This window comes from Scomber scombrus, chromosome 14 (genome assembly GCF_963691925.1).
Source record: "Scomber scombrus chromosome 14, fScoSco1.1, whole genome shotgun sequence".
Classification (NCBI taxonomy): Eukaryota; Metazoa; Chordata; class Actinopteri; order Scombriformes; family Scombridae; genus Scomber; species Scomber scombrus.
The window spans coordinates 14,741,643-14,885,821 of record NC_084983.1 but is presented as its reverse complement, the minus strand read 5'-3'; the positions used below and the strand labels follow the sequence as shown (position 1 = coordinate 14,885,821).

At 38.8% G+C, this 144,179-nt stretch overlaps 3 protein-coding genes across 3 annotated transcripts; all 3 read left to right on the top strand.

The window, feature by feature from the left end:
* The first annotated feature begins 43,818 nt into the window (after positions 1–43,818).
* ufm1 (ubiquitin-fold modifier 1) lies at positions 43,819–53,662 on the top strand. The gene is made up of 6 exons (XM_062433781.1): positions 43,819–43,888; positions 43,992–44,048; positions 46,987–47,044; positions 48,778–48,817; positions 50,403–50,435; positions 52,719–53,662. Coding segments are annotated over exons 1-6 (291 nt in total). The 5' UTR covers positions 43,819–43,886; the 3' UTR covers positions 52,820–53,662.
* A 17,642-nt stretch (positions 53,663–71,304) lies between these two features.
* LOC133994434 (FRAS1-related extracellular matrix protein 2-like) lies at positions 71,305–131,540 on the top strand. Its single transcript, XM_062433687.1, has 25 exons — positions 71,305–71,476; positions 71,650–76,590; positions 79,337–79,426; positions 91,623–91,769; positions 106,072–106,302; positions 110,617–110,742; positions 111,860–112,111; positions 117,958–118,107; positions 118,240–118,449; positions 118,848–119,045; positions 119,389–119,553; positions 119,787–119,969; positions 121,583–121,713; positions 122,199–122,357; positions 123,158–123,461; positions 124,289–124,420; positions 124,811–125,142; positions 128,331–128,523; positions 128,626–128,733; positions 128,848–128,975; positions 129,095–129,229; positions 129,377–129,503; positions 130,090–130,277; positions 130,413–130,559; positions 130,992–131,540. Exons 1-25 carry the CDS (start codon positions 71,305–71,307, stop codon positions 131,538–131,540), a joined length of 9,498 nt encoding a protein of 3,165 aa, XP_062289671.1.
* Positions 131,541–136,163: 4,623 nt separating this feature from the next.
* trim47 (tripartite motif containing 47) lies at positions 136,164–143,230 on the top strand. Its single transcript, XM_062432921.1, has 8 exons — positions 136,164–136,380; positions 136,763–136,974; positions 137,611–137,656; positions 137,853–137,948; positions 139,631–139,855; positions 140,179–140,201; positions 140,288–140,409; positions 141,014–143,230. The coding sequence occupies exons 1-8, from the start codon at positions 136,198–136,200 to the stop codon at positions 141,541–141,543; spliced, it is 1,437 nt and encodes a 478-aa protein (XP_062288905.1). The 5' UTR covers positions 136,164–136,197; the 3' UTR covers positions 141,544–143,230.
* Positions 143,231–144,179: the final 949 nt, after the last annotated feature.

Genomic DNA, 144,179 nt, shown 5'->3' with positions numbered 1-144,179 from the left:
TGTTTCGTTCATCCAGTAGGGGGCAGTCACAGGTAGTTACACATATGGTCTGGTGTGGTCTGGTGTGTTCAGGGCGGCCACTCATCAGTCATGTGAAGTTTGGAGTGAATTGGACAAAGCATGAAGGAGTTATGAGAGGTCGATGGTTCATCCACCAGGGGGCAGTAATGGGATGCGTGCAGGTGAGTTCAGGGTCAGTCCCTCATCACAGATGTGAAGTTTCGTGGAAATGGGACAAAGCATGAGGGAGTTATGAGCAGTTGATGGATCATCCACCAGGGGGCAGTAATGGGATGCATGCAGGTGTGTTCAGGGTCAGTCCCTCATCACACATGTGAAGTTTCGTGGAAATCGGACAACGTTGATGCAAAAAATGGCACTTCCTGTTTCCACTAGGGGGCGACATGAGCGACACCCCTATCAGATGAAAGAGGTCTCCACCCTGGACCTGTATATCAATTTTCATGATGATACGTGTTCAATAAAGCCATCAAAAAGCCAAACGTATTTTCATGGCGAGGAATTGATGGTAGCCACGCCCCCACAGGGACGCCATTACTCGTAGCTTCACAGTGTTCATAATGTAGCTTCACCAACTGGTTCTGCATGTTTTAGAAGTGGAATGAAGTTGATGGGGTCAACTATGTATTTTTCATGAATTTAAGTTCACTTCCTGTTACCACCGGGGGGCGCTATGAGTTACGTGGGAAGTTAATATATCGGGACGTTCAGGGCGGAGCCATCATCATGTCCAGCAAGTTTGAAGCTGATTGGATGAAGTATGTGGGCGTGAGAGCCACTCGTATGTACATGGCGAGCACGCCAAAGTTAGTTGAGCCCTGGCAGACACGCCCTTTGACCTACGGATGCGCAGAGCACAACTTAAGCTCAGCTACGTCTGGAGATGTTGCGTACCTAATTTGAACTTGATCGGGCGAACGCTGTGGGAGGAGTTAATTTTAGGCGGGAAAAATCAAATCCAAAATGGCCGACTTCCTGTTGGGTTGAGATCATGAGGTCAAGAGGCTTTTTTGCATATGTGGGTATAATACATATGTGTACCGAATTTTGTGAGCATAGGACAAAGTTAGCAAAATTCCCTATGGGCATTTTTGGACTTTGTAGGGGGCGCTATTCCGCCATTCTGCGTCGACCATGTGCGACCACCCAAAAATATCGAATTTCGGATGAGGCCGGACGTCCGTGCAAAAGTATAAGCATTTTCGCATTTGGGAAAGGGGCGAAATTGGGGCACGAAATGTCGGAAGAATAATAATAATAATAATAATAATAATAAACATTACAATTTCAATAGGGCTTTCGCCAGGCGACTTGCAGTCGCCGCTCGGGCCCTAATAATAATAATAAACATTACAATTTCAATAGGGCTTTCACCAGGCGACTTGCAGTCGCCGCTCGGGCCCTAATAATAAACATTACAATTTCAATATAGCATTTTTCCCCGGGGGTCTTCCATACCACATGATTACTTGATTACTTGATTACTTTGGGGTCACTTGCACTTTGGGGTCACTTGCACGTTGGGGCATGAACAAATTTCAATAGGGCTTTCGCCAGGCGACTTGCAGTCGCCGCTCGGGCCCTAATAATGATGCCTTGTCCAATTTTAATTGAAGACTGGTGGTTAAAATGGATAGAATGGAGTGGACACACTTTTTGATTGCCTGGAATGATGTTAAGAAGTATCAGCAACTCATAAAAAATCATGTCATTTTATTTTTATTTGATGGTATCGAGTGGGGAAAAAACAAAATAAGACAGAAGATTTGGGGCAATAATTGTGGTATCCAATAACTATTACTTGGATATCTATGAATCTGTCGAAGTTTTACACTGAATGTACTGGTTTTACTTACTACTTCAATTATCCAAAATCTGGCAAGATAAATGGCTACATGTGGCTATTGTAACATCTCATTACTCCTGAATAAAAGGTAGTCACTATATGTCTTTCTTTTATCACTTGCATTATCACATGCATTATTTATGAGGGACATCAATGTGAAACATGCTGAACTGACGAAGAGGATTGACAAGGACAGGCCCCCATCTATTCTGACTTTTTTATCAGGATGTACTGAACATGCTTGGAGTGAAGTTACAGTATATGCAGTATATATCACATTTCACCCACTAATGTCTTCCAATAGCTTATCAACGTGCTGATCATTCTTCAAACACAAATGCTCACTTAACTCTCTCTGTCTCTTTATTCTATTGTGGCTGATTTATGGGCCTGGAGGTATTGTAAATTCTTCCTAATCATGTGTAATGCTGTTGAATGTCCTCTGACATGTTTATAGAGTCTCCAGGCTGCCAGACTCACAAAGGGAAGTCAGAGCAGTATGATCTCAGTCTCTGTGCATGAGGCTGTGTGTGTGTGTGTGTGTGTGTGTGTGTGTGTGTGTGTGTGTGTGTGTGTGTGTGTGTGTGTGTGTGTGTGTGTGTGTGTGTGTCTGTCTGTCTGTGTCTGCGTCTGTGTGTAAGTGTGGGCATGTATGTCAGTGTGTGAGTTATTGTTGGAAGAACTTGCATTGAGAGTACAAATTTAGTCACAGTGAAATGTCCCGAAAGGCAAATGTTTTGAGTATGGTGAGCTTTTGATTAGTCTGTTTGCCTCTGTCAAAATTCAGATATTACAAAATGTCTTTGTATGTTTGGACAGAAGGTGGATTCAAGGTTTTGCATTACTTTTCGGTGCTTGTTATGCAAAAGCGAGAATAAGTTCAAGCATCGCTCACTTTAGCATAACTGAGCCATCTAATATAGAAACTTATTTTTTTATATTGTGTTTTTTATTGAAAATGTGGCCTCTCCTTCTTTCTTTGCACTTTTGGCTGTACTTGAGGCATTTCTTAATGAAAAATAATTCAAGGCTTCATGTCTTTTGTGCTCTTAATTTTGTTGATGCACTGCATAGAGTCAAATTAAATGGCTTTACCCGTGGGATGACAAGGTTCCCTCGGAGACTCGGTCTGAATCCCACATGGTCACCTCTCATGAGTATAGCAACTCTTCATGTCTCTCAAGTATGTATTTTAAAAAATCTGGTTCATTCAGAATTATTATCATCATATATCACTTACCGTTTAGACTTAACATAGGAAGATCAGCCACCATTTAAAATATCAATGACTATATCAAGTAACAAAATCAAAGTGATTTAGGAACACACAAAGAAATACAAAGCACCAATAAATTGATTATGTCAAGAAGGCATAGAACATTAACTTACAGATTGAAAAAGACACATAGTAGTGATGCCTCTAACCATTACCAGTAAATCAATGAGATAATAATCAATATTCCATTACAACCACAGTATCAGTAACTTTCTGTGTCTGCTTACAAGCAAGTTTTATAAACAAAGACTGAAGTCAATTCAATAGTCCAGTAAGTAGAATAAAATTAGCTCCCTGACACCATAGACCAGAGTCTGCTTGGCGGATGGGTCCAATCAGAAAATATTATTGATTCTAAAAATAGTCCTGTAGCTAATTCTTCTCCCTTAAAAGGGCCTTTAAAAGGGGACTTATTGAAACAAACATTTAAACAGCATCTCCATTGCAGTAGAGGATACCACTTGTCTCACTTAGTCATTTATTCACTTTTTAAAGCTGTCTCATGACAGCATAGCCCCTTCGTTGTAATGATAGCATTTCTTGCACTGGTTGAAAAATTGTGCCTCGAGGGGAAGCACAGTACGACTTCTGCAGTGGTGGCATTTAGAAGCAGGGATCTCCTTTTCCATTTCTGGGTTGCCTGATGCCAGTGAATTCCTCTTATCAGAAATGCAGTGTTGTTTCATTTAATAAAAATATTACAGCAAATTTGCAGCGTGGGCATAAAGACAGCATTATTGTGTGCATTGTTGTGCTTGTTGATGAGACTTAATTTTACAAACTATTCTGCCTGCTGCAGCACATTTGGGTTTTCAGTGCTCCATTGTAACACAGTAACTTTTCACAAAAAATGTTTTTCTTTATCACAGATGCCCATTTATGAACAACTGGCGAGCAGCCTTCTACTTAAGAGTTGCATGAGTTTTAACAGATGGTGTTCTCCTCAAGGTAAGAGAAGACTGAAGAGACTATGCAGCTGATTCTGCAGCTACAAAGCAAACAGGCAGCCTCTCTGTGTGAAATGTTACATGCCCACTATTCCAACATGAATATCCAGTTGGCAGTGATATCTCCCTTTGCAGCATCCCTGCTGTCCATCTGTGTTACCCCTTTTTACTCATTCCTATCTCTACCTCGCACACTCGATTTCTCTCCTCTTGCACACAGCCGCAGGTTAAACCCACTTCTGTTGCAAGCTTGACAAAGAGTTGGACTGTTCTCTGTTACAGAGGTGTGTGTGTGTGTGTGTGTGTGTGTGTGTGTGTGTGTGTGTGTGTGTGTGTGTGTGTGCGTGTGTGTGTGTGCATTTGTCTGTTCTCTGAAATCTAAACTTGTGTTCTAACCCAGAGTTTCTCCTTTATCTCCATGGAAACCAGCAGTGTGTTCCTCAACCTGTCTCAAGCTTTTGAGAATAATCCCCCCACATGAAGTTATACAACTCCATGTATAGAATCACTTTTTGAAGAGGCAGTGCCCCTGTCAACATCACGATTATGTAACACATGTTTTCATAACCCCTCTCTTCCACAAAGTGCATATGTGGGAGTTGTGCTATAGTTTTGAGTCATGGGGTACCCTGTGGTTAGTGTGGCCATCTCAGCTGTTTAAATCCACATTACTTTCATGCTCTCTAAGAGGCTACTGGATAATTATCACTGGTCTGTCTCTGTCCACCCTAGAGATGTTTGATTTTAGATTTGTTACACTAAGCAAAAATGAACAAAAAGAAAAGAGGAGAAGCATTACCTAAGCAAGCCACAGGGAAGGTCACATATTTTACTTTTGTCATAGTGTAAAATCATTGCTGGATACCACCACTGTATTATATTCCCTTCCCCTTTCTGTTTACAAAATATAAAATCAACAAACGTAAGTGTTGTTGTATTATTTAAAAAAAGTAAAAAAAAAAACAATAACTCCATTCTTAAAAAAAGTAAATTAAAAATTAAATTTGCTTTGCCAAGTACATTTGGTATAGAAAAAGCAGTTCCTGCAATAATTATGTTCACTGGCAATGTTCTCCCTAATCCAGTAAGTGTGTTAACCTTATAATGCACAGAAGCTGCAGGGAGTGAATGAGTGAGTGTATGGTTAGGCTTGCAACCACACACTCAGATGTCCCTCACTTAATAGGCTACAAAAACGCTGCTTGAGGTTAAAGATTGTACCTTCAGTTAACCAACTTTTTTCAATATTTAACCAAGGCCATCATCTTTCCCCAACGTTTACCAAGTACTTTGAGTCGCCTGAACATTACCATATAGGCATTAACCATGGTTTAGTGGCCAGAGGTGAATAATGACAGAGGCTGACACTGAACATCTTGAGAAAAATAAATGATCAATATAATCACTTTTGTCATTCTGTGTCTGTTGGGAAAAGGGAGGTTCTGTTATGCCTCTGGCTTCAGAGACCTATAGGCACATTTACAGATTGTACTCATGGTGAAATACTTCTCAGTTTAACCTTATTCATTTTCAAATTGCCAACACTGAAGTAGACATTCTATGATTGTGTTTTCATTAGATTTTATTGTATGTTAAGGAATATTATCAAATTTTTTCCATCTTAAATTCATGTTTTTGTTTGTTGCTTGTATGATACTCTACAGTATGTAAACAAAACAAAACAAAAATCTCAAGCACGCCACGTTTAAAATAGATGCCACAATTTGACTGCAAGTTTACAGTGATACTTCTTGGGCTTTTTGGATATATTTTAGAAGTTTAAAGTTTAGCTTGAATTGAGTGTGCATTTTCAGATAAGGTTAATTCATTTAGGTTCAAGCTAGGGTAAAGTCATGCTTTTGTTTAGTGTAATATGAAAACACTTAGAGAACACTTTGGTCCAGAGTCCAGAGTCTGCAGATATTTATCATGTGACTAATGGATATTTATATAAATATAGTTGAGTAAATTTACAGGTACTTTTGAAAACCATTTTCTGTATAATGCCGCAACACTGTTATTATTTCACGGGAGTTTTACGACATGAATGATGGCAAACAATGAGTAAACAGATCTCTTCCTTAGAAATCACAGTTTGCAGCAGAAGTGGCTCACTCTGCTCGGATATCACTCTCCAGACCCCAGAGAGAATAAACAGATTGTCTCAGAGTCCACACATGTCCCCTGTAAGTACATCTCAAAGCTCTTTGCAACTGTTCTGGATGTTCAGCAACTCTGACCCATGTGAAAGAACAGCTCTGACTTCTCTGCAGTGATCCGTCAAGGACACAGCAGTTATCTACAGTTATCTTCTGCTTATGTAACGTTAAATGCAACCCTACATTTTTTCCTATCATGAAAGGATAACATGGTTCCAGAGGGTTGAATAGTTTCTTTTATATTTGTCCCCTAATAATGCTGTTCAAAGACCATCACTCAATAGTTTTATTTGATTGACTGAACTAGGATGACAGAGGGGCATTATGACAGTCTGAACATTAATGTTGCCCATTCAAAGAAATGTTTTACTTCTGAATCCCCTAAAAGGTGCATTTGGTTTTGCTATTATCATTCAGACTCAAAGAGGTTTCCTTTAAAATCTAAAGTTCAGTTTTCAGAACATTATATGCCCACTTTCCCTTTATCTGTCACCCTGGAGCTGTACTTTTGACATAGTTGAATGGCTGCTTAATTGAATGTCTACTTTCTGCTTTTAAAGGTACCCTACAAAAGAAAAGGGCTGTATTTTACATCGATTAAACTTGCATTTGCAAAAGGACATCAGTTTTTAATCAAGCCTTTCCCAGTTGACAGTAAAATAACTTACAGATACTGAATAAGAAAAGAGCAGCCTTTACTCTGAAGACATGTTTTGGCATACATTCACGCACGCTGAAGTGCAACAGAGTGCATCGCTTCACATCTACAAGAGAGTGTCGCCAAAACAGGACTTTTTTCTGGGGTTGTTTTTGACTTGACAGCCTGAATGTGTATTCATTTAATCGATACAGTACATGTGCCCATAGTTTTCTAAGAACTCCAATTGTGGCATACCCCTTTGTCAGATGCATTGTATATAAGAGGAAGCAGTTGTGAACTCTTCAATTACTGTAGGTTCAACTGTATCATTTTAAATGGTGCTTTTTTGCTTTTCAAATTATTTATATAGTTTTGTAATTGTAAATTTATACATTTACTTTTCTGTTGATTGCTACAACTAGCAGTAAACTACATTACCCTGGTTACCCATGCTAATGTAGTCTCACTGCCATCATTATTCTTAAAATATGGGCTGTTATTCCCATATTTAAACAATACTGTGTCTCCTATGTCCCCCTCCCCACTCTGTGACTCAGCTAGAGGGCTATGCATGTACTCAGAGAACTGAAGTTACATCGAGGAACTTCTATTTATGCTTAACATGTACATTGTAAAACAGGCAGCAGGAGTTTATCTAGCGTTTTCCCCAGTCTGCTTTTGGTGCTGGCCTTTATTTGTTCATGTCAACCACACCCCTGGTCATTATCAGGCTTTTAAGAAAAAGATCTTGCTGTTTTGTGCGTCTAGCCGTTACAAACTCATGACCTATTCGTCATCTCACTTTTAATTTTAAGATTTGTCTTTTATCTGATGCTCTAATCAATGGTCATTTATGCTAAGTGAACAGTCCAAGCAGAACCTTGCCCAAAGACACTTTGAATAGAGACATGGCTACTCTTTGCATCCAACCCCCATTAGACTTAATTTACTGAGCTTCCTTAATCCTTCTTTCTGTCATTAGTTTCCAGGGGTTGGTCTACAGTTTTGCCCACCCAAGGGAACAACCTGAGGAACCACTGCACAGAGAGGAGTGGTTAATGAAGCTAAGAGTGGCATCAAACAAACTGTTCAATGCAGTTTAAGAGTAAATTCTCAAAAGAAAAACTGCTGGGTACATTGGGAAATTAAATTCCTTAAAATGTCTAATTTATTCACTCTTAATAGATATGCAGTACCATAATTAAGCTTCAGAGAATGTAGCTCAGTGGTTTGAATTTCTCCCTGTCTTGAGGTTTAAATTCTGGCAAGCAGGAAGAAAAAAGGCAGCTCATTCGCCAAAATATTGGTTTGTGTTTAAACACAGTTACATACTGGCTTCCCTACATTTTTGATGTTATTTTGGTAAAATAACCGCAGTACAGGTGCACATTCGGTTTTTGTCTGCTCTTGTTTTCTATCTCACATCTCATCACATCTCAAACACATGCAAATCAGTGAACTGGAGGCCTGATAATCACCCATGTGCAATTATCTGTCTGTTTCATCCCTTTAATGATCTGGCAACCAGTCCACAGTGTTTTCCTACCAAATGCATCAAAGATTCAAGGACAAAATATAACATATTAAAGTAGTACTCTTAAAGAAGAAAAGCACTTAGAGCTCTGAGTGGCTCTTCAAACAGTCATTACTCAGAAAAATACTAAGTAAGAATGGTCAAAAGAATTATTCATTTATTTCAGAAGCAGCTTAATTAATATCAGCAAGTCAAAATTCTAAATTTAAGTTGCGCAAGCAAAATAAAGACAGTGAAATTGTGAACCATGTAAGATTGTGCAAAAATAATGTATATTGTTGAATTTAAACTGATTGTTGCCTTGTTTGTTTTGAGTATGATATGTGAGCATGTGTTCATAAGGAGAGAGAGAGAGAGAGAGAGAGAGAGAGAGAGAGAGAGAGAGAGAGAGAGAGAGAGAGAGAGAGAGAGAGAGAGAGAGAGAGAGAGAGAGAGAGAGAGAGAGAGAGAGAGTGTAAAAATGAGGGGAGAAATAACTGGCACAACTCCTGTTGCTAAGGCTACCCTTTGTTCCCTTGAGATGCAGCTTTGCGTGCATCTCTGTGTGTAGCTGTGATGGTGGGCCTGTATATATACTTTAAGCATCACTGTGTGTGCATTTAATTCTATGATGGTTCCCCATACATCAGTGAATTAATGTGCAAGCCTTTGTGCCCCAAGGGACCTGAGGGAGAGCCAGGTGTTGGACCTTGTCTGACCCCGTCTATCAAGGGAGACAACCAGATGAGGCGTGTTTACAGTTTAAAGGTCTTTTTCAAAGGCATTGTTACTGCACGATGTCCAGGAGCAACTCAGAGACCCAAAGAGCGATGACAAAGAGTGAAGGTGTTAACAGGGTTGGTCATGTCTGAAGTGAAGGTGTGTGGATTGAAAATGTTGTGTAGGTCTGTGGATGTATCTCTCTTTCTCTCTCTCTCTTCTTATACTGTTCACCTTTTTATGAGCAGTTCAATATACAGCTTTGGGTTTTTGTGGTGTCTGACAGACATTCTTTGTGCAACTTGTCACCTCTCTCCAACTATCACTACAACTATTGATTTGAAATTGCCCTCTTCCCTCTTTCCTTTCAGCCTGTTGACTCAGATTTAAAGACAAGGTATCATTCTATTTTTTAATGCCCTTCATTTTACTCCAATCCCACAGCCTGCAGAGCAAACAACGCATTGATCTATCCCACAAAGCAGGTGATTTAAGTGAAGTGTGATGTGCAAGTGCACACTGATTTGGCTTGGTTGGCTGTCTGCCAGGCTGTCCACCACACTAGAACCATCACCACTAGAAAAAGAGTCGAAGATGAAGCACATTGAAAAAGAAGTTAAGAAAATATGAATCAAAGCTCATTTGAGATTAAAAAATGTAAAGTCTGTGATATGTAATCAAGTCAGCCTGGATATTGCAGATATGGAAGGAGACTTAAACGTTTTAATTATATTTATATATTATTTTATTATATTTTGTTGTTTTGGTCACATCAGTACTGCTTTACATGTTCACTTTAAAAACATGCGAGAGTTACAAAGCACTGTACGTTGGAATAAAGAAACTGAGGATATAAGTCAATTACTTTACATTACTGAAATTCTTTAGATGCCCGCAAAAATGCAATTAATGGTGTTTACGCAAAATGTTGTTAGCTGCTGTTGTTTTACGTGTTTGCACAAACGTCCGACTCTCTGGCAGGCTTACAATACAAACAATCATTCAGGCTCTAGTTTACCTTTGAGATATTCTCAAACCGTATCAACAAAGCATTTTAACTATCTCTTGTTTGTGTGGGGGGATTAAAAAGGGGCTGACAAACTTACAAATCCTAGGTTACAGTGACTTTGCTCTATTGAGACGAAATTCCTTTTGATTTTGAAAACAGTTTTCATGGAGTTGCTGCCAAAATGTTCTCATAATTGATGGTGATGCACCGGGTTAAGAGGAGGCTTACAGAAGCTTTGTTCAAGAAGTAATAACAGTGCCCTAGTTGCAGGCATACAGAGGCATCGCTTTGAATTCTGTTCCTTTGATATTATGTTCTCGACTTTTCCAAACTTTTCAGACAGTGAGGTAATTGGACGTGAAATATTCATGTCTGATATGCACACAGTTTAAAAATTTGGTTTCTTGCTTTCAATAGTTCAGATATTTTAATGAATGTAGAATTCTGGTGGAATAATTCAGGTTTAAACAGTCATCTGTCACAAACATCTGTCTCTCCTTCCTCACACATACATAGGCTTTTGAAACATAATGGTCCGTGACACACAAAACAGCACAATATTGGATTTAAATGCAGCTCATTAAAAAAAACGTAAAAAGGGTTTGGTGGTTGCTGTGCACATCACAGAAGACTAAGCTTTGGGCAAAGTGAAAAGGAAAAGTGCCTTTGTTTCATTTGCTCTTTTGTCTTTCTGCTTATGACTAATGTTCCTGTTTTGCCACAGTTCCATTGCTGTATGATGTGTAAAACACACACAAATGCTAAAACCACTTGTCTACTTTGTTGTCCATGACAGCCAAAATATGCTGAATGCAAGTTAGTTAGTTTTACTCATATTTTAGTAATTTATTCATCAGTGACATTTATGTCTCATTTTTGTCCTGCATTTGTAATGTTTATGTTTTCTAAGCATTTTGAGGTCCATAATTCAGTCCATAAATTTGTTTCTACCAAGAACCAGTGCCATATGATAACATCAACTTATGTTGTTACATGTTTCCTTAATATGCAAGACAATGCTTGACAGACTGATTTATTCATATTTTTGTCAACAGCAATGTATGCTGAAGATTGTTTAGCTGTTTGTGCTCGTTGGGACTTGTACACTTATTGGAATTGTGTTCATGTGAGTTCTGGGATGGTTTGTGTATTCTATTATGTGTCTGGGTTTTTGGTTTTCTGTTTGCTGTGTGTTTTTCTTCCTAGGTTCACATACTCCTCCTCAGCCTGCTTTTTCCTTTGACACCTGCCCTGCATTAAGTGTTGTTAGCCCTACCCTGCTTCCTGTGTCTTCCCCAGCCAATCAGCTCCCATACTGGCCTTGTGTCTTGCCACCTGTACCTTGCTGTTAGTTAGTTGTTGCTAATTAGTTCAGTTTGTCAGTCCTGATTCTCAGTTCAATTTTGTTGGACCCTCTGTTCTGTATTATTTTTTGCTCTCATCAGCCAAGCTTTGTTTTTAGGTCCACCAACACTATCACCTGATATCAAAATTATGAACATTTTAAAACTATTTGAAAAAGAAGGATACCAACGGGCACTGGAGAATCACTGTAGATTTTTATTTTAAAGGTGATGTTGATGTACACTGATGTTCTTTGCCACACTCAGACTGACATTAAATTGATGCTCATATTTGGCTGTGGCCAAGATCGAAAAAGTGTAGGAATATTATCCTAAATGTCAGACCATTCCTTCAAACCTTGTTTAGACATCTTTAAATGCAGCAACCCTATTAGTGGTGTCTCTGCACATGTCTGGTAAATATGATATACTGACTTGAATATTGATTATTTTTTTCATTTTCTTGTTGTGTGGATGTTGCTGTCACATCGGTTTCTCTCCTACAGTAGGGATAATGAATGGAGGAACTGACTTGAAAAGGATGAATGCAAAGGTCAGAAACAAGTACCACCAGTTTTAAGTGGCACAACTCCTCATCATCAGCACCGCTGTCACATCGTTTGTTAATAATCCTCTGGCAGTCAACAGCAGTTATGTGCTGTAAGATATCTGATCATCTGTAATCAAGCCAGTATATATACTCCTGTTCATTCAGTCCTTGCCAGATTGTCTTTGACTACATTCCAGACCTTCCAGCACTCATTTATGGACTGATTTCCTTGTTTCGACCCTGCTTGCCTCTGACCAGCTCTCCTCGTCTCTGCCCCAGTAAATGCAACAGCCTTCTGTTCCTGACCATGAGTATTGCCTGTTTACTTCCCGGTTCCTGTCTGCCTTTGGCTGTGTGGCATCCTCCGGCTTCAGTCCTATCTGGAGAGCCCAGAAACCCTTGCCTGGTTGAACACCTCATTTCTGTGAGTGCTACTGGCATAACCTTTTGTCTGCCTGCTAACTCTTGGACTGTCTGCTCGCCTGTTGCTGACCCTGCTTCATCTTTGTCCCTGAGCCCAGCCTGCCTCCTTACACATTCTGCCAAATACCTGTTAATTTACGTTGCTGACTGTACAATAAAGATCGTTTTCAAACTGCTCCACGGTGTTCTGTGCTGCACTTGGGTCCTACCACTTCCAAACCCATTACATTACCGTCACCTATTGCCAATGAAGGCTATCAGCAAACATATCAAAATTAATCAGGGAGTCTGTGTGAGGAACTGTTTTATTTCTTTCTTTGATTTATTCTCCTTATATTTGCACTACTGGATAGTAACCAGAATTTCTTATATGGCCAGTCACTTGTCAGTGTTCTTTCAGCTTGTAACAACACATGAAGCCCCTGTTCTGGTGTTCTGGAGTAATTTGATTGTGAATGTGATTGTAATCTGTCCATCACACACACACATTAACTTCAAGCCACCTCCAGCCATGCTTGTACTAATGCCTTGGGGGGCTCATGGTAATTACCTTTATTGACCTCAGTCATGGGTTATCGGACAAGGAATCCAATCACAATGCAAATAAAGGTAAGATGAGCAGAATGATGGAAATCATGTCTCATGTTTTATTCGTCCTTCCTTTTGCCTTGAGTGAAGGAAAAAAAAACAGAAATCCAATTATTAGCTCAAACTGCATTGATTGTGTCCTACCCTATAAGGGTATTAAGCAACGCCACAGGGAAAAGCCAGTCAGGAAAAAATAGCCTGTTCTGAGGATGCGGTGGGGAAGACTTTCGGGTAACAAGTCATTGCTAGTGAGGTTTTTTTTTGGTTTTTTCTTCATCTGATCAAATAGATATTCTGAATCCTCAAATGTTTAACTGAATCTGCTTTGATTATCATTCAACATTTGTCTAACCACCTGAAATGGTGTATGTGTGCACAATAAATCAAACGCATACTGTTTGCCACACACACAAAAAACAAACATATGAGAGTTTGATAAGGTTTTGCACTATCTATGCATTCTACGGTGAGTGGTATACGAAGATAACAAGCCCTGTGTTGACCACCCATATCAAACACAAACCCACATAGAAATCAAATGCACATGAGAAACTACAGCTACACGTGTGCTGGTTATCAATCGTTTCATCCTGACCAGCTACTATGTATGCAGATGTGAGAGTATGCACAAAGGGCAAGAGAAAAGAATTGACAGAGAGGGAAACAATGAGGAGAGGTTACATGCATGTTCACGCACATATTTACTAGGGATGCAACGGTATTCAATATTTTATTGAAACGTTTAATACACCCTGTTCGGTTCAATACACAAAGGTGACCCGTGATCGTAAAACTTTAATTTTCAAAACTTGGAGACTGGATAAGAGAGGGGAAAATAAAACTTCTAAATTTCTCTTGGCAACTACCAGAGACCATGGCGAGTGAAAGCGAAACAGAAAATAATCTTTGAAGAGGCACCATCATCTTATAAATCCGCTGTGTTTGAACATTTTGGATTCAGCATTGAGTACGATGACAAGGCCGTCAACAAACAAAGCACAGTGCAAGCATTGCTTTGCAACTACTGGCTACTCATCAGGTAACACATCCAACATATCTCACTTACGTTGCCAGCACCAGGCTGTATCGCTTGCAGTGGAGCAGCACGTACAGCTGGTTCATCAGCTAAAAGCGCAACCATCTATTGCAGCTGCCTTCAAACAGTTCAACAAATTCAGAAAAACAAAGAAATAACGAAAGCAGTGGGCGTCTTCATATGGATAGACCTGCAGCCCTATTTGGTGATTGCGGACACCTGATTCTGTCACATGATGAAAACATTGAACCTAGTTATAATGTCCCCTCCTGCACACATTTCAGTAGTGATTAGGGAACTTTACGACGTATCTCTGTCACGGATCAGACAGAGGACCAGAGGACCACAATTGCGTCACACAAGACTTTTTATTGAATTTTAAGGGAAAGGGAAGTTGGAAGTGAGTGAGGGTTCCAGTGGTGAAGGGTTACAGGAGTTCCAGTGGTTCCAGTGGTCCGTCTAACGTGCTGTGTGTGTCCCCCCCAGTGGCAATGATGCATCCAAGGGAGCCGGTGGTGGGTGGTCCAGAAGTCCTGGTGGGGGGGAACCCAAACACAACAGCACGATGAAAGAAGGCAGAAGTACAGTTCAAGGAGAATCCAAAATCGTAGTGCAAAGGCAGAAGGCTGGTCAGAATTACCAGGGTAGAAGAGTAGTCAGGAGTCGAGAAGGCAGAAGGCAGGTCTAATTTTCCGGGGCAGAAGAGTCGTCAGGATACAGGCAGGTCCGGGGTCACAAAGCAGGAATCAGATATACGTGCGAGCAAACAGGTTCAGAGTGTGGGCTTTGCAGACAATCTGACTAAGTAGAGCTGTAAGAAGAGGCTTTAAATACTGGGAGAGGTTAGTGGGTAATGCAGCACAGCTGGCAGAGTAATCAGAGCAGAGGAGGGAAGAGACAGGTGGGACTAGTTAGGGTGAGTAGAGAAAGCGGTGAGCAGAGTGGCAGATAATGGGAACCAATTAAGGAAGTAACAGGTGGAGTGAGAGGGCTCATGACAATCTCGGGGGAGATTGAAAACAAATTGACTCAAACACATCTGTTTGTAACAGTTAAGTAGTTTCTTTTAGTGTGTGGGTCACAATAATATTTGTTGTTTAACTTGATTGGATACTGTACTTCATGTTTACATTTATTATTTACCATAACAGACCAAGTATAATTTGATACTGCACTTTGTTATTTTTATATTTGATATTGCTTATTTTTTACGGAAGGCAAGTGAGATAAGTGTTCCCTTTTTATAATACATTTTGTGGTTTAACTATATCTGTGCTTTAATTATTTTTACATTTAACATTGCCTCTGCTAGTGTTAGTAGTTAATTTAGCTCATAGTACTTGATTTAAAATAGAGAAAGGCAAAGAACCTACTGGATGTCAGAGTCAAGATATATTAAGATTACCGTGGCCCAAAAACCGTGATGCATACCCAACCATGGGCACACTGTACCGTTGCATCCCTAATATTCACAGTAAGGATGCATTTTCTCTATGGAAGGGGAATCTGCCTGGCTAGGACAAATAACACTATCATCTCACATTTAAAAACTTCTTTGGTCTTTTTTGTGATGAGTTTTCTGCTTTCTTGAGGGTTCCCTCCCTGTCCTCTACTCATGGCACTGGCATCGGCTGGTTGTCCAGTGCTGGAGAATGGTTGCCCACTTCTCTTAAATAGGTCAGATGGGGCACATCCAAATGATGAATGTCCCCGCCGGGAGCAGTAAAGAACATCTGCTTCTAGATTACAGATGTTGACACTGTAGCATTATGGGGTTGACAGACTTCAATTTGTACATTTAGAGTTAGGTTTAGAGTGTCCGTCTTAACACTATGAATAATACAGCAGACTGCAGTCCCAGGCTAAGTAGGTGGGGAGACACACATCAGTAAAAACAGCTTTGCATCTGCAGATCTGCACTAGAGGTGTGGGTCTGACAGTGGCCAATGAATGATTAAAAATCAATCATTGTCAATATCTGTGTGTGTCTGGGAATACATATTTCAGCATTTGCCAATCTGTCCATCACTTTGGTATTACTTGTGAGGTATAGATTTATAGCTTTATTAGAGGAACATTTCTGTTTTTCACTTTCACATCTGTCTTCTGAAAACAGCTTGAAGTACTTCACTGGTCCCTTTGAAATGCTATAAATAGAATGCACACAGTGTCCTGAACTACCTATGTTTGACAACATTTTCCAAACTAAACAGTGTGTAGGGAGAAACCTGAATGGCAACCAGGACACTAAAATAGTACATTACAAAAAGAGGAAACTGAGGTGATGTAGAACATCTGTGCACCCAAAACTTTTTTATGGTGTAGAAATGTTACCTTCAAATTATTCATGTCAGCAACATGTAGTCTGCATTTTAATGGCATTCATGACATTTTGTTGGGGGTTAAGTGCCTTGCCTGACAACACTAAAGCAATAATTGGTGAGGCTGAGGGGAGTATTGCTGGTTACATAAGAGAAGATGGGAAGAAAATGCTATAAAACAATAAATCAAGGCAGAGAACTCACTAGCAAGGGAAGCCTGTGTCCATAAATGGATGAAGTGTGAGCAGCAAAGACACCCTCGTGCTAATGATTCAACCTAATGGTTTCTTGTAACTTTAGATGAACTAGTGTAATGGGGATAGCATGAAAACATTTAAAGGGGATATATCATGCACATTTCCAGGTCTAAATTTTTTTCTGGGGCTGAATTGAAAAATGTTTTTATTTATTTATTTACAGTTCAGAAAAGTCTTTGTCTTTTACTGGCTTTTTAAGCAGCCCCCCAGTTCAGCCTCTGTGTAAGACGGGCTGTTCAGCTTCTGTCTCTTTAAGGACCCCCTTTAAGCTGCATCTCAGCAAATTTCCAGTAGCTGTGGAGGCTACATAGACAAAAAATAGAAGTTGGACTTCACGTATTTTGGCGTTCTTCATATGAAATATAAACTTCTTAAATACATCCATACAAATTTGAGCTGAAATCTGATCTGAAATATGTCAGTGGACAGCGCAAATAACACATGGAAACACCTTAGCAACAAAGAGTCTGGAAGGGATGGCCCCTTGTGGGCATGCATGAACAATCTGACATCATCACAAGTAAGAAGTGGAGGCAAATGGAGCATTCAGAATAGGCTTTTGAATTGCAGGGAGCATTTGTACATACATCAACTCAGGTTTTGGAACTTTGACTATGTTTAACATGGACATCCAACATTATAGCAGTATATACATGACAGTAAATCACCTCTACACCACTGCAATATGGTGAAATGTTTAAATAGGAAGTGCAAAATTCTCTATTTGACTGAGTTATGGATTCATGACCTGCTGGTTGTAGTCCCTTCTCTAACCCCATCGATTTAAAACTGCATGCTGCTCTGCTGGTTCAGTGAGAGTTTATCTTGGTCTCTCTGAGGATGGCCAGCTGAGTTCCCTGCTTTTCTTATTGTCTGATGAGTAGCTAGTGTGTTACTGTGTAATTACTGCAGATTGATACAGAATTTCAGCAAACTCTTCAAAAAGTGTAATCTAGCACTGGGAGAAGAGAGCTTTTCAACAGTGTCTCAGAGGACCCCATCACCATGGAAATGACCAGTCTCTGAAAATAACAGAAATTATCAGTGTGCTGTAATTATAGGCGTAAAAACATGCACTCCATAATTTGTCACTGTGTTTTCTTTTTACAAGTGCTCTGCATGTATGAGTCATGAGTGAAAGAAAACAACATGAACATGAGCTGCAGATATGTATATTTAAAGTGTATATCACAGAGCGCTTCACAAGAATAAAAATACCATTGAAACATGACAGAAATAATATCCTATGACTTGTTACTTGTATGGCTTGTTGTGTTAGTGTATCATTAATTATAAATCATACATACATTAATTATACCCTTATTAATGATGAATCATTGTATATTTCTGGTTTATATCATTTCTGAGACAATTTAATATTTTTATTTCTTCTTCAGTTGCTGAGCAACAATCACCAGCAGACACTACCAGCCTTATTCACAAGTACTTGCTCCAAATGTATGAACCTCGATGGGTAGAAATACATCATACAATAAAACAAGAAGAAATACATTGGGGCCAGCTGTGGATTAACTCAGACAGCTTTTGGAGCGCCACCTCAATTCTCAGTGATGATATTTCTGAGAAGATCAATGTCATCAAAATGATTTGGTGTGACAGATGTACACAGAGGGGTGTCATCTGCATACAAATGAAACATTATGTTATGATAGTGGATAATGGCTTCAGTGACACACTGGAGATTATGTCAAGGGCAAACAATAGTGAAAGCGTGGACTGACTACATCACACTTTTTCTAAGCATACAGTAATTGCTTTAAATTAAATAATGGAGATAAAATATTAGTCCTCAACTACCATTACGATAAATATTGACTTTAATTTCAGGACAGTTTAATTTTTTGTGTATTTTGATCACATCACTTCTTTGTGTTTTACTTAGCACATGTGGCTGCTGCTTTGCAATTGCATATTATAAGTAAACATGCTTTTTTCTCAACTGAAGAAACAGCATTTAAATGGATAAATTAAATTTATATTTAAAATTTAAGACAAACTTTAAACCCATGTTTACAGACTTCAGACTTGACTTATCTGAAGTTTGCAGCAAAACACTGTGACTTCATAGAAAAATGATGAGTCGTTGGGGTCAGATTGAAGAGGATTGCTTGAGGGCACGTTCTGTGGGCATACCAATAGCTGACTTTATAGAAAGACTCTTTATAAACCAAAGGCTGTAAAAGATTGAAAAAAAAAAATCTCATTAATCCAAAAGAAAAAGTGGTTAGTGGGTATCATTTAAGAGTCAGTGACAGTGTACACATCCCTCTATTCCTCAGAGGGATTTTTTATTTTCTCCTTGAATTTTTATGCTTCTTCTGTGTACATGCTCAATCTACCATAGTGGCTTATTCTACCTATCAATTTCGTCTCATTTTCCTCACACCAAATCACTATGGCTGCTTCCATAGCATGTAACTTTCTGTGCAGCAGAGGATTGAAAGAGATAATTCCACATAGGTACAAATAGACAGTAGCAAAATAAATCTATCCAATCCAAATCAGTCATAATTGCCTCTTTATCACCATGTTCTGTGTTTGTATTTCTTTAAAACCAAAGCTGCATTGAAGCTTTACTCTGACAGAGATCCTTTGTGCCTCAGGCAAATCTTACACAGGTTACCCTTTATAAACTAAATTTGGTTGATTACAGGGATAGTCCATGCCTTGATTATTAACCACTTCAAACAGAAAATTCCAAGTATAATCAAGATCTATTTTCAGGAAATTATAATGGCCAATCAGGAAATTATAAGTTTTTTCTTTTCATGATAAGCAGTGATGTTGATTATAATCTTTTGCCTATCATGACATTGACAATTTATCCTGATGACCAACCATTATGAGGAATATGATGTTTATGGCAGTGACTGTGGTTGGAAAAATATGTAATTATGATGTGACAGTGATGCGATTGTTGTTCACAGAAGCTGAACTGGAACTTGCAGTGACGGCAGCCTCTCAAAACTGCTATTAACATCAGGTTAATGGATTTGCCTGAAGGAAACGAGGGTAATGGGTGACAAGGGGACAAAACTAAGTAACTGTGAAAAGGCAGCAGCTGAGTGAGGTCAGACTAAATGTCTATGAGGCTCTTCTTTCTTCAGCTTTACAAGCAAAGAAGAACTCATAAGTCCCTGGGGGCTTAGCCAGTGAATGTTACAGCATTAAGGCTACACATCCATTCACATGCTGTTCAGCGTGAATCCTCAACTATATGCAGTCTGTGAGCAGTCTGGTCTCTAAAGGACAAGGTACACATTTCAGTTGCAGAAACTGTGGTCCAATCTGGTCTGTTTTGTCAATTTTAAACACATTTCTATTTCCATTTTCTTTTGTATGCATTTTTTCACTTCAGCTGTCACATTAGCATCCAATGCTGTTCTTGTTACCTCAGTGGACTGAATGTGTTAGAGTGCTTGCTGTGCTCACTGAACCATATGGGACCTGGTCAAGTTAAATGGAATAAAACGGACTAAGAGAGAAACATAATGGATTTTAGCAGCTGGTTTAGGTATATAAGTGTAATTGGTCTGTGTTCACAAGAAATTTAAAATCTATAATGAGATAGAGAATGTATCGTAAGTTGTCTGTTATCTTATCTTTTGGTTTAATTAAAATTACCTCATAAATGAAAAAGGTGATTTACTGTTGCAATAAACAGAACATGAAATATCACAGACAGACATTTGCAAAACTCCATCCAAAATGCATGTGCGTTTTTGTCTTATGTCAGATTTGTGTTACACATAGAGAGAGACAGAGAGAAAGAACACTCACAGCTTTTTTTAGATCCATTAAGCCTGAGAACATTTCAATCAAGGGATTGAATAAAACACTTCAGGGAATCTGTGCTGGAGACAACAAACAACCTGTTGATTGTAACTTTTCAAATTCAACAGTCAGTTTTGAAATCAGAGAAACTACATCATCTTACTGTTTCCTGGAAATCATGGCATTCTTCTAGAAATTACTTTCATACACAACTAATTTACAACAACAGATACATTTTGCTAACAACGTAATCCTGGCTGAATTACTTTTTCTCTCAACATAATGAGAAAATGTTGTTAATTAACGTATATAGCAAGTTGCAAGATTACTGATACTGAACTGCTCAGAGACAACATATGTAGTTTTTTTCCCCATCAAAATATCCATTCTTGCAGTACAATATCCGCTAATAGACACTACAACATTATTAGAGATTTCATGGTTATTTTTAGGCCTTTGGCAGCACAAGATCATGGTCTTGGTATAGTAAAAAAAAAAGTCGGCAATGGCTTGAAGCACAACATATTTATAAACAGTTAAGCAAAACCACAATTTTTAACATTGATCAAAATGTTTTTGTTGCCAAAACTTAACCAGACGTGGGACTCAGGACGGTCTCAATCCTGCATTTTGTATGCCCCACATCTACCCCAGCCTCCTGCCTGTGATTTCATACCCACCATCCCCTGTGTGACTTAAGAGCTATATACAAATAGAGCATTCATAAAAACAAAACATTACCTGTGAATATATTACAGGCAGTGATTACATTTGCCAAAGCAATGTAATTGGAAATGCAATTAAGTTGTATATGAATGTTATGTCTAGGAGACAGGGTTAGCATTTGACCACCAAATATCTCAGGGTCTTAAATTGAATGCTACTCGGCTCCAACAAATAAAACACAAATAGCTGTATGGTGCCCAAAATGATATCATCATTATGATGTTTTTGCTTGTTACTGTGTCTGCTATGAAAACTTTAAATCTTTGTCCTCAAGCTTGTTTGCCACAGAATATTCAAACATGGAATACTAACAACTCAACTAGGCATCAGCTTTATGAAAAAAGACTGTTTTGACTCACTTGTTTGTAATTATTTTTCAGCCATTCAGGCTGATACAAGGTGACAGCCGCTCTGCATTTTTAAATGTTTGGGGAAAAAAAGGAGAAGAAATTATCCATGCTTGTATTTTTCACAGTCTACAAATAAGCAGCAGTTGCCATTTTACTTCATATTCTTTACTGTTTTACACATCTGTTTGCCCACATCTGTTTCCATAATAATGAATGATTTGCATATCTCATTTCCTAAAGGTCATCGATTTTGGTATCAAGGGCCGGTGGCGTTATTAATGTGTTGTTGACATTTTACTTTGTGAGCCCGTATTTTTCTCCGGAACAAAAGTCTCTCAGTCTTGTGTAAGCAAATGAGACAGCAACATTAGCAGGCTATTGTACAGTACTTCTATCTAATTGTCAAGGTCATGTTTCAAACTGCCTTTAAATTCAGTTTGTGTGTCAGCCCAGACACACTGTGACTTGGATGTCCCATCAGCTGCATCATGGGCACCACGAGTAATAGTCAATGTGGTACCACATAACCAACTTTGGTTCACTTTGGACTCAGCAGTAAATCTTGACTGAGAACTATATGAGCATCATGGCCAAAATGAATCCTAATTTGAATTTTACTACAGGGGCCACTGATGGGTTTGTTTTGTTTTTTTACAGGAGAATGAAAATGGATGAGATAAATCAAAATAAGATTCACCATTTATGGTTTATACAGTACAGTCCACTTTCAAATTAATCAATAGCTCAGATGATGGAAAATATGCTGGAGACTTCTAAATAGTATCTAGTAGCACCACAGGATCCTGCCTGCTTGAGGGTTCCACCACAGCTTCATGTAAGTGATTTAATAGGTTGGCTTTGTCATCTTCCCAACCCCTCAACTCCTAAAGAGCAAAAAAAAACCCGCTATCATTTCACACAGTCATTTATCCAGAGACTCTGGTGTCATCCATCATATTGTCGGCATTTTTTGTATCTACCAGCATGTGATCAATACTGGAATGTCCTCATTTATCATCTTCAGGCACTACTGCGACTGCCCGGTAGCTTCTGATAAAGCCATCATGTTTTCCTTCCAGTCGCTAAGATTCTTCTGTATTTTATATCATAATGTCAAAAAAAATGCTATAAAGCGATTAAGTTAATTCTATGAGCAGAATTTTATTTTCAAGTTTACAAAAATAACTAAATGATCTGTTGAAAAACTTAGTGAATCCAGATATTTCCCAGAACTTGTATAAGCAGTACTTGGTGTATCATTGTAATTTTCCTGTAAGTGGATTTCTTAACCTGTGGACACTAAATAATAGTAGAAATACACTGTGGTGCAATCCTTTGTTGGAGACATGATAACATCAGGATTCAGTGGATTTTTGAAGATAGGTGGGAACAAACCGTGTATAGAAGAGTGCATAATGTCCTTCTGTGAAGTATAAAGAGAACCTATTTTTAAAATTCAAAGTAAAGATCCGTCTTCTCATGGACGAGTGCCCAGCTTGGGTTTGAGAAAATGCTTCAACTATACAAGCAGAGACTTAGGGAGTATAGAAGGTGACAAAGAGATAAAACTGTAGCATAACAGGGAGACTTTAAAGTTGGTATGTTGAAGGTTTTCATTCGTGAAAGTCCCACTGAGAGTACAAGCTCCTTGCTGGACACACTTGATCTCCCCTCCTGTGTTTTCTAACATCATTATGGCATTACAAATGACTGGCTGCGTGTAACTTGAGCCAAACCATTTGGAAAACATCCCCTCTTGGTCTGAAGAATAAAACCCTCCCGAGGAAGTAATGCCTTGAATTAGATTTGCTCTCCATCTGGCAGCAGTGTCTTTTTAACTCAAAACCACCAAGGCCAATTGTTTGAAACAGCAGGAAGTCAATGACACCATTACATTTTACAAGAGTTCGAAGTTTTTGTGTGTCTTTTGAGTATTTGCCTGTGTGTGACAAGGCATTAGTTTGTGAGACATTAACGGAAAAAACCTCCCCCATTCCTGCAATAATCATCATGCTGCTACGCCATCATGTCTCATGAATAGATACAGTGCAGCAGAAACCTTTGTCAATAGCTGTCCAATTACAAGATATGTTTTATATTCATAAGATATGCTCCAGTCCCATCATAACACTTCACCAAGCCACAACACTTAAACATCACCCTCTATTGCTGTAATTGCTATGGCAAATACCCATAATTTAAGACATGCACTGTGGAGAGAACCCCATTCGTGAGGATGAACTCAGCTGAGCTGGTATGGCAATACATAAACAATCATTGATTTACTCCCAGCAAAAGTGAAAATGAACCTTTGCTTGCTTCAAGGATTAACTTTGAGTTGAGAAAAAAGTGCAGATGATGCACTTCTTAGAGTGGAATTCATTGCTGATATTCCTGGGTTTCTTAAAGAATTACATAAAAGAGTCCACTGATTTGATTCCATATTGATATTCTGGCTTTTACCAAAATACGTTGATTGATACTGACTTTTAAAAAACAAGCATATCTATATTTGTTTGTTTTCCTGTCGCTGAGGGCAAATTATGTATTCCAGTCAGTTATATGTTGCCATTAGTTACTGCATGTAAGCTGTTGGTTTTTGTCCCCTCATATCACATAAAATGGCTTTTCCTTTGTGCATCAAGTAAAAAATAAAAAAAAGGCCCTCCACAGATCAAGGAGTTCTTTTCATATACACTTCTGTTTTTATCACACCTCTGCAAATGGCCTAACAAGTGTATGATAGATGATGAAAGAGCATATTCAAACACAGGGAAATCCATTAAAGGTTATGAGAAGGTTTTTGCAGGAGGCTGTTGTTAATATAGATGTCAAGAGTTTTTTTTCCACCTGCAATTCCATGCCCATCTCAATGTTATACGATTCAGTTTAAATCAGAACTGAGTCACAAGTCTCACTAAAAAAGGGTAAGGAAGACAAAAAGAGACTTTAGTATTTAGATAGGAAAACTTCATCATCATCCAATTTATTTGGATTATTAGGTTTTGAGAGCACTGCTGCACCTTTTCACATTTTAGAAATCCAAGTAGTTAAATTGAGCATTGAATATGATTTTTAAAAGAGCCAAGCATTTATAATGTCATGTAGAACCAATTCATTTCATTACGAGTGAAAAAATGCATTAAAATGACTGCAGTTTAGGATGTATTGATGACCTTTCATAAAGTCTTTTTATTAAACGTCAACTGAGCCCAGTGAAAGACTGATGTTATTTGTTGTTTCACTGGAGACGGAATGGAGTTTTAGAAAATTCCTAGCACTAATAAATATTCAGACAGTGACATTTCAGAGCTGAAGCCAGGCACCCCAAAAAACATCATATTATGTGGCAGGCTCCAAACCAATATTTGCCAAACAAATGTCAAAAGGTGAGTTAATTTAGATGATTCAGTACAGAAACCACAACATCAACAGGTGCACATTATTAAAGGAAAATAATATCATGGAAATGTTTGATTATTTTGCAAACAGTCATATATATTTTTTTACTCTGGATGGCACAGATGTATTTTCCTAAAGGAGCGATGAGAGCAGGTGTGAGTTGTATTATCAGTGAAGTCCCGAAGGTGAAAAATGACACCAAGCACATTTAGTGTTTTTCTGGTCTGTGCCAACGTTTGACCATATCATATCATTCTCGAAACCAGCTGGCTCCTGTTTGATGGAGCTTTTTGAAATTTCATCCAGTCTTGTTTTAAATGATGAAAAAAAATTGTTCTGTGTGGTGGTTTTAATATTCATGTTGATGAATCTTCTAATTTTTAAAAAAAGATATCATGAAATCTTTTAACTTTGAGCAAAATGTATCTGGCCAAACTCATAACTATGGCCACACTCTAGACCTTGTCTTTAGTTTGTGTTTAAAATATCATCTGTGTAAATGAACTGTGAATTACTACTGGGTACTAGTACGGTCTTACCCTGCTTTAAGTAAACTCAAGTCAATAGTGCCTCTAAATTCTTTACTCTGTTTCATTCCCATGGCAATGTGTTTACTGATTTCTCTTACACCAATGGTTTGGTTATTTGTTTCTGTGTTCCTCAATCTTAGGTCTCTTTTGAAGACTAGGTCTAACACAAAGACTAGAAAACAGCCCTGGTGAAATGACAGTATTAGAAACTGTTAAAGGAAATGCAGAAAAGCAGAATGTAGATGGAATAAATCAGGTCTCCCAGTCCACTTTACTGAACTTATTTCTGCCCATAAGAACAAGCACAGATTTCTATTTAAGATGAGATAAGATAAGATCAACTTTTTATTGATCCCACAGTGGGGAAAATTCAAAGGTACAGCAGCTCAAAAAGATAGTGATCTGAGAAAATCAATTTAAAAAACGGAGCTTAAAGTGCAGGAGTGCACTTCAGAAAAAAAATCAGTAAACCCACCCTCTCCTTGTGCCTCTGCTGGTTGTAATGCTGACTGTGAAGTTTTTATCACATTTTGCTGGAAAGGTGGACTTGGCATTGCCCTCAATCCTACATTTTTTATTTTCCTTTTTAGCTTTTTATTATTATTACTATGCATACATTTCCGACTGCTTCACTGTCATGACAGAATGGTTATGACATCCTTATTATCACAATGAATGACATGGGGAAATAGTCAGCAGACTGAATAGGCAAGTGATCATGATCACAAATACATATATAAATCACATTTCTCACAGGCAGAGTGTGCGTGCATACTAGATGGAAATTACATTCAAACACACCCACCAAAATCTGCATGAATCATTTCAACAAATGTAACATGTAAATGAACAAATATAATAATCAGTGTCCCTCTCCCCCTCTCTCTCTCTCTCTCTCTCTCTGGTGTGAGTGTGAGTTCTTATTCCATCTTAATTGAGTGTTGTGGATGTGCGTCAATCATGTGGTTATTCACTGCACCCTGGAGTGCCCTTCTCTTTTGGATGAAGGGACAAAAGGGGGAACCCTGGAGCTTTTTAAACTGCCCAGTCTGTGTATCATCAACACCTTCAGACAGTCAAAACACATTACTTACTCACCCTGACAAACTACTGACTCACTGCACGCGTAACCAATTCCAGTAGGCGAGTGAATGTGGCCTGAAATGGTTTTACAGCAGCAAACCTCTGCACTGCCCTCAACCTATACTCTCCTGGTGTAAAAGTAGCTTCAGCAGAACATTGTTGACTATGAGAGAAGACATGTTTTTTTTTAAGGCACAGACACCTTTATTTGATAGTTGCCAGACAGGAAACATGGGGAGAGAGGGGGTGTGTGACATGCAGTATATATATATATATATATACACAGTATATATATCTGCATGAATCTTCTCTGTTGCGATTGTCAACCCCAGTAAACAAAACCCGGTATTTAGTACTTGTGTTATTATATCTTCTTGGATCAGATCAGAAACATGCATTTTCTCCACTGCTAGTCTAATTTAAAATGTTAGGCTATACATACAGTACACTTGTGGCCATTCTGCTCTCTCTGCTAAGCTATGTCAGTTTCTTTCTATGAAAAGCTTAATTGAGGATCTTTTTTGGACTGCTGTCTCATAGTTTGTACATTATTTTAATGAAGTACAGTATTGCAGTATACAACAGTCTACAACCCCCATTTCCATCAGTGAATTAGTTTCACATAACTCCTGCCACAAATTTACCATGGCCTCCATTCGCTCTGTGCACGACTGACTATGATTTGCACTATGCACCATTAATTTCCCTAAAACAGAGCTGTTGAAGTGTAAAGGTTAACCAAGGTCAACACAGTTTGACTCCAGACCCATCTCCTCTCCTCATAGAGCATCACAACATTGTCCAAGTTTTCCCCTCACACAAGCTTACACTAGAATCAGACACTGGTAACAAATGAAATGATTGAGCTTCCAAATGAACAGGTATGTTTACATTTTAATTAAACCAATAACCCTAATAAAGATTTGTCACTGCTGCTCAGTCACTCATTATCACACAGTTTGGCACTCATTACATTGAGTGCCCCACTGTGTACAATGTATTTATGCAACCTTAGAAATGGGGAAAATATATACTGGAACGATAAGGCTGTTAAATTTCCCAGAGTAAAAAGTACTGATTTTACAACACACAACACTTCCTAACTAACTTCTGGGTAACATTTGATATTTTACACTCATCAAGATATTTAATTAGCGTGCATGACCTCGATTCTACAGAGGTTCAGACTAGTGTATTATATACTGTACAGACAAATCTCCTTTATGTTGTTAAACTCTCAAATGGTGCCCATTCTTTCTCACATTTTAGATAAGCTAAATCCTGCTGGACTCATTGTGATGAGTTTGCAAAAGTATCTTTCAGTTCTCTCACTTTCTATCCTATTCTCTTTCATCTCCTTGGGTGGCCACAGAATATAAGGATACATTTTTCATCCTCAGACAATGTGCCAAAACTTGTCTCCATGGTTACCAGGGGTGCGACGGATAATGTCAATAGCTGGCTGGTGTCTAATCCCTAAGCTGTCTTAATTGTGTGATCGCTCTCCCTCTCTGTCTCTTCTGTCTCTGTCCCGAACCACCTACTGTATACAGGCTGCAGTGGTATGGGTACTCCGTGAGTTTGATTATGGCAGACAGTGTGGTATCGACCAATCTGACCTCTCCATAGTGTAACCATGCGTATCAGTTATATGATGACTTATTACTTTGTGGAGATGGAGTCTCGTGAAGGGAGTCTGTCCATATAAAGGATTAAGCAGGGTAAATGAGCCTTGTTCACAATCTATACTGCCTCCTGCCTCTCTATGTCTACATAATGTACTGCAATATCCATTAACCTCTACCCTACTACCCTACGACACACACACACACACACACACACACACACACACACACACACACACACACACACACACACACACACACACACACACACACACACACACACACACACACACACACACACACACACACACACACACACACACACACACTCCATGATCTCTGGTTCCTCTCAAGTGGTTATTAGTCTTCACACAGGGCACATGACATATAGCAGCACACTATATCAGAGTGCTCATTATGTCTGCAACATCAGAGCTTTTTGTGTATGGGAAGAGGGTTACACACTGAACCAAATGACTGTGAAGATGTCAACAAAACATGGTTGACAAAGGCAAGAAGGCCTTTAGGGCATTGGGAATCCTTAAGCTTTTCTAAGTTGTCACAGAGGCTCTTCAAAGAATCAAAACATTTTTGAGAAAGAAATATGTTAAACAGCCAGGCAGACTGGAGGAGATGCAGCATTGCATAAACATACAGTTGATAGTGGATGATAAAAACAAACAGTTAAAAGCTTTAAAAAGACAAAATACTAAAACAAAGATAGAAAGTAAATGCCAACAAGGATAATACAAAAGCAAGTTGGTTAATTAGAACAGAAAGTAAAGAGGTCCTAAGAAACAATCAGCCACTTCAAACATCATAAATTCCCACTGTGCTGAATCTCCAGCTGAAGACAAAGTCATGACTAACAAACAGGCACAAGGCTCAACAGACAGGTAAGTAAGACTGCAGCCAAGTAACCAAACAATTGTAAACCTTGCAAATAATGTGACTGAATAGATGCTACAGGAGCATCCAGGTGGCTCTTTTATCTCGAGCGCAGTGTTGTGACTCATCATTCCGGACCTGAAAGCTAATATTAGATCACCACAATTTCCCAATGAGAATGAAACACCTCTTTTTTATTTTACTGCATGATAGAACTTAATTACTTAATCCAATATTGATTCAGTTTACTATAGCAATGCCTGCTTGCCTGCCACTATTAAAGCAAAACAGGCAGAATTTGTGATCATTAAGTCCACATTATTTAAATAATTTGGTAGCTTTCAGTAAATGGTTTGTTTAGGAGCCAGTTGAGGGGGGGCTGAGGGTCAAGGTTTTGAGGACCACGTAATAATACAAACTGCAGCTATAGTACAGAAATTATGCAGGGAAATGCATTTTTGTATAATAGAATTGACCAATGTGACCCGTTCAAAATTTCTAAAGTGTCATTTAAATTTAGAGGAAAGTGTAATTATTCATAATTCATTATACAGCACAAATACAAATTGGTGATGCATATTCTCATTGATTCTCAGCTGTGTTCTTGTGAATCAATGAAACATGGATGAACACAGAATTCTGGCTGGCATTTGCTGATTTTATGGGAGAAGTATGATTATGTGGAAGACATTTTCAGGTGTGTGAAGGGTTTGCATCTTGACCACAAAATTGCCTATTTCCTTCACAACATTTAAAGGGAAATATCATGCCACACAAGCTTCTCCCAAGATGAAACTGATATCCTTGTACTGGATGAGCAGAAACACCACAAGCTAATAAACAGTATCTAACATTAAACCAGTTTAGGGGGAGTTAGCCTGAGTTACTCTGCTCCGGGGAGAACTGCTACCCAGAATAAGATATGGCTGGTTTATGTCATTGCCAAACAGACGCAATGGTGGGCCGCAGTAACAGTTTTGCTACAGGAATAGCACCTTTGCCATAAGTTTTACCACTACATGGTGCTGGCTGACTGTTCATTCTTCTACATTTCTGATACAGTAGTTCATGAGGTATTCCATGACTTAAACCATGTTTTTTCAGTGATAATTCATGCACCTTTACCATAAATTGTTACCAAATTTGCTAACATACATTTAAGGTATCATCAACACCAACAGCTGGTATGTCTTTGTACGATGTCATTAGACAAACATTACATGTTAAAGTGGCACAGACCTTGACTGCTGTTGCTGATGAGCTGGTGGGTGGCACGAGCACAAATTCTAGACTGTTTGACTGTCAACAAAAATGTGCATGCATCCAACCAGTTGTGTCTGAAATTTTCTCTGGGGACCAAAGCCATTTGAAATCCCACCACCTGTGTGTGTGTGTGTGTGTGTGTGTGTGTGTGTGTGTGTGTGTGTGTGTGTGTGTGTGTGTGTGTGTGTGTGTGTGTGTGTGTGTGTGTGTGTGTGTGTGTGTGCCAGCATGTGTGAAAGTAGCACATCCTGAGTCACTTCCGTTCAGCGCCTGCAGTATCCCAGGCCAGTCATCCATTAAGACTCTGATTGCTGAAGGAGGCCCTGGGTACACTCTGTGCTGACACTCTGGTGCCAGAAACAGCCGACTGATATCTACCAGCTTCATAGCCTTAACTATTTTTTATTCTCTAACCCATCCCTCTTTGTTTCTTTCTTTCTCTCTCTCTCTCTCTCTCTTTTAATATGGTTAAGTTTAGGCATAAGTATATATCCCTTCCCTGCATGTGATAATAGCTTGTATGCACCCAGAGGAAATAGAAAATAAGTGCCAAGTATGAAAACAGCTGTTTAGCTGTTTAGCTGTTTAGCTGTTCAGCGCTGACAAGCTGAACTACAAGCATGACTTTAAGGAAATTCAGTTTAAAGGATCAAAAATATCAGGGTATGAACACAGAAAAAAAGTCAGACTGTTGTTATTGTGACCCATGCAACGTCACTAGATGTTGGTGAACCTGGAATTTGAACACTTTAACATATCTGCTATTTGAAAGTGGCAGTCATTGAGAAATCTCTGAATAAGAGCTTCTGATATCTGCTATGCAGGAAACAATAAAACACACTGCTGTGTTTGTTTGTGTCTGTGTATTTGATTTATAGCCAGTGATCTGTATGTTGCACCAGGTAATTTTTAGCAACAATTTTTACCAGCATGATTTAAGGTGCACTTTGCATTACTGTGCTGCATGCTTGACCATGCCTTTCAACTCTGTTTCATCCTCCACACTAGCAGGGACAGAGTGGCTCGGTTTTCATATGTTTCTTATTTTATCTGTTAAATTAAAACTCACAGTAGCAACACTTCAACTGTCATTCACAACGCTGAATTCATAATGCAGCGAATGACCCGCTGGGCTACATCTGCCTACTGAATCACACTCTGACAGGGCTTCAATTTAAGCTTTCCTCACCTGGAATTCAGTAGTTCTGCCACATGTTAACAACTGTCAAGTATTACATTTGATGGCAGGCTCTGACGTTCCCCCCCCCCCCCCCCCCCCCCCCCCCCCCCCCCCCCAACAATTTGGTATAATGTATGGTGTCCTATGAGAACTATATTCATTTATATGTCAAATGCAATGAATGTGTAGCAAATTGCTTCAGTTGCATTGGAACCGAAACATGTTGATGAACAACATAGCAGCACAGAAAGAAAGGGACAACAGGAAATAATACAAAGCAATGAAAACATGTAATAGACAGCAGGCTGCACACACCAGCGTTCAATATCTATGTGCACTCAAGCGCTGCCGCAGCAGTTCTTCAGCCTAGTTTATCACGAGGTCGACTGAACAGACTGAATGACATCCATGAAATTAATTATGAGCATGACAGCACCATGGAAATAATTTCTCAAGCTAATGAGTGGTAGAAACATGTGCTTCTATGTATGTGTGTGTGCTTGTGTAAGATATTTAAAGTGTGCGAACAGGACATGGGCCATCTGCAATGCCGGACTAGTATTTACATGGCAGGGGATGGAGATTCGTCAGTGCCAGACAGATTAGAGATAAACATGGCTATTTAGCCATAAAATGTAGTCACTGGTCCATCAACACCAAACTGGACAGAAAATCCATCTGGCAGAGATCACATGACAAGCTGAAGGGTAGACTGAAATAAGTGTTGGGCGACAGACAGGAGAATAATTATAAAAATCCTGTCAGTATTTAGAAAAAAAGGGAAAAAACACATAACATAGCCAAATAATCCCAGTTAGCCTATTACCCTAGCTACAAAATGATACCACATGATTTAAAAAAAAAAAAACACCATTTAACTAAGCACAACAACATTTACCCACATAGGATCAAATACCTTGGAGTGACACTGGGAAATAGATTCAGTTTTAACCAGCATATTGATGACACCCAAAAAAGGAGCCCCCCAATCTCCTCCTATTGTTGTACCAGAGCATTATTCAGCCCATTTTACTGTACTGTTCCACCTGCTTCTCTGACATAATATCCATTACCAACCAGGCAAAACTCACATGAATAACCAATACTGATGCCAGGATAATTGGTCTCCCCTCAACCAATCTTGCAGAACTAAACAATAGAGCTATTAAATGGATTGCAATCTCAAAAGCGCAAGACACCACGTACCCACTCAATCACCACCTTACCCCAATGCCCTCCGGACACTGGTACAGAGCATTGAGGTGCAGATGGGCTCGCTTTGGAAAAGCCTGATTCCCACAGTCATAGCCACCTTACACAGCAGGCGATGCTCAACAGGCCTGAGTGTGTACTGCTGCATATCATTTTATTTTGTTACTGTTGTATTGCTGTTATTGTGTGCTGTTGTATGAACTGTTGTTGGATAAGTACAGTACTGTGGAAAGGAATTTCCCCTTGAGAGCAATAAAGTCTAAAGAAGCAGGGAGCAGGGAAAGAGGAACTTGATGAGGTTCAGTTTGGTTAAGGTGGGTGAGGGCAGGGAACAGCTTCCCATAAATTAGTAGTTGACTATTTTTCTTAAAGAGGTTGGGTGCAGAAACTTGATTACGTTTAGTTATTTCCTCCTTTTACCTCTCACTTCTTTCAGCTTTTTTCCATGCTGCTTTTGTCAGTTTTCCATTTACCTGGCTCACAAGTATGTCTCATTTATCTCCTCTTGTATGACCCTTCCCTTTCCTTTCCCTCAAGGATGTAAAGGGCAATGCTTCTCTATTTTCCTCATTCCCTTTCTCCTACAAGAATACAGTATTTGCCCTGTATTGAATGAGCTATTACATGATTTGAGACACATTTCCCAGACATTTTACTCTTATCTATAAATCATATTCGAGATAGCAAAATTGCTGTGGTCCAGATCTGGCCCAGATCTGACACTTTCAGCACTTTCATCCAGCCCACATATTGCATGAAATGATGGCATTTGGTCGGTCTGCTCCTGTTTCCCAGTTTTGGGCCACAAGCAAACCATAGCAATGCTATGTGTCAGCAAGAAAAACAGATAAACCAGAATTGGACCACATCCTGAGTAAACATACACAAGACTACAACATCTTTACCAAAAAAGGCCCACATTTGATTTAGGATATTTTATCATGCTATTTTGCATGTGGGTCACCAGGCTCACATCCATTTTGTCCAGGCCAAAAGAAGGATAGCAGTGCTGTATCATTGCCTAAAGTGGCCCACTTCCGTATGCTATCTGGGATTTGACAAATTGGAGTTCCAACAAGATACATTTCATCATTCATCATGACGCAGTTTAATACGCATTAGTAAATCTGACACTGTCAACAATGAATACACATTTGCATGCCTCAACACATTTCTGTGTGTATGTTATTCCAAATAAATATAGTAGTTTTGAATAAACAAGTTTGCATGTTCACTAGATTAATATGAGGGAGACAATAATGTACATGTGCACATCCTATATACTGTATTTATCCTCAGGATTTCTAATTCTGTTCACCGCAAATGCGTGTTGTCATAGAAATATCTCGTTTGTGAGATATCTCTGAAACCAATAGGATTTTACCCTATGATTTGCTGCTGCTATAAACCTTCATTATTCTCCACAAAGTCTGTCTGAAATAATCTAGCAATTTTCAGTCCTTAATACATGGCTTTGGTGGAGCTTGCATAATCATACACAATAAATGTTTATGAGCTGAAATTTCCTCAAATAAATCTGTTTTCTTGGAGTAAGCAAAACACAGAATACTTGAAATGACCACAACGTTGTATGCATGTAAATTCTATTTCATTTCTATCTGTGTTTTAATCCATATTGATATTTTCTGTATTGTTTGGACAATGGTGTAATATTTTTGCCAGCCTTTTATAGCTAGACTTAAAGTTTCACTCAAAATCTTGTTCACAGCTGCTTGATAAATGCTTTAACAAGATCATTGTGTGGCTAACATGTCCAGGCAAGTTTAGAGAGGGAAATTTGTCAAGGAAGGTAAGTCGATCATCAATAATTACTTTTAAATGCCACTGAAGTCCTGCAGAGAAGAGTGCCCTTTCCTTCTATGTCTCAAGTTAGTCATGTAATTAAAGTTATTTTGCAAAGCATATTTTGCAAGTTTAGTTACATTTATGACTGTGGCCAACCATGCAGCATTCATGATTGACAAACAAACACAAATGTTAAGATCCACTCCAGACATTTGAAATAACTCTGCTTGGATTAACAATTTGTGTCTTTGATATTTACACAAAAAATGACATATATTCCTTCTGCCTTATTGAAAATCCTGAATCTATGAATATGTTCATAATTTTCATTTTAAAATTAAAAAGTTTAACTGCTGTCCTACTTCACTGAAAAGTCCATTCTCATCCAACTGAATGAACAAGAAGCAAAATACTTTATGCTAAAACAGACTTTAAAAAGCTTTTTGCAGCATCACAAATGAGACCCACTGGGTTGGTTAAGTATTGATTTCATGAAGGTTATCCAGTCCTAAATTAATCTGGCCCAATGAATCAAATACAGACAAAGACATTGATGGTGCAAATTGTGCGCTTTGCAACTCCAGATGGCGTTCTTTTTTTTTTTTTCTTTTTTTTTTAAATTGAATGATTCAGTGTAGATGGCTAAAATTCTGGAACTGGGCTTATGGAGGCCAACACCCCCAAAATTGACAACTTTAAAATACCTACACACCTTGTTTGAGATGTCTACCATGCACAGCAGGCTGATTGTGGTACAGTGTTTTTTTGCAAGAAACACTGATTTTCCTTTTCTAAATATAGTTGGCTATCTCTGGAAATGTGTGTGATGGCAGGACAAGGGGATTTAGCTGTAATCATAGACAGTCTAATTAGCGCTCTAGGCCTCATCTTCTGTAGTGTAGGCAGCTGAGGCACAAATAGAAGCTCTCTCTCTCTCTCTCTCTCTCTCTCTCTCTCTCTCTCTCTCTCTTCTCTCTCTCCTCTCTCTCTCTCTCTCTCTCTCTCTCTCTCTCTCTCTCTCTCTCTCTCTCTCTCTCTCTCTCTCTCTCTCTCTCTCTCTCTCTCTCTCTCTCTCTCTCTCTCTCTCTCTCTCCTCTCTCTCTCTTCTCTCTCTCTCAAAACAACCATGAAGGATAAGCAGCAGTTAAAAAATGTAATACTGTAGAAGTTTACAGTTGTAAAGGTGGAAAATGATCAATTTAAGAGTTGCCACTGCTTCTCAAACCTCTTAGAGTGATTTGTTCCATTTAATGGTCTTATTTGTATTGATTTTGCAATTGTTGTTGCTTTTCCTTGACCTTTTGGAAAATCTGAGGAGGAACGAAATACCAGTAAAGCCAACTTAATGCTATTATGCTTGACTGCTTGGGAAGGCAGCTTTAACTGTCAACAGCACGTTCAATTCTCATCTTGGAGGAAGGACAAGGGTGACAGAAAGACAGTAAATGACAAATTGGATGCTGAATTGCAAAGATGCACAGAGACAGGGGAGGCAACCGGCGGTAAATCTGGAAAGCTGTGATGGCGCATCAGTGAGGAAATTTCTAAAAAGGCACATGACTAAAGGGGGAGAGAAGAAGGAGGAGGAGAGGAGGTGCAAATGGAACACTATGTGGGACAAAGAAAGATGAAAAATACATTAAAATACATTACAAATGTCAAATGTTGTATAAGAGCACATAACGTAAGTAATTTGCTTTACATGATCATGGGCAAATTCATATTCAAACATTATAATGTGTGATTACCTTTCATGCATAACATTTATTACATATTGTTTTGTAAGGACAAATATGGTATGGTATAATGTGGTACTAAATGACCACACTAAACATGCAACAAATAACAAGCACTGTATAAATTCTGAAAGTGACCATTGCTCATAAAGCCCATAATAAACAAAGCAGAAAAAGATAGGTAAATATCCACCAATAAAACAACCATAAAATCATCAAACACATGGGTAAAATAATATCCAACATATAAGAACACCATAGATAAAGCAGTGGCAACCCTAGGGAAATCCGCAGCAACATCAAATGATCTACTAGGTAAATTGCTTCAAGCACATTAGTAAGTAAGTAAAGTGTATCTAATATAGCACCTTTCACAGAGCAGGTCAAAAAGTGCTTCACACAAGTGAAATTGTTAAAGAAATAAGAGCATAAAATACTGCAATATATGACAATAAAATAAACAAACCATAAAGCATAAGGAACAATATACTTTAAAAACAAACAAAATAAAAAACCCTAGACACTATGAGGCAAGACAAAGGCCAGTCATGACCACATTTTGTTTTCAGTTGAGCATAAAGAACGACCAAGTGACCTACTACTGGTGATATAAAGATGGAGCAGGTCAGAGATGTAGATAGGTGCCTGACCATGCAGGGCTCTATATGTAAAACAAGAACTATAAAATGAATCCTAAACTTGATGGAAAGAACATATGATAAGATAGATGTGATGTAACTCACCCTGCTGGACCTGGTTAACAGCCTTGCAGCAGTGCTGTGGACCCTTTGTAGATCAACCAGGGACGACTTACTGAGGCAGGTGAAAATGGCATTGTAGTCCAGCTGGGACGAAATAAAAGCGTGAATAAACATCACCAGCTCATGATGCGATACAACACACATGAGTTTGGCATTGTTTGGCAATGTACCATTGAGATTTCTATGATTAGACAGTACAGCTGAAGAAAGGAACCCAACTCTAAGCAACCTTAGAAGCTATGCTATCTGAAGCAATGATGAGGACCCCAGTCTAATCTGCCTTTAGTTGTAAGAAGTTGTTAGCCATCCAGTCTTCTATGGCAGTCAGACAATTGTACAAAAAAGATTTATCAGTTTCATTGGGTTTAAAAGAGATATACAGTTGAATATCATCAAAAATATCATCATGATAATATGACCTAGGGGAAACTTATACAGAACAAATACTAGAGGACCCAAGACAGGAAGACAAGGAAAGAGCAGTAGTTTCATATATGTAAGGACCAAGTGACTATAACATTTCTATTCGAGAAAGGAGGAGAACTGGTCCAGGGCGCTCCCAGAGACACCCACCCACTGCCTAAACCTTTGAATCAGCATGCTGTGATCTACAGAATCAAAAGCTGCACAATGATCCAGCAGCAGCAGCAGCAGAAAAGAGCATTCACCCACATAAGAAGACATCATTATATCACTGGAGACTCTGAGAAGAGCTGTTTCAATCGAATGCTTCTGATGGAAACCAGATTGGAATTTATCTAAAAAGGTTGTGTGCAGTCAAGACAGCGGTGAGCTGAGTTTTTAGGGGTTTTTTTCAGAAGAGGCTGAACAATTTCATGTTAAAAACATCTTCCCTGGGCGAGCAGGTGGTCGAGTGGTTAGAGCGCATCGCCACATGCCATATACACAGCTGACCCCGGTTCGAATCCCCCCCCCTCTCCTGTCTACTGTTAAAAAAAGAGCCGAGAAAAACAAAAAAACATCTTTCCTAATGCACTCATTATGCACAATTTAAACCTCTCAAGTGGTCCACAGTGCAAAGGTTTGAGTGTTAAGGACAGCTTCTGGATATGTGCTATTCTGTAATCTGGATGAAGTTGAAATATATTGGTTGCTGCTAATTAACTGTCAGACATGTTTATCCACACGCTCGCACACACAATCACACAGCCTTTCAATATTTTTACCACCCTCCTTGATGCCTGTCTTCTATATTCTTTTTTTTTTTGAGTTTATGCTCCATAAACTTCACATTGTTCTCCATCAATCTACTGCAGTTACTTTGTTACTTATAGGTATTCATGCATATTTTCCAAACCGGTTGGGAGCTCTCTCTGGAAACATCCGATCCATTCTGAATGAAGCACGCAATTAAAATATGTATGTCTGCTCTTGGCTGTTGCCCTTTAATGTGGCTCTATCTTGAATCATGTTTACTTGCCTGCTACCTCAGCACCAGTCTGTCAGTATGACACACTGTTGATAATAAATATGCACTGTGCATGAGAAGTAGGGCTCATGCTGAGAGATGAGATAAACATTTTTTACAGAGAAGAATTGTCAACCATCAAAAGGAATACAACATATTAGTAACGTGCAATGATGTTTGAGTGAAAATAAATAAATAAAAGCAAGTTCCCAGTTGCTTTTCATTTTCCTAAACCAACTGGGCATGACCTTAACTAAATTATTCTGTCATGCATCATTATATTTGGCGACTGTGTATGCGTGTGTGTGTGTGTGTGTGTGTGTGTGTGTGTGTGTATGTGTGCGTATGCATAAGTGTGTTTTAATGGAGTATATATGGCAGCTTACTTTGTGATTCATTTTGCTTGGGCTCAGTGTACATCCAAGATAATAACTTGTCGCCTGAAGAGCACCTGGGAACTGCATTAAACCCAGTAAGGTTAAATAGATAATATCAGTAATATTAATCAGAGACTGTGGAGAAGTATAGTATAAAGTATGTAGGAGTTATTTACTGTATACAAAAATTATTCATGTAATTTCGTCATTGAATTATTCCCCAAAGTAACATCTAAACAGATATGGAAAAGCTGCTTTTGTACTTTGCTTATCATGCCCTTCACCATGTTAACACAGCCCAGGCACCTTATTCTCCAGCTCAAATTTAATTACAACTCAATGTGCTGGGGATTATGCAAAGTAGGTAAACATGAGACGAATGACACTGTGCATTTGTCTCCTGAGGAATAGTCTTCACAGAGTTAATGTCTTATAATAAATTAAGGACCAACCTTATAAAACCTGTTTATCATGGATGAGCATTGTTTGACCCCTTCAATTATCAGTACCAGGTTCAAAAGTTTTAACAAAATAAGCCAAAAGTTTTAAATGCACTAGATTTTAATTCTTAACACAAATAGACACACAAGCTGACACAATTGTGCAACAAGTCAAAGTGGTGTCTTCATGGCATGGCTTTAGAGGATTAAATGTTTTTAGCATCAACTAAAATACAAACTGCATGTGGATAAAAAGAAATAATTGGCAATATGACAACTATGAGAGGATAATCCATTTTAACTGTTTCTGTAAGCCTTTCAGACAACAGAATAATCATTAGGGCTAATATATATGAATATATATAAATCCACAGATTCAGTTATCACTATGATTATTTATGGATTTTAAAGATATTGTCATTCACACAAAGCCACAAAGACTAGGTCAGCATGAGGAACAGAGACAAATTAGGTACAGTGTAAAATGCATGCAAGTATAATACATATTGTGTAGACTGGAGTCATGTGGGATACACTCAACAATCACCTTTTTGTCTTTTTTTCACATTGTTTGTACAAATCAATTTTCTTGTAAAAGCACAACACAGAGAATGTAGCTGACCTTTTGAAAGGTTAATAACCACAGACCACTCTGTTATTCGGGTTAACCTGTTCTATACCCATTTGAGAGATATGTTGTTGCTCTGAGCAAAAACACTGAACAGAATACTGCTGTCCACCTGGAGTCTCCCATCCGCTGCTAGAGAAGATAGTGCAGCCAGCCACTCGCACACGCACATGTACACATGCATGCACATATGAAAACAAGTGAGTTATAGCATGCAAGTTACCTAAGACCAGAAATAATGAGAAAGAAAAATAATCAAATAGTGATCCTATATTTTCTCACATATTCCTATAATGCAGAGTGAGTTTGAGTGGGAGCAGTGTGACTAAACTGTCTATGTCTAGCATGTAACAAGAGGTGTAAATGCCAAAGGCCATTAAGCAAGCTGGCATAAAAAGCAATAATATAATTATGACACTCAGATTTAGATGCAATTTTAATGCTTAATTGTCATCCTATATACTTTTGTAGGTATCTATGAGGAACATTTTGATTTTATTTTTCTTTTATCAAATTAGGCCTGACCTGTGGCTTACCCTTCACTATTGAGCTGATGACCCTTTTTTTACCAGTGTTGCAGGCAGTGTTTGATAAGCTAAGCCCGGGCTTTAAATCCAGTCTTAACTCCATCTGTTAAAAATAGCAGAGTGCCAGAGCTGCTGAGAGGTTAGGGGCTCCTTATTCAAGCATTAATTATAAACCACCTCTCTGTCTGAGGCAGCAGATCCTATGATTGGTCTATATTTCAACTGCAGTGGAAAATTATAAAGCAAAACAAGCTACCAAGGAAGGAAACGGTAGGAGAGACATCTGCATTGTATTTTAAATGTTGATATAAAGCTGATACGCAGCTATAAAAGCTATTTAGCTGGCTGATGAGAGGAATGTAAAACCCCTGAATAAATTGCGCATTCAGAAATCAAACAACTTGGAACTCAAGGAGATTACTGAGGGATTGTTGCAGAGTAATTGCAGAAACAGAATGCCCTATATATAAATGAATGAAGAGCTAGATAGATACAGTGGTGTGCTTGCAAGTCACTGAGCTCTTCAAACATTTCATTTTCACACTGTGGCTGTACTTACTAACAATACTCACATTGCTTTGTTATTTTTCTACTGGCTCCTTTTTCAATATTTCTGTAGATCCAGTGAGAAATAATGCAGTCAGTCAATCACTGACCTTTTTCGAACAGTAAAAAGACAGCTATGTGAACACGCTTGTGCCAAAGTGAATGCACACAAGTATATGCATTATACATGTACTGTGTGCCTATTGTATATGTGCACATCTGTTTATATGTGTGTATGTTTACATGAATAAACAGCAGGATTAGCATTGATTACTGTTTCTGCAGGTAATTGGCATTTTTCTCCATCTTGCCATGGGACCTGCTTTTGTTATGCTAATAAGCTCTATTTAGTGGAGGCTGCACAATGCACTGAATGCAGGGGCTGTATTATGCATTTGGAATGCCATCTCGGGCCCCTCCAAAAGGATGATGGATAACTGTCATATTTTCATCTACTGTCTGCTTCAAATCAAATAGTTTGTCTTTACCAAAGACAGATCCATGAAAAATCTTTTGCTTTATGGAACCTCTGTCTGATTATGTAATTCTCTTTATGATCAAGGAGAATAAGATCAGGAGATAAACTTCAATGGGATTGCTTCATTAAAATGCTCTAATGTGTCCTGAATATTAAGTCGCTATTTTCATGGCAATTGTAAAAAAAAAAAATAATAATAAGTTATAAGGATCTTGTGATATAACTGATACATCTTTTGATCTTTTTTAAATATTCAATGCCTCATCCTAGTATGTCATACTGTATATGAAAATATTTTACTTGGAAACACAAATCTACAAATTTTTTGTTCTCATATGCTTGTGGCAAAACACTTCACATTCCTTTTTTCATATGGTGCTGTAAAACATGTCTTCTTTTGTTCTATTTACAGCTGCACCACATCTTCCTCTGCATTTGTACTATTTTACAGGGAAGACCCACCACTGAAATCCCAGAGGTACAGTATGTGCATGAGTGTAATTCTGAGTCATCATTACAAGTCCGCTCCCATTCTCTTTGCTGGTTGTCACTCTGCTGCTACACTGTATCACCCTTTCTCTCTTTTTCTCTATTGATGGTACAGCACCAAGACTTGAACTCACATGAGAAGCATCTCTAAAATATGGACTTATAATACACATTTAAATATTCATGTGTGTTCTGTCATATTTTTGCAGATGTTTAAGATATAATTTTCATATTTCAAATATGCAACAAAATAAGCTACAAAGGTCTACTTACTGGTTTTCGGGGTGTGCATCTCACATTCGTCTTTAGCAAATGGAGCAGGCTCAGTTGTCATCATGTGGTTGTTTATAGGGGGAGAAATGAAACCCCATGTGAATTAACTCTTTGATCTTTCACCGACTGTCCACTGACCTCTTCCCAGCCAATGGCGTGATATTCATTTGGTGTCCACAGACAGCTAATGCTCAGTCTCTGGTCAAGGGTCCTTGGTGTTTTACTGATCTAGTGTTTACCACAGTTATTGCATGAAGTTAGTCATACACAACTGCAGTTTTCCCCTTGCTGTGACATGAAGTCTCTCACTAAATGATCTGACAGCCCAGCCACATAAGCAGAGTCCATTAGGGATGCTGCTAGGTGATACCTACCTTGAATAAGCAGCATCCATCTTGGTCTGAAGTTGGGGCAGGATTCTTGTCTTCCATTCCTTATACAACTAACAGTTATAAAATAAAACATGTATGTGTTTTATTCATTCCAGTCAGGGCAAAATCATGGACATCAAATAACAGTACACATGTATTTGGTATTTGCCATTGTAGGACTAATTGATTAGACTGTAGCTGATCAGACTGATTTTAACAATACTATGAAAAAGGCATCTCCCTCATATGAACATTCTTCAGGGCTGGTTCATGCCTTCTGTTTGGACTGATGAAAACAGCGAACAGTTTAATGTGACAGACCTTGGTGTACAGGCTTTTCACACTTTCATAAAAATGGTGCTTATGAAAATGACACTGCTTCGATGTCAAAACGCTGAAATGCTGCCATTGTGGCCAATCGCAATCACAATTACATAATTTGACACACACTTGAATGCTTTCAGTTCAGTATTAGCAAGGCTCAAGTGCTTGATTTAGTATTCAATTGTGACTTGCCAATTTTTTCAGCTGCAGTTATGTAATTTTACATTTTAATTTTACAGATTCATTTCTGTATGAACTAGTGGTAAAAGTTTGTATGTTTGCTGTAGAAAATCTCCCTTACCATCACAGTAACCTAAACATTAGGGCTATGAATGCCTCTGTATTGTATATTATAGTTTTACAGCTAAAAACACAGAGTGGTTTAAAAGTCATGGGGTATCCATAAGATACCTGACATCTGGCTGCCAGGTAGCACCGCACACACATATAACATTTAACAATTTGTTTCATTAGAGTGGCTGTGAAAAGAGTCCCTAAATTGCTTTACCAGTCTGGAATGCATCATTTTGGATCAATATGCACATCTTGACATCTTGAGCAGGTTTTCAAGTCTCTCAGAGTAGATTTCCACACTGCAGTCAATATACTGTCAGCACATGCAATGGAGGAAAAATAAAAAAGGACTTTTCTGTTAGGAAAATACCAAAAAAGTGGGTAAACTTTAAACTTACCTAGGAGAAGTGCCAAGAAAATTGAAGTGCGCCCTGCTGTTGTCATTTACGGCAAACGTTAGTCACTCGGAATGAATGCCTGTCGGTTATTAGTACAAATTGTACCTTAAATTTTTATCAGATCCCATATTATTTAATGAATAAAAATATACACTTTGAAAAAATAATACAATACCACTAAACACATTAAATATACACACAGATATGTATCAAAAACAGAAGTAGAGGGATGACGTGTATGTATGGGTCCTTCGCACTTCCGGGTGTGTATAAACAGAGCACGAACGGAGTCGCCTAGCCCAAAAGATGTGAGTTTATGTTTTGCTTTGTGTCATTTTATCCGTAAAAACATGTCATGTTTATTATATAGCATCACGGTGCCAATAATAGTCCCTTCGTCCACTTCACCAGGTCTAAAGTGACGTTTAAAATCACCCTGACGTCGGACCCCCGGCTGCCGTACAAAGTGTGAGTAACGTTACACTGACAGCTCAGCAGTCTCAGCACTGTATCTATATGCTGGGTTTATAAATGAGATCTGATTTAACCTGAACGGGACGGCAGGGTTCAGTGCATGACGCTGTTGTAGAAACATGAGATGATTTGTTTAAATTGAGCCAAATAATGCGGTCATTGAGACAACATCTGTTAGTGTGTAGCCGTGATTCCCATGCTGACACTGAAATCACCAGATAACAGCACCGACTTCAACTTACTTCTGCTTTAGACATTTCACATATAGCCAACCATCTGTTTTTAAGGGGTGTCATCAATGAAAATAATGAGCTAATTGATCTGTGTGGCAACTTTGCATCCTGTGACAAAACCACAACCATAAGAGAAGATCACAGACAGTGCTCAATGTACTGTGAACCTTGTACATGTTCCCTCCTACACAGACTGTGAGTAGCACAGTTTTTTGGTGAAAGTAACAATTTATGGCTTGTGACATTCATTTGACACCATAATACAGGTTTTGAGAAACATGGGTCGTGCTCTGTATATGGATAAGCAGAGGCGTCTATAAAAATACTCTGCAAGATGAAAGAAGTGCATCTGATATGTTCGCCACTCAAAAGTTAAATAACCCTGTTAAAAATATTCATACATACATATACTCATTCTCCTTGAGTAAGGTTTCAAGAATCTATAATATGCAACTATTCTTCATTTCATTAGTTGTGTAAATATTGTCTAGTATATAGTCTTCAAGTCTCCATGGCACATTGTAGTTGTGTAGTGGACTACAATTGGCTTCCATGTTAGTTGTGATGTTACAAATGTATTAAACATACATGTATTAAACTCAGATTTAAGGTGAGCAGATTAATGTGGAAACAGTCTTCTAGTGAGATAATAATGACCAAAATATGTTTTTGAGTGTAGAGGGTCTAAGACTCTGGCTACTTTTATATATGATATTGTATTTTTGATTGTGTCAATTGTGTTCCTTTCAGACCTGATTTATTCATTTCAAGTACATAAAAATAATTGCTTAATTTTTTTCTATTACCTTCGAGCTAGAACAGTATGGGCCTGATTTACTAAGATCCCAAATAGTGGGTACTAAATTGCATGCACAGTGCAATAGATTGCGCGTTTCGTTTGTGTGCGTTTTGCGGGTGATCTATTAAGAATAATTGCATAAATGAAAACAGGTGCAACGGGGTGGAGACAGCAGTATTTAAATGAGGGTTTTGCGTGTCCTTATGGAGAGTTTGGACGAGCAGAAAGCTGCAAGCGCAAAATGAAATGTGATCAGGTTCTAGTGGAAGAGGTTAACAAGTATATTGAGTTATAACAAAAACAAGTATTACCAGAAAAAACCAACATATGGGAGAGTATTTGTGACAAAGTCAATGCTGTTAGTAAAACCAAAAATATTCCACTCCAAAATTATTAACACAGGTGGAAAAACTCCTTCCTGTGTGTATTCTGTCATTGTGCCTCCGTCTCCTCCTCTCCACAGTGACAAAAGTCATATGTGCACAGTGCGCAGCCGGTTAATACCTGTCCTTCAAAGGTATTATTTATAGAAGCAGTTTCCGTCAGAAAAAATACCTTCAGGTTTGGTAAATCACAATGCGCGTGCTAAATAACATATTTGCATTTTCTCCTCCCTGTATTTTGCACACTGGGGTTGAAACGCCCCATATTACATATTCATTATGGCAAACGTACTAAATAGACAACGCGTACTATCTTGCACAGTTGAAAGGGGCAAACCTCAGTGTGCTGCGTTACTAGATCAGCGTGCACATTTTTTGCGGGTGATGTCAAGTTTGCACACGTTTCTACACACGCAAACCTTTAGTAAATCCGGCCCTATGTAAAGTAAAACCTCCTAAATAATGGAGTCCCTTTCAAGTTCTCACCTTTTGTACGGTATGAAGAGGCTGTCACATATAACTTTCTTTTAAAAATCCAACAATTTTGAAGTGAACTGGCAGGTCATTTATGAGTGGAAGTACCTCATGATCTTAATCTTTTATGAGTTACTGAACAATTCACCACACTGTTCCTGAAACCATTAAGACTTCAGTAGAATATCACATTTTTCTGTCTCCTGCAGCTTTTTTAAGCATTTCACCAGGAGTCAATTCTCTAATGAGCTTCAACAAGGCCTTGCTAAAGCTGTTAGTGTCTTCACATGAATGGAAAGATAATGATAGTAAATTAAGTATTACATTAGTTGTGTTAGTGGACTGAATTCAAGAACAGTATTAGTATATTCAACCCACTTTTATCATCACTAATCACATTCAAAACGAGTTGTAATCACCCTCAGTTAAGGAGGCATGGCAGTCTTTATAATCTGACAAGCTTTCACTCAGTCATAATGCTGAAGCTGCCGCTTGTGCTTTTCTCCTCTCTCCGCTACTTGCTGTTATTCTGACTGTGCCTATTGATTTTGCCCTCCACCACCTCAGCTACTTCTGTATCTCAGTGAAATATGTTTGTGGGATTCTGTTTTTATAGCCCTTGGGGAGGGTTTCAATTCCCCTGCTGAAAACTGTACTGCTGGATTCATTGGAGAAGCATCCAGCTGAAAGCGTATAACCATTTGTGCCATAAATGGTCTTATATTGTCTGACTGAAATGACTCTGACAAAAGTAATGTTACACTCAATTGAGCCCTGTAAGGAAATGTTCCTTTTGTTCTCCTCATCTCCAGGATAAATAGTCATGTACAGTATTGCACTTCTAAAGCTGTGCTTAAGTGAGTTTGTTTAAAACAGAAATCAGTAAACAACAGTATCGATCAAATTTCAGGTCAACCACTCAAGAGACGATATCAAACCATATGGCAATCTTACTTTGAAAACTAAATAGTACTACGTAGGTAGTAAATTAAAGGCTGGAATTTTATGATCTTTTAAAAGTCCTTTTTAATTCATTGTTACAGACTAAGTGTCCCAGAGAGCACACCGTTCACAGCAGTTTTGAAGTTTGCAGCTGAGGAGGTAAGCTTACTGTTTGTTCTGTACTATAGATATGTTTTTACCAGCAGGGTTTGAGAATAGGAAATTAGTAAAAAAAAAAACCTAACCATATTCACATCTTTGATATTGTGAGACAACACTGCACTGATTGCACTTAATCATTGTTGATGGATACAGATGGTTCATCTCAATTAGAGCGCAATGGATCATCAGCACAGTCAGTGTCAGCATTGCATCATTGGTCCCCCAGAGAGCTGTGACAAGTTTATTTTGCAGCTGCTCGGTACAAAACTTGATCACAATTATTTATTTATTTTTTTTGTGTAAAATAGTTGATGTCTCATATAACACAGGTTTTAAAAAACGTCATACTTTACAATAAGGCTGAACAATTAATTGAATTTTTATTGAAATCGCGATGTGGCCTACTGTTACTTTCAAATCGCAGGAAGCATGATATTTGTTGAATGTGTGTCATTATATCATTGTAAATTAAGTACTGTCATGCTATAGAGATGTCCTAGCCTACACGTCATATTCTACACTTAAGAAAACATCTTTGTATGGTACAGATCCCCACAAAAATCACATCATAATCATAATTTTTCTTTCTTCTTATTTGATTCCCTTTTGGTTTTCGGTGTTTGCTAATTATGAATAACTGGTATCAGCAACCTTTAAGGGAAAAGTGAACAGTTTTACACATAATCAGTGTGGGGATACTGTTCATTTGTAAAAGGCTCTTTTGCCAAGGCTCGTAGAATTAAGTGTGACTAGCCAGTGCCAAATTTTTACCTTTAATTAGCAGGTGTTTATCTTGAGCTGCAGCAGCTCAAAATAAACAGAGAGAGAGAGGAATGCCAAGATAAATTTATACTTGACAAAAACGAGAAAAAAGAAACTGTAAATTATTATTTAATTGGCTGAGCTTCCTTGTATAATAATTCAAATCAGTCTGTGATGTGGTGACATTAGGATTGGTATTTTAATCCTTTATAAGCTATATTGTATCCACTGGTTCTATGCTGCATCAAACAAAGCTTCATCAACGCCCATTCATCCCTGATCTAAAATGTACTTCATTTGAGCTGCTTGGGCTACCTGGCAGTAGTTTGGTGAGCAGCAGCTCAGTTCAACCTTATCTCCCCAGTGACAGACTGCTCCCTCCATCCTCTCACTGCAAATCCCACCAGCCCACATCCCCTTCTGTCGAACAGTGAAGTAGGACATGTATTGTGACCAATCCGAGTTATTTTCTTCCAGAAATTCAAGCGTGGCTATCTTTTCCTCAAGCGCTCTCATGGCTGTTTTTATGAGTGTGTATGTGCAGGCGTACGGACTTGAATCCTGGTGAAAAGGGAAACACATGTGTCTGACAACCATGAAAGTTGGCAGACAAAAGACTGAAAACAAAACACACTACACAGCATTTTCTTTTTGCTTGTTTCACCAAGTTTGTCTCTGAAGGCTCCTGCAATCGCAGCTCCTGTTTTGAAGTTGTCAGAAAGTCGGAGAATCACAAGTAGACTTGATGCGCGCTGACTCAGTGAATACAGGGTTTTTTTCTTGATGATTTATTCACAGTGTCTTGAGGCCAAGTGTAATTTGCAAGCTGTCCCTGATTTATTTAGGTTAACCAAAATGTCTTAGTGCTGCTGAAATCCCTGAAAAGTTTAAATGGTTGCTTCTTTTGTAAATTTCACTGATGGGTATTTGAGCTTGATAATTTTTCTCTGCTTCATTTTCTTCAACAGTTTAAAGTGCCATCAGCAACCAGCGCAATTATTACAAATGGTGAGTCTGGGGAAAAGTCTTTTGCCTAATCATTTTTCTTTGTCTCTTTAACAAACCTCTGCAAGTGCAAAAGAAGTGTGACAGTTAAAAGAAACCATCTTACTTCAGAGAGTCTCATTTGTCTGGAAACCTCAGCTGAGACTCAGAACCTCAACAGCAAGTTGGGAAAAAAATCTGATTGGGGGGATTTTAAATAAAGTCAGAGAGTGCTCACTGCAATCTTTGAACTGCACTGTGATGCTGGAAATAAGCTAAAAAATGAAATACTGTAAAGTCAAATAATGATCATAGTAATCACTGAAAGATCTTCCAGAAAACCTATAAACTAATACTTTAAAATATCTGGAAGTAACTGCAGAATCCAGGTAAAAAGATTTGTTAATTTGTAAGATACAATATATGTACAGGTACAGTTTATCTGTTTTGCAACGCTATTTTACCTTTTTTAAAATTTAAGAAAAAAACCTAAAAGCTTTCCTAACATTGCCATGAACTTTTAACAAAGTTGTCATGAAGGTTTTGCACTACAAATTCTTCAGATATCAGGCTCTTTAAAGACGGTTTAGCCTTACTATCTGTCACAGTGCACAAGCTACAAGGTGAACCTACTGATGTAATTTGAGTCCAGCTCCCAAAGGCTTCAAAGGAATAAAACATATTGCTATACTTTTTTCATTGAAAACTCCCAGAGAGTGCTGCAGTTTTGAAGCCACAGAGTGCTTACAGCAACTGCAGTAATCACAGCCTCTGTTTATGCAACTAATTCCTAAAAATGGATGTTAAGTAACCTATGATGTTATTGATCTACCAATTATCTTAATTCCTAATGTTTTTTAGTGTTTTTTCCATATTAGAGATGAGTAAATTATCTAATTAGAGCCTTGATAAAACAGAAATAGTAATTGATGATCTTAGATTTTTGAATTGCCTTATCTTTCTTAACTGAAATACTGCTATTACTCAATAAGTCAGTTAAAAGGTGATTATTTTATTTTATTTTTTCACTTGTAGCACTAAGTACTGGCATGACAAAATATTCAGTTGGATTCATTAAGGCAATAAACATATGCAACTACAGAGTTTGTTGTTTGCCAATAATTCAACTCTGCAGTGAAAGCCACATTAAAACCAGTGATGGTCTTGTTTACAACTGCTCTGTACTGACAGTTTCAAGCAGATTAGGAAAAGAAATTAAGAGAATATTCACAATTTTCTTACGTAATGTAGCTCCTTTCTATAGAGATTACATTTTTATGCAGTTTGATGGAATGTACTGGACGTATGATTGTTTCCAAATAGCTACTCGGCGAATGGGATTTGTGTAAGATGGCTGAGATGTACGTGCCATGTCAAACATGACTTATACTTTTTTTAGTGCAGAATTAATGACTGCTCTGTCATTATTCCAGATATAATTGCTTTCTGTGGAGGCAAGCTCTCATTGTTGTTGCCTAGTGCAACATCATTACGAGTGAACTGGCAATATTGTCAATTATCTAATTTCTGTGCAGATCATTTACATGTACAATCTTCTTGGTTTACATTGTGTCTTTCTTTTGTCCTTTCTTTCATGGTCGTCCTGCAGATGGAATAGGAATCAACCCTGCCCAGACAGCAGGTGAGTTGTGATGTCATTTTGGAGCCTGTGCCTTAAATAAACTGTGAACAACTACTTTTCCCAAAACATTTTAGTGTTATATCTTCACAAAAGATACTGTAGATTGTGTAAGATGTTTTTCTTTTCATTCTATTGTATTAAGGTGCTTAGAAGCATAATCTAGCTCTGAGCCTTATTTTAAGCGCTTTGCCTCTTGTCAGTGTGCTTTCATCAAAGCATTAATAGCAAACTTGAATAAAGCATGTTTCATAATGTGCTTTGGTAAGGCTGGTGGCATTGTGTTATATTTTAAAAGATTAGCTTGATAAAGCCCCCAGAGGCAGGGATTTCTGTGGGTGGTTTGACAAAGACGACTAACTAATGTAATTAAGGCTCTTACAAAACAAATTGATCTAGGATCAAACTGTTCTAGGATCAAACTGTTCCAGCTAGTATAATCAGGGTTATTCAAGTGGGTTTGAAAAATCAGGTTAAATTGGTATTCATGGATGTAAAAGGCAGAAATGTCAAGCAGAGATCATTGTAGATGTGTATGGAAAACGCAGAAGAACTATTAAATTAAAAAAAAAATTAACCATATCAGCTTGGAAAAATTAAAGATCACTGACTCTACAAGGGGGAAAAGTGAAAATCACCTAAAAGATTTTGTCTTTCTGCTTAGGCTTGTAAATGTGACATCCTGCATAGGACTCTGCCCCATGACTGCTGCCAAATGTCACCTGTCTCTCATCTTTTCTCTCTCTACACCCTTAATTGTTCAATTTAAAATGCCAAAAAAATATTTTTTTCAATAGGGTACTTATGACTCATGATGTTTCTCTGGAAAGAGTTATTAAAAATCACAGAGTAACTAGGCCATATCTTTCCCCAACCTGAAGATGATGTAATATTGTACTTGCAATAATGCAAGGTTATGTCACCATATTGCAGTTGGGTGTGTCAGACCTGCATGTGATTTTAAAATGTTAAACCCCAAAAAGCACTGACTTAAAAAGAACCGATCACATTTGGATGACGGATGAATTGAGAAATTGGGTGAAATAAAGTGAGTGGTGCACAGTGGCGTTGACAATAAGGTTTATCTGAAATGATGTGTTCCATGGTAACTTAACTTGAATTTAATTAAACCTGCTTATTGGAAGTGAATTCCCTAAAAAATAAGCTTGAGTTACTAAGATCAGCCTAACTTAACTGAGATCTCTGTGTTTGAACAGTTGCTTTTATATAAATGGTGTTTTACTGATTCATGAATATAGATGCAGGGCCCAGAGAAAGCAGTATTTAATGTTAAATTAAAATAAAAACTGACCTACAGCTGGAGGCAAACTAAATACATGAGGCTGTTTAGTCAGAATTCACTTGACTTCTGATTCCCAAATTATTGCAGAGCTCTGATGGATCACTTTTTTTCTCTGTCTAAGCCTCCTTGGTGTTTCCCTGAGGTTCATGTGTAGCCCACCTCTCCTTATGTAAGACATCATTCTCAGCAAAGGTTATGGATGACTGGGTTTTCTGCATAGAACAGGATAAGGCAGTGTCTGCCTTGACAAGAAGGCAATATTGGAGAAAGGAACGAGAGGTGGGCATTTACAGCAGCTTTTTATCTGCATAACATTCATGCTGTGTGCTGCCAAGAATAGCCGCAGTTCAGACACCTCTGTCAGATTGTCTTTTTTTTCACCCACTGCAGCCACTCTAGTTCATGTTCACAGGGTTGAGTACACGCTGGAAATTGATCGAATGCAATTTTGTATCATGAAAATATCTTTTTTCTTCACACATCTTTAAAAGACTAGTATTGTTTTTCTCCCTTATAACTACAGTGTACTTACACTAATGGTTCTAGACATGAGTTACACGTACAGTATGTGATCTCAGTATTATCACTGATTGAATTAATGAATCTAATTGCTATCTGTAATGATTTAAATTAACTTGCTATGTGTGGGCTCAATAACACTCACTTGATGTGGCTATGATGAGGACAAATAACCTTAAAATTAAACATTTTACAGTTAATGCAAAGGTTTGTTGAACTACCCAACCTGGGTGCAACTTTATAAATAAATCTATGATTTTGATTTAGAGGTAGCATTTTCTACCTAATCGGGTATAGTTATACTTTTTTTTTTCTTTTAAGAAAAAAAAATTCCAATTTTCTCTTCCACCTCGCAAGTTGACATACTGTTTGGAGTTTATGAGCTTAAGTGACTCTTAAACCCCCTATTAAAGAGCACTGATTATAAACATGTCATCTTCATAGCGCTCTGTCCTGTGTTGCAGGGAACGTGTTTCTTAAACATGGCTCAGAGCTTCGCATCATTCCCAGAGACAGAGTGGGAGGACAAGGAGACGGATGCTGCTTTTCCTCATTGACGGCATAATGACTCACCCAGCAGAATTCATATAACACTTGAGACCCAGGAAACACCCCAGTGTGTGTCATATTTATTTTCTGGCCACAACTGACAGTGACTCACATGAGAGTATATACATTTAACGTGATGATGACATGCACAACAATTGCATGCCCCCCTGCTTCTTCATTTTCAGTCAAGATATTTCTTATTTCTGAAGTATTGTTGCATAACAAAATTCATCAGACATCACAGATACTGAGCAATTCATATTCACAAATACAGCTGCAACCCATGACTAGCAAAGATTAACACCAGAATCAACAGTTCTAGCTTTTGTATCTTTGTAAATGACAATAAAAAGTATACATCGCAATGACACATGCCTGTTTTGCAGTGTTTACTTTTATCTTTATTAGCATGGGGAATATGGTTATGTGAGATATGATTTTTTTTTTTGTTAATGTGCAACATGATTTTAAGGAAGGACCATTATTAAGTATTTTATTAAGTGGCTATAGATTCAGGTAAATTGTCTGTTCATATTAAATATTCTTTGTTTATGTCAGCTACCTGTTGTCAGACAAGTATTCTTCATAGATGTTAAATGAACTATGGATCTGTACCGAACTTGTATCATGGACCAGTTTCCATAACTAGAGGAACATATTCTACCTGCAGATAAGAATTCTATTGGATTATGTGATGAAACATGATTGTTCATCTGTTAAATTGTGCATACACGTGGATCTTTGCTGCCCTCTGTCAGGTTGCATTTTAATGTCAGTTTGTGCTCACCCAAATTCCTTGCCTCTGTATTCCAAACAATGTATTACTCACCATCTTAACATAATAAATATTTAAAAAAGATTACACTGAGTAATCTAAATGTTTTAATATGCAATGCTTTGTCAGTTAGGACATGAGGAGCAGGTGATGAGAAAACAAAGCAGGCTTCCAAAAAGCTTAGTTTAAAATGCAGGGGCCTCAGAATGGGTCACAACAGCTTTCATTGAGGTGAAGTTCATCCAACCCCTATAACACTTGTTTTCATCTGGGAAATAAATTATTTCATAGCAGCCTTTTTGTTTTGTTTTGCTGCAGGCAACCTGAAAAATCTGTGGATTGATAATGTTCCTTCATTCAAGTCTCATTCAAGGACTCTTTCTATCCAGAAATGACACCATGACTAATAGGTAAACCAGCCGTTTATACTGCGACATGCCTTATTATTTCTTAGACTGATTAATGAGAAGAAGCTGTTTATAATCATCTTTACATTCATCATTATCACCTAAGAAGGTCTGAATCATTTATTTCCAAACTCTTTCTCTCTACTCTTTCACCACATTGAAAAAAAATGCACACTCTATTAAAAAAAAATATGCAAGAGAGAGTAATGAAGCATGCATACTACAATACACAAGAGAAAGCACACCACTGTGTCTCACCATCCATTAGGATGCAGAGTCAGATGGGGCGAAGGGGGGTTAGCATGAGGGGCATTTCAAATGGATTTTCTCATTTATTATAATTAAAGTCATTACTGGACACATTCACCAGTGATTTAAGTGAAAAGGCCACAGAGTAGCCTGGACACTGAAGATCTGATGCAGTGTTGGCCTTGGTCCTCTAAAAATGCTAAATTACTGCAGTTATTATTATTTATTATAATTATTTGCCAAACCAGTAGTAGTTGTTTTCCTTTTGTGTGTGGTTGTTTTTTTCAGGCCAGAATATTTCATTTACAGTAAGGCTACCATCTATCAAAAATTCGTATGAAGAACCACACTTATAAAAGCTTGGAACCATTATCCAAAACAGCTTATTTGTAATATTCCAATTGAGACTGTGCAGACACTGCAGCAATGTTAGGGAGTTCCAGTCTAAAGACAAAACTGTTGAAATGAAGTTTTAGAGATAGGGAATGACTTTTAGTTAAGAAAACAAGTGCTACCTCCACACCATAAAATCCTTCATAGCAGCAGTACAAATCTACACATTGAAATATCCATGTGTCTAGGTCTGGGTTTTATGTTTGTCAAATAAAAAAGGCCTTTAAAGATTTGAATATCTGAATATAAAACACACACAAAACATTATGCAGATTCTCATGGCTCTCCCCTCTTCTGGAGGTAATGACATTGTCAGCTCACTGCTTTACAGAGAGGCATTTTAGGTTAACGCAGATTAGGTTTTTTGCTTAAATGAAAAATGAATATTTTTATGTTTCTTTTAAGTGATGGTAGTTCATGGATGCAGTTATTTGTGGTTTTTGTACTTGATTTTTGTTAATAAATCTGTCTTTTTTATTTCCGATTGAGTAAAGTCTATGAGGTGTGGCACTTGGCAACTCCTGTCCATGGATCCATCATTCAATAGATTTGAAATCCTGTTCAACCAATTATCCAACGACAATTATACATCTACAGTATTATAGATTATATTTGTCCATTTAGACTCTTTTAAAGTCACAGTAGTGTTCAAAGGTGTCGTACTGTTTGTAAATTTAAAGGCTGCAAATCTATCAATGTGTGCCAGTAAATACTTCACATTTTTACATGCTGACTAAATCCAAAAGAAAAGATAACAAGGATTAATTTAGATTAAAAAGTGAGAAATCAGCTCATTTCATCACACCATCAGATTTTGCGCTCTTTTGGGCATGAAATTAAAATTTCACACTTTTACACAAAACAGATGCTTCAATTTAATCTTTATGAGCAGCGAGGTAGAAAAATGCTCCATAATCACATTTCAGGTTGAGCTGTCTGTCCTGAAGAACCAGCTGCAGGATGAACTGCTGCTCAGAACTCAGTGTCATCTGGATGAAGTCCTGACTGGGATTCACACCATAGGAGAACTCCTGAACACCCACAGTATCAGCAGTGGCACCATTCCTGGCTTCTACTAGGAGACATCTTTTCAGGCAGCCTCTACAGTAAAACAAACAATACAGTCTACTGGCTCTACTCTGCAACAGATCCTGCAGGTAGATGTAACATTACATGATGGTCCAGCTGACAGTCTGGGAGTCAACTGTGGGAGTCCTAGTTGAGATCAGACAATTCAACAACAAAGTGAGGTGCAAATACAACATCACCCCCACCCGCCCCAAACAGTCGTTGGAACTAATAATACTAATAAACCAAACTAAAACCAAGTAGCTTACAGGGCATATCAAATGGCAATTGGTAAAATGGACTAGGAATAATATAACAAATATAGAATGATACATAAGAGATGTGAAACATAAATTAGTAAATAAGAAATAAAGTACAAACACAGGCTACTTAAACTGCATACATATAGGACACATCAGCAATAAGCACACAGATATACCACAGATGTTTATACGACTTGTGCAAAAAAGCTATAATGGGGACAATAAACTAGTGGTAATCAACTTAACAAAATAATAAGTAAATAAATAAATGTGATTTAGAGTAATCCTTAGGGCATTTTACTATAAGAGAAGTAAGATAAGCAAGATAGTTATTGCTGATTAATCAGAAGCTTTTTACACTTCCTGAAATTATATCAGGTGTTGCCGGCAGACATTTCTCAATTGAACCTCTAAGGGTATACTTGATTTTCTCAAGTTTGAAAAAAAAACATGTCCCCCAACCAGGAAGATGCTAATGCAGGCCTAGATGATTTCCATGAGAGGAGAATCCTCCTTTGTGCCAGGAGGGAAGAAAATGCAATTATATCTGCCTGTTTGGCATGTGCACATGGATGGCAATCAAGGTACACAGTGACAGATCCACTTTTAGAACAACAGATTTAAATTTTAAAAAAATGATGTCCCCAAATTTTTGTAATTTAGGACAGAATTATAACATGTGGTTTTGGCATTGGAACAGTGGATCTTATGAATGATCTTAAACTGTATGAAACCCAGTTGTGCACATAAAGTAGTAGAGCTTACCCGTACCCCAGCAGTCTGAAGGCTTAACATTCATTCCTTTCTTCCAAGCAGCTTTACTGTAGCTTTGACAACAAATGTATTATTAAATGACATAAGGCAAATATAAATCTGAGAAATTAAATGATTTCTGACTGGGCCAGTCCTAGTTCCTAGTCCATAGTTCCTCCCAAGGCAATAGAGTTAGTGGTAAAGGAAGCAAAGAGAACTGATTGGAAAACTGGAAATAATGACAGAGATGATAGTTCCCCCCAGTTTCTTTCCTGGTTTCTCTTCCCACACAAATAAACTATGTGATCAATTTGTTTAAAGAATGAATAAAATAATTTGGCATGGATTGACTTAAAGAAAGACATTTTCATAAAGTAGTCATTTTTTACAACATTAATTCTGCCAGTTACAGTCAAAGGGAGGTTATCACTGAAAGTGAGATTTTGTTTGAGAAAGTTGGGGAGAGAATAGGAATTTCATGAGAGTGAGTAATATTACCTCTTTGCCAACACCCTGACATACACATTTAGAAGGGACAAAGGTCTAAAGAATCCACAGGGACCTTTTCCTTGTTAATTAGCAGAGAGATTTATGCATGAATGAAAGTGGATGGTAATTTACCATTTTCTATTGATTTATTGTACACAGCGTGGCGAGTTTATTGCAAAATGTCTTTAAAAACGTCTTGTTAGCCTGACTTAATTGCTCTTATTACTTCATCCAGCTCCAAGTAATGAGTCAAAATCACATGCCTTTGCAGGGTCAATAGTGGGTGTTGACAAATCATCAAACAAATAAGTCCATAGTAGTGGTGTTGATTTGTAAAGAGTAAAGTAGAAGGATATTGATGTTGTATCGACATCAGTTGGGTCAGACAGCAGGTTGCCAGAAAAGTCTTTGAATTTGAGGAATCAGACGTGAAGCAGCTTGATGCTTCAACTGGTGCACAAACAACCTGCCTCATCACCGTAATCATAATACTTCCCGTGAGATTACAAAAGCGTATGATCTGATCATTTAGTTGACAGTAAATCAAATTTAGTTTGCGGGCTCATGCGTTCCCTATACAGCTCAGGGCTAGGATGTATGCTGTACTGGTGATCTAAAGTAAGTCGAGGATTGAGGATTTTTTCAGCCTTATGAGGCTTTTAGTGACCAGAGAATGTGAAGTCAAATCAGTTTTATTGATGGTAAGAAATGTATCAGTAGAGGAAACATAATCTCAAAAGACTATATTTGAGAGGGGAAGAGAGATGAACCTCCAAAGGGACTGAGTTTTTCAATGAGAGGATAAGGATATAGGCTACCAAAATCCAAAGGGGCATAATCACTTATGACTATTGCTAGATGTTCTGTGGAGGTCAGACTAGGGAGAAGACTGCCATTAAAGTAGTCTATACAGGAGCAGGAGTGGGAGAACCCTGAAAATGACCTTGACGTCCCTGAAATAGATGTTGTCTTGGGGTGAAGCAGCCTGACTGTGGATTGATGACACAATTTTATGGTCATGTCTAAAAATTAGAGGTGAGTGTTCAAAGAGGGAAGGTTTCTCAGTAGTTTGTTTGCAACTCACTGGACAATATTTTATTTATTATTGTATATAATATATTTATAATACATTATTAGGAAGTAAGTTAATTGTTTTATTAACAAATCATTCATCAATAATTCATCAGACATTAAAATAATATTTTATTTACATTGTACCCATTAAACAAATGATTTATGTTTCTTGTTTTTGGCACAAAATAACAACAACAAAAGAAAATGCCTTGTGTAGATGAATTGGTAAAACTGTACTTTAGAACGATGGTTACACCTGCGTGCAGTACAGAGACATTTCAAGTTTAATGTCAAAGTGCTGACTTTAAAGTCGTCATGTTGAGTTTAATCTTGTCGCGTGGAAAAAATGTTTTTTTTTTCCTCATGTGGCCCTAGTACTCCGTAGTATTCATCTGATATTGAAACAGTACAGGTAAGCTTTTAGCAGCTATTCATACAAAATGACTTGTCCCTGCTCCTGGTGCCAGAACCAACAGCCCTGCCCTCCCCTGATAATAATGAACCAGCCCTACTCCAGGTGAGCAGCATTGTGTTGAATGACATGTCACTTAACATTACTGAAGGGGGGAATTACTGTGGAATTTCTTTTCGTTAATATTATCATGAAGAAAAGTAAAATGATTAAAACCTTTTCAGTGACAAGAACTGGTAGTAGACTTAATTCAAAAATGTGCTGCAGATTTTATTATTTTGTTCGTTATATCATTATATAGATGACAATTATTCATTTATTTTAATTGAAGAGGTAATTTTATATGTAAATTATATTTATTTTGTTATTTATTAATGTTAGGAGAATTTCGCATTTAAGAATGTTACCATTAAGATTACATTTAGACCATAAAAGACATTATTTATAGGGGGTATTGTCAGTAAATATTGTACAGTTAGTATTGGACTACAAGAGAGTTGCAAGCTTGCACAGGTATTGGGTAGATAGTAGGTAAGGGTATTTTAAAGCTTTGAATGGGTCAGATGGGTAGAGGTGTGGTTACAGCAATTATGCATGGTTGATGTGGCCTGTGCTTAGTGGTGGGGTCCAATGTGATATCTTTTCATGGGGCCCGTGTCACTTAATGATCATCATCAATGAATGATGTTGACATCGGTGTGTGAGGTGCTGTAGTTGGACCCTGGGGAGCTCCTCCCAAGCTCCACACTTTTGTCCAAATATGGTCACTTCTAATCATTTCTGGCTCCAACAAACCAAGATGGCAATGGTCAAAATGCCATATTCAAGGCTTTAAAATGGGAGTCCACAAATCAGTGGGTGATATCTTGGTGGCTATGTCCATTATTATTATACAGTCAATGGTCAGCAGCTCAGAGGACAGTGGCCAGCCAAAATGCCTTCACCAGGCTGACAGGCAGCAAAATGAGCTGTTGCAAATTCTTTCGCAAAAACATATTTCGCTGCCGGTATGAATAGTTGTGATGTGAAAAATGAATTTGCATTTCAGTGTAATTTATTTGTCCCGTCTTCAGAGTGTAAAGGCCTTAAGACTGTTTTGATGTGTGTTGCACATGTCTGTAAAGGACTGAAACACAAACAAGACAGTTCTATGCTATTGGACTTGCAATATTGGTTGAAGGGAAGAAGTTTATCCCATAATACGAAATGCTAGTTAAGTATCCCGATGTTGCAGCGCAACAAAAAGATCATTGATTGAATGTGTTATCAAAGAAATCAGTGGGAGATTTTTGATAAAACTTTTTCATAAGATTGTTTTTTGTAGCCTGAATAGCTAATTTATGTGACTGGTTGCTTCAATCATCTTGCACTAGACTGGAGATGCCGAGCAATAAAAGTCAGAAAAATATGAGAAAGGGACCTGAGGGAAACATAACAGTAAAATTGTGTGAAAAATACCCGACTGTTGCATTCCTGCTCTTTAGTCTTGTGTTAATTAACAGAGAGCTCTGCTAAAGTAACTGTTTAGTGCTTCTCAATTTTAGAATATATGTTTTACACAGAACAAGGACTGTGAAGTTTGTCCACACACATTAAGACAGCGGATCAGCTCCAGCAACAGGATGCTGGATATTGCAGGTTACACAGTCGGTATGGAGAGGAAGAATGATTACAGTCACTAGTACCTCTCAACATAGGCTGCAAGTATGCAGGTTGTATCAAGACAGATTATCCTTTAAGTTTGTGGGGACCACAGATATGCATACAGTGTGTGACCTTGCAATTTCTTTTCTGGAACTATCCTCATAATTTTTTGTATTTTTGCAGCTGGAAGGCGAGCCTGATATAGCTGATCCTGTTGTTCTCCTGTGGTCACTGATTACACTGCTGGTGCGGTCCACCCTGAGAGTGTCTGTTTTCTTAAAAGGTGAAATTGTTGTAAGCAGTCTCCCCAGGTTGGCTGATGCATTTGTACTAATGTTTGGCTCAATTTCTGCATTGTATTTAAGAAACTCCTTCACATGTTCACTTTATCCAGAAAAGACTATGTGTCTTGATGATAGTAAACCACTGAAACAGTTACTGAAAATTACTTGTTGAAAAAGTGAACTAAGCAACATGTTTGATCCTCACGCAGGCTTTAACAGTACATATGGATATATTATTGATTTGTCCATTTTAAAGGAAGACACCTGTGAAAACATATTTTGTGGTATCATAGACCTTGAGCTTGAAAGGCTTGGAAATGTTTTTAACTTGCTCTTACATAATGGATTTTTCTGTTACAATGGATGAATATGCTCAATATATTTCTTACCAGCTCACAGTGGGTAAGGGAGATTCAAAACAGGTTTTTGCTGAGCATTTCTTTTTATATTGTTCCAGCAATTAGCACTGTTTATGCACTCTTTTCACACTGCTTATGGTTGTTTATTGTGTAGTTGCAGGTGCAGCAATCACATAATCACAGAAATCACACTGCACCTGCTCTGTTTTGTTATTGTTGTGTAAACCACCATGCCACCTGTTGCTTCATATGAGACTTTGATTGAGTATATCTCAAACAATATTTGACTCTTCAGTTTTGCCATGTGCAGTCAGTCTGTTTTAAAATGTTGTTTTTAAAAATAAAAGCTATGGTTGATTAATGGCACATTTGGAAAGTTGCAACTGATTTACTAATCCACTGCAAGGTTTTAAAATTTTAACGAGACTGTACAAAAGAGACTGAGCAAAAAGAGACAAAGAGCAGACATGTCACATTGATTGATTTGTCTTGCTATCAAACTCGATCCATATACAGCTCATGAACTGAGCTGAATGGTTGGTGGATGGTTTTAGGCTTTCTGCTGTGTTTTCAGTTGCTCTGTTTGAAGATTTCAGACATGCAGAGAAAAATGGGGCATGATGCTCACAAAGGGATGTCAGAGTGGTATGATCTCAGTCTCTGTGCATGAGGCTGTGTGTGTGTGTGTGTGTGTGTGTGTGTGTGTGTGTGTGTGTGTGTGTGTGTGTGTGTGTGTGTGTGTGTGTGTGTGTGTGTGTGTGTGTGTGTGTGTGTGTGTGTGTGTGTGTCTCCACATGGACTACTCCATCTTCTTTTCCCCAATCCTTTTTGCCCCCACTGTTTTATAAATGACAGGCTGACCCTGCTCCTTGGCCTACCATTAAAGGCAACCAATCTAAAATGAGATCTGGTGGTCCTCCACAGACACAATGTTGATAAGACCAGCAATGTAGCCACAGGTCAATGAGCCAGATAAAGAAATGAGGAACCAAGGAATGGAAACAGCCTACTTCTGACAGCCCATCCAGCTCATTTTCACTTTATCCTCACGCATCTGTCACCAGTAGGCAATTTGAGGGGGGGGGGGGGGATAAAAGGGGATGCCATCCCCTTTGTTAGCAAAATGACACATCTCCTAGTAGCAAACAGAGTACAGGGGCAGAGGGGTTGTTCAGTTGAATATGTTAGTTTAGTCTGCCTTACTCATTGATGTTTTATCTGACTGAGGTTTGTGCAAGTTATAATCTATCACCATGGCTCTGAAATAGCAGTAGCCTAACTGCAGTTTATTGATATTTTCATGATGCTGTCCATGGTGCTGAAACAGCAGACAGTTTACTAATTGCATTTTCTCTCAGTCCCACCCTTCTGCCAGTTTAATCTGGGAACTATTATATTCTCTAAACTATGTTCTAAAAAAACAAAATTCTGTATTATATTGTTGCCTACAAACTCTATACATTAGTGTCACCTTCATGATCAAAGGGACAAATAGTAACGTGTAGTCACAGAGGAGTGAGAGGATCATAGATACACACTGCCAGTAGTATTCCTATATCCTTCCTATAATATTACTATGATCATTCAGTATTTTGCCTCATAGCAGTTCTATTAAATCATAGCTATAATGATCATTATAATACCAAGAATTAGGCTAGACCTATATGATAATCCTAACCATAACCATAACCCTCCCATTAGGCCAACCCTCCTGTTAAACATGAACAAATTACTTACTGTCTGTCACTCAAGTAGTTGCAGCAACACACAAACTGGAACCTCACACTTCAAACCTCAGAGAAACAGATAAACATGCTAAAACCATTTGTGGCTCCACATCAGGTTTATTTAATTATATTAATGACCTAATTCTGCCCCCTTCTGCCTTAAAATTAGTATGGCAGCCGGTAGAAATCCCTGTGAAAGAGCACCAACATAGCTGGACTAACTGATTAATGTTCCTACACCTCTCCCTCTGCCGGATGTCAACTAATTGGTCTAGATGAAGTGTAGATAATTATTAATGCTACAATTATCTGTAAAATCAGTTAGTCTTCACATAAAAAGGAAAATCCCTGTGTATTGTTTCTTAATTGTTTCCCTTTTGCGTAACTAAAGTAAAGTTACTGACTTATTTCTATTTCTATATCATTCTGAAACTTTACAGATATTTAACTTAACATCCACAGGTCCCTCCTCAAATGCAAGTTAATTTGTGATTGATGTGAACTTTAATATATCCAACCAGAAGAAGAGCAAACATGTCAACATTTATAGCACATCATCTATCACATCACAAAAGGCCCCACAATCTGCCAGCTCTTCAGATGCCAGAATATTGATCTATTTATTTAATATTGAACCCACCAGTTGATGAGTTCTGTCGCATTCTCCTTCCTTTACATCTCTGAAATTACATGTAAGCTGAAGGTGGTCAAAATGTTCCCCTTACACTCTCATTTTCAAAACAGTGTCACTTTTTAGATTTGATATAAATCCATCTTTTTTGCATTTGAAGAGCCTCTTCTACTCTTTGTGTGCATATCTTTTTTAAGTATGATGGGACAGCTCACCTTGGCAGCATGCATCTAAAGCTTTTAAGTAAGCCTTGATGAAGTAGAAACGTTTCTGCAACAACATTTCTAAAACATACTGTATACTCATTTAGTCTACTGTTGAATCCATGTACTCTGCTGTAATGGGTTTGGAAGGACATGAACCACTACGGGAACTGAGATTACATTAGATTCAAATAGTGTACATTTATTTTCAATAAATAATGTGTTTTGATTTTATATAATCTGTGCTGTTCTGTAACAATAGAAAATAAATTGCACTAGTTTAAAATGCATTTGAAAAGGGTCTCACAAAACAGTTTTTCTCTTTTGAGTTAAGTGGTCTCCTAAATCTGTTGAGGCAGTCCTAGAGCTAATCTTTTATAATACCCTCTTTCTTTCTATCTGTTATCTCTCTGCGCCAACTTTCTGCACCAATGTGTATAAAGGGCTTGTGGGAGTATTAATAAACCGCTTGGAGAGTGTTTTTTAAGGATACAACAGCCACAGGCTGAGTTTGTGCTTGTTTGCACTATATCCATGCAGATTGGTCAAAACAGAAAGAGCAAAGTCTCATAGCTATTCTACTTTTTTCCCCTAACAGTAGCTCATTTTTTCTGAGGGATAGCCTGCTGTGTGTTTGTACTCAGAGTGCAGGGGGATATATACTCTCTGTCTTTTGTTGTTTTTATATGTTGAGGTTTGGGTGCAACAGGAAGAAGGCATTTTCAAAGAATTATGAATAACTGTATTATAACAGCCAATAAAAAACAAATAATGCTCAATTCTACTTTACTGCTACTTTACTACTACTGCTCTGTCCTGCTACTCCTAATTTTTCTACTACCAATATCAATATTGATAGCTAGATAGATATTAAAATGTTTCTCCTAAGCATCATCATGAGGTTTTGAGAGATATAGTTTGAGTCTCCCAAGAACCGGCAAATTAGATCCAAACTAAACAACAGTAAATTTCATTTATAATTAGTATAAAACAGTTAATGATACCTAACGCACTACAATGTATCAGATATAAGTGATCATTAATGTATTTGTCAACAGCCATAATTTCACTTGTGGATGCCCAGGAGACTGCTGTATGAACAGATAGTGAATGATAATAAAATAAAACACATATAATCATATATGATATGTATTCATAGTAGAAGTTAAAATAGTGTGCACATTTTTATACATTATAAACACTTTAAATGGCGTTATATCTGCTTATTACTAAATTATAATGTATGTCACAAAACCATTTATCAATTTGTATACTGATTAGAAATAATGCACAGGGGGACTTAAAGTAAAATGTTACCTAAACTACTATCTTCTGTGACCTAGAGACTACACAGTATGCATTTTGGGACCTGCGCAGTCTAAAACAGTTAAGGTGGCAAAAACATCAAAATCAGATCATGGAAACATTTGCAAATTTAATGAGATATTCTCTGAACACTGCTCATTAGCAGCAATTATTAATATACATGACTTGATCTTTTTTTTTGTCATAATGTGACTTGCTTACTGTTACTTATTGTTTTCAATTATCACCAGTTATGTTAATGTTGCCTCTGTAGGTAGGTTAGTAGGGCTAGTGTCTTTCTTTTTTTGTAGGTTTATGATTTCAGTCATTATTATCAAATGTAATGCACTTGTGTCAGATTTCATTAATTGCATAACATCTCTCTTTCTTTTAGAAAATCTTTTTCTCACACTGCATGTGCAAGGTCACCTCACTTAATATATACCTCAAGTGGTACTAACCCTAACCCTTCCACACAGGTGAGTTTGTGACACACTCCAATGTGATCGCTGAGCAAGATAAAAGCATTATAGCTACTGCGCTGAGCAGTCTTCCCTCAGTAACAGAGATCTCACTGGTGCACTGATATTAAATGTCAGTGAGCATTTGTGAAGGGCAAGGCTTGTGAATGGAGTCTGCATGCTCTGTGTGTGCAGCAAGTATTCACGGACCAGAAGCAGCTCATTGGAACAGTGGAGTTAAAATGTTATGAGTAAAGCGAAAGTGTGTCATACAGAGGCCCCTTAACCTTCAAACCAGCTGTGCTGTCTGTTTTGACGGCTGAAACTTTGTTATTAGGCAGCGGAAACTCTCTATACATCTGCTTTCAGAGAACTGCTTTCACACAGCTTCTGTGTGAGATTTATTTCTGCGAGGTGGACAGAACCCAAAGCAGATAGATGCCTTCTTAATGTCAGATGTCAGTGAAAATCCCCACCGAACTAAGCTTGCAGGTTCAACGTGGATTTTGAGTATCCGCTGAGGTTGTTTTGATTCACTCTTTCTTAAAACCCTACATGCAAAAACACAAACAAACACATCCTATCTTTAATAGCCGTATCTTGATCAGTGGGAATAAATCACTGTGACGCAACCCTAGCATTCCTGATATGCCCAAGTAAATAAAAAGAATAAAAAATGCATCCTGATTGTGAACCCAGAGTTGCACAATTATCCTTTAGTTGAAAAATATCAACACCTGATCACCTTTAACTGATGACTTATTAACTTATTCCTGGAATGTTGTTGCCACTCTTCACCACCAGAGAGCAGTAGTCTATTAAAAAATAGCACAATTTATTTCCCAGATAATTTATATGGCACTTAAATGATTGATTTGCCTTGGTTAAATTCAGAGGAATTAAGGTGTTCCTCTTCTTTCTCTCACACCACTAAAATCTTTTGGTTACATAATGTGAAAAATGATTAACAAGATACCTCTACAGCCTTAGTTGCATCAACAGTGGAACTAACTGTGTATTGAGTAGTTTCTTCTTTTTCCCCGTCTTGTATGAGCAATGGCCTCAGGAGTATAAACAGCTTAATTTGTTCTTCTCTTTGTGCCTTGTATTCTTATCTGTACTCATGCTCCAAAAGATACCAAAATAGAATACCATTAAAGAGATGATTTTGAAAATATACTCTTCTCTTCTCTAAATTTATTTATTGGTCCACATTAAAATTCAAAATAACAAGGGGGAAAAAAGTACTTCAACAAGCGTTCACCTCCAACAAGCCACAAGAGCCGACAACAACTGCTGCAAATTGACACTGCCTGCAGGGCTGAGGGCTGAGTGCTTTGTCTGATGTGTGATGGAGTGTGGCAGGCTTGTCCCTTATTAGACTCATCACCTCTGTGAAATCACATGAAATAGAGAGAATAAGCTCAGCAAGGGGCACGTCAGAAAGCCAACCAGCCAGAAAAAGTTTCACACACGTTGTAAACAAGTCATTAAAGCCTAACAGTTCAGAATATAGGCTTTTCTCCTGTATTTAACATAGAAGTCCCAGCAATGAATGTCAACCTGGGAAACACAGGATTTCAGTAAAGAAACTGATATTCCTGAAATAAATGGATGAATCTCAAATGTTTTTCAGGCACCAGAAAGTGGCAAACTAGTTTATTTAAAAGTCTCTCTTTTCTCATAGTTCCCAGGGCAATTAATCTTGAAAGAGACAAAAAAAGACAGCCTGCTGAAACCATATTTACCCAATTCTCCTCTAATTTATAATAATAACCTTGCTCCTTTAACTGAAAGGCAAAAACCAACAGAAGCATTGTCATCTGTTATGTAAATGAATGTGTGAGACGCAGGAACAAACTGGCAGTTTCACCAGACAGTAAATGTTTACCAGAATGGCACTTTGTGTCAACTTACACAGTCATTGTGCTGATGATTACAGAGCAGCAGCAGCACGGAGATGCCTGTTTGGAGAAGAAGAGTTCCTGGTGTGTTCTCTGAATGCCTACATTTTCACGACTGTAATATAGGAACAAAGACGGAACAGATGTGAGTCTGTATGCATTTTGTATGTCGTTGTGTGAATGTGTGCACAATGTGGGGGTTTCCCATTAGGCTTACAGCTGACCCAGACAAAAAGTAATTGCAGGGTTGGATCCGCATTGGGGTAAAATCAGTGGTTTTGCGTGTTGAGGTCTTCCTTTTATGTGTAGTTTTTCTCAAGAAGCAACAGGTTCTGCGCTGTTATGGAGATAGTGAGGAAAGAGCAGAGAGTGACAGGAGACCTGCTCCTTTCATTGATGTTGAGTGTTGAAAGCACCAGAGTAACAGCTGTGTGATGCAGGAAGAAGTGGTGGAAGACGTGGTCACATCTTTGAAGTAAAAGTACTAATAGCACAATGTGAACACAATGTACTCCAGTACAAGTAAAAGTTCTGCATTCAAAGTTTTTACTAAGAACACATTTATGTTTTTTATTTATCTGTAAAGTGCACTTTACTATCAAAAGCAAAGGTATTCATTATACAGAAGGCTCCCTTTCAGAGGGTTGTAGTGCATTACTTGATTATTATTCATAATGCATTAATATATGATTATCTTTTTAATGTTAGCTGGTTGAGAAGAAGCTTCTACTGGTGGGATTTTATAAACTGAACAAGTGTTTTGTGTGTAAAATATTTATGTGCAAAGTAATTAACTATAGCTGTCAAATAATTGTAGAGACCTGTAATGAAGTAGAAGTGGATAAGTATAAACTGATAATAACCAAGGAAGGTACAGGTACCTCAAAATTATACTTCAGTGCAATGCTTGAGCAAAATGTACTTATTTCATTTCCACTGCTGTGTATACGCATAGGTAATTATTTCCTGTGTCTTAAATGTATTTGATGCATGAATATATGAATGCAATGTATTATTCATTGGTGTTATGTGTTATCTATTTAACAAATAGATGGTACATTTTCTCCTGAAGCGTTAAAAAACCACAGCAGTGCAATCAAGATGCAAAACACGGAGCTTCTGATTTGTGTGTGGATTCAAACATTGTTGGATTCCTACAAACAAACTTTCTGAAGTAAGAGTCTAATCAGAGGCAGAAACACCCCGTATATCTGGACTGTCAACTGTGTCACACAGCTTTGCCACAGCATCACAGATTAAAACTCCTACCTCTTGATTGTGGCGGGACAGACGTGCGTGGGCTGTGTGTGTCTACAAACAAACATGTTTTCTCAGTGCAGTATAGAGTCACATTTGAGGGGCTCAGCCTTGAAGGGGGAACCCATATTGTTGAGTTGGCAGTTACTTTTGGAGTTTTTGATGACTTCTTAATGGTTAAGGTCCTGGTAACAAGACAAAACCATTTGAACAAGCATTATGAAACCTGCTTCATACATCCAGATGTCCAGGCAAACATAATTTTCATATTGACCAATCTGCTCCAGTGTGCTCCTGCTGTATTTCATTAATGTGCACTAAACTGGTGAATACACATTTGGCTTTTAATGGTAAATGTAGGCCCAACTCCACGCAAAATTGCTCTTCACGTAAATTAGCTTTTATGACAAGTAGGTGATGTTTTGTCATTTGCAGCATGCACACCAGGATATTATGCAAATGCAACAATCTGACAGGTACCAAACGCTTGTACTGTCTCATTACCTGACAGTTTTGAATCTTCCACATTCCCACGTAGGCTCAAACCCCAGAATCTCAATGTGTGGCCTTATCACAGTAAAGCAGCTGCTGTGCAGAAGGAACCACAAATCCCATACTGTATGAATATGTGATAAATCTAAGGCTGGACTTTCCAAAAGTTTCACTGTGCTTGGTAGGTGATAGAGATGGGCTGCAGTAGGGAACTAGAGTTTTTGTGCTAATTAGTCAGATGGGAACAGAACAAGAGCTTGTGAAGTGAACATCCAGGGAGTCAAAAAATAATAATAGGATTCACATACAGGCAAGTGCTTTAGAGATTAGAGATTCCTCTAAATACTTTCTTATGCAAAATAAGAGTTGTATTTTGTTTCCCACAAAAGTCACAGGTGAAAATGTTCACTAGTCTCTAATTTAGTCTGCGTAATAATGATCTTCACATCCCTCCTTTGCCCCCCCCCCCATTCAGACTTCAGTCTTCAGCATGATCTGTTTGAATGTGCCCACATCTCACAGTGCAGCTCTAATACGCACGTATCTGAAGGCTTCCTCTCATATTTCATTTCACAAGAAAACCATTCTAAAGAGGATATACAGTAAAGTATATGACAGCTGGAAAAGCTAAGGGTGCCACGCACTTTGAAATAACAAGGCACTAGAAACCCTCTAATCATGTGGCATCTTAAACGTGGGTGGTGGAGAGTCAAGAACAAAATAGTCACAAATAGCACTTCTAAAGTTCAAGCTTACATACTGTATAAGGATTTCAAACAATCAGGGCTGTTGTGTTGGTACAACGCAGAGGGACATTGAAGAACTTTTCAAATATTCATGTTTGAAAGTAAAGATACACAGAAACTTTCTTCAGTAGGATTAAGAAGCTGTATAATTTGCCTCATGATAGCATCAATATGAATTGTTACATCAAAAAGGCCATTTTCCATGCAGGAAGAGAGCAGTGGGCTTTTCTCTCATGACTTAGTCTTGACAGATGTTCCTACTTGCTGTACACATTTTCCCCCAGGACCACCACGGACTAGCGGGATAGGTTTTCTCAAATCTTAAGAAACAATATGCAACATTTTTTGGTCCGTGGCAGCCAAACGTATTTCACATTAACATGTTACTGCTTATGGTTATATTTCAGATTTTGTTTTTTTGCACCAGAGTTCACTGATCTACACTGACAGGGATGGAGACTTTTTTCCAGCCTGAGGGAAGGTCAACATGTTTTTAAAGGCCTACATTCAACTGCTTATTCACAACAAGATAAACAGTGAGATGAATAATGAATGGATAAATACATGAATATGAACTAAACAACCTTTTCACTTCTATCACCTTATTCACACTCAAGCCAGCTGCAAGAGGTGTGGAGTTAGAGCAAATGAGGTGGAACATTTGTGACAATTACAGAGCCAACAACAAGCAGACAAATGGCAATGTCCTTTTATTTAAGGACTAAAGCCCAATGACCTGTGAATGTTTATCTCATCAGCAGTTTGGTCATAATTAGGTAATTACTGTTTCTTGCTCTTATGGTTTTGATTCTTATAGTCAAAAGAACAATAATAGTACCTCATTTTATAATATTATGTACATGCAGTATACACCATCCAGAACGTGCTCTAAATGAAGAATACTGTGAAATTACTTTTCAGGCTCTATTGATTTTTGTTGTGCTCAAGATTGTCTCAGAGTTCAAAAAGAACTACGATGTGCAAAATCATCTCTAGGTGTTCAAAACATATAAATTAGCTTTTTTTTTGTGTGTGTGTGTTATTGACAGAAGACAGGAGATAGAGAGAGAGAGTGGCATGCAACATCCGTCTTCATACTATACAGGTATGCTGGTCCTTGGATGCAGGGTGATGTAAAAAATAATGATTACAGTAATAACAATTAGCGAGTGACATGCTAGTGCATGAAATATCTCTATTAATGTGCTAAAAACAAAATTAATTTGTTACACATGATCAATTATTGCTTAATTTTCAACTATTTCGTAATTAAATCTGTCTCTATCATCAAAGCATCTGGACAGCAAATGTAGTAGGGTAGGCTAATAAAACCTTTTCTGACATGCCTTCTAAGTCACAATTTTGACATTTTTCCCCACTTTCATCAGTTTTTCATCATATCTGCACAGATGACATGATTGTATGATCTGTATTACCAAGCCTACTCATGAAAAATACTCGAATAGGCTATTTCTCTGAAATAGTACCTCTTTCAAATCTTGCAGAGAATAGTCCTGACAGTAGACACTCAGTAATTGCACTGTATGCAATGACTCGCGTCTGTGTAATTTAGTTCATCTTCCAGTCTCCGCCTCCTTCTTATGAATGTCAGCTGTACTGCCCACTGGCAATAAGGCTGAACTAACAAGCCCTCAAAATCCTCCAATATGGACAGAGATGGGCGGTAGCACTTCTACGCAGGCTATCAAGTGTCTCAAGTTAAAACTCCTGAGCGCTTTTCTCGCTGAGCATGTCGAGGGACTGCACGGACAGATGCGTGGGAATCAGCGTCGAGGCATTCAGCTGACTCCCATCACTTAAGGGATTTTTACGTTTAGCTGAAACGACTGAAACATTTTTCAACATCAACTTGGCAGAGTGACGGTTTTCGGATGATTTGGATCACATTCATTGCCAAGATGTTCTACAGACTTCTCCTTTGTTTTTCAGTAACAGGTATTGTTTTCGCGCAGCCTGACAGCTCTGGATTATTTTACGCACTGAGATCTGAACTGTCAGAAGATGCAATCTTGGTGGCCAACAACGGAATACGTGTGCCTTTCGGGAGATCCGTCTTCATCGATCCCATCAATGATTTGGTGATCCAGACACAACCGGGAGACCGGTGCAGCATCACCGTCTTGGATAATGATCCGCTCTCACAGAGACCGGGGCATCTCTCTCCCAAAAAGTTTCCGTGTGATTTCGGTCCCAATGAAGTGACATACTCCCACTACGGGTCCAGGAGTCCAGCTAAAGACAGAGTGAGGCTGCAGCTCAGGTATGACGCGCAAACTGAAACCGTTATTATCCCGTTTATGATGGAGGTTGAGGTAGTTTTTACGCAGCTAGAGTTACTCACCAAAAACATGCCTCTCACTGTTGATAATCTCAAAGGGATGAGTAACCCCATAGATAAGAAGATTTTAGAGTTCACATATGTTAGAGACTCTCATAAATGCGAGGTGACGTCCCTTTCAAGCAGCAGCCAGCTGCCTAGATATGGAAGACTCATTGATGGGGGCAAACTTTCTAAAATGATGGACTGCGATGAATTCACACAGGCTGACATCCGCTATGAGCACACGTTTGAGCGCAAGTCTCCCAACAGGGATTATGTTCCCATGGTTGTGGAGCTGCACGATAAGGAAGGCAACCTAGTGAAACAGGAATATTTCCATCTCATGATTCGCATCAAAGAGGGAGAGGAGAACACTCCCCCCAAGCCTAGCTTTGTGTCCATGATGATGATGGAAGTCAGCCAGTTTGTCATGATTGCCCTCACCCCTGATATGCTCGCTGCTGAGGATGCAGAGTCAGACCCAGATGAACTTATTTTCAACATCACCTCTCCCTTATCTTACGAGGAGGGCTACATAGTCAGCACTGATGATAGAAATCTCCCCATCACATCCTTCTACCAGAGAGACTTGCGTGATCTGAAAATAGCTTACAAGCCCCCCTCCCTGGACTCAGACACTGAGAGGATTTTCCAGCTTGAGTTTGAAGTGGTAGACACAGATGGGGCCATCTCTGACCCCTTTGCTTTTATGATTGTTGTGAAACCGATGAACTCTTTGGCCCCAGTTGTGACACGTAACACGGGTCAGCTACTGTATGAGGGTCAGTCCAGGCCTCTCTTTAGCGCCCACAACTTGGAGATCAGTGATGAAGATGACCTAGATAGTGTCACCTTAACAGTAGTAGACGGCCTGCGCCACGGGGACCTCATGGTGTTCGGTTCACACAGGAAATTCTTCACACCCGCTGACCTTGCGATAGGGATTGTTGTGTATCAGCACGATGGGAGTGACACATACAGCGACAACATTGTCTTCAAGATGACGGATGGTAAAAACGAAGTAGAATTCCTCTTTCCCATTACAATTGTTCCCACTGATGACGAGCCACCTATTATAAATGCCAACACTGGCCTTGTGCTATTTAAAAACCAAATGATGCATATATCTCCCCTCATGCTCAGTGCTGCTGATATTGACTCTGAGGACTCAACTATTAAATTCACTATTGTTCCCCCATTTTCCACAATTGGCACTGTGCTTCTAAGGCAGTCAGATGCCCCAGAGGACCCCTCCTCCTGGAAGTTCAATGCTGAGGATGAAATGTATGAGAAAGAGGTGACAGAGTGGCTGCAGAAAGATATCACTGATGGGAAGTTGTTTTACAAGCACATAGGCCCCCATAACACAGACACTGTTATGGATCAGTTTGTGTTCACAGTTCAGGATGACAATGACCCCCCTAATGAGTCAGGAGAAAATGCGTTTATAATTAGGGTTTTACCTATAGATGATGTACCCCCTGAGCTTTTCCCTGGCACCACCCTGCAAATGACTGTTCAGGAGTACAAGCTTACACACTTTAGCAAAGAATTTCTGCGCTACACTGATTTGGACTCTGAGGACCGTGACCTCAAATACACAGTTATTCAGCCTCCCACAGACACAGATGAAAACAACCCAGTTGCGTTCGGCTCTTTAGTCCTGACAGACAGCCTCGACACAGAAGTCACTGAGTTCACACAAGCTCAAATTAATCACCACAAGATCTCCTATAGCCCCCCAGATGTTGAACTCGGAATCACAGCCCATGTTGTACAGTTTCGTTATACTGTTGAAGACACGGCTGGGAACAGCGCAGAGGGGGCTTTCACTATCTACCTCCAACCCGTCAACAACAAACCCCCTCAGATTACTAACACAGGCTTCACAGTGCTTGAACGTGGTATGCACATCATCACCATCGCTGAGCTTGATACCACAGACCTCGACACAAAGAGTGAACAGATTACCTTTACACTTAGCCAACCTCCTAAACATGGCCAGATCCAGGCAGCATTCACTGTCCTAGAGAAAAAAGGGGCTTTCAAACTCGAGGATATCTCAGAGGGGAAGATATCATATATTCATGGAGGGGAGGAGACGATGAGTGATGAATTTCAGCTGGATGTCAGTGATGGGATTCATGTTGTAACCGTGACGGTCAAAGTCAATGTAAAGCCTGTCGATGATGAAACGCCAACTGTCAGTTTGCCTGCGGGAACAATTGGGTCTCATATGGATGTGCTGGAAAACGGAGCCACAGAAATCACAACTAATGTCATTCAAGGCCATGATGATGACACAGACGACCTCCAGCTGACCTTTATTGTAGAAGATCCCCCAGTTATGGGTGAAATCTTGGTTAAAGGAGTGCCTGCCACTAGGTTTACACAGTCTGATATTATTAACGGTGTGGTTGTGTATGCACACACAGGTGGTGAGATCGGTCTCAACTCTCAGCAGGATGGTTTTAATTTGACTCTGACAGACATGTCTGATGATTGGACAGTAGGTGGCAATAAGGTCAATGGAGTCCATGTCCGAGTTACTATTCTCCCTGTTGACAGCCAGGCCCCTGAGGTTGGAGTTGGGATTCAATTCAGTGTCATTGAAGGGGAGAAATACGCTATCGGCCCTCAACATTTGAATGCAGATGATAATGACACTCCAACGGATGATATCCTTTGCACCATCATTGTCCAACCCTCCGCCGGTTATGTGGAAAATATATCACCTGCCCCAGGCTCAGAAAAGTCCAGGTCAGGGACAGCTATCAGTGCTTTTACCATCAAAGACATCAGGGAGGGAAATATCTATTATGTGCAGAGTATTCACAAAGGGGTAGAGCCAGTGGAGGACAGGTTCACATTTAGGTGCTCTGATGGCATAAATTTCTCAGAAAATCATTTTTTCCCAATTGTTATCATCCCTTCAAATGATGAAAAGCCAGAGATTTATTTGAGGGAGATAGTTGTGATGGAGGGGATGAACATTGTCATCGACACTCCGATTCTGAACGGGGCCGATGCCGATATCCCACCTGAGGAGCTGATGTTTATAATTTCCAAACCTCCCAAACATGGTGCTATTTTAAATCAGCTATCCACAGGTTCTGTTTTGGTGACTAATTTCACTTTAGAGCAGATTAGGGAGGCATCAAGCATTATTTATGAGCATGATGACTCAGAGACAACAGAGGACAGCTTTGATGTCACTCTGACGGATGGGAAGTACTCTGTGCAGAAAACAGCCATGGTTATGATTATTGCTGTTGATGACGAGACCCCCAGAATGGCAATCAACGATGGCCTAGAGGTAGAAATAGGAGAGACCAAAGAAATCAACAACAAAATGCTCAAAGCAACAGATTTAGATTCTGATGATGGTACGCTCACATATATTATGCGGTTCGGGCCCGGTCAGGGTCTCCTGCATAGGAAAACAGCATCTGGGTCTCTGGAGAATATCACAGTAGGCATGAATTTCACACAAGCTGAAATCGATGAAGGGGTTATACTTTACACACACAGTGGACAAGAGGGCATTAGGGACTTGGTCAAATTTGATGTCACAGATGGAATTAACTCACTAATTGATCGTTACTTCTACATTACTGTGGGCAGTATTGACATGGTCTTCCCTGATGTGGTCAGTAAAGGCGTGTCTCTGAAAGAAGGTGGTCGTGTGACTCTGACCACAGATCTTCTCAGCACTACAGACCTTAACAGCCCTGATGAGAACCTGGTCTTCACCATCACAAGGGCACCGGTTAGGGGCCACTTGGAGTGCACAGACACTCCTGGCATGCCTATCGTGTCTTTTACTCAACTCGAACTCGCTGGCAGTAAGATCTACTACATCCACACCTCGGATGATGAATTGAAAATGGACAGTTTTGAGTTTGAAGTTACTGATGGCTACAATCCTATTTTCAGAACATTCAGAATCTCTATTGTGGATGTTGACAATAAGAAACCTGTTGTGACTGTAAATGGTCTGCTTGTCACAGAAGGACAAGATAAGCTGATTACACCATTTGAACTCACTGCTGAGGACCAAGACACAGCTGAGAAGCTGCTAAAATTCACTGTCACCCAGCTGCCTGTTCATGGTAAACTCCTCTACAACCAGTCCAGGCACATCACCAGCTTCACTAAACAAGACCTCAATGAAAACCTCATTAGCTACAAACATGACGGAACAGAATCATCAGAGGACTCCTTCTCTTTTACAGTCACTGATGGCACACACACTGACTTTTATGTTTTCCCTGACACTGTTTTTGAGACTCGGCGCCCTCAAACCATGAAGATCACCATTGTGGCAATGGACAACGGTGTCCCCCAGATTGTGGTGAATAAAGGTGCCCCCACTTTGAAGATTTTGGCCACAGGTCACCTGGGATTCCCCATCAGCTCCAAAGCGCTAAGAGCAGAGGACAGAGACAGCAGCCCAGCCTCCCTAGTGTTCCACATCACTACCCAGCCCAAACATGGCTACATCATTAACCTGGGACAAGGAAACAACTCCATCAACACATTTAGTCAAGGTAAGCCTTGAACAAAACTATGATGACTGTAACTTTACTAACTATAATGATTTTGTCAAGATTCAGTGGCAGAGTAATGGTGGACTTAAAGCAGTTATGATTTTAAAATGTGATGCGGCTTAAACAGTAAACCAATGTATTATATTAAATGTATTATATTTATTTAACTCCATAATATAACATACACATTTACAAATTATTATGAATATGCAAATTGAAAGGAGTGTAAACCTTCCTCCCACTCAAACACCTTTTAAAATTTAAAAACAGTGTCATCAAGTCATAATTTTGTAATCAAATAATTATTATCCCCTAACATTCAATGTGTTACTCCTTAACCTCAGAAAATCATAAAGTTATAGAATGTTAAAGTTAAAAACCCTTGCAAATCTGTAAGTTTTGTCAAATTTTTCACACAGCCTGCAAAGATTTTAATTTATGGAGTAATAATTATTCATATTTGTGACCAGTGCTAGCCTGGGAATTTCAATAGTTAATTTGCAGGCCTGATTTAGATGTGCCTTTCTCATCAAATCATAATTAGCTGACCAAAGTAGAGGCTGCTATTTCATGCAAATGGCTTGTAGACGTTTAGAGATGAATAACTTATTATTTCTGCATCTCCGGGGAAATGTTCACATCTGATGTTCTCTACAATGGCTTGTTAAATGAAGCAGGACAGAAGTAGATGATCATAAGAAAAGGCCAGTGCAGACCTTTTAGTGACAGAATAATATTTGAGCTGCAGCTTATTCTGATGTTTGACCAGGTCAATTCAATTAGAGAGAATTGATTGCAGTTTTTGCATCTTAAAAAATGAAACCCCCAACAAAATACATGTATATACACCATTAACATACATAGGGAGTTATGCCACCTGAACTATAAATTTGTAAACACATATGCCATGTCTGCATGCCTATTTGTTGATATCGCAGACAGAATCAGGACAACAATGGCACTGATTGCGGTCTAAAGCAACGCAATCAGTGCAGTATTTAATATCATGCTGAGGCAAATTATCCAAATAAGTAAGAAAATTCTCCTACACATGCCACAGCTTGGCAGGGACTAAGAGAGAGTGAAAAAGAGCTCTTCACTCTGCAGGCGATGGACATTTCTGACAACTACTGTGCGGCAGCAGTCTTTGAAAAAAAAAAAGGGCACAGATGAGACATGAGTGCAGTGAGAAAGAGAAGCAAAGGGGCATAAGAGGGGCAGAGAGAGCAAGTAAAGTGGAGAAGAGTGCAAAGGAGGCAGGGAAACGGGTGGAGTGATGAGGTTGTAGGTTGCATGAGAGAAATAAAGAATGAGGAAAGGGGTGTGAGAGAGAGAGAGAGAGGGAGAGAGTGAGTGTGTAACCAGGCTTGTCAGAAGAATCAGTCAGGTGAAAGAGACAATCTCTCGCTCTTTATTTACTCATCCTATTTCCAGGGCACATCCCATGAGACATTCTCTTTAAATATTTGATGAATAGTGTGCCCCTGGTTCACAGTGTTGACTTTATATCTGCAAGGTCCTCAAGTTCAAGGCTGCACGACAATACTCCCACCCTCCTGCTCTTGTTCTTTCCTACATAGATATCTATTCACTAAAATTAACTAATTCTAAAGTAGAACAGTGCCCTCATAAAAATCTTCTTATAATATATAATTGTTAAATTGAAAATGGTAATACATTTTTGTGTGTGAAGGGAAGAAGGAGAGGAAGCACTGACAGGAAGCCACCTAAGAGGTTTAACATGCGTCCCAGCCAGGAGTCAGGGGTTTATACTTTTATGAACCTCCTTCTGCAGACATATATTATTGAGGGAGGTGGTTTTCAGGGGCCAAGCCCTTTCACAGTCTTGATGATGTTCACTGTAACAGACGTTTCTGGAGAATAATAGAAAAAAAAAATTCAGAGTGAGCCCTGTAATTCAGAGATGTTAGCAAAACAGCTGTGGAAGTGTAGGTGCCCCACCGCAATCCTGTTTTTAACATTCTTAGCCTCGTCTGTCATTAAAAGATCCACTGTCACCTGGTTTTCAGAGGTGTTGACACAGGGAACTGGCAGGTTCAGGATTTTCTGTTGGTTTAGCCTGAGCTGTCTCAAATTTTAGGTTGTGGCCTTATCGTCCTGGATTACGGATGCATGACTTTCAGAATGCTTTCTCTGGTAGAAAATTGTTCATGCTGAGTGCTGATAAGGAACTGAATCAGTGTGATACTAGAGACCTGCTGTTATTGTAGCTGATATGGTGCTGAAGCGGGATAGCTTCCATCTTTGAACAATTATTTGACAGAGAGAGTGTTTGAACAAACCATAAAGCCATATTACAACTTCAAAGTGCGTTTGAGGCTATTTCTGTTGCCAGTGTGAAACTTCACATGAAGTTTTTTTTTTAATCTTAAAATGCAAATTGTCTCATAAATATATTTTTTTAATCTTGACAAGGGCAAATCTCTTCCATATACAGTTTATATTTTAGCTTTCACCTTGCTTTAAATGAAATTTTCATCACGCATCATCTCACATTGACATGACAGTGTAACCCTTCATTTTTAAATGCAGAGGACAATGTACCTCATTTGCTTTCTGTGATTAATTATATCAAAACATGTATGGCTGTTTTCTTTTCATCTTGATTTTGTGTTTGTTTCCCTTTGTTGGTTTTGATGTGGGGTTGTTTTTCTTCACTTTTCTCACTTCCATGTTTTGACCCACCAAAAAGTTACACTAAATTAAAATTACTCTCCTGTTACAGCTGACATTGATGACATCAACATCTGCTATGTGTTGGGGAATGAAGAAAATGCTACATCTGATGTCTTCCACTTCTCTGTTGAGGATAACGGTAAGATAGCACCTTTCTGTATTTATGCTTACATTTAGATCTTAGCTGTTCCTTTCCTTTATGCACAGCGAGTTCACACTGATTGAGACAAAACGGTGCTGAATGTGTTGCCAAATGCCATTTCAACACAATGTTGATAGATACAGTACAAGTGGAAATCAAACATGCCACCTTCTTATTTTAATTGAGATTTTAAAAGAGAACCATAACTAACAAATGAGAAATGTGCAGAAGTAGCCAATAAAACTCATGAGGGTTTGTTGGGTGGCCGTCCTGTTGTGAGACATTCAACATAAAAATGTAAGAGTAAATAAATACAGAAAATTACATACAAAGGCTAAATAAAAAAACAACAAAGTTAAAGTGTTACAAGTGTAACAAGAAAGGTGACAAAGGTGACCTGCCATTTTTTTTGGTAATGGCATGGTCTCGCTAACCTTTAGAACCACCAGTTTATCATCACTCTGGGTGAACAAAGACTATAACCCGTTCTCTCTGGTTAACAGTAGTTGTCAGGGTTCATAGAATAAATAAATCATTGTTCATAACTAACAACTTATGATTGTGATTAAAACCACTCAATTCAAGAATTGTATTCCAGTTGATAGTTGAATTTTGTAAATTGTTCCTGGCAGATTTAACAAGCAGTTAAGTGAGCCGTGTTTTTGTTCTGTTGTTTTCATTCTGCTTCATTGGGATAAATGGGAGCCTTCCCTCTGTCAGTGTTAGATGCATGAGGTGACTGATGCTTGCACTGACATCAGCTGTGAATTCAAGTGATCAGAGTCGGTGCAGTTGTTGGTCTATTTATGAAAAATGTAAATAGGCTAAAAGAGGCCTTCTTTCTGTAATTGTACAAATTATGCTACATCATATTAGCTTACTGGTGAACTGATAAGGCTTCCAGGTTTATCAAAACCAAAATCAAAAAAGATAGAAAAAACTGTTTTTGTGGTGCCGAGATTACCACATCATTTTCACAGTTCAATGATTTAATGAGACATACTGCTTGTATAATTCGTAAATCTGACTGAAGGATATGTCAAACAGTATTATTGTATATTTTGCAGACTTTCTTGTTGGTATAGAGAAACATCATTAACATTATCAACATGTATTAAAGATACAAGCTACATAATACAAAATAAATAAACACTAAGACGTTCGGTCTGAAATATACTTTTTTCAATATTCCAGGTGTTTGATTCCAGAGGGTTAGAGGATCAACTCTTATATACAGAGCAGTGAGCTCGTTCAGATTGAAGAAAATAAAGTCATGCTTTCAATTTTATGTAGAAAATCAGAATAAATGTACCTCTACTTTGTTGTGACCAGCTAGAGATGCATAATAATTAATTCACCGCCTGATTTATGCAAATGCACATTCAGTGCAGTACATTACTCTCTATATATGTGCTTGCAATGTGTGTGAAATTAGCATCCATTTAGTAAGGCAGCAGCTAATTAAGCAGTCAGGTACCAGGAGTCTCATCTAGCTGCATTTGTCCAAGATCAACAAGCTCAGGAAAGAAATCAAAAAGTAATAATACTGCAGCGAAATGATAATTAATGAAGTAACAACATTTACCAAAGCTTCAGTCAAATTCAGACTGAGAAAATATTTTAGGGATTTATACTGATAGGCCCTCAGAACAAAATATAATATAGAAAAAGCTCCATCATTAGAGGAAATGTACTCCAATTGAAGAAATGCTGCAAATACATACACAAAACATTGGTCCTGTTTCTTGCCTTAACTAGTTTCCTTGTTATGTCCTTGGGGGCCTCTGTAACCCCCAAAAAATAATGATCAGTATTTAGATAAGTAAAAGCTTCAAGTTTAAGTTTTAAGTGTGAACACAGACCCACAACTCCTAGTTCACACTTGAGATGTTGTAGAACTATTGGATAACAAGTTTATTAGTTTGGTTGTTAATGGCTTTTTTTCCCTTTTTGTGTGATATTTTTTAACTAATTGAGTATTGCGCAGCCTGTTTCTGCTGTCAAAAAGATACAAAATATCACGATTTTTCTCCTCCAGTTTCACACTACTATTTGTCTTAATCACCAACATCCAAAATGAAATGTTCTATTTGCTTTACACAAGAAGCAAACCATTCTATTGTACACTTTCATCTAAAAACATGAGCTGAGAGTTTTGTGAAATAGTCATTTTTTCAAAAGTGTTTTTCATATTATGCACTTACAAGAAAGTTCTAAAATGAAAGTGCTAATGCATAGAATAACACATTCTTTGTGCACATAAAAAGAAGACACATTGACTAATTGATTTTCCATGCTCTGTAAAGTTCTAAGATTCCCCCCCCCCCCCTTTTCTCTGCTTTTGGCAACATTCTGTCATAAATAAAAAAGACTCAAGGTTTCTTAAAGGAGCTCTGTACTTGAAGTGCAGGAGTTAATATTATTAATCCTAAAGTTTACTGGATCCATTTGGGCTTCCTTCCCTATCTGGAATTAAGTGTTTCTGCAAACTGATTTCCAGACATGGAATGTGTAAAGCAAGGGCAAATACATTAAAAACAGTGCAATACAGTGAATTTCAGCAGCAGGTACAATAAAGTGTGGAATGTCTCTTTTAGCAGTTCCTCCCCAAAAGTCATTAAAATCAACTCAAGCCTCTATTTTTCAGGAAGTGAGTAACGCATGAATGTACATGTATATGGATACAGGTATATACAATGATTTGTAAAAACAGTACTCGGCATGAGCTATGGTACACACTCACAGAAACAATCCCACACATGCATGCACAGCAGAGCATAGAGGGGTAGCCGAAGGCTATGGGGCGGTCAGGCCTCTAGCACAAAGAGGTGTTTGATATTTAAGAGCCTAGGCAGCATTGTGGGTAATGAGAGCCCTGGGCGTCTGAGTTGGGCAGAGCTCCGAGGCAGCCACTGGTAATTACATGGCCCTATTACAGGCTCATCTACAGGGGAATAGTGGCAGGAAGCACCTTCTGTCACAGGTTAAGACCAGCTGGGATCACTATAGTTAACTGTAATTGGCTGGAACACGGCTTTTTTCCCAGGCTTCTCTTTGGCTGTGGGATGTTCAGATAGTTATGTTGGAGCAGCAGAAAATAACACAAATTTCAGTGAAGCAAATTTGAAGAACTTGCAAACATAATTCTGAGTTGCAACTAACAATTATTCTCATTATTGATCAACCTTCTGATTATTTTCATTTTAGTCTACTAATTATTACGACAATAAAATGTCATAAAATAGAGAAAAATGACCATTAGTTTCTTGAAGCCCATGGTGACGTCTTCAAATGTCTTCTTTCGTCCAACCAAAAGACGAAAACCCATAGATAATCAGTTTATCACCACACAAACACGCAAAACACACATTTTCCCACTTAACTCCGGGGCAATGTAGCCATATACTTTGGATAATATTCGTCCAGGTTTTGAGATTTCTCTGAGAATTCTGCCACCAACATAATACAATGGAGATGAAAAGAATATAATTTGTGGTGCTCACAACACAGAAATGAGCAGTGCACCTGTTACTGTGGATACAGCCCTCACTATTGATACATTTCCATTGGAATACATTTCTGCCAAAGAAAAAGCCCCTATACAGCTCCATTAGACTATATTTGGGGGGCACCTCTGAGAAGTGAATGTCGAAACTTGAATTTGCATGTTGCATTTGAGATGACAGCAGTCCTGATATTTAAAATGGATTAAAATGGATAATGGATTGTTGTATTTTTTTGTACTACATGTTTTATACATTGTCACACTTTTCTGAGTGTGCTTACCATTACACCTGCACACTACCAGTGTCTTTCCTCTCGACTTCCCTCCTTATCCCTTCTTTTTCCTGAATGTTTCTCCCTCCACCGCAAACGGGATTGTTTCTTACAATAGAATCCTTTTATCCTATCCTCCCCCCTCCCTCACCCACGAGCAGCCTCGACATACCGCTCCTTTATCTAGAGTTTCAACGATATATCCCTTTAAAATACGCCCCTGCAGCCTCTATATCCCTGTTTCATCCACGTTTCACTGCACACAATACACATTACATGCGTTTCTTGGTTTTCACTTATCTCGTGAATATAAGAAAATACTTTGAGTGCCACTTTTCCCTTGTTAGCATTAGAAGACTAATTATCACCACTGACTATCCTGCAAGGGCACCAGTTCTTTATTATCAGCTTTGTTTGTGCATGTTCGATTGGGTGTGGATCTGAGGCGCCACTGTGACTTTTTTTTCCTCATCTTTTCAAAAGGCCCTTTTTTCATAAAAGTATTCATCCAACGCTTAAGATGAAATGACCTCATCCGATTGTCCTCTTCCTTGTCAAAGGATAAGTGTTGCAAATTATTTATGTACATACAGAGATTCGTTCTAATAGATGAAAGAAATACGTTTTCTAAAAAGAAATGGAGTCAATTTAAATTGCTACTCTAATGACTTTTAAAGATGAAAACTTAATAGTCGAATGATGTTCAGAGTTTGATTATTTCTTGACTCAGAAGTATGAAAGTCATCCATGAATATACTGAATGTAAATACGATTTTGTTTCAGATTTCTTGGAATTGAAATTTTCAAAGCTGAAACACATTAGTTGTACGGTTGTTTTTGTTCATCTTCCTTCAGTATATCTCACCGGCTTTGGAGGCTGGGTTTAGACTTGACACAACCTAAAAAGCAAACAACATCAGGCTTAATCTGTCTGTCACCATGGCCACAAATGGGCAGTTTAATCCATTAAACCTATCCAACAACGTTTACTGATCAGGGAAGAATTGTACGGTAATACATTAGCATGTAGCTCAGACTGACACATGCACACGTCCCCTGGCTTTAGAAGAGGATTCTCTTCATCTGTCTGCATTCAGGAATTTACTGTCACTCACTTCTCCCAGGGCCCAACTCTCTTATCTTCATCCTCTTCATCTCTCCCTTCTCAGTCTGTCAGTCTTAGATCTTGTTGTTCTTTTATTCATTGTCCATTTTTTTACTCTAACTCTGCATGTTCATTATATATTTTGCTCTTTAGTGTTATTTTTATCTGCCTCTTAGTCTATCAATGTCCTTCTCTTTTCCAGTCGAGGTACAGTCGTAATATTTTGCCCCCCTGTCAGGCAGAGTTTAATCTCAAAGAATGTTGCGTTCTATTGTGCGAGTGTCTTAAGCGTCAGGATTTGGCTCTACTGGCACACTCTCGCTGTCTTTTCCAGCTGTCTGTGTCCGCCTGCCGTGTTTATCTGTCAGCGCTGGTGCTGATGGATCTCTCTGTTGTAGGATTAAAGCACATTCGGTAGCCGCGAATGTCGCTCGCAACGTTCTGCATCTCATTACAGTGTTGAGATGTGAGCATGAGACTTGTTGAGAGATGTGAAGGGATTTTTATCATGTTAATCATCATTCTGCATTTCTCTATCCTTGACAGCCAGTGAGCCACATGTAAACACATAAGCATGACCAAATATCCTCTAATCTCAAGAATCAACAAAAAATGGAATCTTCAGCATTTATTTTTCCACTTGTGACTGATGACAGTTTTGACTATGTGAATACATGATTCCCAATTATCAACATTGTATATCTTTTGCTTTCTTGTTACATTTTTTTCACACCATTAGTCTTTTTATTTTAGCAGTTTTTTTCCCCATCTAATTTTCACCCTGCCCTTCTTCCTGTTTAGATGGCGTACAATACATAACTTCTTTATATCCACATCTCCAAATATGTCAGAAATGTTCTTTGAAATATGATTTTCTCTATGTAAAATAAAAGAGAAAAATTAAAGCTCACATAAAATCTTAATTCTCACTCTCTGTTTTACTGTCTTTGCATGTGCCATCCTTACTGTTTCTGTTTCCTGCTGTTTCATTTTTAATGGATCTTTAACTTATGTTTAAATGATCATAAACATTACAACATAGAGTGATATTTCATTTGCATTTTTCTGTCCAGATTGCAATATGAAAGCACACAGCACTGGGGAAATGTTATGAACTCTTAACTCGCTTTATTATTCATATTTTCAAAGCCTCTAATAAAAGCCATACATCTAAAAGTAAACACTGGAAAAGCAGCTGAAGTAAACATGAAACTGTTCTGGCAAAATGAAATTTAGTTTTACAGAGTTGGAATAGATAATGGAGGGAAATTAGAGCAGAGAAAAGTGGGGAGGTGGAACCAGAGATTTCAGTAGATGGTTTATCAGACACAGTTTGCTCTCAGGAGTGCCAGAAACCATCCTGAGATACATTAAACCCATCCCTCTATTAAATATTATATTGGTGGCATGGAGAGACTTGCGCTTAAGCTGGAGTGATAGGCGTTCTGGAGTTCTGCCTCTGTGTATAGCATAAAGAAATCCTGCAGGAGAACAAATGCTTTTTGGTGTCATCCTTTCTGACACTCACATAGTCACATAAGCGCTTACACACAGATACAGATATATTATGTACACACATATGCACAACTGTACAACTCTTCAGACACACACATACACCTCAAGGAAGACACAATTTCTTTTTCCCCAAGCCTTTTCCCTTTAAGCTTTAAGCAATGCCCAGGGTCAAATATGGCTTTCTTTGCAGACATCAGTGAAAAACCTCATGGTTATTAAGTGTATCACAAGAACTTCAAAGGAGTGAAGATTCTTTGCCCATGATGTCAGTTTCTTAAGGTTTCATGTGCAAGGTCGCTTAAGGTGTTTCTGCACCACAGTCATGCCTGATGGCAATTCAGTATCGGAAGGAAACAATGTGTTCTTCTGTTGCAAGAAAATTTTATCTCATTATTGTCAGTGGGGGGCATAATGTACGTGCACTTCACTTCCTCTGTTGCCCACAGGCGCACTTTGGCACACACGTGCAGTCAAATACACTGTATATACAGTAATACTCTTGTTATAAACAGTATCATCAGATTTGTCCTTGCATTTGGTTTAGTCTAAAGTCCTGTGAAGTGATCAATCAAACACAGTGACTACTCGACCTAAACACGTGTAAAGCATCAGTCCAGACAGTCAAAATGTACTTGATCCTGGTAAATTAACAACACACAAACATCACACACATTGGCTTTAACTTTCCTTTGGTCCAAGCAGGATTTAAGTACTTGTGTATGCCCAGGGCCATGAATTCTTGGTCAGCTTATATCTCACCTTACCTCAGGAGATATCAACAATCATGCTGATTGCCTTGAGCGAAGTGTAGATGCAGTTGGACATACAGACGCACAAAACACACACACACATACATGCTGGATTGTGGTGCCGCTTAAAGACCTCTAAAATGACCTGCTTTCAATCCGATATATGCATGGTCACACACGCGTAGTAGGAGAAGTAAACAGTGGAGTGCAGAACCCAGCATGGTCTCTTTGATCTTTTCACACATGCCAAACCTCTTTCCCAACTTTAGTACATCCCACACATCTCTCAGGATACACATTTGCCTCCATCCATTTCTTAATGAACTACAAGCTATTTAAACATCCTGAGAGGATTTGAAGTGTTTGTATTTTGTCAACCATCAAAATGTATGCAGAGTGACACTCCTGTCAGATGGATGGTTCGTGGGCCCCTATTACTACTGCAATATTACTGGTGGTCTATGTTAGCAGAAAGAATGTTGCGGAACTTCATATGCTACATTGTTTGTAAAAAAAAAAAAAAAACCTATTGCCAACTGAAAGAAATAGCAGATTTAGCGATTACTTCCAAGTCCCATGTTTCTGGAAAGTTTTCCACGGTGAGCGAGAGAGATCATTGGGTTTGTTTGGTTGCATATAGCTGTTTGGTTGCCAGTTGCATTGGGAGTTGGGGACTTGTATACAAAAGAGTACTGAAGGCAGATGGAGACGTAACAATGAGGGAAGGGCCACACAGCCAGCAGCAGAATAGATGTACTGTGCAACAGACGGCATTGTCTTGCTGTGAAAAAATGTCCTTTGATTTTGGGTGTGAATTCTCAGACATGCATGCACACAACTGAAACTCAAAAAAATCAACACATCTCTGATTTTTAAGTCTGAAGCAGGAACTTAGTCTCGCCTTTTTTAAATTATAAAATAAGGAAAATATATTTATTAATGTGACTGATCTAAATGCCATTTAAATGCGCAGTTTTGGATGTTATTGTCAATGTTCCAGCAGTCTTGGTTGTCAAAAGCACAAATAGTCCAGCAGAAGACAGGTGCCCGCATACTCCACACTTCACTCCCCCCCGCCCCCGCAACACTCTCATGCATGCTTCACACATCCCCAAAACCTGTGAATGATAGTTCCTTCTTTAAGTGTGTGTGCTACTGTACATATAAATATGAGTTATGTTTATTGGACACACATGATGTCTTTGTTGAAAACGAGATCCCTTTGAAAAAGCATTCTTAGGGAATGTGTTTTTGAAGATTTAATGTTGTTTATTGAAGGATGAGTGGTAAATCCATATTTACTATCCCCATTGACAGACTAAGACAGTAATGCATTCATGCTTATAAAGGAAATTATGTATTTCTCGCCTGACAATTTCAGTCAGATTCCTTCGTCCCAAGAATTGTGGCGTGTTGACAAGTAACATACAACTTATAGCATAAAATATGAATATGACATCTTGTGTAAAACATCAAGTTGACACTGTTCAATTAGTGAAATTTAGTAACCTACAATCATACTGTAGCATAGCTACAAATGTCATCAAGTGGCCATTATGGTGATGTGGTGCTAAGTAGGGGTGTGATGATACATTCAGCTCACGAAACGAGACGATGCACGATATTGGGTTTACAAGAACAAGACGAGACAAAATTTTAACACCATTTTAAAGAAAACTTCAATCATGAAATATATGACTGGAAAAATTGTTTGACTGAAAGTCAAAAAATGCGAAACAATGCAGGTGCATTTTGAAATGTTTTAACCAATCATCTTGTAATGAATGTCACTTCAGTTCTACTTTCTAAGTATGAATTATCATATCCAGTATGCAATATGTAATGTATGTAATTCTGCTTACAAAATCAAAAATTACTTGCAGCACTGTCTCTTTACTTTACATGGCTTCAGGTTTTATTACATGAAAGACTTAATCACCTCCATAAGCACAAAGTGTGAGAATCTTGGCTGGTGCCTGCAGTATATTCAAAACCAGAGCAGATAGTCAGGCTTAGATGAAGATCAGTAGCACTTGTTTTGATGTGCTATTGAATGAATGGTTGTACCTTTATGGGATACTACTTGTAGGGGTCAACGACCTTTCTTTAGAGAAAAGACAGTTGGAGACAAAATAAAGGCATGGCTTACTGTGGGATAAGAGCTTTTCACTGATACCCTTTGTGTGAAAAGACATTTTTATTTAATAGGAAATAGAAGTGACATTGACTCAGCCTACATCTTATGTGATCTACAATTGTAAGAAGAGGAGAGAGAATGAACCGGGTTGAAATGACAAAAACTAACTACATTTGTTACGTCACTGTAAGTGCAATACAATCTTCATGAATAAATAGCCAATAATTTCACCTGTGCAAAAGATGGACAAACGACAGGGGTGGGGGTATATTTAAATCACAATGTTACAATGGTAGAGGCTTAATGGTCAATGACTGTCTGTATCAGAGATGGAAACCCTAAGGCGTAACCACAATTCACATGCTGAGTCAGAGCATCATATAGACCTACAATTATAACAGAAACATTCTTACTGTGCATTAAGGTTATGCACCTTTTGATTTCAACCCGTGAATATGAAATTGTCTTTTCTGACTGGACAGCTGTCAATGATTATTCCTTAGTAGATGCTGCATCTTAAGCCAGCAACAAACACAGCAGAATTACAGTTTTTCTCTGCCAATTTCTTTAGTGATCCTTACATTTACTGTACAGAAACTATAATCCTTAACAGGTTCAAAAACACATTGTGGTCAGTATTTAATAGGAAAGCCTTTGAAGGAGGGTGTAAGTGTAAAAATGAATTTAGCTCTATTGAGAATGATTTCAAAGCTGTTTTTTTGTATAGTCACCAAGAGAGAGGTCTTTTATCCTTCCAAAAGGCTGGAGGAATGAGACAGTGTGAAGCCCACTGACTCAGATCCTTATTGTCTGTGCACAGTTCCTCACCTCCAGTGGGAGGTCACACAGAAGGACTGGGGCACATACACAAAAAAGCAGACACATACAAACACTAATATTTCAGGCAGTTTATGCTGCATTTACTGTCAGGGAGCTGGGATGAAATGTTAAAGTTGGAAATGAAAAGTTGTGTGTGTTGGTGTTGGTGTATGCGTGCAATTTATTTATTTATTTATTTACACCTGCTAAGTGAATTCTGAACTTGGCCTACAGGCTTTTGGAGGCATATATGAGCTCTGATATTAGTGGTCTCCTCACCCTGGCATGTTGTAGCTGTGTCGGAAAGTGCTGAACTTTTCACCTCTGCTGAGTTTTAGCACCATGTCGGCTTAACATGTCAGAGCTTTTTTGAAAAAAGTACCCCATCAGTGTAGCACTGCTCTCTGCACACAGTAACACTGTGGGACTCACGATGAACAGTAAACAAAATTGATAAAAATTGATGCAGCAGAACCAGAGATATTGTACTTTTACTTTTACTACTTATTTTAATTTCACTTTCCTTCAAAACCTGGCATTTATTACCCACAATGCAACAAACATTAGTTTGGTTAGAAATTCAGGTGTGTTAACTGCTAGTAGCTGCTATAGCCTCAAGCTGCTATATCCTCAAGCAGAATTGGGGCACAGGCTACAATGGTCTGGTAACCTCACTTCTTTCTAACTCCATACCCCCAGAGTTTTTACATTTTCTAACTTGTAGTCTTCAACCCCAACTGAGAATTGTGTAAAATCAGTAGCTGTCTCTGGAGCCACAGAAAGCTTTAAACAACTATTTTCTTATGCAGTAGCACTCGATAAGATCTGAAAACCTGACTTTTATGTTTAAAATCTGTGTTGTTCCCTTAACCAGAATGCTAGCTGATCTGTACTGTATGTGTACTTGTTGTGGAGGTGGTGAGCAGTAACTCCACTATTTATGATGCTATTTATGATACTTTATTGATTGAGATGGAAAGGGAAATGCTTTTATTGTATCTGTTATCAGAGTGTCAGAATGCAGGATCGCTCGCTTTAAGACCTCTATGATGGTGGAGGTGAAGTCCTATGATGAGGGTGTGTTTTTAACAGCCTTGCAGCTTCAACCCATAAAAGGTATAAATGACTTGAAAGAACAAACAGCTTTAAAATCATCCTCAGTAGAGCTAAATGAGATATCCTCTCTGACAGCCCACATTTAACGTTTGTACAAACAATCCCCCACCTCTGCAATTCTTTCAGCCAGCTGAAACACACACTCAGACATTTAGTGTTCACAGGAATTCCACACATAGTTAGGTATTGTTCATCACCACAAAAGCAGAAAAAAAACTCCTCCTACCTCCCTTTATTTCACTTTTACAGTGTTTTCTCATTATTTCTATTCATCATTGCAGAACTAGATCCCTTTCCCTTGCAGTAGGTGGGTAAATTAGCCACACAACGCAGCATCCTTCCTGTCCGCTTGTTGAAGTGGCAGCTCTTAAGTAGTTCTATTATCCTAGTACTAACACAACAATTTACTCTGCAAACCCTGCCTTAATTAAGCTGATTGGCTGGCATGTTCTAATCCTCAGAATAATGTGCCATTTTTGTACAAGCGAGAAGAAAATAAAATACAATCAATGAAAGAAATTTGAATTAGGAAATGGAGGAAATGTTGAATTTTATTATAAAGTATAAATGAAAAGACTGAAAAGACATCTTGACTAAAAAATAATTAAAACATTTAATTATTTTTCTTTATTGCAGTTTTATAATAATTGCCCCCATGAGTCACAGAATTTCCCCTCATACTTTCATTTCCAATTTTTTAATAATGTTGAACTTTGCATTTGGTAGTTAAATCAAAGAAAAATTGTAGGCATACACCCACCCAGTACAGTACTCCACAGAGATCTTAATAATGAACAGTTTGTCTATACAAATAGGGTTATATAAAGTAGCAACACATTAAGTCATGTCTTGTAAATGAATGCTAAACTGCTGGTGCCAAATTTGTTTTTTTGTTGTTGTCTTTTTCTTCAAATTAAAATATATTAACAACGATGATTAACAAAATGGTTTTATATTATTATATATTTTGTCCAGGTGGGAACAAGCTGAAGGGACAGCAGTTCCGTCTGGACTGGTCCTGGATCTCTCTGGATAAAGAGTACTACGTGGTGGACGAGGAGGACAAGTTCCTGGAGGTGGTCATCAGAAGGAGAGGCTACCTGGGAGAGACGTCTTTCATAAGTTAGTCTGCTTGTCTGTCTACTTAACTGTCTTCCTTTGCATTTCAAAATACGGTTTTTGTTTGTAGCCACTGTTGTGTGGCTCTAGGGACAGCAATGTGTGTTTGTTTGTGTGTTAATTCAGTTTCACTTGCTTGCCTGGCCCACAAGCCGCAAAAGTTTCTAGCCTCCTGGTTTGGTTGGGGGGGGGGGGGGCTCAATGAATATGCACAGTAGTGTTTCTCCTGCTGGCCCTGCTCAGTCCATAGACTTTACATTGAGATGATATCACAGATTTTAAAATGGCTTTTCTAGGTCAGAAGAAAGATTTACAAATATTAAGCCTTCATGGATAAAAATTAATGATAGAAAGAATAATAACCTTGTTTGCAGTTTGAGGTGTCATCAGTTTACAGACATCTCTTAAAGATAATTAAAGATAAAGGTGATTTATAGGCAAAATGATTTTGGGAATGCTTGCAATACTGCCAGTGGCCATATGGAAACATGACAGCCCTGTATCCCTCTTAAATGGGACCTATCATGCTTTTCCTTATTTTCAGTCATATATGTTATGTTACAATGTTGGATGTTCATATTCATTGTGGCATTAAAAGTGGCAAATAATGAGATAAATGTAAGTATCCCTATGAACAAAAAGCTCAGGCTTCAGACTGCTCTGAACAATCGGTTTCCAGTGTTTTTTCTACTTTCAGGCCAAAGCCGATGTCAGCTCCATGCACAGTGCTCTGCTCTGCTAACTTCAATGCACTTTTCCATTGTTTTGGGGATAGTCACACCAGCCATGACTCAAGTCGAGCTAGCACGCTGTGAATGTTTTTCCATTTCACAGCATGGCAAAGTCAAACAAGTAGTTTACCTGTTGGAGGTGTGCTGGTCTTCCGCTGCTCCTAATCAAACATCTCTTATTGGAGCTGTTTCTGCTTGTACTATTCCTCCCTGCATTATTTCAAACTGATCCACTGAACAGAGAGCTTCAAATGTATCCATAAGTGAACCCATTTTAGAGGGAGAGAAGAGAAGCTTCTCCAACTTGGTGAGAAACATGTTTTATTTTCTGTAAATTCTTCACTATAAAAGTCTCCCCTTATTTAGTCTTTTAAAAATGTCTAATATGAAGCAATAAAGCAGGAAATGTTGGGTTTGCATTGGTGGTAACTTAACATAACTCTGATACAGCTGCACCTCAACAGGTTTCTGGAAAGCTGACCAAAGCCGGAGGAGCCTTAAAGAGACAGTAGCTAAGAGTACCTGTTAAAGAAACTCTGAAGGGGTATCATGCAAAACTACTCTAGTGGAGTCCTATAATGAAAGTATAGAGCTGGAAATGAGCATTACAGCTCCCCTTTAATACATCCATGGATTAGGTGCACCTTCACAGAGAATTTCTATTTGACTGACAATGTCTCACGGTCTCCTTTTATGTTGCATTGCTTTAGATACTTTCATTACTTTACATTATTGTTGCCATCATTTTTCATCACTATATATTGCCTATATTTGTGTGTAACAAGCATAAAAGAAAAGGTGCACAGGAAATGCTATCGAGTCCAAGACATGACGCAGCCTGAACTATATTTTTTCAGGGTTTTTTTTGCCATGGTTGTTAGCTCTCACAGTTTTGTCATTTGCTTCACTGAAGAGTTTTATGTGCCTCTGATTCACCTGTAGTGCTCCTCACCAATACACATACAAACCAAATATAATCTCAGACAGTCAAAGCCAAAAAGCAATTGCAACAATTTCTTTCAATACAAACAATAACCAGTACTATCCTTTTATCCAAGGAACTTTTGTTTGGCCTTGAGCCATTTTAGAGTTTGCAAAAAAAGAAAGAAAAGGTAATAGGTTAGACATTGAACAAGAAGTAGGCCTACATGTAAAGGTGGATATTACAGTTAAAACCCACAAAGAAAACACTGAGTCTGTAGTCTAGTAGTTTGCAGGGTTTTGCAATGTATAGATGTAATAGAGAGAACGAGCAGAAGCGTCAGTCAATCTTTATAAAGTTTTTCTTTGAATGCTGGTTTGTTGCATTAGGGCCCTAACCTGTGGGGAAAGGAAAGAGTAGGGAAGAGACTGATATGACATTAAGGTCAGACACAAGACAAAGCTGTACTTGTTCTTGGGAAAAGAGAAGTAGAAAACATATGCACATCAAAAAAACTCTTCACAAAACACACATTTTTTCCCATTATGTGATGGAGAAATCATTGCAATAAAGAAAAAAAAGTTGGCGATATTAGCTAGTTTTCTGAGAAGAAAACTGACCTTATTATCAACACAAGGCAGTTGTTCACCTACCTCATTTTGCAAATGAATGGCTACTTTTAGCCTATTAGCCATAGGAGGTTGTAAAATGTCTCATCAGCAGTTGACAATTACACCAAGAACATTTAGCCACTGTCAAGAAGAGTGAAGCATCAGCAAACTTGAAGATTCCCTCTGCATACTGCATACAATGCTGCTTTGACAAATTTATGTTTGACATGGTTCCTCTCAAAAAAAGATCAATTACATAGTTAAAATGATTCCTTCCCCCTCATTGAAAAATCAATACAGCATCAATTAAAATCCAATAATGTTCAATTCAGAAGACTAACTGCTGGACGGACAAAAGCTGGCAAAAGCACTTAACTGGAAAGCCTATTCTGTTCACTGCAGGCTTCACTTGTCCACATCACACTAGTGAAAGTTACGTAATACACCACGATTGATCTCCCACAATAGTTGTAATGTCACAAATGATGATCATATGTGCATGCCCTAAACTCACATTTGAGGTGCCTCTTCAATATATTAATGTGAAAACAGCTTTCTAGTGTCAAACTCTGCACACCCTTCTGTACAGTGTAGCTCAAACATCCAACTGAAGGAAAAAGAAGAAAAACACATTTTTTTGAGTAAAGGGAGACTTTAAATATAAAGTGAGCCACGTGCCTGCTGAAAGACAAGAAATTAGCCAGCTACACAAAATTCAATGCCAGAGTTTTTAATAAGCTGTTTGACCATCAGATGGAAGTGATTTGAAGTAAGAAACGGCAGCCCAGCATGTTTTTGTGCTTATGTCTGAGTGTTTGTGCAGGTTCTATGGTTAAAAGGATGATGATGATGATGTCCCCGGACACTCTCTTAGCCCTGAGTTAGCTGTGCCCTGTCATGCTTCAGCCCGTTCACGCTGGGAGAAGCAGCAGCTGTAAGCAGCTTTTATTCTCTCCCACCTCTCATCATCATACTGATCCCTGTTAATCGCGTCGGGTCAGGTTTTAGCATCACAGTGTAGTAGTTTATGTAAGCTTTAAGACTTATCTACCTGTGTGTATAAGTGTGTGTGTGTGTGTGCATGTAGGGGTGCATTTGCGATTTCTCACGGGAAAGGTTTAGAGTGTATCTCTTGGGCACACATGAAAGCTTGCATTCTGACTCATCTCTCTGCACAGTAGATGTGTGAGCACCTGCTTCTCTCTGACCACATACACAATACATACACACACACAATCACTTTCAAGCCCTCTTTTTGAATGAACGTAGTATTTCAACATGATGCTAAAATGCGTCAATGTTAAAGTGCGTTTTATCTAAACTGATATAGATACAACATATGAAGTTGAATCATTTTATGCATAAGTACATGGTGTAAAAGAAAATTAAAGAAAACCAGCATTTACTTAGAAAAGTGCAAACCAGAGTTGCTCTGACAGCACTATTTTTCTCTCATTAACCAAATTTACAATATACTATATGCAGCTATATATTTCTATATAGGTACTGTATATGTGTGCCTATATGCCCAGTGTAGACCTGTTAAGGCTATGATGTTGAAATGTGGTCTTGTTTAGGGCAACACAGGGTGAAAAACAAAAAAAGGATCAAAGTCTAATAACTTTCATAGATTTCAATTTGCTGGGTGTGTGAACAGAAGAATTGAGTGAAATAACCAATAAACAGTGGCAACATTCCAGGAACACCATACAATATGATGCAATACAACATAATACCGCCCCAGTAATTGCACCACTGATTTTTGTTTGGCATCAATTGAGTCATTTTAAGCCTGTAGATTGCGTTACTGTTAAGCAAATATGCCCTTGAGAGTTAGTGTTAGTGAGGTTCTACTGGTGTTTCTGTTGAGAGTTTTGTCCTTGCCACACCACATAATCTAAAAGTATCTCCAGATGTTTGGAGGATGCAATAATCTGCCCTCTTCATTTCACAAATTGTCTCATTTTGACTTTATATTCAACAGAAATACAGCTGCAACAGTTAACTGATTTTTCGATTTGTTGATCTACAAAAAAAATATATATTTTTTTCTTTCTTCCAGCTAAAATCACTGGTTCCAATATCACAAATGTGGTTATGTTAGTTTTTCCTTTATTTTTCTGTGACAATAAACAGATTACAATTGGGTTTTGGACTATGGTCAGAAAACATTTTGAACATTTTGAGTAAGTATGGGCTCGGGGCCCTAATCCTGTCCATCCTCACCACTCACAATGAAAATCTGAGTATCTTCAACTCTGCCAGCTCCAGCTCCGCTTCCTGTCTTTTCATCAGTGTTGTCGCCTCCAAACCATACAACATAGCTGGTCTCACTACCCTCTTGTAAACCTTTTCTTTCACTCTTGTTGGTACCCTTCCGTCTCACCTCACTCCTTACACTCTTCTCCACCCTGCCTGCAGTATATTCTTCATCTCTCTTCACACTCCCCGTTACTTTGAACGGTTGAGTCATCCACCTTTGCCACCAAAAATCTACTCCAGGCATCCTCACCATTCTGCTGTCCTCCCTCTCAATTACCCACATGTATTCTGTCTTGCTCCTACTGACTTTGATTCCTCTTCTCTCCAGTGCGTACCTTCACCTGTCCACGCTCTTCTCAATCTGCCCTCTGCTCTCACTATAGATCACAATGTTGTCTGTGAACATCATAGTTCTCAGAGACTGTCTGATCTCGTCAGTCAACCTGTCCATCACCATTGAAAACAAGAAAAGGCTCAGAGCTGATCCTTGACGTAGTCCCACCTCCACCTTGAACCAATCCATCACTCCTACCATGCACTTTACTTCTGTCACACTGCACTCATACATATCCTACAAAACTCTCACATTCTTCTCTGCCACTCCCAACTTCCTACACCACACCTCCTCTCTTGGCACCCTTTTATATGATTTTTTGTGGATCCTCGAAGACACAATGCAACTCCTTCTGACCCTCTCTATACTTCCTCATAAAAATTCTTAAGGCAAACAAAAAATATGTAGTGCTCTTTCCTGGCATGAAACCATATTGCTGCTCACTAATCATCACCTCTCCTCTTAACCTAGTTTCCACCACTTCTGTAGTTACTAAAGCTCTGCATAAATGCTTGGAATCAGTACCAGTACACTTAATCTCCACTCCTCCATCATCCTCTCACTTTCCAGGATTGTGTTAAACAATCTAGTTAAGAACTCCACTGTCATCTCTCCTAAACATCACCATGCCTCTACATGTCATCTGGACCAACCGTCTTTTTACTCTTCATCCTCCTCATAGTTGCCCTCTCTTCATCCTTGCTAATCCACCACACTTCCTGATTCACAATGCTCACATCATTGTCCAACCTTCTCTCTCATTTTCTTTATCAATAGGCCCTTAAAATTCTCCTTCCACCATCTCAACACAATCTCCTTACTAGTCAGCACATTTCCATCTGTCTTCTTCATCACTCTACCCTGCTGCACATCAGGGGCGGATGTAGGAGTTGACAAGATCCCGACGTAAGGCCAGAGCACCCAGAGCCAGGGCCAATTATTTTTAGGATGGTTCACTTGAGCGAAATTGAATTTTACTGCATTGTATGACTACTGCAAACATTAGTAGTAGTAGCAGTGATTTATTTTGGTCCTCATTAACAATTAAAAAAAAAGAATGCACATAGAAATAAATAAATACCAAGGTATTTAATCAAGAGGAAAACAAAAAAAATAATATTGAATTACTTTTCACTCAGTAACACTGCCATTACTGAAATGTCTTCAGAAGTTTCATTCTTAATTGCAATTATTATAAATTCACTCAGATTCAGTCAGCAGCTGGGTCAAGTGACTCTTCAGAAAAAGTGACTTCAACCAGGGTTTTTGTTGTTGTTGTTTTTTAAAATAGATTTGAAGCTTTTGAGAAAACATTCAGGGCTGTAGCCCTAGAAGGCATCCTCCTAGCTCCATCTTTGCTGCACATCCCTCTCAGATCTGTCCCTCTCTCTGGCTAATCAGAACAAGTCCTTTTCTCCTTCGTCAGTGTCCAATCTCTCATACAGCTCACCATATCTGTTTTCCTTAGCCTTCACCACCTCTCTCTTTGCCTCAAGCCACACCTCCTGGTATTCCTGTCTACTTCCTTCATTTGTCTGGCTATGCCACTTTTTCTTCACCACCTTCTTTCTCTGCATATTTTTTTGTTCTTCCTAATTCCACCACCAGATGTCCTAGTACCTTGTTTTCTGTCCAGATGACACATCAGCTAACTTCACTACTACCCTGCGCCTGTCTTAACTTTAACTCCATTATTTAACTTCCACTTGTTGACCTCTTCTTGGTTAACAAAGTCATCCCACATCCCAGACCACCATCCAATGCTGCCTAGCTACGTTCTCTCCTGCCACCAACATGCCCATTGAAGTCTGCTCCAATCACCACTCTCTCCTCCTTTGGTACACTTCCCACCACTTCATCTACCTCACTCCAGAATCTTCCTCTTCCATCTCACACACAACTTGTGGGGCAAGTTAATAGCTGAAATAGTCAACAGGTTAATAGAAATAGAAAATAATAAATAAACAGATTTTTTAACTTAGAAAATGACGAAAAGTTTCAAAAATCATATGCCAAACAGAGAAAGACCTTTATATATCATTAACGCCAAAAGCAAAAGAACATAAATAACAATAATGATATTGATGATACCGTTCAGTCAGAAAGAACATCAAGGACACTTTTTTAGTTGTGTGCACTCTGTACTCCTTCACATAGCTATGAGTGTTAACTCTCAGCTTTATATGAGTGTTTTTACACCCACATGAGATACACATTGTAGGAAATGCAACCCTTTACTACTCCTGGATTTTGGGGAACAGAAAATAATTGTCAAAGTTATCACATACTGCATAATATTTGGTTGCAAAATCCTTTTCGGTGACATGGACATCAGCAGACACTTGGCATCTTTCCTGATGATGCCCTTCCAGGCTTCTAGTGCAGCCAGATTTTCTGTTGTCAGTCTGGTCTTCAGCAGTGGAGCACAGCATCAGTTGGATTGAGGTCAGGTGACTGATTTGGCTGGGTTAAAACATTCCACTGTTTGGCCATATAACCTCTACGGTTGCCTCTTTTTTCAAGTTTAGGATCCTGCCACATTGTCCGAAAGTTGGCTGACTATGTATGAAAAACGTAGCAAGTCCTACACTGTATGTCACTGTCAATATTGATATGAAACACCCTGAATTCTTGACGTCAGCACTTTAACCTCATATTCATTGTTTCATTTCAAATTGAAGTAAAGCAACAGTTTCCCAATGCCTTCTGACTTTACTGTACGTGCATAGTGTGTGTGTATGTGTGCATGTGGTGTGCTCATTGAGGATAAAGGTGGACGATAACAAAGATAGAAAATCACAACCTAAACCGATCTTCAGATGAAAAGATGAATAATGATGGAAAAGAAAAATCTAGTATGTATTAAAAAAAGAAAAACAGGTAAAGGAAAGGGAAAATCGATAGACAGACAGACATCGATGTCAGAAGCTTGCTGCAGTGCAAGGGGTTAGCTGATGAAGCCGGTATGGTGCCAAGAGAAGGTGGAGGACAGCTGTTACACATATGCCATCGCAACAGGATGTACAGGTAGAGAGGATCTATGAAGGAGGAATGCAGAGATGAGATCAAGGTTCAAAGATGCCCCTACAAAGCACAGCTCAGGCAGAATGGGGCTGGACCAGAGCATGGGGATCATATAGGTACCCCACCTTTTTCAAGCTTACACCTGACTTTCTCACTTCTCATGAAAGAACAAATCTGCCCGACCACAAGACTAAGATATCAACCTTTAACTTAATTCTTCATGGGCGCACACCCTCTTCCCCACCTGCTGTGTCTTCCTCTAATTGAGTTCTGTCACTTTCTCATGTCCCCCAGTGGTACCGACCCACTGACTTCTCACCCCACTTAACCTGTCTCGCCTTTTTTTTTCTTTTTCATCCGTAATCCTGTCTCCCCTTCAGCTCACTGTGAAGAGCGTTTGGTCCTTTTTTGCACCTAACCCGCTTTTCCTCATCAAACACATCACCTCTCTTCTTTATGCTCTCTCGCTGCTTTATTGCCCTGGGTCTGTGTGCAATAGGCTAACTTTCCTCTACCAAATCTCCATTTGTGTGTCTCCCTTCTCCTCTTCTTTCTGCTATACTCCAGTGCGGCACTCACTCGCTGTTTGTTCTTACTCTTTCTTTATTTTCGCACTTCATGGCGTGCATCTTGTATACATTGTGTGTCTCTGCTGGTTCCTCTCCATCTTTGTTTTTGTTTTGTCACATCTTCTTGCTCTGTACACTTCACGAAACCTGCCACTCTCAAGTCCTGATCCTCTCCACACCTCTCCTTTTCTTTTCTCTTCTTCCTGTCTTCTTTGCTGTGTGAGTTAATGTAGGAAACCCACGGGGAAACGAGGTAGAATTGGGTTCTCATTCGTCTTTTCTATTCCTTCCATAAATCAAAGCTCACTCTTTGAAGACTTCTTTCTTTCTGCAATATCCTTTACTCTGAGAAATAAATGGAGGATTGTCAACAAGGCGCACTTTTGCCCTGTTAACATCATCTTCTATGGGCTGTAGCTATAAGCCTAATTATTTTTGCCAAGCAGAGTGGACAGAGAAATGATTTTATTTCACCAGGATAGATTAGACAGTGTTTCCTCCTGAGCCTCTTTTCTAAAGTTCTCCACCTCCCCGCTTTGATGTGAAATGACCTTACAGTATAATGAGCATGAAGGTACCTGCACTCATAAATTCTGTGATGAATTGTATATTTACATTCATCCAAACCAAAGTACTGAAGAAAAGGAGGGAAAGTTTGCAGCTATAAACAGAATATGTGTGTGTGTGCAGCCCTTTGTATCTGTGAGTTTGTGTGTGTGTGTTATGGAGACACAAACACAAGGGACTGTAGCTTTGAATAACATCAAGATCAAAAGCCCCCGGGTGGGTATATATTCAACTGCTAAGAAAAAACCCCAGGGAAGGTGTCTCTTCTCTCCAGGGAGTCCAGAAAGAGCAGCACAATTAGGCTCCACCCATTTAAGATCAACACTTCTTCTCTCCTCCAGCCAGGTGTCTGTATATGTGGGTTTCATTTGATGAGGATCAACTGATCATCAGCGTAGAAAGATGAAACAGACAGAAATAAGTGGTTACAAAACACTTTCCTCATCTTTTGGTAATGGTTTATTTTACAGGTGCTTTCATTTTTTAGGACATTTTACAGAAGGTGTGATGCAACTTATTACAAATTATAAGAAAAAACAGAAACAAGTGTTATGTTGGCACAGATGGTAAGCACTCAGTCATTATATTTAGGTCCATTGTTGTTAATTTGCAAACATTTTCAATTAATCAGACTTTTTACAATTCTTTGAATGACAGAAAATACTTACAGTGCATCCGGAAGGTATTCACACCTCTTAACTTCCTCCACATTTTGTTATGTTATAGCCTTATTCCAAAATGGATTAAATTCCTTTTTTTTCTCATCAATCGACACACAATACCCCATAATGACAAATCGAAAAAGGGTTTTTAGAAATTGTTGCAAATGTATTAAAAAAAACAAACTGAAATATTGCATGTACATAAGTATTCACTCCCTTTGCTATGACACTCAAAATTGAGCTCAGGTGTATCCTGTTTCCACTGATCATCCTTGAGATATTTCTACAACTTGATTGGAGTCCACCTGTAGTAAATTCAATTGATTGGACATGATTTGGAAAGGCACACCCCTGTCTATAAAAGGTCCCACTGTTGACTGTGCATGTCAGAGAGGAAACCAAGACATGAAGTCAAAGGAATTGTCTGTAAACCTCTGAGACAGGATTGTATCGAGAAACAGATCTGGGGAAGGGTACAAAAACATTTCTGCAGCATTGAAGGTCCCGAAGAGCACAGTGGTCTCCATCATTCGTAAATGGAAGACGTTGATGGGAGAACCTTCCAGAAGGACAACCGTCTCTGCTGCACTCCACCAATCAGGCCTTTATGGTAGAGTGGCCTGACGGAAGCCTGTACTCAGTAAAAGGCACATGATAGCCAGCTTGGAGTTTGCCTGAAGGCACCTAAAGGACTCTCAGACCCTGAGAAACAAGATTATTTGGTCTGATGAAAAACAAGATTGAACTGAATGCCAATCGTCATGTCTGGAGGTAACCAGGCACCTCATCACCTGGCTAATAGCATCCCTACGGTGAAGCATGGTGGTGGCAGCTTCATGCTGTGGGGATGTTTTTCAGCGGCAGGAACTGGGAGACTAGTCAGGATCGAGGGAAAGATGAACGGAGCAAAGTACAGAGAGATCCTTGATGAAAACCTGCTCTAGAGTACTCAGGACCTCAGACTGGGGTGAAGGTTTACCTTCCAACAGGACAACGACCCTAAGCACACAGCCAAGACAATGAAAGAGTGGCTTCGGGACTAGTCTGTGAATGTCCTTGAGTGGCCCAGCCAGAGACCAGACTTGAACCTGATTGAACATCTCTGGAAAGACCTGAAAATAGCTGTGCAGCGACACTCCCCATCTAACCTGACGGAGCTTGAGAGGATCTGCAGAGAAGAATGGGAGAAATACCCCAAATACAGGTGTTCCAAGCATGTAGCTTCATACCCAAGAAGACTTGAGGCTGTAAATCGCAGCCAAGGGTGCCTCAACAAAGTACTGAGTAAAGGGTGTAAATACTTATGTACATGCAATATTTCAGTCTTTTATTTTTAATACATTTGCAAAATGTTCTAAACTTTTTCGCTTTGTCATAATGGCGTACTGTGTGTAGATTGATGAGAGAGGGGGAAAAAATGAATTTAATCCATTTTGGAATAAGGCTGTAACATAGCAAAATGTGGGGAAAGTGAAGGGGTGTGAATACTTTCCGGATGCACCGTATATTGGCATAATAGACACTTTGTTAAAAACTCTATAATGAGCACATTTCCCATTTATTACCAAATTACACAACCCATTCAAAGAAAATTTCCCAAGAATAAACAGTTAGATACTTTCAGGAAATCATTTGGAAATTAGTAGGAAATCAAGTGATGCATAAATTAAACTGTTACTGACATCCTGGATAGATGCTTACTCATTATCTTTTAATTGTTTTATGAAAATAATCTTGTACTAATATATTTTTTGACACATAAAACTGCACATTTGAAGAAGTATTTTCTGTCTGGTGAACAACTGTAAAGAGTCGTATTTATTAAGATTTTTTTCAAATGAGCAACTACATATGAAGCCAAATATAAGTGAGTGGGTATTCACCAAATAAACAAAACTTTTTTTGTAAAAAAAAACCCCTTGCTATAAGATTTCCTACAAATTGACCGTTAAATACCTGCAAATTACTCAGACAATAAACCCCAATAATAATTTCAGCAATAGCCATTCAAAGTATTACCATTCTGTAATTGCCACTGTATATAGTAGTCTTCATTGTTACTGGCAGAGTCCACCTTCCTCACATGGGATTTAATACCCATTACTACCCATTCACAAAGGAAATGATCCATACACATACTGGACATGAATCATTTCCTTAGCAGAAGACCAGTCTGAGTGCATGCACCGTTTCATGTAGAGCGGAAGTCATCCAATCATGACTTCAGTATTACTGTGTCAGACATTTCCGACAGAGTAGCTGCTCTTGATATACGTCAAATTGAATGAAAGCTTGGTATCTGTATTATCAAATTGTACTGTTTATTGTCGCCAGTAACTTCATGTGTCACCCAGTTAACCAAGACTGAAATCATAAGGATGATATTTAACTGTTATAAAGTTATTAGTATCGCTGCACCTTACAGCCATTATTATTTTGATTAATTTGTCGAATATTTTCCTAATCAATCAATTAATTTTTTGGTCAATAAAATGGTGAAAAATGTCAATCTCTGTTTCCCAAAGTCTGAGTTAACATCCTCAAATGTCTTGTTTTGTCCCAAACAAACTTTCCACACCTCAAGGATATTCAGTTTATTGTCATAAAGACCAATGACACAATATTCACATTTAACAAAACGTAATCAGCAAATTTGGGCTTTTTTCATTATTAAAACAGTCAGTGATTAATTTAATTGCTGGCAACTAATCGATTAATTGACCAATCATTGCAGCTCCAGTCCCCTTCAGTTTTCTTTTCTTTTTTTTTTCTTTTTTCTATTTTTGTCCTGCTAGTGGCACAATTATAATATACAACTATATTTCTTTGTGTGTCTATTGTGTCTCACCAAAACATAACAGCAAGATATCCAAACTATTTCAGCACAAATTGCACAAATTTAAGTTTGAGCTGAACACATTTTTTTGAAATCTTGCTGGCCTGACTGCTACCACCGCAATCAAACAGAAATGTCCATCTCTGAGAACTATCAAAATCCAGTGGCAGATTGCTATTGGTATATTCATGCTTCCTGGAGTATGAATTGTTTTCATCTGAAGTGCTGAAGTTTCTGGAACTGTTGCAAAAGTTCTTAATCTCTATTGCATGTGATAAGTGTAATATGGATGTAATCTTACAAATAAACAGCATTTGTGACATTTTCATTATACCCCCAGATGCTTTTCTACTGTAATTCATTTCTGATGAACACTGCTGATATTGTATGATGAAAGACTGTAATTCACATTTCTAATGTATACCCAAAGCTTTATACAACCTTTACCTAAGTCATCACTAGAAAACCTGACCCGGGTTAGGCTGATAGGATAGCTCAGCAGTGAACAAGCGAACCGAGATTTGTCCTGACTTAATTTCCATTAGTGATATCTTTGGATTTCCCCAAAAGACTTTCATCTGCCCCCAGAGAAGTACATATTTTGTGTTGTGTTAATGCAGCTGCAGTCAGCAACAGCAACAGCAACAGCAACAGTATTAGATTTTCCTGCTGTTAAAAAGCAGAGAAACAGCAAAGGCTTAGAAATAACAGTACCTTGGTATGATGTGCAGGGTGGTTGACAAAAATACAGTAAATTGGTCCAGTAAGTCTGGCCTTACCAAGATAGCAATTAAAGGACCCTAGAAATACCAAGCATCACCAAAAACTAATTCAAATATGAATTCCAACTATAGTCAGGGGTTGTGAATTAATATAGTCAGTGAACATCCTCAGTCTACCTCACAGGTAGAGTAACATGAACGAGTGTGTTTGTATAACTGCATGTGTGTGCTTATTTGAGATGAAATTTTGAACATAACACTCACTTCTCAGATCTTACTGTGTGTATGATCTAATGTATCCAGTTTCACGTGCTTGTGCTTGTCACTTTTTTTCCTCTGTTGTTGAAGGTTTTTGAGTGTCTCAACAAAAAAGGAAATAAATCCTTGTATTTTCAGGCACATGCACAAGTCTGGCATGGTTCTGCTTGTCTTGTTCTCGTGGGGCATTTTGAGTTTAGACAAAGGAACATGAACAGCATATTTCCATATGTAATACATTATATGGCTTATGCCACCTGGGCTTCCTTGATGTGTGTTTGATGTGAAACCCAGTGGTACAAGTAAGCTCTCCTGCTTTGAAGGTGTATCGATGAGCATGAATGCTAGATGGATCATGAAGTGAATTCACATGAAAGACCTATTATGAATGAAATAGGAGATATTTGAAAATAAAAGGATGCGACATACACACACACACAGACACACAGACTCATAACCCTTGGGAAGCGACCATGGAAGATAATCTTTCTCAGTAAGGTGGAATATGCTTATTTAAACGCCTCAGTTACAAATTCATTTAAACACATTCCTGAAGCTCTGTAAGTGATCAGTGAAGAATAATAGATGCAACACTCTTTTTCTTACCACTCTCTGAACAACATTAAAGGGTGTGAATATCTAATCTGTTTTTATCTGTTTCTCTCTTTTGCCTGTGTCACCCTTTCATGTTCGCTTTCTTTGTTTCGTCTCCACTTCTTCTCGTCTGTCCTGTCTCTTTTTAAAAAACGTGTCTGGCCTGTCCTGCTCATCTTTTTCTATACATTTATCGTTGTCTATACATCTCAGGCATTGGCACCCAGGATGGTAGTGCAACGAAAGATGAGGATTTCAAGGGTAAGTCCCAGAGGCAGGTCCAGTTCAACCCGGGACAGACAAGCGCCATGTGGAGGGTTCGGATCCTGACTGATGGGAAGTACGAGCAGGCAGAGACCTTCCAGATTTTGCTATCGGAGCCAGTGATGGGAGTGCTGGAGTTCCCTGCTACAGCAACAGCTGAGATCCTGGATCCCAATGATGGTCAGTATTCATCATGCACACACTTTAGCGTGAGCTCAGCATGAACATGGTTATTTTAGGGTTAATATTCTTGATATTAATGTGGTGCCAATATGATCTTTCTGTCCACATCTACATCAGACAGACTATAAAAGCTGAAATCTGTTTTACTTTTTGGCACATTTAGTTTGAATACTTTCATCTTGGAGGTAATGCAGAATACTAAAATGCCTTTCAAGATGCTCAATACAAGTACAAAATAATGGGCTGGCAACATCCGTCTGTAACAGGGATGTCCAAACTGTTTTTTGTTTAAGTTGTTCAAAAAATGAAACTTGATCGGCGGCTGTGTGCCAGCTCAAGCACACTGCATGGGATTCTAAAGTACTGTATAGAAATGCAAATTAATTCAAACAAATACATTTTGTATTTTCTTTATTGCATTACAAATTTAAATCAAAATCAGACCCCATGGACAAGCAGTATGGAGAATTGATTTGACTTGATAAGAGAAGTGTTTTGCTTCGCCTAACAGAACAGATAAATATGAATGCAGAGCCAGTGAGGTTTCCACAACACAAAAGCCCATATTCCTTCTACAACCCAATGAAAAATGCTTTTTTACCATGTATCACATTTACTATGTGAAGCATCAGTAAACACAACACCCACTGAATGAAGAATTGTCAATATAAACATTGTTTACTGTAGATTCAAATCCATGTCAAATCTTCCCTCCGGCAAGGAGGATAGATATAGCCTTGACATGACAGTTAGTAGAGATTTACCATAGCCATGAAGTTTGTTTTTCATTACTGTTGTGTCTTTACACTCACTGGTTGTAGTGAGTGCAATTACTCACATCCCAAAACCCAACAATAGAAAAAGCAGTATAATTATAGTTATTTTTTTCTGTTAGCATCAGGCTGAATCAAAGGTTCTCCTTAAGTATTGCTATTGCTGTTTACCAGTGAACGTTGGTCAAACTGTAATGGCTATGTACAAAAGTATCTCAGTTTATATTTCACAAAACTTCAGTCAATCTCTCTTAATTGGATGGTAATCTGCCATTTTCAACCTTCTAGTTCTTTGTGTCTTTGTCTTTAAATTGAATAATGAAATATTGAGTAGTGTGACAAAACTGCCTGCTCCTCTCCATTAAGGCTAGATTTAATCTTCTGCAACTTTCATGTTTTTTATGTATTGCTCTCTTCTTCAGTACAATTTTAAGTAATTATAAATTTGCAACAAAGATGGAAACGCTGAAGCTACTATTATGGTGTCAAACAACAGCTGCTCCCATCACGCTCTCTCCCTCATTTTATCTTCTTGTTCTCTCTTTCACCATGTCTTGACCCTCCCCTCACATTCTGCCTCCTCAATCTATCCTCCCCTGTGAGTTAATTATGGTGTGTGTAGAGGGCAGGGGTTGGTTTGTTTTCTGTTATCTCCGGGGATTGTCTAATGTGACAGAGATGTGCCACTCTGTACTCTAATGGTCCAGTGAAGCTTTGGCTATGCCTGTGGCGTAAGAACAACTCCAGCTTCTTTCTCTAATGATGAAAACTGGCTTTGTCTGGTCTTCTGGTTAGCCTGAAGATTCCCTCCCTCGAGGATAAGTCAGCTCAGCTAATATCAGCTTTAGAGTAGGAGAGAGCATCGCTAAGCTTTCCCCAAAAGTGTTTCAAAATTAAGGAAAGCATAACAAGCAGAGTTTGTTCTTACAGCATGGGCAGTCTCTGTTTGTAGATGCCTGGAGCAATTCAATATTATTTTCTTTTTCTTGTGGCTGTAAGAACGTATACCCTCTGCATAAGCCTGTTGCTACTTTGATTAATAACGAGGAGTGGGTTTGTCCCATAGCGCATTTTCACCCATTCTCAGTGCTTCAGCAGACACAAACTCTAGTTTTCCTCCTGCACAACTTTAGGATTTTCTTTCTTATATAATCCATGCACAGTGCTGACTAAAGATGAAGGTGGCGGCCTGCTGTTTGACTGTTGACTGTTGCTGCAAGCAGTATCAGCATCTAGCCACAGTCATTGATATCTTTCTTGCTTCCTCTACAACAAGGACTCTATGTATCAGTGGAGCTGTTAACATCTTCACATTCTCAAACAGTAACTCTCTTAGATTTGGAGACGTTACCGAGGTCATTCCACTGAATAATGAATAAATCTTTTTTTCTCTCATAACTTTTTTTTTCTGAAACTGCAAGACCACTTGTAGGCAAGTACACTCTCAAAATGATACGAGCTTTGTTTCAGTTAGGATATAAAATCTCTAATAATGCCGTACCCATTAAACAAGGACCTTCTTTTTTTGAGATTGCCATTACTTTGAACTTTGACATTGTGTTGTGCTGTGGTTAGAGAAATAGGTTCAAAGGTGCAGTTAACTGTAGTCTGTAGAGGCTGTTTTGTTTGACATTTAAAGTTAAGTTTTAGACATAATGTATATCTGATGGGTATAACCAACAATACATGTGTAAAATGCACAATTTTACACACCACAACAACCAGATAACCATAAACAAAGAAAATATCCCTGCATCAATAGAATATTCATGATATTATCAATAATGGAGAAGTTCTGGGCATAGAAACAAAAGCCAAACAGATTTTGTGTGTTTTCTTTTTCTTTTGGCAAGACAATAGATATATCAGGTTTGAGTAGGCACTATTTTAACACACTCTGAAAAAGCATGTGTTGTTTTTTTTTCTCCCTATGAATGTTTTAAAATGACTGTGTGTTTTCCCCGAGGAGATGAACTGAAAATGTGCCTCTCTAAATCTTAGGTGGACTTATAGGCACTACAAGAGTCAAGTGCAGTGGTGTATCAGGCATATCGGGACAAATCCCAGTGGGCCACCGCATGGGTGGGCTGGTGGACCGTCTAAAACATCCTTAAAGTTATTACTGGCCCTGTCTATCTCTTTAACGACCCTCTCTGTGTGCCTGTCATTCAGGGTGCATAAGAGAGCATGCAGTGGGGGTTTTCTGGGACTGGGCTCACTGGCCAATCACAACCTAGATATATACTGTAAATATGTAATCAACCTTCACTGACCTGACCCGAGCCACCTCCTACACCTCTTGGCCAGTCCCAGCGGATAAGCCCAGGGCTGAATTTCTTTCCCAGTACACCCCTGGTGAAGTGTGAGGTGAAATGTGAAAGGACTGTGAGGAGACGACGTGTGCAGTATATGTGTGCAGAGAGGGAAGAAAATCGGGGTATAGTGAGCAGTGTGTGTTTGTGTGTGTGCGTGTGTGGAATAGGTAAGTGGTGGACCCTAATCCCCTGCTATGAGTTCCTGTACCCCCCTGGGGAGTGACAGATTGTGGGCAGCGACAGAGAGGAGAAGTGGAGGAGAGGGGAGAAGATTGAGAGGAGAGAAAATGATTTAGGGAGAGTTACTGTAGAAGAAGAGAGATGTTTGACCCCCTGCGGTGTGCAAGATTGTTTTATGTTGATGACTCCATCCCAAGGAGGCATCTCAGGTGTTCATCTCTTTTTGAACACTGGGGGTTGAATCGAACATCCAAATCTGTTTTGCGTTGACTTTTCATGCTTCAGCCCTCGCCACTTTAATGCAACTTTTTGTTGCACAAGCGTGCCATGGGGGTCTCAGTTCTCATCACTCACTCACTCATTCATTCATCCACTCACTCAAAAGAGATGGGAGGTTGGACAAAGTCACAGGGAGATCTAGGACGAGCTGGAACTCAGTCTGCTATGTTCATATTTTTATTGGTCCCTGTGCGTCTGTGGAAAATAGCTCCAACATTTATTGTTTCTGTAATGTCACTAAGTTCTTCGTTTTGATAGATGGTGCTTTCACTGGCTTTGAGTTTCACTCTGAATCACAAACTCCTCTCACAGATTAAGAGAGGAGTAGAAAAGAGAGAAAGAAAATAAGAGAAATGGTTTATCTGACCCCTCTATGTGTAGGGGAGTCAGTGTGTGAAACTCCCAGCTGATTTGCTCTGTAAGGATGAACTAAAAGGCTTGCATATGTAATTATCTGCGACACACTATGTAGTAAGAAAAAAAGGGGTCTCTTTGAAGAGCACCTCTGGTGGCATCAAACCGAAAACTGTGATGGAGAGTTATTTTTGAATATGAATAAGCACACCGCAGGACCACCACTTCAATAGATCCGAATTTGAAAAAAAAAAAAAGTCAGCTGCAGCTCACTAATGCTAAGCCAGAACAAAAGCCTGTATCAGTCCTTGATGCTCTAATGTTCTGTGGATTTTTGCAGATTGTTATACATATCATTACCCTTTTCTTTTTTCCTATGACTCCCTCTACTCTTCTCTCTTCTCCTCCAGAGTCGACTGTGTTCTTCCCTGAACAGATCCACTCAGTAGAGGAGGATATTGGGGAGCTTTTCATCCCAGTGCACCGCAGTGGAGACATCAGTGAGGAGCTCATGGTGGTCTGCTACACTCAGCAGGGTATGGACTAGCCTTTTTTCACCTCATCTAACCCATTTAGTATGCTCCCTCAGTGTATGCTGTCTTCCTGCCTGTCTCCCTGCCTGTCTGCCAGCCTGCCTGCCTGCTGGCTTTCCTGGTCAAACAGATCATATCAGATGTTAGTTGTTGAAACTTAAAAAGTCAGTGGATAATTTGGACAACATAAATTCACTTGGATAATTAAAACAAATGAGGTACATCAATAACTGATTTAATTGTTGTTCAGGGATTCTGCATTTATTGAAAGACCTGCCAATCGATTTGAGAATTGAAACAGGTTTCTGTCTTTTAAAGGTGGTATCTATGTATATTGTTTTAATGTAATGTTTATGGATGATAGACTTTCAGGTGCACCTGTCGCACCTATCCAGTGTGACAGTGCTAGTGATGTCTACTGGCATACTAGAAGAGTTCACACCACATTTGCATTTTCATAAATCGCATCTAGCAGCATAACCTCAGTAGTATCACACTTAGCTGTTAGCCTGGTTTTACGGTAGTTAATTCAAATCAAAGATGTGTTTCTACACAACCTCCAGTCTCTTTGTGATCATTTAAATCTCCTTCCAATAATTTGCAGATGGTAATGTGTGAAAAGATACATATTTCAGCCTGTACCTTCTCTCCACACAGTTAAATACCTAAAAGATGGCTTAATGAAGGCACTGTTGTTAAATGTCAAAAGGCTGCAGTGGCTACACCACAGGTTTCCATTTTAACAAAACCTTAGGGGGTGGTCTATGTTCTCATTGTGCTCAGTCATTAAAACTAATACACTGACCTGATGGGCTTGCTGTAATGAAAGATCAAATGTTCACAAGTTATAATGGCTACATTAAGTGTCTGAATTTTCATTGAACTGAAAGAAAATATGCATCTCATTACTGATTGTCACAAACTCTTATGAAGAGTCTGCTTCACACTACTTTTCACATTTAATTTAGCTCAATATGAATATGCAATGGATATATTATAGGAAAAGCTCAAGTTTTCTGATGTCTTATACAAATAAAAATGTTTTTAGTATGTACTTTCAGTCATTTTTAGCCAAAGACTTGCCACTGTCTTCACCTTTCCTTTGCTGGTCTCTCTAAAGGCTCTGCCTCAGGGACGATTCCCACCACTGTCCTGTCTTACTCGGACTACATATCCCGCACCGAAGAGCATAGCAGCATCCTTCGTTTCGACAAGGGTGAGAGGGAGAAGCACTGTCGCGTGGTTATCATTGATGACTCTTTGTACGAGGGAGAAGAGAATTTCAACATCACACTGTCACTGCCTGTCGGGGGGCGTCTGGGAATGCACTACCCCACCGCCAAAGTCAATATCTTGGAAGACATGGATGATGGTAAGGCATGCTGATGCTGCACTGGTGCAGTACAGTATCTGTCACTCAGTCAGTAATTACCCATGTTCATTGCTGTGCTTAATTACTTCCCCCGTATTTCTATTTCCAGTGATCTTTCTGTACAAGTTTCAATAACTTTTTAGAGAAAAGTTTTAAATGAAGCTTTGGTTAACACTTTTCCCCTTGAATGCAATATATCTAAAATTAAACGGATGAAAGGTCTTCCTGAACTTTGCAAAAGGCTTTTTGTCTCCAAGGAAAGGCTGAGAAAATACAATTTATTTCATATTTGTGTAGGACTTAGGTTAAAAACCACTTGCTTATGCACAAATGTAACCGCAAAGTGTGAATTCACAGTGGAAGAAGTTCTGGTGTTTTGAATTGTCATCAAAGCCTTTACAAAGCCACAGTTCCCTTAATTAAGCTTATTTAAAAACATACTGGTGTTGAGTTATGCAGGATAAGGAGTGCTGGGAACACCCTGACATACACCCTAAGTACCCACAGCAGACACATGAAATCAAACTCATGTCTCACTGTCATTCAGACAGTTTTTAATCACAGTTGAGACTCACACAGGAGTCCAGTGGGACTTCATTATTACATATATCCCTGGTCTGGTTTAATCATGTTACAGCATCATATGGACAGAGGAGATTACATCCTCTGAAAGAGAGGCAGATATGTAAAAGATTTATCTTGGGACATACCAGCCTGCTAGGAAATACCTGTTCCAATCTACAGGCATTGTTCTTCACTGCATTGATTCACTTTAGAAAGATTGTCTCTGCTCAAGGTTTTTTTTTTTTTTTTTTTTAATGCCATGCTATGGAATGTTACAGTAATGATGTTTTTATCGGAGACAAGGGAGGAGAGAAACATAGAAAATACTATCTAACTACACAAATGCACCCATGCCCCATGTTGCCTTGCTTTATTGTAAGTAAAGTTATATTATGATTTGAAGCACTACAGCGATAGCCAACATTTTAAGATGTGCTCTGAAGAAGAGATCATTTGCACTCACTGGCTACAAGGTTCCAGTTTTATAAACATTTCCATTCTCTGAATTTACCATTTGTGTTCCTTTTTATTCTAATGTTAGTGTAAGTCTTATGTAGGTAGAAACCTCATTAGTTTGCAGTATTCTGCAGTAGAAATTGAGCATCTACATATATTTCCCATCCAGCCATCCTTGAGGATCTGGCTGTCATCAGTAGGGCAATACAATACAATATTTGTACTATGTGGGGCCACAATTATACTGCAGAGCCAAATAGAAATGTCAGGGTGTATGTCCATCAACAAGTTAAGATGAAATCTTAGAAGAATGAAGACTTATCTAAACAGTCTTCCTTTAACAGTATTCTTATTTGATGGCACTTTCATCTAGTACATTTCAAAATTGTTTCTATCAGAAAGATAGTAGTAAATAGTGTCAATGAAGAAGTGAAGTCAGTCTATTGCCACACTGCAGTAAGGGATATGCAAAACAATGATGACAACTCATTTAGGGATACAAATAATTGTGCCAAATGTGTGTGTGTGTGTGTATGTGTGTGTGTGTGTGTGTGTGTGTGTGTGTGTGTGTGTGTGTGTGTGTGTGTGTGTGTGTGTGTGTGTGTGTGTGTGTGTGTGTGTGTGTGTGTGTGTGTGTGTGTGTGTGTGTGTGTGTGTGTGTGTAGGCATGGAACGTGACACATTGCCTGATTGCTGCTAAATTGTCAGAAGACCTCAGTTGTGGTGCTGAGTTCAAAGTAATGGAAATGTGTTTGTGAAAGCCCGACTCCAGTGAGAGTTGATGTGTCATTTCTAGCCTCCCCGAGGATAATACACCGTCTGACAGTGCTCTAATACCTGCACTGATGTCGTCAAAATGCAGCCTCCTTCACTTTGGTACAACATTAATTCACTTAGGAAAATAGCAAAACAAGAGTGGCAACGCTCTGTGTTTACTTGTGTGCATGGCTGCCTGCATCTACTGTTCATGCGTGATTAAGTGTCTATATGTCTGTGCACACCGGGTTAACATTAGACCTCAAATTCTGCATCAAAGGTAAGTGGTGAGAAAAGCACTGGAAAAACTCTAAGTGTGACTGCTAGTGCTCTCTAGCCCCATTTTTCCTTCCCCCCAGGTCAAAGTCAAGTTCAGTCTGCTGTTCTCCTTCCATATTTTTCTCCACCACCACCCTCTCTCCCTCTGTGACACACACACACACACACACACACACACACACACACACACACACACACACATGCAAACACGCACACACGCACACAAATTTTCCTTCACTTTTGCTGAAAAAAAAGGCCCAGGGGTGTCTGCTAGATTTAGTACTTTATCAGATTAAACTCTACAGTACCTGTCTCCCTGAGCGCTGCGCTCTGCATGGCTGCACAGTCTGACTCAAAGTGAGTGTTGTCATCTCCTTGTACCCTGCCAAGGAGAGAGGACATTCAGGCACTTACGGCTGGGTGCATATGGCCACAGCTTAGTTTGTGGAATTGTAGATTAGCTCAGAAGATTTCTTGGAAACTTATTCCTTCATTTCAATATTTCAGTATTAGGACAGCCTTTACTTTTGGTCACAAAATCCAGAAACAGCAGAATTGCTCAGTTTGTACATTTATGCACGCCTTGTAGATAAAAAGTGGTGTTATTGCCCAATGCAATGAGGTAGGTTGACTAAGAACAAGAGGAATTTGGTTTTACCTGCTGCATTATACGGCACACTTCCATCTTTTATTGGACATCCAATAAAAGTATGCTCCATTTCCTCAAAATCTAAACACAAATTCAAAACGGCACACTCATCTTCACAAACTTCAGACTTCCATGTCAGAACCAAACTCTTCACTCAAAACCATGTAATCTGACATCTAAACCAAACTTTGCCTTCAGACATCACACAAAATCCATCAAATACACATACTCTACAAAATAGCCATTACACACCATGTAACGTAAAAACATGTTAGTGCAATGAATAATGGTGCTTATGATTTCCCCCAGAACATTCTCTTAACATTATGAACATACTATAGACACATGTAAAAACAATTATTTTTTTATTTTTTTATTCCTCAATGTACTGTAGTAAAATACACTGAAATTTAGTGAAAAGTAAATATAAAAATATGCAAACTGATAAGGAACATAGAATACAGTTAAATAATTTCCATATATTTACCAATATAAACCAGTGAGAAAAAAACTGAAAGAAATCATGTATATTCTGCCTCAGGTCTTTGTGGATCTATTGTTCTAAAAAAATAAATGAACTGACCCATGGCCCTGTTATATCTGTCCTGAGGTTCTGATTGGTGTGTGAAAAATGTTGAGTCTTAGTGTTTCCGCCTGGGGAATTATGTATTAATTGGGTTCCAGCTGTGATGACTTGAGTTAATGATATTGAATGCCAGTGTTTTCAACAAGAGCAAGAGTGAAAGCAGGGAAATGTTTATAGTTTCAGGGCTGCCTTTTGGTAGAAGGTGTTGTGGTTTGCAATGTTTAGTTAAAAAGCCCAATTATAGTGTGTAAGCAACTGAGATAAACTGTAATTTTCCTTGCATACACGTATCCCATCTTGAACATAACTTTGCAAGCAGGGCTTTTGGGTACATCCTGCATTGCCCATTTTCTTCTTTTTTTTCTATTTTTTGCCTCCTGCCACATACAGTTTAAAATATGCTTTTGAAAAGAAAAGGACATAAATGATGAAATCATCAACACTTTCCACATTAGCATCTAGTGAAATATAAACAAGAAATGGAAATCTCCCATCACAATATCATTGCTTCCAAACATTTCTGTCCTTTGACTGTATAAAGTGTCTACTTGCAGACCCCTTGAGCCACTGTCTTTCCATATATTGTCCTCATATATTGTCCGTATCATATTGCGTTTTTTAAATCTTATGAATAAGAACCTTTGCTTGTAATATACACATCAATAAACATATAATTTCTTTCTTGCCTGCTCTCAATTTAAGATATGATCAGTATAATTGAATGAAAAGAACCGTAAGTCCAAGGCAAATATTTACAGATTTCACTACAGCAGGCACCACCTTCAAAACAAAGGGGCCCTCTTACCAGCTGAGAATTCTCTAGAAACTGTACTTAAAGGTGCAGTGACACACAAATGGCTGCAGACACACCACACATAGTAATTATCACAATTTGGCTTTACACCTTCCCTAGCCCTCACACATATTTCAGAGTGCTAAACCACAGGCATGGACCCAGAGGGGAGAGAGGATGCGGTTCTCACTCATCCGTCATCACTCAACTCCCTCTCGAAGTGTTAAGAATCTGTCGTCCCTTAGCTCAGATGGGACATGTGTGAATGCAGACATGTACATTAACAGCAGTTTCCTCTCTGATCATAGAAGGAATGTGTGGCAGATTGCTTACATACAGTTTACAGATGTGTTACAGTGTTTCCGCTGCTATTGTTGAGGCATGCATTAATGTAACTAATAATCATCCCAAAAAACTCCCTTACAGCCCCTGCATTGTTTACCAGCATATTTGGTCAGATGTGTTTACATATTTTTTTCCCCACCTACACAATCTGTAATTTTCCTTGTACTCTACCATTGTGCAAATACACAAATTCTATTAGCATTACAGACCAGCGCTACATCTGTTCAGTGAAGATGAGTGCGTAAGAGGGAAAGGTATGACAGAAAGATAGAGGCAATGAGGAAACAAGTCTTTAGATGGAGAGAGGGCGAAGGCTGCACTTGATGTGTGATACTAACTGGTTATTGTTACCCTGGGATGTCACTTAGTCTGTTGAGTCGAGACTCAGAATATAACTGCAGTAAATTTCTTCAGTCTCTTAGTTAAGTACACTGTGCTTAGCTTCTGGTATCTGGCCCAGTTAAAATATATAAATAAAATATGGAAGTTCATATATCAGTTAAGTAATATTCAGGAAAAAAAGGGTTTGATCACAAAAAAAAGCATACTATTTTTGGATTATATGCATGAATATAAGAAAGGAGTCGAGTGAGAGAGAATAGGAAACAGAGGAACTTTTATTCCTGTCTTCCTGTCAGCGTTTTTGACTTGACAGGGGGGTTTGTGAAAGATGAAGCTGTCAAATACACTTTGGACTGTCTCCCCTTTGCTGCCTGAGGAAACAATGCCAGTTCAAACAAGCCTTTGAGCTGTCTAGGGGGCCGCTTTCTCTCTGTCTCACCATCTCACTATGCAACATTCAGAGAGGGACTCACACACACGTACGCGCGCGCGCACACACACACAGAGGCCTTGTTTTTCAGCGCTAACTGCATCTTTTTTTGCCATGTACTTAGTTGTTTCTGTCACAAGAATGGTAACAAGGAGGTGGGATAAAAGGCCAGGAGAGGTTGAAAGGTCAGGCTTCCCTCTGGTTTAACTTAAGACTAATAGCTTGTCGCTGTTTGACCTCAGCTGCTGACATGTCTAATGTTACCACAAGTGCATGCATAAGGAGAAAAGACAAGCAGCATTAATATTTAACAAAAAGTAAAATAACAAGGTCACAAATGCAAATCCTGCTACAAAGGTGGTCAACGTATGATGTTGAATGCCATTAAACAGGTTATCAATTTGTCAGCTGCAGGCATCAATCAGCACTTTGATATGAAGTGATATGAGATAACGAGAGCACTAAAAAGACCAAATAATCTGCATCAAATGTGTGCTGATCAAAAGGGTCTGAAAATTCATGGCAGAATGTCAAACACAGTAAAACTGCATCAGTGGAGACAAGATCACAACAGGGAATTATGAACCTTTAGCGTAGAATATACAAGACTGACTGTTGATTACTGTCTCTTTTCTGTGCTCTCCAGCCCCAGTGTTTTACTTCGGAGAGGTGGAGTATCATGTCGATGAGAGTGATGGATATGTAGAGGTCAAAGTGTGGAGGACAGGAACTGATCTTTCTAAAACTGGCACTGTCACTGTTCGCTCCCGCAAGGCTGAACCTGTCTCAGCAGAAGGTAGGCTCCATGTCATAGAGTCAAGTGTTGCTTGTGACTGAATCTACTAATAAGATCATTTGTCTCCTTCCTGTATGTCAACTCAATTCAATTTTTTATTTTTTTTTTCCAACCCATCATTGCATCCTCCAGCTGGTATTGACTACGTGGGCATTAGCCGTAACCTTGACTTTGCTCCGGGCGTCAGCATGCAGACGTTCAGGGTCACCATTCTGGATGACCTGGGACAGCCGGAGCTGGAGGGGACTGAGAGCTTTGACCTGGTCCTACGTATGGCAGTGAATGGAATCCTGGGAGAACCTGGGAAGGCTTCAGTATTAATCAATGATTCTGTGTCTGACTGTAAGTGATTTGTTTTACGACATGTTTTTCTTTTCTCATCTACATTTTTTTTCTTTACTGTTAGTGTGAAGCATATTGAATTGGATGTTCTTTTAAGAAATGCAGTTTTTATTGATAGTGAGTTGTACCAATGCACCAATTGTAAAAGCTGTAAAAATGCTACAAAGTCCTAGAAACATTTCTCTGAGAAGATTTTTTGTACCCACATTCCATTTTTATATTAAAAGTCACCTTTAGTAGCGATGTTTCATCAGAAAAAAAAACATGTTGTGACAGTTATGTTAATTGTTTTGCTGTTTAAAATCAGTTTAATCAATCGATTTCAGCTTAGACAGAATGAGACAAATGATTAATGCCTTTGCCATACATGATGTTTGAACTATGCTGTTGTCTGACAGTGCCCAAGGTCCAGTTCCGTGAGCCGGTGTACATTGGAGAGGAGCACGACCGTCAGATTGCAGCCACAGTGTACCGCAATGGTGACATCAGACACAAATCCACTGTCCGCTGTTACACCCGTCAGGGAACTGCACAGGTTGTCTCTGACTTCGACGAGCGACCTAATACAGATGCATCCATCATCACTTTCTTACCAGGTACATCAGTGATCACACAAATGCATCACACTTGTTTTCTTTGTCTTTTTTTAATCAACGTGTATCTTGATAGCTGACACCGTTTTAATTAAAGAAACAGCTCTTCCAGGTATTTTCAGGTTTTTTTCTCACCTTTTTTGACAAAATCAACAATAATTTGCAAGTTTAACTATGCCCCACAAATTTTTATTTTATTTTTTTTATTTTTTTCCAAATACATGCACAGTGCTTCCAAAACCTCTGGAGGAACTGAATACAGGGGGACATTTTTGGATGTTATTCTATCCTTTCTTCTACCTCAACATTTTTTTGACCTGTCCTGTCATCTCACTGTACACTGTAGGTGAGGCAGAGAAGCAGTGTATTCTGTCACTGGTTGATGACACACTGTACGAGGAAGGAGAAGAGCTGCGGTTGGTCTTAGGAAACCCAAAAAGTGATTCACAGTTTGGTGCATCAGTGGGAGTTTTGAATGAGGCCCTGGTAAAAATCAAGGACACAGCTGACAGTAAGTGAGATAAAGAGGGGTGACACAGAGGTGGAGATAAATGGGAATTCAACTAATTGTTAAATAATAATCACTTTATCCAGCTTTTTATTTAGCTAAATGGTTGTAAGCATAGTATAACTGAATGTTTCTATTGTATAATTGCCATTTAATTTATAATTTAAGGTTTATTTACATAATCAAACAATGTGTTAGCATTTGATCATATTTTCTCCCATTTCTGTGCACCATAGAACCCATCATCCGTTTTGTGGAAACCAAGTTCAGTGTTAGTGAACCCAAGGAGGCCAGCTCCGTGGCAACTGTGAGGATCCCTGTGGTTCGAGTGGGTGACACATCAAAGGTATCCATTGTTCGTGTTCACACCAAAGATGGGTCAGCAGTCTCAGGAGAGGACTACTACCCCGTGTCCCAAGGTAAGATCCTTTTATGGCTATGATAGTTAAATCAATACTGTGCTGTTTTAATGATAAACAAACATGATTTTATTCACAGCAACTAGGGATGTCACAATATAAAAATTTCACTAGCCGCCAAAAGAATTCACAATTACGATATTTTCACGATATTGATAGAGACTTCTTTTTTTTTTAAATTGCGATTAGTGAAATCATCTTTAACTCTGTTAATGTTGGGGGAGAGAGACAAGGCGAGAAGGGAAAGAAATTAAAATGATTTAGGCTGCTGGAATTATTTACTTATAATTATTATCATATGTGTACCATCCACATTTCATTTTTTAAATATTCCAGTTATCATCAATACCGGTATATTGCGACACCTCTAACAGTAACATTACTCACTTAAATTAATAAAAATGGGGCAGTGCAGACTTTTCAAATCAAGCTATAATTAAATAGCAAACCCATGCACCTCTACTGTGACTTTGACAAAAAAATGATGTACATTTCCCAAGAGTTAAGTAACTGATTTGGATCCTCCAAATCTAAAACACATCAGCAAGGTTCACAAAACTAAATGTATTTGTACTAAATAAACTTAAATACTAAAAACCCCAACAACAGCAGTTTATGGCCTAACACGCATTTTTTTGTGTTTTGACACCTTCATTGTTTTCATTGGTTTGTGGTCTTGTGGCCTCTTCTTCATATTTTTTATTGTGATATTACAACATCTGATGCAAATACAGGCATCTGCCCCTCAAGACATCATTCTATATCACTGTCAAAAACTTTCCAGGATACAATTTAGTTTTTATTGGCCTGCACTGCAGATATCCTTCTAAAAATATTGTTAATCAATTTCTTGCAACTAATAAGAACATTTTTGTCAAGTGTGAAACAAGGCTCCCTATAGGAATGATGAATGTAATGAAAGTGGGCATGGGCATAGGGATTTATTTGGGCAAGGGTCATTGATTTGTAATTTCATTCCAAATGGGGAAAGGTAATTTCTTCAGAAGTCCAGTGGAGGGTCATGTAATTTTTAATTGAATGTGAACAGTCATGCTTTGTCAGCAGGGTGAAATCCTCCTTCCTATCCACTCAGCTTTGAGCACAGTGAACGTTTCCTAATCAAGGCTTGAAATATTTATGAATACATCCGGTCTATTCAAATCATACCTGCCTACCCACTGTTCAAATAGTGCAAGTATCCCAGCAGTGTCTTGAATCATGCAGTGTTGAATTTCCCACTTTGCACAATATTTTCTCAGCGCAGCACATTTCTAATGCAAAGCTATTACTTACTATACCTCAAAAGGTGATGGACCACCTTTGGCACTATGCAAATAGAAACCTTTAGCTAAGTGTGTATTCTTCTGAAGCAATAAAACATGAACTGGGCTAACCTGTGAGGCTTTTCTTTTTTATGGAAAACTAAATTCAGAAAACTTTAACCTTAATGTCACTTGAATATTTTTTATCTCCACAGCATAATCACCAGCAAAAATTACTGAAGTTGCCTGAGCCATCGATGTTTGTGCTGTAATGTGTGTTGTATTTACAACAAAATAGCTACATATCTTCCCTACATGTGTGTGTATCAATGTGTGTTTGTTTGTGCCCAGACATTGAGTTCAAACAGGGCGACAAGGAACACGTAGTGGAGGTGGAGGTGCTGTACGATGGGGTCAGAGAGATGAGGGAAGCCTTGACTCTTCACCTGAAGCCTGATGAAAATATGGTGGCTGAAACTCAGGTCAGAAATGTTTACATACCCAACCATCACACAGCAATCACACAAAATCCAGACTGACAGGAATTTCAGTGTAATGAAAAAGTAAAGAGATGAAAAACGTTTTATCTTTTCTGATTTGACCCACATTTATCCAGGTCAGGCCCACTGAGATCAGTGATTTTCTTTGACAAGGGTGTCCTGGCCCAGACAACAACCACCACTTCACTTTAGTTGCGGCTTGAAAAGCGGTGAAAACATTTCACAATAAATAATAGATTATCTTAGAAAAAAACTGCAAGCAAAGAAAGGAAGCAGAGAAAGAGAAATGAGAGACGTAAAAAGGAAACACTTTGAATCAGCCATCACTGTTAGATCATCATCTTCCTGCACATCCAGTTCTGTGATGAGTTTCATCATTACATTGACAGTAATTCATGATGTCTTTATTGACAAACAGCAACATGTCTATATTTGTCACTCAGCCCTGTCTTCTTTTTCTGGAACAGGTAACTAAAGTGATAGTTTACATTGAGGAGACCAACAGCATGGCTGATGTCACCTTCCCCTCTCTGCCTCATGTGGTGTCGCTGCTCCATTACGATGATGTCGCCAGGACACCAGATAATCTCCACCCACCAGCTGGTTACCCCGTCATCTGTGTCACAGTGAGTCAAACTGAAATGAACTGAAATACAGAATAGAATTTAGTCAGATTGCACAGAAACAGTACACTTTAGCAACAACCAGGGAACTTGACACAATACTGTTAAATGTGTTGGCTTTTCCTGCAAAGCGGTAGCAGAACCTAATCAGGACCCACATCCTGTGGGAGTAGAGGGCACATTGTTATCCCTCAGGACTAATTCTTTCCTTCAGCCAAAGTTAAAATGTCCTTCTGGAGTTACCCAGTCTGCCCTTAAAAGACACATTACACTGTTTAGTAGGCCACAGTCCTCGTGCTTTCATACACTGGAGAATAACTTTCACTCTTGAATACAGGCTGAGTGAGACATTTAAATGGATTTTTGTGATGTGTAAAGCCACTTGCTTCTCAGGTGACCGCTGTGGGTGCGTAGGACACTCAGTTGAGTTTGTCTGTTTCTCTGTTTTGTGGTCAGCTGTGTATGAGGTGCCCCAGGGAGATAAAATGAAGTAGTCTTGTCAAAACTGAAGTGTTGAGTGCTGTACCAGGTGGCACAGTGTCAACAGATTTAAAATTATACCTGCAGAAAGACTTAAAAGTTTACCTTTCCTTCTTTCCAATTGTAAAAAAAAACTTTAAGAACACAAATGTGAAAACAAAACCCTGAAACATCTGGATTTCCTTGGCAACAATTACTTACTTGTTTGTATTCTGTACCTCTCTCTCTCCTTTTGTCCTCCGGCATCTGCTGCATTTTTTCTCATCTCTCTGCTGTCCCTAACCACCTGCCTACTCCTGCTACATTTTCTATCCATCCTCTAGGCTTGCAACACAAAATACCCAGACTATGACAAGACGGGCTCTATCTGTGTCAGCGAGCACATCAACAACACCTTGACCCGCTACCGCTGGCTCATCAGCGCCCCAGCTGGCCCTGATGGCGTCACCAGTCCCATGAGGGAGGTGGACTTTGACACTTTCTTTACATCCTCCAAGATGATCACATTGGACTCGGTCTACTTCCAAACAGGGTCCAGGGTTCAGTGTGCTGCTAGGGCTGTTAATTCTAACGGGGATGAAGGTTTAGAGCTCAGCAGCCCCATTGTCACTGTCAGCCAGCAGGAAGGTAAGGACAGAACAATGAGCCTCCATCTCCATGTTTTATGTTCCCAGTCTTCTAAATGGGGAATTAAACAGAGATTGGGCCCCATGTTGCCAAGATAATAAAAAGGGCTTTGTTTACCAAGCATTATGATTGTACAGGAATAGAGCTTTTGAGTAAACAGGTCTTACTGCATGTGGAGAACACAGTCTATAATAACTGCATAAAAACACACCATAATTACTAGAAAACAAGTATTGTCAATGCAGCTTCTCTGATCCCTTGCTGTTGTTTATTTATTCTTTTTTTCAGCTATTTAAGAACTCTTATGATTAATTAAAGATTAAAGAAATGTAATGTCAGAAGGAAATACAAAGGAGTCTTTGTAGACCATTTTGCAAATAATAAAATTATAAATTCATTGCAGAGGTTACAACATTTTTGCTGTTTACAACAACCACAATAAACCATTATTCATTGTTAAAAGCTATATGCTTGAGGCTCGGAGCTCTCACTCTGTCTTGGATGATAAAACGTCTCTCTTTTGCTGTTGCTATCACTTATGCTGTGCTCACTCCACCCACACATCCTGAATGTAATGCACGTTCATGCATACTCTGTCAGGGTGGGTGCAAGGCATTCTTAGCAATGTGGAAATCACTACCTGACGCAGTAATAGATCAGGCAGATTATGAGAAAAAATCATGTTTTACAGGACATTACAGTATTTATTTAGACATGTTTTTTCACAAAAGTAATAACCTGCATACACAATCATAGCAATTCACTCTGTCTAGTGTTTCGATCTGTCCTTGTGCTCAGACCCTTCTCTTCTCCTCTGTCACATAAAGGTATGTGTCAACCACGTAAAATGGGTACCGTTGGTGCTGAGCCTTTCTCTGCCAAGCTCCGCTACACTGGAGCAGACGACCCGAAACACCCCAACCTCATCAAAGTGACTGTCACCATGCCTCACATAGATGGTAGGTAGGAGCTGGAGGCAGGACTCGTACCACAGATGAAGTGAAGTGTAATGTAGTGTGTGTAATATTCACGTCTGGGGATCCTCAGGAGCGTGACAGCTAGAATATAGATCTTGCCGGGTTGTATCGAACCCCGCTGTACAAACCCTCCAGCACACCCGCTACTTAATATTCCCCTCTTGATTTTTAATCAGTTTCCTTCTGCCTCGTCTCCTCCAGGTTTCCTTCTTCCTTTTTTCTCTGGCTCCCCTGCTTTCTTTTTCCTCACTTTCCCCCCTTTCTCTCAACAGTGTCTTTCTTCTAAGTTTCTGAAATAATCACCTCTCTCAGTATGGGTATCAAAGATAGTAGCAAGCAGCCAGAGTCACACTGTCTCTCTATACCTTGCAGGCATGCTTCCAGTAATCTCCACTCGCCCTCTCATGAACTTTGAGCTGACTCTCAGTCCCGATGGTACCCGGGTTGGAAACCACCGCTGCTCCAACCTGCTTGACTACAATGAGGTCACCACAGGTCACAGCTTCATCACCGCTTCAACGCGCAACCCTGAAAGCATGGGAGACACAGCGCCCTATCAGTTCAGTAGTACTCTGCGGGGGAACAGCACACTGCGCTTCTACAGGAATCTCAACCTGGAGGCCTGTCTCTGGGAGTTCACCAGCTACTATCACATGTCTGAGCTGCTCACCGACTGTGGAGGCACCATAGGGACTGATGGACAGGTGTGCATGGGTGAATGTGTGTTTTTGTGGGTTTCTGTGTACATTTGTCCACCGCGTATAAATTCCTATCTAGGGTTTGTATGGACATCTGTTTAACTGTTAGCCTTTGCGTGTGTGTCCACCTGTGTGTGTTTATATCTGTATGTTCAGTCTATTTACAGCCTGTTGAATGAGAGGGTCGCACAGACAGAACGGCACCATATCTGTTTGCCTGCATTTACGTCTCATTTGGTGCATGTTTGTGTGTGTGTGTGTGTGTGTGTGTGTGTGTGTGTGTGTGTGTGTGTGTGTGTGTGTGTGTGTGTGTGTGTGTGTGTGTGTGTGTGTGTGTGTGTGTGTGTGTGTGTGTTTGCCAGCTTTGTATCCCAGCATGTGATTGACAACTTTTAGTGTGCATGCACACAAATGCACACAGAGACATACACACTCACACACAGTATTGCCAACCTATCAGCCACCCCCTGTAATGCTCACCACTTCCAACATGGAACTTTGAAGCTTAGATTCACAGGAAATCTGTGAAATCATAAAAGGAAATATAGTTATCTTGGAGTACACTAATATAATCCACAGGTTAAGGGCAGAAATCTCATTTACCTATTACTCTGCTTTAATCAGATTTTATTTCACTGGCTGGCTGGTGTGACAGTTGATTTAAGAGATTTCAGCTCACCAAAGAAGTCAGCCATTGTTGCTACATGTTGCCATTATGTTCAACAGTCAGTTAGATTCTAGCAAACTTTCAGTAGCAATTTGCTGTTGTTGCATCATTGGAGCAGATCTTGCAATTGTTGCTTGTGTTGTATACTGTACAGAGCTAAAGTATTCTCCTGGTTATTATTGCTATTGTGGATTAGGAGACAGACCCTTGCTCCCTTGCTCATGTCCTGCTGCTCTTTTGTGTTCCTCCAGCCTTTGATCTGTGAGCTTCTTGTGGCTGATCAGACTGCTGTGTGTGTGTGTGTGTGTGTGTGTGTGTGTGTGTGTGTGTGTGTGTGTGTGTGTGTGTGTGTGTGTGTGTGTGTGTGTGTGTGTGTGTGTGTGTGTGTGTGTGTGTGTGTGTGTGTGTGTGTGTGTGCGTGCGTGCATGCGTGCATGTGTGTGTGTTTGAGAAAGACATGGAGAAGTATGATAGATAGACATTAATTTACTTGTCCCCAGTTACAACACAAACTGCTTGTATAGTTACACATGACACCCGTCATCCACAAGACCACACAAGTCCACTTCGTTATAAGAGATCACTGTCACTTGGGTTGTGTGTTTTTTGTCCAAGGACTGTCAAAGGAAAAATATTTTAAAATGTTTTAAAAAGAAACTTTCTCAACCTTGTCCTCCCACCAGGGTGCAAGAAGCAAAGACACAGAAATAATTGAATGATCCACCTACCTTTGAACAACAAAAGACAAAATTGACATTTAAAGAATTTTAAATTCTGGCCGTAGTCATCTTGATCAGTGGTTTATTCTATTATAGCCAAAGGCTCTTAGGTTTTCAGGAAACCTTTGTATTTTGTCCTATATAACTGTTGTACAGTATGTGTTTCAAAAAGTCAAACTTGCAAGGAAAAAAAAGACCATGACATTTCAAGGCAGTCAGAAATACTATTATTTATTCTGTATCATTGCTATCTTTATTCTGTATCAGTTAATCAAAAATTATTTTAGGAGGTTGTCGTAATAAAATTAGGGCCTCTAAAACTGTAGGGTTGAGTTGGTTTGTCTCTTAGTTAGCTGTCCTTTAATTGTTAATTTGGATCCTGGTTCCGTGATTCATAACTTATCCTTCAAAGACACTGTAGTGGATTGGGTAAATTTCAGCTGTGTTTAAAGTGTCTTTGATGGAGATTCTGTTAGCAGAAATATTATACAAGACACTTAATGTAGTGGTAATTTGTGTTCAAATGTTTTAGACGGCCTCATGTTACAGTATGTGTTGCCAAGAGATGAAGAATGGTTTAATAGAGAAGGGAAAGCACTAAATGGATTAGGAGTCACAGTCTTTTACTTTTTTACTGAAAACATCTTCTGCCAAATTGCTCTCCTTAGTTTCTCTTGCCAGTTAATCTTCTGCCCAGTATTTGTTTTAGTAATTCACTTTGCAAATTGACACATATGTTTTCACTTCAAGTCAAACAACATTTCTACGGCACACTCTAACTATATCAAACGTGTGTTGGCACATACATCAAATCTTCAGGCATACATTATTTTAGAAACAATGTTGGTAAACAGAGACACCTAGTGGCTGGTTTTAGTTAATATAGACTTCAAGTTATATGTATGTTATCCTGTGTAGTTGAACTGACACTTTTTTTTAAATTTACAAAAGCAAACAAAATGTAGTCAGATTATTTTCCAAAGCGTTTGTAATTACAAATTAATATTTTATAGATCACATCTGGACTTCATTAATGATTAAACTAATTATCATGTTTTGAAATACTTGGATAACCTTAAAAAAAGAAAACCAAAATAGAAAATAACAATACAAGCCCACATTACTGCCCACTGCGGTTCCTTGTAAACAACACAGGAAGACTTTTGTGCATGTTTGACAACCTTGAGTAGGAGTGAAAATAGTCCAAGTACCTTGTGGAGGAGAATTATGTGTGCATCTGTTACATCTTCTCAGTGCTTATTATAGCTTATCGACCCACAATCACCTTTTAATCTAAAAGGAAAATACAGTTTTTGTAATACAATTCAATTCAATTCCTTTTTTATTTATATAGCGCCAAGTCACAACAGAAGTTATCTCAAGACACTTTTCATAGAGAGTAGGTCTAGACCATAATGTTTAATTTACAGACACCCAGCATTTCGCTGTGAGCAAGCACTTAGTGACAGCAACAAGGAAAAACTCCCCTTTAATGGGAAGAAACCTCAAGCAGAACCATCCTCTAGGTAGGCGGCCATCTGCCTTGACTGGCTGGGTTGAGAGAGAAAGAAGGAGAAGGAGAGAGAAACATAGAGAAGCACATACTGAGGATTTTTTTTTTTTTTTGCTTTACAGTATCAAACACAATTTCAAAGTAAATAAGTAATGTTCCTTGTTAATAATGGCTTTTAAATTTGAACTGTTTTTAATTTAGGATAATGAAGCAAAACAGTGTTCAAGTCTGGATGGAATCAATTGATTTAGTTTTCTAAGACATCAAAATCTCACTTCACTCAACATCCTTACAGGTGCTGAACCTGGTCCAGTCTTATGTGACCCTGCGGGTGCCGCTTTATGTTTCATATGTGTTCCACTCCCCCGTCGGCACGGGTGGCTGGCAGCACTTTGACCTGCAGTCAGAGCTGCGCCTCACTTTTGTATACGATACAGCCATCCTCTGGAAAGATGGAATCGGCAGCCCTCCACAGGCCGAGCTTCAAGGTTAGTCTCCAAGATTATGTGTCTAGTGGATATGATCCACAAAAAAACTAAAAAATAATAGTTTTGTGGAATTAAGTGTCTGTGTATATGTCCTTTTCCCAGGTGCGTTGTATCCTACCAGTATGCGCATCAATGAACAGGGACGTTTGGTGGTAAATTTTCGCACCAAGGCTCGTTTCAGGGGTTTGTTTGTGGAGTCTCACTCTGGAGGCAGAATAAAAAGAGCTGGTGAGACTGACAGACTATTGTCATTGTATCAGTTTTACTATTCTTCAATAATATAACCATTGCTAAAGATACAATATTAATTTCTCCTACTCTTAGCAACCTCCATGTCATCCATGGTGATGAGTGTGGACCACCCTGGCCTGACCTTTAACCTCACCTTAGTGAGGAGTGAACCTACTTACAACCAGCCAGTCCAGCAGTGGACCTTTACCTCTGACTTTGCTGTAAGTATGACAGGATGAAATTGTTTTTTGCCCTAACCCTAACCCGAGGTGAAACATCAATTGTGCAAATAGCAGTTACAGACTGACACCAAAGTATTGGTCCCTTCTGCTCCGCACAGGTGAGAGACTACTCAGGGACCTACACAGTGAAGCTTATCCCATGTACAACCGCACAGAATATGGAATACACTGTTCCACCTGTCTGCAGTCCCAGAGAACCAATCACCTTTGACCTAGACATCAGATTCCAGCAAGTAAGGAGGTCTTTGTTTGGAATTACTGATCATACGATCCAAAAGTGCCATGTTTCTTTGTTGTAGGAAAACCTTCCTTTTTTCTCTGTGTCTTTTGTCATTTGCTCTCTCTCTCTTCCTTCACTTACTATCTGCATCTTTTTCCAGGTGAGTGACCCAGTTGCAGTGGAGTTCAGTCTGAACACTCAGATGTTCTTGCTGTCCAAGAGGAGCTTGTGGCTCTCTGATGGCTCCATGGGTTTTGGTCAGGAAAGTGACATAGCCTTTTCTGAGGGTAAGCCCTCTGACAAGTTCAAATGACTTTTATCATCTGTTTAGTGAAGGTTTAAAGAATTAAACTAATGGTTGTGGGTTGTTTAAATGACATTTGTCAATTTAGCAATGGTTGATTTTCTACTTTTCAGGAAGCTTTTGGTTTGAGTTTATGCCAGCACAGTATAAAAATCAACTTGCAAAGATTTAGGTCTTGCTTGCTTTCATTAGTTATGTTTTTAAAGGAACCAACATCTGACATTTAGAACCTGGAATACAACTAACAAGCAAACATTGACATCTTGGAAAGGATCAAATGTATTTGGTCCCTTATTTCATCATAATATTGCATTCACTGCTTTAGATAAACAGGAACCAATTTGAATGTTGAAAATGAATCCTAAAACAATGGTATTCTGTAGATATTTATTAGCTATTTATTATATGGATTTGTAGCTCTTTGGCTAAAATGTGCAAAACCAGCAGTATGGCCCTTTAAGATCATTTACATTTGTGTATTTAATATTCTGTCCTTGCACTTTTAAGTGTGATTCATGTTCACAGCTTGGAGAAGGCTTTAGGATTCATGTCTTCATCCCTAATTTCAGGTGATACCATCTACGGTCGTGTCATGGTGGACCCAGTGCAGAACTTGGGAGACTCTTTCTTCTGTAGCATAGAGAAGGTGTTCCTCTGCACAGGTGCTGATGGATATGTACCGAAGTACAACCCGACCAAGTTTGAATTTGGCTGCCTGGCTGACTCTCCGTCATTGCTCTATAGATTCAAAATTCTTGTAAGTACATGTTACAATTTCAGTAGGCAGATGGATGTGAAATAACGTTACAATCAATACAAACATAATTTCCTTTCTACTTTTTTTGTTTTGTTTTGTTACTTTGTTTCTCCTCAATTTAACACACCTGACCAGGACAAAGCTCAGCCAGAGACTCAGGCGCGTGTGTTTGGTGATGTCAATTTTAATGCTGTGCTGGCAGTGGATGATCCATCAGCCATGTCCCTCGTCAGACAGCCAGGGTCTGACGGCTTTAGAGTGGACTCTACAGCCATGTTCCAGGTATCCTTCATTGTACTCAAGCCTCATAGTCAGTGACTTTTATTGTCAACCAGTAGCTAGTGTACTACTTTGTCATTCAATGTATAAAATGTCAAAACATTTTGAATATTGGCTTTGCTGCCCTGCTTATATGTATGCTGTATGTTTTGCCTTGACTGGTGTCATGGTTTTATATTGTATTGTCTGGTTTATTGGATCCACAGTGAAGGAAAGCAATTATGTTGTCTATTTGGCTTTTAATCAATTAAAAGCTGTGTCACAGCTTGAATGGTAAAAGTGTACTTTTGCCAAATATCCAAATTTAGTGCTGGCAGATCCCATGTAATCAAAAATAAGACATTTCTTCCTTTTTGCCAGATGCCATTTTGTGTTTTGTGTCAGTTTAAATTGAGTATAATTCTAAGAAATATAATAATTCTGTTTTTTCCTCAGGTTGCTGCTGGTCGTGAGTGGTACATACACACCATTTACACAGTTCGTTCCAAAGAGAATGCCAACAGAGGTATTGGAAAGCGGAGCCTGGAGTACCACTCCTTAGTTTCCACAAGCAATGATCTTGCTTTGACCCCAACAAGCGGCAAAGGTCATCGCTCCAGGAGGTCAGTTGGCGTTGAAGTCCCAGAGATCACTGAGGATATCAACGCAGACAACAACCGAGGCACCAATATCATGCACATCACTTTGGACCGCACCAAGCGACGGGCAGGGGGGTCGAATGAGCTTCTCTCCGATGGGCTGGAACCTAGTGAGCTGAATTCAGAGGAGGAAGAAGAGGGCCTGGTGACTGTGGTGGGGGCGCTGGTAGGGTTGCTGTTGACTGTCCTCATCATTGTCACCCTTGTGCTTGTGCTGAGATCCAGACAGAAGGATGGTAAGGAAGGATGGAGAGAGGGCGTGCAGGAGGTGGTGAAAGGGTCTATTAGTACAGAACCCATGTTGGTGGTCAGGATGCAAGACTGCCACAACAGCTCAGAGGTCTGAGCAATTAATATGTGGATGGACAGATGGACAAAGGGGATAAATAATATGTGGGGCTTTTATAAAATTTTGGATTTTCCCTTTTTCTTTAAAAAAAAATCTGGTATTAAATTACACAACACCAAAAATCTGAGATTGATTATATGAATTATTGGGTGTGCGCCTGTTAGTTGTGGGGGGGTTCCTACAGTATTGGATCCTTTATAGTTCCCTGATCACAGCAAAAGAAAACAGCACGACAGTTCCATACACCTCACATTCCAACTTTTGCCTCTGGTAGCATGAAATTTCCTTTCCGTCTTACTGGCTTTATGGTGTTAAAGTGCCTGAAGCAGCTAAATCCTTTCAGGACTGTCCCAGTCACCAAGAGCACTTTTCTCATAAAGATAGTGCCAAGCAGGCCAAGTCAGAGATCTAGTGCTGCAGGTGTACCTCGGATAAAGGGGACTAGATGACAGAACACTCAAATGTTATCAACTCGACCCTATGTCAATCAAAACTTTACTGAAGTTTGTGAGCCCTGGTAATTCCATGTGTCTCCCCAAATACAAATGGTGACAAGACCTTCTATTTTTACAACTTCCAAAAGATTAAAAACATTTTTGAAAACATAAGTCGCAGAACATTCAAGATTTTTAGTCGCTTAACAATTGCATTATGGTCCCTAAAGTCCAATATTTAAACTATTATCTCAAATCTTTCCTCAGAGTGGTTATAAAGTTAATGCATGACCAGAGGATAACTCTATTAAGTAAAATATTGTGAATGATAAGGTGAATATTGGACTTATTATAAATATTAAACCCATAGTGCAAGTGTTTGGCAACAAACCTGCTGCATGAGTAGATTAATTTTTATTCTAGGGTGAACTGTGCCTTCAGGCCTACTATTTTGTCCTAAAATATTTGCTGGGACAGTCATTCTGGATTACACAATGTGTAACGAAAAAACATGAACACAAGATGCCAAAACTTGTTTCTTAACTCTGAACTAAACTGGCACATCTCTCTCATGAGACAGGAGGCTAATACCACTGCTGTCAGAATTTGTGTTTATTAACCAGCTAATCATTTTATTAAGTCATGTATACTGTTCTGTATTTCATTTACAATGTGATGAGAAAGGTTTTCTTAGATATGTTGAGCATTTCTGCTGCTGTGAAGTTGGGCTGTTCACACTGTTTTTTCTATAATTGTTTTGCATTTTTGTAAACTCAGTTATTTACTATGTCATGTGTTTACAGGTCAACACTGCTTCTGTTACCACAAAGTTTACAGCTATTCATCTTTGCAATATTGCCTCACTGTGTTTTTCTGTGACCATATTTATTCAAAATGCATTGTCCAAACACTGCTTATGGTATGTATGTATAAAAACACTCATCTCAGGAGTTATTTCATTTACAGAGAATGGACTGTGTGTTGTAACACAATTTACTGACTGAAGAGAATCTTTACAGAGCTACTTTCCACTTCTTTGTTACACTGCTAATACGTGTGGCGCTGTGAACATGCAAATACTGTATCCATATCACATTATTTGACATCTGTTCTTTTCACATTATGTTCCTGTAAACAAACACTAGTACTGTTTTGGATAAAGGATGTAAACAAAGTATCTGCTCACAAATCAGACATGAAAAATATTACGTTTGAAATGTTTCATATTATCTGCTATGTCATTATTTTGTTGATGCCACTGGTGAAATTTCTTGTTTACATGTGTTGTTAAACCTGTGTCTTTTTTCTGCTGTGACTATACAACATGCTAAGATCAGTGTTCTTAAATATTTGTCTTATTATGGTGTTGTCAGTCATCACACTACAATCATTTTCCAATATATGTCAGGGTTAACTAATGTGATGAACATGAGCCAGAAATCAGTGAAGATGTGATCTCAAAGGGATGTGAGGGTTTATACCACTAATAGTCTGCCAGCTGTGATGTGTTGACCTTGACAAATTGGGAGATAACACCATATCTGACATCAAATGCACTTTTTGAGTCACATCCCTCACATGCCAATCAAAGCTATGCAATGTAATGTATACCCCACAGCCAGTTATCCCCATGTATATGACAGTTTTAGCACAAAAAATCAAACTTGATATTCACTTTGTGTCTTTTTATGAATGGGTTTTTATGTATATGTATTTAAGAATAAACATTGTTGCTTACTGGTAGGTTGTTGTCAATTTAATCAGTGTTTAGATACAGAACTGTAGCTGGGACTTGAGATGTGAGCATGAGTCAGACTCAGAAATGAGCACTTGAAACTTATTGGAATTGTTTGACTGTTTTGAGATTTGACATACTCTAGCCTTTAAGACTTGACTTGAGACCTCAACATTCAAATTTTATATATTTTATGTATATATTTATTTGGCCTTGTACAAAACTTAACCAGTAAAAAATAATGACGGACAGGCAGGTGGCAGGTAAAACATTGCGAATATGTAATTGAAAACTTGGTCTAAGCCAGGGGTTTTCATAGTCTGAGACTCTGGGCCTCCCCTCAGACAAAGCTTGGAAAGAGGCACCCTCCCTCAGCATTTTAAATGTTCAGTGTTAAGACCTGAAACAGTTTGGCTTGTGGACTTAACCTAGGACTTGTATACCTCACATAAGCATACACATAAAATAAATTCACAGACAAATCATAATCATCAGTTGCTATGATTATTAGGAGAAGAGAGTGAAAGAAGAGACACTGATGTTTGAATGAAATATATTACATACACCAGGACAATGTTTTAAAATTCTTGTAATCTCTAAATGTCACAAACTAGAAGTGTGATTATATATAGCCTAGTATAATTGTACTTCCTTCATCAGACATTGCCCTAATAATCAGTGTTGGGGAGTAACTAGTTACATGTAACGGGGTAACCTAATTTAATTACAAAATACATGTAACTTTAATCCATTATAGTTACTGAGAAAATAAACGTGTAATTACAGTTGCTCATGAAAATGTTGATAATTACAAGATTGGTGACAAGATTTTGCTCAGAAGTGGGTTTTTATCCTATTTTTTTTTAAATATTTAACATGTAACTGAATAGATATATATTGCTGTTTTTAATTATTTGCAATCAATATTTTTTTTATTTTTTTTACAAATAAATCATGATGTGGGCTTATTTGGAGCACATATGGGCTTAAATGGTGTCACAGTACCAATTAAACCTGTTACAGACTTTCTTCATAAAATATCTTTATTTTATATTCCAAAATGTAAATGAACTAATGAATACTTTTTTAAATGATAGGCAAATCTTGCTTTATAAGAAATGATCTCCCTTGTATCATGTCAGTATCCATGAAAAACACCTGAACTTAGATTTTGGTGGTCTCAATGGGTACACTTACCCTAAAGAATTACAAAAAACTTAAGTAAGAATAAAACTTGGGGCGCAAACCTAAGATAAAAAGTAAGGATAACTAGTAGGTTAAAAGAATACGAGTAATATAGGGTGACAAAAGTAAGAGTGTGTGAGGTGAAGAGGAGAGAAACAGAGCAAAGCTGGTTTGAAGGGCGCAGCTGTTTTTTTCTCCCTTGGGAAGGCTTGTGTGTCAGTCAATCAGATTCATCCCAGTTACTTGTGAGGATCTAATTTCCAGCTTTTTACCGCAAAATTTTTCATCATCATCATTCATTCATTATTTGATCCTGATTATAAAATGCATACTATAATACAGTAACACAGAACACACAATGCATTATTCTGGCATTGATGACAACATCAGCTTCATTTATCAAGCTGCCACTCATTAAAAACCTGAAAAGAATTATCATGATCAAGCATAACACATTCTACCCTGTATGATAATGTAAACATAACATCAATGTAACACTTTCTCACATTAAGTAAATGTACCCATACCAACATTTCAGCGTATAGAAGAACAAAGTATAATGACAGTTCATCAAATATCCATTTATCTGTGATGGCTGTAGTAGCTACAAATATGGAAATTGTCTTTAAGTATAATTGATGTTCTGTTTAAAGATTGACCAAGATGTCTCTGTATAGGTTTTAAGACTAATTTTCTCTTCCATACTCTGTGATGTTGTTTCCAGACACAGAGAGGGAAAGAATGTGGGGTGTCTCCATAATTTATGACAAGTCTGTAGTCGAGTGTCTTTACATGATTGTGTGTGTGGGTTCAATCTGATGGCAGAAAAAGGGAGTGAAGTCTCTTGATAAGTCCTGACTTCTGAAGAGACACCAAGGTCTGTCTTATGTTACTTTTTATGTAGTTCTGCCACTTTGGATTTCTCAGTGGAATGTTAATGGATTTTTGTTTGTCCAATAGAGAGACTGTGTCAGTCTCTATATCAAACCTGGTCCAATTTATTAATCTCAGGGTCAAAGGTGACTCTGGTCAAATAATTGTTTGATCCGTATGTCCAATACACGTGTTACATTTTAAATAAGGTAACTAGTAATCTGTAACCTATTACATTCCCAATGATAGAAACATTCCCTTTTTTAAGTGATTAATTAGATGTATCAACGGAGACAGAGGGGGCAATCTGATTGGTTTAGACAGACAATGACGCTCCACAAATAAGCCCCCTCCCTGCCCTCCTCCTCCTTCCGCTCTTCACTTCCTGTCGCGGCGGTAACTGTGGTGCTGCTGTTGGCTTGTCAACATGGCCACGGCAGGAGCAGCTGGAGACGACCTGAGGAAAGAGCTAACATGTGCAATTTGTTTGGACTTCTTCAAAGACCCTGTCATACTGAAGTGCGGTCATAATTTCTGTCGGTTTTGCATTTGTATGCACTGGGATGAAAATGGCGGAGACTACGGATATCAGTGCCCTCAATGCCGAACGGTAACGAACATAACATCAACACCGTTACCTGTGTATTCTTCTGAGCTGGTGTTGTGTTTTTAATTAACTATGTTTTTCATACTTGTGTTTTTTTATTATTAGCGTGTCCTCTTGTTGTTTGTCAGTGAATTCAGAGTTGATGGTCTTTTTAAAAAATAACGTCAGGTAAACTACGCATTGCGTAAGTGGCTACCGTTGCTATGATAGCTGGCTAACCTGCTATCTATCGGTAGCTTCAGCTTGACTGCCTGACAATAGGGAGCTCTGTATTTTAACCAATGAAGAGACAATGTCGAACAAGCATATACACACACTTAACAAAAGTTAACACTGATTTTGGGCTTGGTTATAATTCCTGCACCTTCTCTTTTTCACCCCTTAGGTTTTCAACAAGAGGAGTTTCACTAAAAACTACCTGGTGCAGAACCTGGTCGCCAAACTGGACGATCTTGAGTGTCTGGGGTCTTGTCCAGCACCCTCTAAACCCATTAAAGTTGATGGGAAGTGTGAACAACATGGAGAAGAGCTTAAACTGTACTGCCAGACTGATAAGAGGCCTATTTGTGTAGTCTGCAGGGAATCCAGAGCACACAGGTTGGCTCGGTTCTCATTTTAATGTAGAGAAATTATAAACTACATATATTTAGGTTTATTAGTCTTTTTTTTTTTTTTTACGGCGAAGAATTCCTCTTTTATACAAATCAAATGTTAACCATCACAACTGTCCTGGACATGGATTACTTACTATTGCTCAGTGTTGACCCTGCCAGTTAATTGAATTGGTGCAAATACATATGAGACTATATCAAATACACAACAGATAGTTGTTGCCTTTTGTTACAACTACTGCAATGCACAACTAGAACCTATTTGAATTATACTGTACTGTATCTGCTCTTTTTTTGCTTTTCGTCATTATGTGCAAGAAACATGTCCTTGACTGCATTCAGTTGCAATCACAGCCAGACATTGTGGTCGTTTGTGTGTTGCGGTGAAGAACGTGTTTATAAAAGTTAAATGCAGATCAAAACAGTGGTAATGTCACCCAGAGTTCAAGACATTTGAAGTAACTGTTTTTAAGTGGATTATGAAACCCACAGTTTGTCAGGGTTGGTTAAAATTGTCGAGTGAATTTATTGGTAAGCAAAGGGTCTCACAGACTGCGTGTTTGCAGTGTTTGTGTTTTGTCATATCATTCTCAAACCACTGAACCATTGTATATTATTTCAGACACCATGAGGTGGCACCAGTACCAGAAGTTGTGAATGACATGAAGGTAAACCTACATGTGTGCATATGATAAGATGCATGGTTTCCTGTTTACTAGTGTCCTATATTTTGAAGAGATCAGAGACCATATGCACTTTGTGTGATCTGATATATTATCCTTTTTCACTAGATCTGGAATAGTTTCCCAAATAGTTTGTTTTTTTTACTTTTTTTTTTTCTTATGTCTTGTACATTTCTTGCAGATGGAGTTGAAACTGAGGCTTATGGAGCTCAACTGGCAGAAGTCTCAATGTGTAAAAGTTATAACGGCTGACGAGCGCACCAAAAGTGAAGTGAGGGTATGTAGTTGTTATGGAAACTTCTCTAACAGAGATGGATTTCAGGAAGAGGGATTCTCTTTGAGAGCTTTCTTCTGGTATCACACATGTTTGCATATAGGGCTCAATGTCTGGATTAGGCTGAGAGACAAAAAGCAAACTCAAACACTCAGATTCATAGTCTTAGCAACACCCACAGAGGAATGCTACAGAGATCTCATGACCCTTTTATAATATACAACCTTGACATTTAATTGGTACAGCAGTTGGCCCTTTGTTCATCACTTATCAGTGTTTCTTCCTGGAGGAGTTCGGCCTCCGCATCCATTCGCTGGGAAAGGTTGAATCACACTGCTTTGCACCTAAAACATTCCTGCACTTTGTCACACACGGTTTAAACAAGTAAAGTTTCATACACACAATCGTAAAACAGCATAAAATAAGGGTATAAAATTCCATTGCAGTAGTACATTTTGAAGCATATTTTATGTTGTTAAGTTCATGTATGATTGGAATCTTTAGTAGAACATCTTTGAACTTAACTGACTTTACTGAATCATCATTGTTACTAATCATCATTATTTTAGAGGCAATGGAACATACTCAAACTGGCATGTTAACTGCTTTCAGTTAACATTTAATTTTCAGTCACCAACGCTGGTGCTCCACTGACAGGTAGTCAAATCACTTTTGTGACGTCCACTCTCTGACCAGTCCCACCACTGTTTACATTCCCCGGGTCCTAGCACCAGTCTGATTGGTTCACTGTGCTTCCGTCCTGTTGTTCATGTGGAGCCAGGAAACTCTAACAAACATGTAAATTATCCCACCATGGACAGGTCTATCTACAGTCAGTCAATTGTATGTACTATTGCTGTTATTTATACATCTGGTCACTTTGAGGGGCATAGGCGTTGATTTCTGATTAACTGCAATCTTGAAGTGTGTGTTTAGTTCAAGTAGAGCCTTATTTATCTTAGATGTACAAACATTATAGTACACACTGTTGAAACATATTGAACATGAATGTGAATATGCTGAAATTGTACACATGCACAGTTCTTATGACACTCCCATAGACTGCATGCTTGCACTTTCAGCAGGAGCAACTTTCAATTCACTAATTTAATCTGTAAACAAATTAAGGTGATGAAATAAATGCAGCTCTAGTTATTGCAAAACATCTACGACTGTTACTCTGAACTGGACACCTATCGAGTTTCATATTCCTATTCCTTTCTTCACATTGTCATAAGAATTAAATGGATTACCCTTAATAAAGGAGACTGGATTTGAAATAACAGGATTTAGGTTGATTTTAGGTTTATTTAGCTTGTACAAGCGGAGCATTTCACAAATGCAACAACAAGAGTTAAAGAAGAAAAGGCTCCTCGTGGAGCGTGACTAGAAAGGTTTTATTCTACATTATCCCAGCCCCCTCTCACAACTGGCAGACACAGGTATCGCGTAACAGTTTCTCACTTCCCGCAATCAGTAGTCAGGCAAAAATCCCCCTGCCTCTTGACCTTTTGGCACCTTCTCCTTTTTGCTACAGTGATTTCAGTTTTTTAGGTAAAATAAGAAGTATCAAATGTCAAGAACAGTCATATAGAAATAGGAACACACACTGCATGTTTCAAGACATCTGAATTACATCATAATCCTAATTTTTATAACACGCATCAAATCTTTCCATCCTTCAGATGAAGAAACAGAGACTCAAGGAGAAAATTGAAGCAGATGTTGGGGCTTTAGTCCAGTTCCTGCTAGATGAAAGAGACTCCCTGCTTGACAGCCTGGATGCTGAGGAAGTGGCTACCATGGCTGTCATAGACGACAACTTGAAGATTGTGGAGACTGAGGTGGCAGTTGTGGACAAGGCCATAACTGATATCCACAGCCACATCAGTGGGAAAACTAGCTTTGAGGTCAGTCTAGCAGATCAGCTGTCTGGTTCAGAGGTGATTTGACTTTTACATTTCCATGCTGCTGCCGGAGCTTCACAGTTCAGATAGATAACGGTTTCTGCTCTGGAGTATGTACCATAAAGACAGCATTGAATTTACTTATCCTTTTTAAATACCCTGAAAAATAAGATGGGAACAAATGCATTTCATTCAGCCTTTATCCAAGGATGTGGACCAAAACTTCAAAAACACATCATGAAGGATTTGAATTTACATGTTAAAAGCACAATATAAACACATTTCTCTTTCTCTCATGTTAAAAAATTTAATTTTTCTTCCAACAGAGCCTTGCTGATACATTCAACGAGTAAGTTGCTTTAAATTATGTATTCAATGTGATTGTGTAAAATTATCATAAATTGCAGTATTTTTTTTTTTTCATTCTTACTCCAGAGTCATCCATTGCAAGCCTTTCACATCTCTGGAGACTGTTAATTGTCAGACAGAATTTACAGACTTCTCAGGGCCCTTCCAGCTCATCATGTGGAAGAAAATGATGCATGTGCTGCATACCAGTAAGTTTACTCCACACAGAAGCATGAAGCACATAACTCTAGCCTGCATCACAAAATTAAAATCATAATGCAGCAAACTTGTACAAGAGTATCTTGTGTAGTGAAAAGTCATACCTGCTGGGAATTGGTAATCTGATCATACATATTGCACATTCTACATATTTAATAGTAAGCATACTTACTTGTATGGCTGGGCAACTAGTAGAAGATCAAACATCACATTATTTTTGACAAAATGCACAATCAATATTATGACAGTATTGCAGGTTAACTATTTCTGTCATGTAGCCTTTAAATCCAGGAAAAGACCAAATTTATGCCATATCATGATATTACAATATCCAACATCTAAGACAATATCTAGTCTAATATCACAATCAGTTATTATAGCCATATATTTCCTGGCCCTACTTACATGTTTTTAGTGTATACTTTGAGTTATATACTCTTTTAAAAATATTGATACAGGTGTGGGTTATACTGGTGGGTAAAATCTGCTAATTTAGTCAAATTGGATTTTCTTAAATATTTTTTGCAAAATACTGCCAGTCTCAGCTTGATTTAAGAGCGTGGAGAATTAATCGTGCTCTTTCTTTCTGTATAGTGCCTCAGAACCTCACCTTAGACCCAGACACTGCTCACCTAAACCTGCTAATCTCAGATTTTGACACCAAAGTGGAGGAGGGTCGTTGTCGTAACCAGGAGCCAGACCTGCCGGCCCGCTTCACCCGCTTCTGTGGTGTCCTCGCTACAGCCCAGTACGCCAGTGGCCAGCACTACTGGGAGGTGGACGTTAAAGACAAAGGTGTGTGGTACTTGGGAGTCACCACCGAGTGCAGCAACAGGAAGGGCTTCGTCAGCCTCACTCCTTCTGCAGGATACTGGAGCCTGTGTCTGCAGGACCGGCTGTATGCCAACGGGGAGGATGGGCGCATCCCTGTCGCAGACTACTGGAACTCTCCTCGGGTTGGTGTTTACCTGGACTATGACAATGGTCGTCTTAGTTTCTATGACGCCGTCACAATGAAGAGACTCTACATGTTTGACACCTGCTTTGAAGAGCCTGTCTACCCTTTCTTCAGCCCGGGGAAGAACGATCCCGGCAGCAGGCTGCAGATATGCCACTATTACTGAGAGATGTGAGAAGTGTTTTAAATAATTCGATTATCGAAGAGTAAACTGCCTGTGTCCAGATTTGCCATTAGCAAATTTTACCACTAAGACCAGGCAGGAGTGACAGGGGGATACTGACCCTTGGAGCCATGTACTGTACGCATTTAAGCTGTTACTTGTTGGTCTTGTTAGTAAATAAGAATTACCAGGTGTCATGCCATACTGCGATGGTAATGAAGAGCTTAATCTCTCTTACCTTTTTCTTGAGTTTAAGATTGAGAATTTGGTATTTTTCAACATAGACACAGACTGTATGCGTATTCCCGTGATGACTATGGCTGGGGTTTGGAGAGGTGCTTTGTTGTTTTATATCACGGTTTCTGCCGGGATGCAGATGCCTCAGATGCTCTCGTTGGTTAGAGCTCATATCCTATTAGCAACCACAGTGCCACAAGTACTGTACATTAACTCCTATTGGTTAAGTTCTGCCAGGCAGAGCCTGTGCTGTTGCCTTGCTGGGCAGAACCTGAAGGTTATATGCCAGTTATCATATTGATAGAAATTCTTGATTGTCGGTAACTAAAAATTAAGATTCCCTTTTTATAAATTACAAACTGAAAACTGCTCGTCAATCAGATTTAAACAGCTCGTCCTGTGATTTCAGCTCTGTTATTAGACTTACAGTAACTAAAGGCTGGGTTTTTTTGGTTTGTGGACACTAATGTTACTGATTCTTTTTCGTTCTGTACATAGAAACTTTTTGGACTGTTGCAGATTCCCCTGTATATTGCACATTTCGCTGCTTATTCTCTTTAACAGTTACACAAAGGCCCATACTTGCCGTTTTTGCTTTGCTGGGGGAGTTTTTAAAAGTCTGAAGCACTTTTATAAGCCTCCCTGAAAATAAGCAGGTTTGAGGAAAAGGCAAATGATTTTAAGAAATTGTTACAGCAGCTATTCAGCCATGTCCCTAGATATGTCGTCTCACAATGGGGCGACGCTATAGCCGTGATTTACTTTTCAGACATTCCATCAACATCGATCAGGGTTCACAGCTCAGAGCGCGGTGGCCTTTAGTGTGAAGCTACAGGATGATGAATGGATGTTTTATTACAGGTTACATTTCATTGTTTCCCTTTTACAAAGTACTCACAGTATTACTTTTTATTATATTTTAAATAGTCCTGCTTTATTATTAATTGCTGTCTATTAACATTTATTGACATTTTAATGTCTGAATTGATTTTTTTTCTCCATGAATTTCAATATAATATTTTGAACGTAAAACTAAACTGTACATTTTTGCCTTCATCTTAAATGATTATCTTTATAGATTTTTTTTTTTTTTTTTTTTTGCTTTTGTAGTCTGTCAAAGTGCAGTTACGGACCTGCAGGAGGGAGGTTCTCTTACACGGTTGTACAGTGACACTGTTTTTTTCTGATCTTATTTAGGAGCATAGCAGAAACATTTTTACAGCATGATTGGTGATATTAGAAAATGTTGCCAGTTAGGATTAAGACGCTCCTCATTTGGTTTTCTATCCATGTTCAGACATCTAAGGTGTTCATGTGTTAGGACTACAGAACTCTGTGCTCTTAAACTTTGAGTGTTTGCTGATGTTTTGTCCAAGATGGTGTACCTCATCTAATGCTTTATCAGTTTTTTGACTGTCTAAATTAGCGTGACATAAAAAATAACAATTTGGTAGTCCCTGTTTGTGGTCCTTTCACTGCTTTAAACGTGCTTAGTGTTTCTCAGACTTTACAATGAGATTAAAAGTGGAAAAAGACATTTCATTTTCCTTGAAGCCTCAGTTTTCTTCTTCTGAGACAGCTGGTCTGTGTACAAAATAGACACCCACTTTACTGCATAATAAACAAACATGTTTCACCATTTTCTCCTGAAAATCAGTTTGATGGTGGCACTGGCCGTTACCTGGTTTTAGATTTTGCACACAACTAACCTTTTTCTTGGAATCTTGATGTGCATGTTTCTCGTGAGGACTCCTTTGTTTGCCCCCACGAACACACCACAAACCTGTTAGAAATACCAAAGCAACTGAGTCCTAGCAGTGACCAGGCTGTTGCTTGTGTTAGAGATTTCTCAAGAGGGTTTTTGCTATCATTTTCCTATCGTTGTCTCAACCTCATCTTCGCTATTCTGGTCCAACAGCCAAATTTAACCTCTGACAATTTGTCGCTTATTCAGTTTTTTGCCAGAACATATAAGGAGGAGGTGAGAAATCAGTTCTCTCCTATCTCCTGCTGCTTTGTGAATGACTGCTTTCTCATTATTGGGACATGCTTTAAATAAAGGACCATACAATTTGATTCAAATTAATATGAACCAGAGACGTTACTGTGTTGACCCTGGACAGAAGAGCATGCAGATGACAGCTGTGACAACTCTTTCTAATCGAAGGACACAAACAATATTGTGAGCACTGTGACGACCCCTCTGCTCCACTAGGAGCTCCTGTGTTTTTGGTTTGGTTGCTGGTTTTTCTTTGTTTTGCAGGATCCAAGGCAGGGGGGGGTCTCGTCATTTGCTTCATTGAACCACACCTGGGCCCGATGTGGTTCTGCATAAAGCTAGCTGTTCCATGGTGTTTCTGTCTCTTTCCTTGGCGCTGCAGAGCGGCTGTTTTGCTTTTGTT

Excerpts from the sequence above, each read along its gene's own strand:
- ufm1 (XM_062433781.1), top strand. Across the intron at positions 47,045-48,777 it reads TGAAGTTTGCAGCTGAGGAG|TTTAAAGTGCCATCAGCAAC; the intron begins GTAAGCTTACTG and ends TTTCTTCAACAG. Across the intron at positions 50,436-52,718 it reads CAACCCTGCCCAGACAGCAG|GGAACGTGTTTCTTAAACAT; the intron begins GTGAGTTGTGAT and ends CCTGTGTTGCAG.
- LOC133994434 (XM_062433687.1), top strand. The coding sequence starts at position 71,305 with ATGTCAGCTGTACTGCCCACTGGCAATAAGGCTGAACTAACAAGCCCT. Across the intron at positions 118,450-118,847 it reads CAATGATTCTGTGTCTGACT|TGCCCAAGGTCCAGTTCCGT; the intron begins GTAAGTGATTTG and ends GTTGTCTGACAG. Across the intron at positions 123,462-124,288 it reads CACTGTCAGCCAGCAGGAAG|GTATGTGTCAACCACGTAAA; the intron begins GTAAGGACAGAA and ends TGTCACATAAAG.
- trim47 (XM_062432921.1), top strand. The coding sequence starts at position 136,198 with ATGGCCACGGCAGGAGCAGCTGGAGACGACCTGAGGAAAGAGCTAACA. Across the intron at positions 137,949-139,630 it reads GCACCAAAAGTGAAGTGAGG|ATGAAGAAACAGAGACTCAA; the intron begins GTATGTAGTTGT and ends TCCATCCTTCAG. Across the intron at positions 139,856-140,178 it reads GTGGGAAAACTAGCTTTGAG|AGCCTTGCTGATACATTCAA; the intron begins GTCAGTCTAGCA and ends TTCTTCCAACAG.